Below are 140,543 nucleotides of genomic sequence, written 5' to 3' on the forward strand. Positions count from 1 at the left end.
GAGACTGATGAGATCAGCTGTATGGCTGAGACAGGTTCCCTGATGTTGTGTGAGGGGGAGGCTGGAAGAGATGTGTGAGAGTTCTGCCCAGCGGTTCAGCAAAGACTGACAACTAGGGGCCTTGGGGATATTCACCAGTTGGAATGGGAATCCCCAGAGGCCCACTGATTGCAGGTGATGGGAAACTCCGCCCTTCATCCCCTCCCACTGGCATTGCTTCCAGCCCTGAAAAGCCCCCTGGGGGCTGCTGGGAAGGAGTCTGGACAACTGGGGCAGGGGTGGTGCACTCAGCAGGCAGGTGAGAGGTGGCACCCCAGCAGTGCTTCACTGTCTTGGAGTGCTATCTGTTCCCCTGTTTGGGCCAAGACTCCAGGACCATCAACCAGCAGAACGATGGGCAGCCAGTGGCTTTTGCCGCTGCTGCTGCTATTTATTGGGAATGGAGCCCTCAATCTGCCTGGTGAGTAGCCACATACACCCTTTCCATCCATCCTTCTCTGGGGGCTCTCACAGCCTTCTTCTGGCTCACCAAGGAGGGGAAGAACGTGGTGGAAGGTCAAGTAGTGTCCCCAGGAAGATCTCATGTGAGCACAGCCATCCCCCAACCCACCCCTAAATTGTCTGAAAGGCTTGGGGCACCAATGAGCTTGGGGGCAGGAACATGATGGGATGACCTCCAAAGAGCTTCTGGCTTTGCCCATCCATCCTCATCCAGGATGCTATATTTGTCTGTCTATTCCCTCCATTCTGTCTGTCATCTCAGCTGTCTCCCCTTTTCTATCTGTCCTTTCCATCTGGGCTGGGCCAATAGCTTGGGGTTTCAGTAGGCTAGTTCCCTCTCAATCTGGCCCAGAACTGAGGGCCCAGGGGCTTGGACCCCTGCTGCCCTCCCCTGCCCTACTCCAGCAAAGATCAGCCACCACCCCCAATGCCTCACTGAGCCCGATGGAGAAGTGCAGCCCTGGATCCTGAGCTCCTAGGACAATCTAGGGGAAGATATTGGGAGGTGGCAGGGAATTGCATGTCTTAGCAATCCCATGAGTCATGACTTTTTCCAAGGCCAGGAGTATCCTTGGCAGAACACCCAGGAAGCAGATAACAGTTTTGGTAGGAGGCACAGAAGGGGATAATTATTATCAATAGCAGTTTCTACTTATTGAGCACCTACTGTATGCTAAGCACTGTGCTAAGTGCTTCACATGCATTATCTCATTTAATCCTCATGACCACCAGTGAGGTAAGTATTGTTATCACTGCTGTTTTACAGTTGAGGAAACCGAGACTCAGAGACATAAAGTGATTTGTCCCCTCATCAGAGCTGGGAGTCTGTCCCAGGTCTGACTTAGAGTTCAGGCCACATTCCATTGTTTCTCAAAGGAGCTGCTGTTGGCAGGAAACTTCAGTATCATATAAATGTCAGTTCTTACCAAATCTTTAATTGCGACACACTTCCAATCAAAATCCTAACAGGGTTTTTTGTAGAAGTTGATATGCGGATTCTAATACACATAAGGGAGAACAAAAGGCCAGCAATAGCCAAGATAACTTTGAAGAGCAAGATGGGAGACTCACTCTACCAGATACTAAGACTTACATTAAAATAAGATCATGTGGTGGTGTTGCAACAATAGACAAGCAAACCAATGAAATGAAAGAGCAGGGAACTCGGTCTGGAGGCGTAATAACAGGTAGCATGACAAATCGATCAGTGGGAAAAGGATGGACTTTTCCATAAGGGGGCAGGGACAACTGGTTAACCACATGGAAAAAACAAAATCAGATCCAGTGGAAACATCTCTTCCTGCAAGTAAAAACTCGAGACTCCCGTAGCAAGACATCTGTTCATTTCAGCCTGGAATTTTGTTGCAAACAGACCCACGGATCACTCTTGCGATATTAAACCCAAGTCCCTCACTGTGCTGAGGGGGATGTAGAAGCACTGAGAGTGGTGGGGGTCTTCCGCAAGACTACACAGCAAGTCAGTAATAGAGCCAGGTCAAAAGCCTAGATCCGGGCTTCCCTGGTGGCGCAGTGGTTGAGAGTCCGCCTGCCGATGCAGGGGACACGGGTTCGTGCCCCGGTCTGGGAGGATCCCACATGCTGCGGAGCGGCTGGGCCCGTGAGCCGTGGCCGCTGAGCCTGCGTGTCCGGAGCCTGTGCTCCTCAACAGGAGAGGCCACAACAGTGAGAGGCCCGCGTACCGCAAAAAAAAAAAAAAAAGCCTAGATCCCCCACTCTTTCTGTGCATCCTGGCCAGCACTCCTGCCCTATTGTGACCTCTTAGCTCTATTCAGGGCTAGAAGAAAGTGGGAGGTGGAAGGAGCAGATGCCAGATGGGGGTGGCGTCAGGGAGAAGGATCAGTGCTTTGGAGCTAGGTTGTGGGAAGGACAAGCCCATCACCTCCAGTTTTCTGAATTAGTCCTTTGACAAAGACCAAGGTTGCAATGACAGGGCATCAGGTGATGCGCCTATTTCTGCCCATTGCCCAGGGGAAAGGGGAAGGTTTCCAAGGGATCCAGCTCAGTGTAGCTGATTTGGGCCTTTTTCTCTAGAGAGAGTGGCTGGCTCGGAAATGAGAAGGAAACAATGTCTTTGTGAGGCAGTGCAGCGTGGTAGGGAAGACATTCGGCTCTGGGATTTGATGGATCTGATTTCAAATCCAGTGCCACCACTTCCTGGTTGTGTGACCTTGAACAGATGCCTTCACCTGTCTGAGCCTCAGTTTCTTCATCTGATAAATAGAAATAATTGTCCTTACTTCAGGGTGGATGTGAGGATTCAGTGCACCAACACTTGCACATTGGAACAGCACCTTACTCAGACAAGACGAAAAACCAAAGTTTGTCAAAATTATCTTTGATTGCTATTGCACTAAATGAAGCACTTGGCTTTTGATTAGGGGTCACGTTGTAAAAAAAAAATTGTGTATCTTTAAATATTAGAATCATATTCAATGCAGTAGGAAACTCACATCAAAAAAGGCATTGAGGGCTTCCCTGGTGGCACAGTGGTTGAGAGTCCGCCTGCCGATGTAGGGGACGCAGGTTCGTGCCCTGGTCTGGGAAGATCCCACATGCCGTGGAGCGACTGGGCCCGTGAGCCATAGCTGCTGAGCCTGCGCGTCCGGAGTCTGTGCTCCGCAACGGGAGAGGTCACAACAGTGAGAGGCCCACGTACCGCAAAAAAAGGCATCGAGAAATCAAAGATCAAGGGTGATAATAGATTTCCATCTTTTTCTGACTCTGTCTATGTAATAGTTCTTGAGTGGAATGAGACATAGTTGCCAAAATTAGTTAAATTCACTCTCCCTGGCATGCATCAGCTGAGATCTATTAGCACAGAGCTGGCACATAAATGAATGCGCGCCAGTAAAAATGTAGTTGGTGTTTTGTTTTTTGTTTTTGTTTTTGGCTGCGTTGGGTCTTTGTTGCTGTGCGCAGGCTGTCTCTAGTTGCGGCGAACGGGGGCTACTCTTCATTGCGGTGCACGGGCTTCTCATGGCAGTGGCTTCTCTTGTGGAGCACGGGCTCTAGGCGCGCAGGCTTCAGCAGTTGTGGCACGCGGGTTCAGTAGTTGTGGCTCGCAGTCTCTAGAGCGCAGGCTCAGTAGTTGTGGCTCACAGGCTTAGTTGCTTCACGTCATGTGGGATCTTCCCAGACCAGGGCTCAAACCTGTTTCCCCTGCATTGGCAGGTGGATTCTTAACCACTGTGCCACCAGGGAAGTCCCACGTAGTTGGTGTTGATATCTTTTTTCTTTTTTTGCGATACACGGGCCTCTCACTGTTGTGGCCTCTCCCATTGCGGAGCACAGGCTCCGGACGCACAGGCTCAGCGGCCATGGCTCACGGGCCCAGCTGCTCCACGGCATGTGGGATCTTTCCAGACCGGGGCACGAACCCGCGTCCCCTACATTGGCAGGCGGACTCTCAACCACTGCGCCACCAGGGAAGCCCTTGATATCATTTTTATTGAATCTTCCAATAAGGATATTTGATAAAGTGAGAACATCTGAGAAGAACTCTGGATTGGTGGAGGGAACGGGTATATAGGTTTCTTTTTGTTTGTTTGTTTGTTTGTTTGTTTTACAGGCATTATGACAACCTGGATGTCAGCTACAACATCTTCCACGAAAGACTCTGGAACTGTGGGAACTATAGAGTGTTCCTCCACAATTTCATCTCCATCCAACAATGGGAGAGACAATGGCCCTGCAGTTCCACCTAACGCCTCACCAACAACCGGCAGGACAGAACCGTCTGAGTCCCAGCAGCATATCACATCAACTGCTCCTCCAGTTTCACTACCAGCCAGCAGCTCTGCTGGGTCCACTGAGCAGACAACCCCAGCACATGAGACTCAAGAGGAGAGATTAAATACAGTTATCACCACAACCTCTGAGGGCACAACGCTGCCAAATTCCATGATGACTTCTACATTGAAGGACCAGAGAGGGACAACCAGAAGCACAGCCTCATCCAGCATGGCCACGTCAGCAAACCCCTCAAAACAGAACCAGTGTGCTCCAGCTGCAACCCCATTTGCATCAAGCTCCGGAGCCAATGGATTGGAGTCATCAGTGGTCGCTGACTCTCCAAAAGTCAGCCACGATCACAGCTCCAACGGCCTTAAACACACCAGGCAATGACGTCACATCATCGGGGTCCATGAGAACCACTGTCTCTGAGAAGTCAGCTACAATGCCATCCCCCGCAACATTGGACAAAATCACTGATGTGAAAGAATCTTTACCTGTGACAAGCCGTGCAGTTACACCGCTTCGCTAACCATGACCACCTGGAGACAGACATGCCTGGCACTCAGGAAGGAGTAACTACCGCTGCACCCCCAACCCCAATAACAGCCCCTACGATGAGCATGCTGTCCAGAAGACATCACAACACCATCACACAAGCACCTTCCCATCCAGTGGAATCAGCCCCCAGTGCTGGCACTGCAACGGCCCAGTCACCTGAGACAACAGCTGCTCATTCAACAACCCTTATCGCCAGCTCCTCGGGGATGACAAAATCTGCTGCCAGCACTGGAGCCAGTCAAGCCTCCCCTAAACACACCAAGAACAGTAGTCCTGGAGCAGGAGTCTGTACTTCGGATGACTACCCAGCGGACAGGAGAGTTTGTATGTGCAATAACAGCTACTATGCCCACTCGGGTAAGTCTGAGGAACTCATGTCAGTACGGCGAACAACTCTTCACAACTCTGTGAAGGCCCAGATGAACACATGTCCAAAGGGTGTGGGAGGGCCAGTGAGGTTTGGTCAGACATTGACATCTAAAGAGTCCATCTGGGCAGAGGTGATTCCTAGTGAGAGGAAAGGTAGCTGAGCATATGAATTCGTCTTAGTCAATTCAGGCTGCTATAACAAAATACCATGCACTGGGTGGCTTATGAACAACAGAAACATTTCTCACATTTCTGGAGGCTGGAAGTTCAAGATAAAGGCACCGGTAGGTTTGCTATTAGGTGAGGGCCCACGTCCTGGTTCATAGAGAGCTGTCCTCTTGCTGTGTCCTCACATGATGGAAGGGCCAAGGGAGCTCTCTGGGGTCTCTTTTATAAGGGCACTAATCCCATTCATAAGGGCTCCACCCTCATGACCTAATCACCTCCCAAAGGCCCCACCTCCTAATACTGTCACATTGAACATTAGGATTTAACGTATGGATTTGGGGTGGGGGTGTGTGCCATATTCAGTATATAGCAGAGGTAGAATGGACAATTCATCAAGCCCCAGCCCCCAGGATTCTAATCACTGACCAGAGATTAAGCCTTCCTGGGGGGAGTAGATGATGATCCACCAAAGAAAAAGGCTGTAGCCCCAACACAGGCCTGGAGGGCTAGACAGGGAAACTGAGGCAAAAATCTTGTTGAGAGAAGACCAGTGTGGCTGCGTTCACAGGGTCTCCCTGTGTTAGTAGCAGTACAACTAACACCCAGGCTCACCCTCTGGCAGGGCAGAAGCTGGGTCCTGGGAACCAAAAAAGATAATGGTGTCCCCCAAACATATGCCTCCTACAGCTGAAATAGATCTAACCCCCCAAAACTTCTCAAGTTAGCAAAATTCTGATTTTCCTAAAATGACTAGCCTGCTTTTTTTTTTTCTTTTTTTGGCTGTGTTGGGTCTTTGTTGCTGCATGGGCTTTCTCTAGTTGCAGTGAGCGGGGGCTACTCTTCGTTGCTGTGTGCAGGCTTCTCAATGCAGTAGCTTCTCTTGTTGCAGAGCACAGGCTTCACCATTTGTGGCTCGTGGGCTCTAGAGCACAGGCTCAGTAGTTGTGGCACATGGGCTTAGTTGCTCTGTGGCATGTGGGATCTTCCTGGACCAGGGATCGAATCTGTCTCCCCTGCATTGGCAGGCAGATTCTTAACCACTGCACCACTAGGGAGGTCCTACCCTGCTTTTTAAAATATCAAATTTCTTCAAAAAATATTTCTTTGGCATTCCTGCTTTGGTCTATTGGATAATCCAGCCTTAGGATGAAGCTCCTATTACATTTAAAACTAGGCAGTGCTTAACTTATGGGCCAGTATTTTCCAAAATGTATTTTGTGGGACACCAATGCTATGGGATTTTAATAGACATTACACTAAAACAAAAGGGTTGTATTGTCAAATATATTTTGGAAATACTGGATTAAACAAAACTGGTTTTTGACTGCAGGACTTTTCAGAGCCTTTACTATTTAGTATTCCACTGTTCACTGTGACTCCTTTCAAAGTCAGAATTTTAAAACAGATTATGGCATGCATTTTCCAAGAGGGTCCCCAGAAACCTCATTCTTAGAAACATTTAAGCAGTACCTTGGAATATACCCTGTTGCCGACGAGGGAATTCAGATGAGAGTTGAGCAGGCTGGGCAAGGTAGAAGTGACCAGGATGACAAGTCTGACCCAGGGGGACTTTAGTCAAACTCTGGCTCATTAGAGGTTTGTCCCCATCTCAACAAACTCTCCTGGGGAGACCAGGGTTATGTGCCCACTTGTACAACGCAACATGTGTCCTTCCACAGAATATAGGAAGTATATCATTGTGTTTTCACACATTGAGAATGAGACACCTTTTCTTTTCGTGTTAACTTTCTTCCCTGTGAGTAAGAACATGGACTCTGCAAGATAGACTGTCTGGGTTTGAATCATGACTCATTTTCTTCTGCTGGAGATAATATGATCACATTTACTTCAGGGCATCCGTTTTTGAGTGTTAGCTATTACTGATATTATTATTTGGCATTCCATATCACAATATACTATTGTTGCAATAGCAGAAAGTTATGTAACTGACTTACACTGCTCTCCTTCCACCAACTCAGGTTGGTACAAAACATCTGCTCTTTTTTTTTGGGTGGGGGAACTTCCCCCACCAGGGATTGAACCCGGGCCACAGCAGTGAAAGCCTGGAATCCTAACCACTAGGCCACCAGGGAACTCCCAAAGCACCTGCTCTAATATTGCAGCCCATCCCTCTGACCAAACATGCCTTCCAAGATAGAATCAGTGAGCTTTTAAAAGAAGGAAAGGAAAACAAAATCTTTAAATTCAAAGTAATAAAACAAGTCCAGAAATATTTAGTATTTCCATAACATTTTACATTTTCTTCCCTTTTTGCTTTTTTTTTTTTTTTTTGCGGTACGCGGGCCTCTCACTGCTGTGGCCTCTCCCGTTGTGGAGCACAGGCTCCGGACGCGCAGGCCCAGCGGACATGGCTCACAGGCACAGCCGCTCTGCGGCATGTGGGATCTTCCTGGACCGGGGCATGAACCCGTGTCCCCTGCATCGGCAGGCGGACCCTCAACCACTGCGCCACCAGGGAAGCCCACATTTTACTTTTTAATGACTAACTATAAGCAGTTCATCCCAAATTCAACAGCAAGTGTGGAGAGAGCAGACACAGAAAGAGGGAAGGGTTAAATATAGATATTAGCTTCCCCTTCATCACCTGAAACCACTGGTGCCTCACATGTATCAGGGCACCATGTGGTGCCAGGGGCAGAAAATCAACACTAACTGGCTTGAGCAAAATTAATTAATTAATTAATTTAAAAAAATTGAAAACATGAAACAAAATAAAACAAAATTTGTTGCCTCATGAAACTAAGAAATCCTAAAAAGGACTTGAAGACTCACCCCTCTCCCTCATGGCTCTCAAAGGCACTCCCTCCCTCTCCTCCCTCAGTAATGTCTCTTTGGGATTTTAGGCTTTTATAAAACAGAAAGAGCCATTGATTTCAGACAGTTTAGGTCCCTCAAAAAACCCCCAAGGCCCCAGGTTACCTGCTGGAATGAGAAGGAAATCAAAGAACAAAACAAATAATATCTCCTAAAAATAATCTTCCAGGCAAGTAACAGAAACCAATGGGGCTGGAGAAGGGGAAACAGGAGAATTTATTACAAGGGCATCTCATGGAGCCCAAGGATAGCCTCCAACCAGGGTCTCCAGGGACTTGGAACCATGCATGTGGTGGAACCCAGGGAGTTGCCTCTCTCTTCTCTCAGTCTTGCTTCTCCCCTTCTGCACCTGTACCTGCTTTGTTCCCTTCTCCACACACTGGCTTGTCCTGCCTCTCAGCCCATGTGGCAGAAGAGGGCTCCCTCACAACTCTCAAGCTTTATACCGCCTCCTTTCAGGCTCAGTTCCTGGGAAAGTGGTTCTGAGTGGATCAGCTAAGTCCAGGAATCAGGGTCCCCCTGTGCAATCATGGCAGAGGGGTCTCACCTCCCGCTGGGGAGAGTCTTCATTTAAGCGAGTTGTTATGGGTTGGGCTAATATCCCCACAGTGTTTCCTCCACCCAGATTAGAATGCATACCCTTACCCATGGCATCATCCCAGGAGCCTCAGGAGGCCTCTGCCCTGGCTCTTGTCTTCCTGCAGAACCATCTAGGGTGTTGGTGGCCCTGCGCGGCCAGCCACAGGAAATTGAGGTGGTCCTGAGCAGCTGCTTCCTGAAGACTCGCCACTGGATCTTGGAAGAAGGTGCCTTTTCAGGATGCTCCAGTGTCAGTAAGACAGAGGAAGGTCTTAGTGTCCAGGTCTTCACAGTGGAGAAGAAGGAGGGTACCTGTGGACTCCGCCTCTCTGTGAGCAATCTGGGAGGGGCCCTCTGATAGGAAGTTGGGCTGTATATGTGTTTTGGGGGAGGGACTGGGAAATGAATGATCGGGCACCAGTTGTGACTTTATTTCCATTTAACCGAAGAATAATTATCTGGAATGGAGTCCAGTCTTAGCAGTCAGACCAGTCTTTTTGGGGAAGAGACCACATTGTCCCCCATCAGATTGGGAATGCCTTTATAAATGGTGCCATGATTGATGGACTGGGAAATTGGTTTCCAAACTTGTCAGCCACAGAATCCTTTAAAATAATAACTACCACAACCACAACCAATATTTATAAATTTCTTACCGTGTACCATGTGCTGTGGGTCAAATTCTTTTTTACGTGCACTATCTCACTAAATCTTCACAATAATCCTGTGAGGTTCCCATTTTACAGATGAGCAATCTAAGCTCAGAGAAGCTGAGGGATTTTCCCAAGTCACACAGCTAGTTATTAACAGAGCTGGTTTGTGCTCCTAACTGCTCACTGTGCTGTCACCTCCTCTCCTTGGAAGGGATCTTACATAAAAGCCAAATATAAAAATAAATATATAAAAGCAGGGCCGGTCTGATTGAATGGAGTGGGAGGAAGAGTGCTCTCCTGGGTCAGCTTCCCCCTGGCACATGGGTGGGCTTTAACGCCCCTTCAAAGAGGCTCTGGAGCTCCCGGGGCTCACTTTGAAAACTAGACTTTGTTCTAACGGCAGGGTGGGGTGGGTGATTTAGTTCCTCCAGTGTCTTGTTCTGCCACCCACAGATGCATGGTTTCTCTTGCCTAAGTCACAGAACAGAATCGGCAGTTGCAACATGTAATAGCTAAGTCCTTGGGTCTGCCCCTAGAATTCTCTATCAGTGTTCTTTTTTACTAAACTGCTGGATTTATAGCAATAAAACAAATCATTTTGATTCCTTTTTTAAAATCCTATGGAAACAATGAAATATCAAAAAGATATCTGAACCTTGGGATAAGGACCAGGACTTGGCACTTTTAACAAGCCCCACAGTGATTCTTTTACTTTTTTCCAAGAGATTCTAAAATGCACATTGAAATTTGAGAACCACTGGCACAGAGGTTAAGAACAAGGGCTCTGGGATCAGAGAGATGTTGAATTCTGGCTTTGTTAGTTGCTTTGGGCAAATCTTTTTACTTTCTAAGCCTCAGTTTACTGTTCTGGGAATTCCGTGGCAGTCCAGTGGTTAGGGCTCTGCGCTTTCACTGCTGAGGGCCCGGGTTCAATCCCTGGTCGGGGAACTAAGATCCCGCAAGCCACATGGCACGGCCAAAAAAAAAAAAAAAACTTCAGTTTACTCTTCTGTAAAATGGGACTAATAACAGAACCCTCCTCAGAGAGTAGTGGTCAGGCCACAGTGCCTGGAATGCAACCCACGCTCAGTAAACTTTAGTCATTACTCTTATTTAAATCAACAACTTGAAGCAAATGATGATGGAAGAAAGTGATTCCCCTGGAGATCTGAGATTAATGGCTGCCTCCCTGTTTCTTCTAGACCAACAACAGCCATGCCCTTTATTCTCTGGAGGCACAGCTTCTGCAGGTTCACCCTGACTATACCAATACTGGCTCCACAATGCTCAACTTCAGCTGCACGTACCCTCTGGTGGTAAATGTCAGCCAGACTCACCCCTACCCGGTGGTCTTCTTCCCGTGAGTTCCTTTCTGTCAGCTGCCTCTTGGGCTGGGCCCTGCGGAGGCTCTCGAGTTCCCACTGCTACCTATAATCCAGGCAAAAGGAGTCAACACCCTCAGGATGTTGCCCCGCCACGCCCACCCATCATAGGTACCTCTTAGATTGAGACTCGGAGTATTATTGGAAGAAAAAGATGTTCTGTGAAGTAACGCATTATGGGTTGTTTATGTAAATTACCTTGAGGTAGGATGGCTCAGATGGCTTCAAGGGTCCTGGGGTCTGGGGATCTCTGATGTGGCCCCTCACTGTTTAGGAGGTCCAGGAGGAAGGTTAGCAGATTTGCTCCTCCCCTCCCCTCGTTCTCTATGACTACCAGTGCTCAGTGACCTAGGGTGCAAGGCAGAATGCGAGTGATGCCCCTACCTCTAGGGTTTGGTGGTGAGGGTCTCATTCCCGTCCCTCTCCAGATATATCACCATCCATATTACGGGCACTGGGGACACCATTGTCATCCTGGGCATCTTCACAGACCCTCAGCTCTCATCTCCACTTGAGAAGAGACCAGTTCCCCTTGGCAAGCCTCTCTACGTGGTCCTCAGAGCCACAAGCAGTGACCCAGACAGATTTGCCCTGGTGGCCAATGAGGTCTTTACTAGCACCAACATCTCCAGGACAGGTGCTGTTAAGGCCACCTACTACTTTGTGAAGGAGAGGTAAGTACCTGTTGGACTCTGGTAACCTCTTTTCAGTGCCACACTAGCTCTTGTACTGTAGCTTGTGCTGGATGGTTTTGCACCTATGAGCACAGATCCTGTCACTCTTCTCTGTATCGCTGGTACATAGTGGGAGAAAGTAAGTGCTGGGTGAATGTTTGTTGAAAAATATGCAAGTATTATTACCATTCCCATTTTTCAGATGAGTAAATTAAGGCGTTGGGAGATTAAGGTCTGTCCAAGATTACAGCCAATTAATGACACTCATTCCTTGTATTCTTTCCTCAAACAATTACTGAGGACCTACAGTGATAAAAGTAAAAAACAAAAACAAAACTAACATTTCAGGGTGCTATACACTATGTAATATATTTGACATTTACTCCATGCCTGACACTGTTCAAATCACTTCACATATATTAACCCACTTAAGCCTCACAACACACTCTATGAGATAGTTATATTTTTGTTCCCATTTTATAGATAGAGAAACTTAGACTCAGTTCACACAACTCGAAGTAGGAGATCTTGCTAAGTGCTGGGCCAAGTCCTTACCCTCAACAGCTCATGGTCTAGGGAGGGAGCTGTGTCTCCTGTCTTCTGGTTGTATTTCATTAATATTAACAAGTCTTCGCAGAACACAGTGAATCATTCATTACCTCATTTATACCTGAAAACAACACTGTGAATTATTATTTCCCCCACTTTAAAGATGAGGGGATTAGAGAGGGTACAGAGTTTAATGACTAGACCAAGGACATAATGCTGGTCTACTCATGCTCCAGAGTCCCGGTTCTGAAATACCTCAAAAACAGTCCTAGCGTGCAATTCTTCCTTTGTCAGGAGGAAAGAGAACCTAGTGATTAAGGGTATGGGAGGGCACTGCAGCCAGGTTGCTACCTGAAGAAACTTGGACAACCTACTTAACTTCTCTGAGCCTCAGCTTCTTCATCTTTAAAAAAGAAAAAGACCATCAAGGGGGGAAACTAGAATGGACTTACTGATGGTGAGTTTGATTCCTGGAATAAAGATCACAGGGTAAAAAAGACTAAATGGGCTTCAGGAAGCACAAGAGACAGAGTTCAGAGAGGTGACTCCCTAATGCCCACAGGAGGTAGTGTCTGTGTGGCTGGTAACTCAGTGGGAAGATAATTTCCTGTCCCTTAGTCTTTTGCATTGGCTGTTTTCTCTTCCTGGAACCCTGAACTCCCTGATACCCATATGGCAAATTCTCCTCTCCTTAGTCTTTGCTAAAATGGTACCATTTCAATGAAACCTATCTGGTTCATGCTATGTAAAATTGCAGCTACCTTCCACTCATCCAGTCTAGATCCCTATTTCTTTCTTCTATCTACTTAACACCTCCTATTATATACTACATTACATGAGATCATTTACTTTTTTTATTAAGTTGTTTATTGTCTGTCTCCCCTCACCCACAAGAGAATAGGAGGTTTGGTTTGTTTTGTTCACTCAGTTTTCTAATTCTGCCAAGCACCTAGAACAGGGCCTATGTATAATAAGACTTTCTTTCTGCCCATGGACTCTACACCACAGGTCTATCCAAATACTACCAGTTATAGTGAAGGGGTTACATCTAGGTTATTGTTATCTCAAAAAAGTCACCATGACAATAACGTGAACAGTTCAAGCCTATCTATCTCCGAATCTCTTAGCTCAGAATTTTCTATGTCTACCAGAGTTTGTCACCAGCAACTAAAGTTTCCTTTTTTAATGTGGAGAAGTTACTGCTAATAAGTGATCACTGATAAGCTATGCCCAGTCAAGAAGCAAACTTTATTGAAGGGGAGAGCCTTAGAAAAACAAACAAACAAGAAAATTAGAGGTCATCTTGCCATGATTTACTACCATCACACCGTCAAAATAATAATCGAAGAGGGGAAGGAGAAGAAAGGAAAAGACAGAGGGAGAGAAAATGTGTTAGAAAAAAAAAAAGGAAGGAAGGAAAGAGAAAGAAAGAAAAAAGGGAGGGAGGGACGGAGAGAGAGGGAAGGAAAGAGGGAAAGAGGGAAGGAAGGGAGAGAGGAAAGGAAGGAAGGAAGGAAGGAAGGGAGAGAGGGAGGGAGGAAGAAAGGAAGAAAGAGGACGGGGGCAAAACTGTCTTTCTGCTAGCACTGATGTGAGGATGAAATGAAATAATGCATGTAAATTTTCATTATGAGACCCAGCATCTACACCCACAGGACAAGCAAAAAAGGGGAAATCAGTGTTTGCCGGGGCTCCTAGTAGTGGGTGACAATAAATGCTTATAAAATAATCCACCAGACAACACTTAATGCATGTGGAAGTAGCTCTAATTACATGATTATGAAGATGCAGTTAATTTTCTCACTTTCCTTGGTTAAATTAGGGTGGGACATAACTGGCCAACTCTAGTCTTTTTTCAGTCATGTCAGGTGATAGTTCCATTCATATATCTTACTGAAATATGCAAGTGGGTTTTTTTTGAATTTTATTTTATTTTTTATACAGCAGGTTCTTATTAGTTATCCATTTTATACATATTAGTGTGTACATGTCAATCCCAATATCCCAATTCATCACCCCCCAGCCCTCCCGCCGCCACTTTCCCCCCTTGGTGTCCATATGTTTGTTCTCTACATCTGTGTCTCTATTTCTGCCCTGCAAACCGTTCATCTGTACCATTTTTCTAGGTTCCACATATATGTGTTAATATACGATATTTGTTTTTCTCTTTCTGACTTAACTTCACTCTGTATGAAAGTCTCTAGATCCATCCACGTCTCTACAAATGACCCAATTTCGTTCCTTTTTATGGCTGAGTAATATTCCATTGTATATACGTACTACATCTTCTTTATCCATTCATCTGTCGATGGGCATTTAGGTTGCTTTCATGACCTGGCTATTGTAAATAGTGTGCAGCAAGTGTTTTAAAATAATAAAGTAACCGAAGATTTACTATGTCATAACTAAAAATTGTGAATATTCTCTGAAATTAGTGCCAAAATTTTTCGTTAAAATATAAATGAGGAGTCATTCACATTTGAAAATTGGTATTATAATAATGGAGTTACCTTTAAAACATAGATACCCATTGGAGGAAACTGTACAAGTGTACCGTTTGCCAGTTGTAAATTTAAATCTCAGCACTTCCACTGTTCCCAGTCTGGTTTCTCTTCCATTCTCCGTATCAGCTTTTCAAATCTTCCCCATTCTTCTCAGCCCTCTACATGCCTCTGTTCCCTCCCTCCTTACAGTTGCTTTTCACCAAAGAAATAGAAGCCATCAAGTGGGTGTTCCCACCACCCACCAGCCCACAAATTTACTCATTTACACACCTATCCTTACCATTTATATTTTAATAAAGACTTCTGGTCTTAATTTCAGAGAATACTCCCTAAATTCATCTATCATATCATACCCAGATTCATTATCAATTAAATCTTATTTTCTGCCATCTATATTCTTACCTTAAAACACTATAAGAGAGGGCAAGTGATAGAACCCCAGAGCCCTTCCTTTAGAGTGAATTTGGTCTGGTAATTAACTCTTCATGTCTGGTTCTTCAAAGTTAAGAAATCACACAACTTTTATTTTTCTTTTGTTCAGTTATAATTGGCATACAGCACTGTATAAGCTTAAAGTGTACAGCATAATGACTTGACTTATACATTATGAAATGATTATCACAGTAAGTTTAGTGAACATTCATCATCTCATACAGATGCAAAAGTAAAGAAATAAAAAAGAATATTTTTTCCTTGTGATGAGAACTCAGGATTTACTCTTTCATATATAAAATACAGCACCGTTAATTACATTTATCATGTTGTATCACACAACTTTTTAATGCCTCTCCCTCCCAAGTCGAGTTTCCAGATACCTGGAATTTTAAACAACTTCAGTCTGATTTTTCAAGTATGTATTAATGCAAATAAACTTAGTTCCTTTTCCTAGGGACCGAGTTTGAGTAGGGAGGCAAGACTGACCCCTTACCCTTCAACCTGAGTCCTGATCACAGATTGACCACTGACTCTAATCCAGACCAAGCCCTGACCCTGGTAAGACAGTGACTCTGGCCACACCCTGACTCCTGGTCACAACGTCACCCTCTGCTTCAGGTGGGAGTACTGACAGATGGTGAGGAATGGGAGGAGGGTGGGCAGGTTAGGTGGGATCCCGGAATGAGCTGCGCTGGCTGCCAGCTTCTCGATCTTCACAAGCCAAGCAGACCACTTCAGGCCGGGGTGAACAGGGCTCCGCCCAGAGGCGAGACCCGCCAAGGGGTAGAGGCAACGGCAGAGAGCGGCGGCGGGCTCATGCGCAGAGAGATCCGTCGGTTCTTTGCGCCGAGGGCGGCGTGCAGGGGCGGGACACCCGCGCGGCCCGACTTCTAATTGGTCGTACGAGGGCGGAAAGGGGCGGGGCCGGGGCGGTGCGCGCTCTGAGGCGCGCGGCCTGGCGGGTGTGTAACGGCCGTTAGGCGAGCTGAGGCGCTGAACCGCCGTCCGCAGCCGACGAGGTCGCAGTGGTTGGTGTCCCTGAGTGAGGGATTTCGCTGCCCGCTTTCAAGCTCACGTAAGTCCTCCTCCCTTCGGGGGCCCCCGTCGGACTGACAGACCCTGTCCCCTGCCTAGAGAGCCTTGGCGGAACCTCAGACACTTTCGACCGTCCTCCGTGGTGGGGAGGGCCGCGGGAGAGCGAAGAGCATGCGCAGAGCGACTGAGCCGTTCGCCTTGGGTCTCTGACGCCCCGGCTTTCTGAAATAATGTCCCCCGCTCGCCTCCCTGGGTCTCAGTGGCCTCCCGCCCTCATCGCCTCGCTCTCTCCCCGTCACTCACTCCGCAGCTGTTGCGGGACCTTTGCGATGGACGGGCCCAGTGCCGGTCGCCAGGGCACGGCGGGAGGGAAGTTCTTGCCCTCCAGGAGCTCGCAGCCCCGGGAGAGGAGTAGACATCCCGCGGGTGGTTGCTCAGCCAGCACTCAGTAGTGCAGGGTGGAGAAGTACGGGAGCGCGGAACCCAAGGCGCCGACGGAGTCTGAAGGGGCGGGGAGCCCTCCCCGAGGAAGTGAAGTTTGAGCCGAGATTTGGAGAAAGATAGAGGAGGAAGGTCGGGGGACCGAGAGCCCTTGTGAAGGCGCTAGGCTGGAGTTTCTCAGCCGGCGCGATTTTGCCCCCCACGGGATATTTGACAGTGTCTGGAGACATTTTCGGTTCTCACAACTCGGGGATTGCTCCTGGCATCTGATGGGTAGAAGTCAGGGGTGCTGCTAAACAGCCTGCAGTGTGCAGGACAACCGCACATCAAAGACTTACCCGACCTCCAATGTCGTTAGTACCGAGCATGAGGCACCCTGCTACAGACAGGGAGGAGCTGGTTTTCTGGATGAACAGAAAGTGTGTTAGAGCTTATTTATGCAATAGAAGGTGTTCAGAACTTACTTCATCACATTAAACCGGGAGGATCGGAGCCCTGTTTGTCTTTTACACCAGTCTACTTCCACGATATGGCACAGAGCCAGGCAAACAGGCTGGCTGTTTTGGTTGATGAATTGAATACGGTGTGCTAGGAAGGGAGGAGTAGTGATACAAGGACGATTAAGAGAACCATGCTTCATTGCTTGCCCTTAGGCCTTGTCTGTTTTATTATGTGGTGGTGTTCAGGACTTGTTCTTTGTAAAGGCAGCATCTTGGCAAGGATTTGGCTTCTCTTTAGGTTTGGTTTAATGAATGATCAAGGCGATGAAAATAGTGTGATGGTGTGAGGTTCTTAGTGTGTCAGTGTCAGCTGCCTATGTTTCCCTTCAAATCCTCTCCTGTCTTGATGTGGTTCTGTCAACAGCTGCCAAGTGTGTTCCACACTAAGATTATAATTCTTCAAGGGGAGAACTACTTATAACAGCCAAAATCTAATTCTCGGGTAGCAACTTGGGAAATAGAGCCTGGGTGGTGACCAGTGGCAGAGTGAAGAAATTACATGAGCTGCCCCTGCTCCTAACTGCTTTAGGGCTTTTTTTTTGTGCGGTACGCGGGCCTCTCACTGCTGTGGCCTCCCCCGTTGCAGAGCACAGGCTCCGGACGCGCAGGCTCAGCGTCCATGGCTCACGGGCCCAGCCGTTCCGTGGCATGTGGGATCTTCCCAGACCGGGGCACGAACTCGTGTCCCCTGCATCGGCAGGCAGACTCTCAACCACTGCGCCACCAGGGAAGCCCTGATTGACTTTTCTTTTCACAGACAGTTTTTCTATAACATGCAATGCTGTTTGATACTATTTTCCCCACAATGGAACTTCTTTCAAGATTGGAGTCAGTCCTCTCAAACCCTACTGCTGCTTTGTCAACAGAGTTACATAATATTCTAAATCCTCTGTTGTCATTTCGACAGTCTTGACAGCATCTTCACCGGAAGTAGTTCCATCTCAAGAAACCACTTCCCTTGCTCATTCATAAGAAGCAACTCCTCATCTGTTAAAAGTTGTATCATGAGATTGCAGCATTCAGTCACATCTTCAGGCTCCACTTCTAATTTTAGTCCTCTTCCTATTTCCACCACATCTGCAGTTACAATAGTAACATCAAAGATCACAGATCACCATGACAGATGTAATAATGATGAAAAAGCTTGGAATACTGCGAGAATTACCAAAATGTGACACAGACACGAAGCGACCAAATGCCGTAGGAAAAAATGGCACCCATAGACTTGCTTAACACAGGGTTGCTGCAAATCTTCAGTTTGTAAAAAATGCAATCTGTGAAGCTCAGTAAAGTGAAGTTCAATAAAAAGATGTATGCTTGGACTTAATACATGAAAATGGAAACTATCAATGTTCTGTCTGCCTCCATTCATTCTTACCTTTCTTGGCTGTATAATTGGTTATTTGTGTTACTGCTGTTTATTTATTTTTAATTAATTTATTTATGTGGCTGCATCGGGTATTAGTTGCAGCATGCGGGATCTTCGTTGTGGCCTGTGGGGTATTTCGTTGTGACTTGGGATCTCTAGTTGTGGCATGTGGGCTTAGTTGCCCCGCGGCATGTGGGATCTTAGTTCCCCCACCAGGGATCAAACCTGCATCCCCTGCATTGGAAGGCAGATTGTTAACCACTGGATCTCCAGGGAAGTCCCTGTGTTACTTCTTAGACATTCATTTCTCTCACTTTTATCTCAAGAAGTCTGTCTCCTTCAAGTGGTCCTAAAAATTTCCACCAGTAGGCCATCTACTTCTGAACTTAAGTAGGAAGAAGTTTAAAATTATTTATTCTGTACTGTTTTACACCTTGGAGTTTTTTTTTTAATTAAGGTATAATTCACATACCATAAAATTCAATTTTATGTATGTCCAATTCAGAGGTTTTAGTATATTCACAAGCCATCATCACTATCTAATCTCAGAACATTTTAATCACCCTAGTAAGAAACTCCATACCATTAGCAATTGCTCCCCATTTCCCCCTCTCCCTGCCCTCTTAGTCCCTGACAACCATTAATCTGCTGTCACTATGAATATGCCAATTCTGGACATTTCATATAAATGGAATTATACATGTAGCCTTTGGTGTTTGTCCTCCTTCACTTACTGTAATGTTTTCAGTAGCAGGTATCAGTGCTTCATTCCTTTTTGTTGCCTAATAATATTCCATTGTGTGGATGTACCACATTTTATTTATCCATCAGCTAATGGACATTTGAGTTCTTTCTATTTTTTGGCTATTATAAATAATGCTGCTATGAAGATTCATGTATAAGATTTTGTATTGACATATGTTTTTATTTCTCTTGAATATATAACCAGGAGTGGAACTAGAGTCATAGGATAACTCCATCTTTAACTGAGAGTTCGTTTGTCATCCCATTTTCAACCCCTCTGAATTTGGAAAGGTGTCAGAATCCAGTGGGCCTACCATTTTGTTATATTTTAAAGAAAGGGGGACTTCCCTGGCAGTCCAGTGGTTAAGACTCCACGCTTCCAATGCAGGGGGCATGGGTTCGATCCCTGGTGGGGGAACTAAGATCCCACATGCTGCGCGGTGCAGCTAGACCAAAATAAAATAAAAGATCCTTAATTTAATCACATCTGGAGGAAAAAACCCTTTAGAAAAAAAAGAAAGGGATTAAAAAAAGCGTTTTGATATTGACGATTCGGTATGAATAGCAGGTAGGGTACCCTTCTGTGTCACGAATAAAACGCTGAATAATACTAGCGATAAATGGAATCTTTTTGCGGTACGCGGGCCTCTCACTGTTGTGGCCTCTCCCGTTGCGGAGCACAGGCTCCGGACGCGCAGGCTCAGCAGCCATGGCTCACGGGCCCAGCTGCTCCGCAGCGTGTGGGATCTTCCCGGACCGGGGTACAAACCCGTGTCCCCTGCATCGGCAGGCGGACTCTCAACCACTGCGCCACCAGGGAAGCCCCTGGAATCTTTTTTTAACTGAACAAAGTTTCTCTTACCCAGTATGTAGAGACCTGGGATTTCAGGGAATGGTACAATTTCTGTTGTAGATACAGTGAATTAGTGAGGGTTTGTGTTGTTGTTACTGAGAGGAGACTATAGAGGTCAGTAAAGCACATCAGAGAAATAGTACCATAAAGCTTTTTTTTTCGCTCCCCCACTCCAGAGTTGAATTTCACCTCTCAGAATTGTGTTCTGTTGACAGGGTTTGTCCCGAACTCTTTTGGGGCTCTTATAAATTCAGAGTTTCTAAATTTGTACTTTATCTTCTGAGGACTGTACTGTGTCACTTTTTATTAATATAAACTGTTAATATGCCAAGTATAACAAAAACATTAATTAAGCACTTAATATGTGTCAGGCACCATTGTAAGTTAATTATAAATAAGTTAGAATGAATTAGGTCCTGGCTTTATCCTCATTTTTATATGAAGGAACTGAGGCACAAAGATATTAAGAAATTTGCCCAAGGTTACACAGCTAATACATTGCTAGTGTCAGGCTTCAAACCCAAACTGTCTGATCAAGAGTCAGTACTCTGGGGACTTCCCTGGTGGCACAGTGGTTAAGAATCTACCTGCCAACGCAGGGGACACGGGCTCAAGCCCTGGTCCGGGAGGATCCCACATGCTGCGGAGGAACTAAGCCCGTGCGCCACAACTACTGAGCCTGCACTCTATAGCCCGCGAGCCACAACTACTGAGCCCGCATGCCACAACTACTGCAGCCTGCATGCCTACAGCCTGTGCTCCACAACAAAGAGAAGCCACCATAATGAGAAGACTGCACACTGCAACAAAGAGTAGCCCCCGGTCGCCGCAACTAGAGAAAGCCCGCGCACAGCAATGGAGACCCAAAGCAGCCAATCAATCAATCAATCAATCAATCAATAAAATCAATACTCTGAACCACTTCTCTAACTCTGTACTGCCTCTCAGTTACTGTGCATTTACAAGGTATTATTATTATTTGCTATTATTAGTTACAGTTAATTAAAGCTTTTGTTTACATAGATAGTAATCAGACTTATGCTGAATTCTCAGAACCTACCGTTAGAATAAATATAAATGTTTTAAGGAATGGGGTAATGGGAAGAAAACCTCATGTTCCCAGCTGAGTATTGAGGTTCTGCTTATGACCAGAAAATCTATCTTTGTACATGATATGACTAACTTTCAATACTGGAAGAAATCGGGGAATTCATTTTATTTTAATCATAACTGAAGTTATAATACTTCACTGTTGGTTTGGTTATTTAGGTTTTTTTCCACCTCACTCTTCCATCCTGTTCCCATGAGTAAGAAGATCCATGGCAATGTTTGTTAATTAAAAGTAACATTTTAAATTTTTGCAACGATTGGAGGGGCTCTAGCTAATAGGATCAGTATTGGGAATCTATTTGGTTCTAGGTTTTTCCTTCTTGCTTCAGGAGAAGTAGAGTGGAATATTGGGAGTTGCTTTGCCTTAAAAAAAACATCCTCAGGAGTAAAACATGTGGAAGAATACTTGAATACTCTGTGTGTTTTTGACAGTTTCAGCTGAGTGAGAACAAGTTACAGGAAGTTAAAAGATAGTGGAGAGATCTGACTGGTTCCTTCATTCTACAGCTGGCTCAAATAACTGTTGATGGCCATGCAGGAGAAATACCCAAGTGAGCGGTTCTCTCATGCCACATCACCAGGTGAGTAGTCAAAGTTTTCTGGGTTAAATTCTGACCTTTGCTCTATTATTTTATAACAGAAATTTCCTTAAAAGGAAATACTGAACAAACAAGCATTCACTGAAAGGCTGGCGCTTAAAGAACAAAAATGACATGGGGCTACATTGAATAGAAAAATAGGTCTCTCTGAGAGAACAACTGTTTATCTCTGGTCCTACGTAGCTTCCAACAAGACCACGTGATTGACTGGGAGAGGAGGACACATAAAGGATTGGAACAAAATGACTTTGGAAGATAGTTCCATTTGAAATCAGAAAAACACAGCATAAATTACTGTGTTCTATGTTGTCTTTGTAGTCCTGTGGGTGGGTCAGTCATCTGTTAGCCCACAAAGATTGGAATTCTTCTTGGATGCCAACAGTCTCACTTGTGTTGTCACTAGAGACTCAGGAATTTATCTCTAGAATGGATTTACAGGGTTTTGAAAGCTCAGTAGATACCCTAAGTTGATATGTTAAAAGTTTGTGTATGTATTTAATAAATATATTAAAACATGTAAATATATACAAATACTCAATAGACAATATTAAGTAGATATGGTATATTCAAATAGGAAGTAGCATTTTAGAAAAATAACTTTTGGGGGCCTCCCTGGTGGCGCAGTGGTTGAGAGTCCGCCTGCCGATGCAGGGGATACGGGTTCGTGCCCCGGTCTGGGAGGATCCCATATGCCGCGGAGCGGCTGGGCCCGTGAGCCATGGCCGCTGAGCCTGCGCGTCCAGAGCCTGTGCTCCGCAATGGGAGGGGCCACAACAGTGAGAGGCCCGCGTAAAAAAAAAAAAAAAAAACAAAAACTTTTGAATTTGGGGGGATTTATAAAGAAAGGAGTACAGGGCTTCCCTGGTGGCGCAGTGGTTGAGAGTCCACCTGCCGATGCAGGGGACATGGGTTCGTGCCCCGGTCTAGGAGGATCCCACATGCCGCGGAGCGGCTGGGCCCGTGAGCCATGGCTGCTGAGCCTGCGCGTCCGGAGCCTGTGCTCTGCAACGGGAGAGGCCACAGCAGTGAGAGGCCCGTGTACCGCAAAAAATAAACAAATAAATAAATAAAAGAAAGGAGTACATTTGATGGAACTAATGATATGTTTTCTTTAACTTGAAAAATCCCACAGTGCCTTATAGCAGACATTTGGTAGATATGTTCTCCTAGGCATACTGCCTTGCATATAATAAGCACTTCTAAAAGCATTTGTTGAATCAATTCAAGGTTCATTCAGCAAATATTGATTGAACATCGCTATGTGTCACGCGCTGTCTTAGGATTGAATTATACAATTTCTTATGACACTTATGTGTATAGTACACATTCTTGGAATGTAGCAATTCCTAACAAAGCTCACTGCTTTTCTGATGGCTTTGTTTTCAGTAGTCTCTCATTTCCTACTTTTTTTTTTTTTTTTTTTTTCCGGTACGCAGGCCTCTCACTGTTGCGGCCCCTCCCATTGCGGAGCACAGGCTCCGGACGCGCAGGCTCAGCAGCCATGGCTCACGAGCCCAGCTGCTCCGCGGCATGTGGGATCTTCCCGGACCGGGGCACGAACCCGTGTCCCCTGCATGGGCAGGCGGACTCTCAACCACTGCTCCACCAGGGAAGCCCAGTAGTCTCTCATTTGATTGATAATGGTCTTAATATTTGATAAGGATGCTGCTGATATGACATGATACCAGCTTTCAGACTTGAATTTTGAAATAATCATAGTCTCTATAACTACATCAAAGCATATTTTTATTTTACCAAATATCACTTTTATTTATTTTTTTTTTTTTTAAATTTATTTATTTATTTATTTATGGCTGCGTTGGGTCTTTGTTGCTGTACGTGGCTTCCTCTAGTTGCGGTGAGCGGGGGCTACTCTTCGTTGTGGTGTGCGGGCTTCTCATTGCGTGGCTTCTCGTTGTGGAGCACGGGCTCTAGGCGCACGGTTTTCAGTAGCTGTGGCTCGCGGGCTCTAGAGCTCAGGCTCAGTAGTTGTGGCGCACACGGGCTTAGTTGCTCCGTGGCATGTGGGATCTTCCCGGACCGGACCAGGGCTTGAACCCGTGTCTCCTGCATTGGCAGGCGGATTCTTAACCACTGCGCCACCAGGGAAGCCCCGCAAATAATCACTTTTAGAATTGATGTATGGAGTGGGTGAACAGAAAAGTGGTAGTGGTGAAGATGATTAGTAGTAGTAACAGGGAGTGATTTCCAGTAGGAGGCCAGGAACATGGTAATAGAGACCCTCAATTGATTTTCACTATTCAAAAGACCTGACAAATTGTACACTGACTAGAGAGATAATGCCATATAGACTCACCAGGAGGTCAAATTTCTTTGCTTCTGGCTAGAATTATGTTAATTTAGTATAGTAACACTGGCTAATCTTATGCTGATCAGATGCCCTGATTTTTGGCTGTGTTTTCTGTTAAAGATTGTTACAGGGACTTCCATGGCAGTCCACCGGTTAAGACTCTGGGCTTCCAATGCAGGGGATGCGGGTTCGATCCCTGGTGGGGAAACTGTGATCCCGCATGTCACGCGGCACAGCCAAAAAATTTTATAAAAAAAGAAATGGTTACAGATTACTGTGTGTATATAGATTCTTTCAAATCAGGCAGTCCACTGAGACCCAAAGAATAAAAGGAGTTCTTGGGGAAAGTGAGGTTGTCTTCAGTAGAAAGCAGAAGTAAGGGTAGCAAAAAAAAAGGAGCAAATGTAGAAGAAAGTAGGTTCAAAAAATGGGAGAAGCACTACATGCAAATATCATTTGCTTCCCACTAAATCATAGAGTCTGTAGAACCACATTTTCTGATTTCAGGTCAAACTCTGATACTTTAAATGGGTAAGTAGCTACCATTACCTGTTTGTTTGTTTACATGGATCATCAGATAAAGCTTAGAAAAATTACAGTGGTTTTTAAAAAATAATTTGAATTTAATTCTTTGCTAGTATATTAGTAAATCAAGTATTTATTGAACACTTCGTATCTACCAGTCCTCAAACAGCAAGCTGATAAAGTCAAATAAATCTCATCAATCTTGTTTCATCTTACCTGCTCAGAAACTTTAGTAGTTTCTTTGCATTGCCCCCACCCCACAAACTCTTCAGATTAACTTATAAGACTCGTCTTGATTTACCCTAACCACAAGGGTACCCTGATGCAGTCAAGCAGTGGTTTTCAGCAGAGGACTGGATTGCCTGTTACCCTGCAGAGCATTTGGAAACATATGGGATGTTTTCAGGTTTTATAGTGATGGTGGGATGGAGTGAGAGCTGCTGCTGGCCTTTAGTGGACGGGGAGGGACTAGGAATGCTTAACCATCCTGTAATATGTAGACCATACATTGAGGAATTGTCAGGCCCAGAATGCCAAAAGCACCTGTTGAGAAACCCTGTAGGAAAGAATGTGGGTATTGGAATCAGAACAACCTGGGTTCAAATCTCAGCTCTATCCTCTGCAAAATAGGGGTTATAATACTTTTCAGTGAATAGGTAGATGAGATCATGTTTGTAAAGTGCTGTGGCTTCTAGATTGCAAAGAATGGAGCTGCTATTAACTATTACTGTCCCAGTACTCCTGGATTCTTGGTAGTTTTTATTTCTGTGTTTGAACATTCTCACCTCTTATGCTATTTCCATTTAAAATTAACTGGGCTTCCCTGGTGGCGCAGTAGTTAAGAATCTGCCTGCCAGTGCAGGGGACACGGGTTCGAGCCTTGGTCCGGGAAGATCCCACATGCCGCAGAGCAGTTAAGGCCATGCGCCACAACTACTGAGCCTGTGCTCTAGAGGCCGCAAGCCACAACTACTGAGCCTGCCTGCCACAACTATGGAAGCCCGTACACCTAGAGCCCACGCTCTGCAACAAGAGAAGCCACTACAGTGAGAAGCCCACGCACTGCAGTGAAGAGTAGCCTCCGCTCGCCGCAACTAGAGAAAAGCCTGTGCGCAGCAACGAAGACCCAATGCAGCCATAAATAAAATAAATAAATTTATTTTTAAAAAAACTCCCTAAAATTAACTAATTCAGAGTAGCTGAAATAGGCACAGGAGAAAGAAAGGTGTGGGGTGCCACTATTCTCTGATAGGTTTAAGTGGTTTTTTAAAAAGTCTTGTGGGGTTACATGAGCAGGTTCACACTAAAGGTGGGAAATGCCACTTGTTTCAGGTTCCAATGTGATTCAGAGGGGCGGTTCCCTGGGGACTGAATGGCAGACCCCAGTTATCTCAGAGGGCTTTCGGAGCCGCTTCAGCCGCTGTTCAAGTATAGCCGACAGTGGGGACACAGCCATTGGCACATCATGCTCAGACATTGCAGAGGGTAAGTTTGGATTAATGATTTGATTACCAAAATGTGTTGTCAATTTCAAATTGTATTCCACGTATATTGTCATTTCCAGAGTATTCATAAGTCAGTCCATTCAGTCAAGGAGTCTTCTTGATTCTTCTTATCCTATGCTCCTCACAGCCGGTCCCTTCCTCTCAACTTCTACTGTTTGTCCTGTCTGAAACAACTTTCTAATAGGTTTCTTGGCATCAGGTCTTTCCCTCTCCTACCAGATTAATCTTTCTAAAAGCCTGATTTCATAGTTTCCCTTTCCTGCAAATCCTCAGTTGTTTCTATCACTTGGAGGATAAAGGTCAGAGTCCCCAATTCTGTGATATGGCCCTATCCCATTCAAACATATTTCTTACTCTCACCAGGTATGTTGTCTTAACTATGCTACGAGCAGAACCTTTTGTTTTGTTTTGTCACTTGAGCTCTTTCCTTCTTTAATCTGGGCCCCTTTGTGCTGTTCCCATCTCCTCTTGCCCCTCCCAGCTATGCTTATCTTATGATTTAATGACGCATCTGAAAAAACTTTTCCAATTTCTTCCTCCCATTACTGATCTTCCTTTTTGCAATTTTATATCTTTATTTTTTTCTGCCACTTGTTTTTGCACTTAAGTATTAACCGTCAGGCTGTACTTTACAAGAGTATTTTGTTTTTTCATTTAGATGGTGGGTTCCTAGGAGGGCAGAAAACCTAATGATAATAATTAATTACTGTTTATCAAATACTTTATGATGCATACTGTGCTAAATTTTTTCTACATTTTTTCATTAATACATTTAAGAACTCTATGAAATATTTTATTTCCAATCTACAAATGAGAGAGCTGAATTTCAAAATGATTAAATGAGTTGATTAAAGTCACAGAACTAATTACCTTGGTACTTGGTGCATCTGATAAGATGTCACACCCACTAGGATGGCTATAATCAAAAAGATAATAACAATCGTTGGTGAGAATGTAGAGAAACTGGAACCTTTGTACATTGCTGGTGAGAATGTAAAATGTTGTAGCTGCTTTGGAAAGCAGTTTGGCAGTTCCTTAAAAGGTTAAACATGGAGTTGCCTTATGACTCAGCAAATCTAGGTATATATACGCGAGAGAATTGATGAAAGCATACATCCACACAAAAACTTGTACACAGACGTTCATAGCAGCGTTATTCTTCATATAGCCAAAAATTGGAGACAACCCCATGTCTATCAATAGACAAACAGATGAGTAAAATGTGGTATATCCATATGATAGAATATTATTCAGCCATAAAAAGAAATGAAGTACCAATACCCCCCACAAACTGGATTAACTTTAAAAACATCTATGCTAAGTAAAAAAGCCAGGCGCGAAAGACCACATATTGTGTGAAATACCATAATAGGCCAATCTGTAGGGAGATAGAAAGTAGATTTAGTGGTTGCCTAAGGCTAGGGAAGTTAGAGTAAATGTAGCATGACTGCTAAAGGGTAAAAAGATTTCTTTGGGGGGGTGATGAAAATGTTCTAAAATTGATAGTAGTGATGGGTACATAATTCTGTGAATGTACTAAAAACCATTGAATTGTATGTTTCAAGTGGGTGAAAGTTGTACAGTATGTGAACTATATCTCAGTAAAGCATTTAAAAAAAAAAGAAATGTTTGGAAAAAATAAAAGAAGAATGAAAAGGAGAAAAACACATCCACTACATCTACTACTAGTACTGACTCCTGGACACCTGGCATTTAATTTTTTTTTTTTTTTTTTTTTTTGCCACACCACGTGGCATGCGGGATCTTAGTTCCCCGACCAGGAATGGAACTCACACCCCCTGCCGTGGAAGTGGGGAGTCTTAACCACTGGACCACCAAAGTCCCTGGGATTTAATTTTAATAGTTTGACAGCTGTGTGTATATGGGCCCAGTGTCAATAAATATTGAGTTAATGGAATCATAGATTTTAAGGTAGACAGAACTTTAAAAATCACTTAATCCAGTTTTTTTGCAGGTGAGTAGCAAAAATTCCCTGAGGGGTTAAGTAACTTGCCTGGTCACACAACTAGTTATCAGATTCAGATCTCCCACCTGTAGTGTTCTTTCCATCACTTGTGTAATCAGAAGTGTTACTGTCAATGTAGTTGTGACTTGTTAAGGTTTTGTCTACATGTGCAGTCATGGGACCTTTTTCATTCTGACTAAATAATAGGACTTATAAAAATCAAACAATGGTCTAGATTTTTCCCCCCCGTTGAATTGACTGGCTATATCTCATTCAGTCAAATTGTTACACAGATTGTGTGTGACTGTGTGCTTTTTATTCCTTTGGGGAAATATATATATTAATTGCATAGTACTTTTTTTTTTTTTTTTTTTTGGCGGTACGCGGGCCTCTCACTGCCGTAGCCTCTCCCGCTGCGGAGCACAGGCTCCGGACGCGCAGGCTCAGCGGCCATGGCTCACGGGCCCAGCTGCTCCGCGGCATGTGGGATCCTCCCGGGCCCAGGCACGAACCCGTGTCCCCTGCATCGGCAGGCGGACTCTCAACCACTGCGCCACCAGGGAAGCCCATTAATTATCTATTTTATATATAGTAGTGTGTATATGTTAATACCAAACTCCTAATTTATCCCTCCCCCGTCACACCTTTCCCCTTTGGTAACCATAAGTTTGTTTTCTAAGTCTGTGAGTCTGTTTTCTGTTTCGTAAATAAGTTCACTTGTGACATTTTTTTAGATTCCACATATAAGTGATATCACGTGATATTTGTCTTTCTCTGTCTGACTTACTTCGCTTAGTATTATAATCTCTAGGTCCATCCATGTTGCTGCAAATGGCATTATTGCATTCTTTTTATGGGTGAGTAATATTCCATTGTGTATATGTACCACATCTTCTTTATCAATTCATTTGTCAATGGACATTTAGGCCCTTTTTTTTTCTGGCTGCACTGTGCAGCTTGTGGGATCTTAGTTCCCTGACCAGGGATTGAACCCAGTCCACAGTAGTGAAAGTGCAAAGTCCTAGCCACTGGACCACCAGGGAATTCCCCATTTAGGCTTTTGCTTCTACCCTTCTCTAAGGTGTTTTACTTTGAAGATTCTCAAGGGACAGGATAGAGGTGAGTACTGGAGAGCTCAGAAGGCTTTCAGTTTTTTGATAAAGACTGAAATTGTCACTGGCATAATTCAGACTACCATACCTCATAAACCAGTAAGTGATGTAGGCAGAAGTGATCAAAATTTAGCAATAGCTAAGTCTACCCCTTACCAAGAAAGGGAGGTTGCTAGAAAGAACAAATTGCTTTTGCGGGGGATGGGGGTTGAGGGGCAGGGAGCGTGTTTGAGGAAAGGAGAAATTTAGAAATATATCCTTGAAGTGGCAAAAACCCAGTGATTTGGGGAATTGTAAACTTCTCATAAAAATCACATATCCCATACACTAAATTTGGAAAGCCTTTGAAAATTGTAGAAGATAGTGGCCCTTCTGAAAATGTGTTGCTATTTCGTTTCAGAAGCTCTAAAACACAAACCAGACTTAAAGTGTGATGTAACTTGACATTTTATAGCACTTTCTGAGGATTACACAGTTTCCTTAATATAAATAGATAAACCCAGTAGATAAGTGACAAATGCTGACAAAGACCTCACTTCATCATCCGTAGGTGGACCACACTCACCAGAAAATTAGAAAAACCATATTCTCTTGGGCAGCTGGTACCTTTCTTCTTGGCTTTGGTTTTGCCATTACTGCTAGGCATTATGGGCTCAAAACTGAATTTGGTGAGTCTTTAGAGAGAGTGGTGCTGTGGATGGAGAATGGAAGGAGGTGTTGCTGAGTTCAGCAGAGTAGCAGCCCTCATAACCACAGTCTTACTGTCCTCTGTTCCATAATTATATTTTGGGAGTGGGGACCCTTGGTGAGAGTGGATATTATGGTGCCATTATGGAAGATTTCAAGTAGAGAGCTTACTAGTCTTAGAAGTCTTCATCACCACCAGTCTACCTTAACTCTGTTGACTAGTTCTGTATTTAAGTTTTGGGACATCAAAAACTGTGTCCTTTGACTCTGAAATGTCCTTTCTTGGTCCTGAGAAGCTGATGCATGTCATCAAAAATTACTGCTTGTTTTGCTGCTTGTTTGTTTTTAGTATGGCATTTTATATATCCCACGATCATCTGAGTAGAGGAAATTAGATACTGTGCATATATTATAAGGGATAATTTGGCTTGCCTGTGTTTTTAAAGAGCTGCTTACAAACCCATATGAGAAGATGATAGCTGATCTATACTCATATAATTCTGGAAAAGGTTAGTATCTGTCCTCATTACCTGAGTGTGTTCTGTGTTGGTTGATGGAAAATGAAAAGAAACAAATCTGAGGTCTACTCTTCTCCGTGGTAGACATGCTTAGTTTGGAAAAGAATACTAGACGTAGTTGAAAAAGGAAGACGTTAATGTTCCTTGTCCCCCTCACTCAGTTTTCTGCCTGCTGAAGGTAACAGGTGTGTTTCCTCATATTCCTGTATTGTTCTTCACTTGCAGCCTACTGTCCCGTGTTAATTCTGTGACCTTGTAGTCCTCTTCAGAGTAGCACTTGAAAGTTGGAAATATGTAGAAATATGAACCTTCTATAGCAGGGCCAATCAGCGAGTTGTCTCCCAAGACTAGGCAGGAGCTAAAGGAAACATAAATCCAGTCTGAAGGAAAGTGAAAAATCACAGTTGTATACAAACAAGTGGGTAAATAAAAGGCAAAATATAAAATAGAGGATTTCACTGTTTACCACTTGAGAGTGCTCACTGTGCTAGAATGAAACCTGAGAGTTACTAAGAATAACTTCACATATCCCGGCAGTCAGGTCTGGTGTGTGGGAGAGAGAACAGAATCCTGATTCAGATGCTGTGCTCCCTGCCCTAGATACAAAGCAGCACTATCCAGTTCGCCTTATTTTTCGGATAGTTTAGATTCATTGCTCACCTTCACAGGGGAGCTTTTGGAGATCACAGAGGATTCTGGCAGCCCTTGGAAAAGACATTTTTATTAGATTGGATTATAGCTTAGAGTTACCCAGCTCTTAGAAGAGTAGGATCTAATCCATTTCCCTTAAGTAAGTGATTTTTTTTTTTAAGTTCCGTTTTCAGCTTTGTTGACTGGCAGGATTTTTTATTCAAATACAAGGGACAGAGTATAAGTTAAAAGTGAAGCCAGTGTTGCCTTTTGTTGGTTTGCCTTGTGAATGGCATTTGAGATCCTAGAACACACATCTCCTGTTTAGGCTGCTGTGTTTTTTGCCTGATACTTGTGATGACAGTGCCTTTTCTGCGTGGTCTTAGGACAGGCAGAGAATGTCTGGCATAGCAGCCAAAGTCAAGAAAGCTTGCTGCCTCAATTTTGACTTACGGAAGACTGTTCTCTCCACAGATTTTTGCAGCTCAAGTAGCAGTCCTTCTTTCCAGCCCATCAAAAGCCACGTAACCATTCCAACAGCCCATGTGATGCCTTCTACTTTGGGGACCTCTCCTGCCAAGCCAAATTCTCCTGCCGGACCCTCTTCTTCCAAACTTCCTTTGTCAGGGTTGACTGAAAGTGTGGGGATGACAAGAAATGGAGACCTCGGTGCAATGAAACGTTCTCCAGGCCTATGTAGAGATTTCACGTATGTTTGTGGTGGTGCTGGAGAGAATGGAGTTGAGCAGTCCTGGTTTCCAGCAGTGGGCCATGAAAGAGAAGAAGAGGCGAGGAAGTTTGATATTCCCAATATGGAGTCTACCCTCAATCAGTCGGCAATGATGGAGACGCTTTATTCAGATCCCCACTACCGAGTCTCCTTCCACAACCCAAGAACCGACCCAAACAAGGAGTTATACAAAGTGTTGCCTGAGACCAAGAAGGCACCAGGCAGTGGGGCAGTATGTGAGCGGAATGGACCACACCCTAGTGGCAGCGGGGTTCTTCCCTTGGGACTCCAGCCTGCTCCTGGGCTCTCCAAGCCTCTACCTTCTCAGGTGTGGAAACTGAATCCTGACCCTTGGCATCCCCGCGAGCGATCTTCTGAGCTCAGCAGTTGTCAGCAGCATCTGGATTTGATCCGTTTACAGATGGGACAAATGCAGGTAGAGACCCTTCTTTCCTTGGATTTTGCAGTTTCTGTGCTGATCTTAGAACTGTATAGGTTTTGTCCTATAAGTTTTGACTCCAAAGAAAGCATTTATAAAAAGGAGGAAAGATGTTTGTAGATAGGAAATGAAGTCTTGTGAATGTCATCAAATCTGTTGGTGGTCTAATTAAACACCATATAGTTTCTCCAAAGCAGAGGGTTATAAAGGGAAACCCAGAGTTAGGACACCAACACTGACTGTGTGTGTATGTATTTATGTACCAGTCATTAGGCTAGGTACTTTAACATTACAGAATCTTATTTAATCCTCATAGCACTCTGATGAGGTAAAGGTAGAAATTTACCAGGTTCTTAGAATAAGTAATCTGTCCAGGGTCACAGAGCTGGTGAGTGGCAGAGTTCTAGGGTTCAAAAACTATCTTTGAATCCCAGGTTCTTTCCACTATAACACTTTTGGGTTAAAAAAAAAAAAAAAAAGTCCTTGTGCTGCTTTCTGGGAAGAAAGGAAGCAGGACACATTCTCCTTTCCTGGTTGGTGAGGACATCTTAGCTCCTGGTTAGCTTCGGTTGCCTGATAATGAAAGACAACTGACCTTTTCTTAGAAACTGGAGCCTTTCTGAGCAGGGAGTGTCCAGTTGGCAGAAGTCTCCCTAGCAGGTTCTTTCCAGTCATACATCAGAGCTAAAATTATTTCATAAACAGTGGGCCTTCTCAGACTGAGCCAAAGTAAGCCTTGACTGCAGACCCAGCTGTAGTCAGGTGTTTTCAGGTGCCTGTAGGTCAAGATTAAGCCGCTCTGGGCCTGCTTGTCTTTCAGCTTCAGAATGGAGCCAACTGCCACCATCCTGCTGCTTTTTCTCCTTCATTGCCCACATTAGACCCAGCACAGTGGATCAGCATCTTGAACAGTAATGAAAACCTTCTGAAGGAAAAGGAGCTCCTTATTGACAAGTAAGGGGGCAAGGGGTGTCATAGGGCTAGGCTCTGCTGTCCCAGCCCCAACTAAGGATGTCTTCCCAAGGGCAGCACATCCTCCTCTGTTTAGGACCCTGCCTTGCCTCATGATAGAGCTAGGTCAGTAAGCAGCCTAGTCCAGTATGTGAGTAATGTGATAGGCCAGTTGCATATCTCTGCAGGGGCTGTGGGGAGTGCCTAAAGGAGGCAGCTGGCTCTTCACAGCTGATCTTTCTTCAATTCCCCTGTCAGTTTTCTCATTTGCTCTTCCTCCTCCAGGAAAGAGCACTGACCAGAATCCAAGGTCTTTGCTTAAAAAAATGTGGTTTGTACCTAAGGAAAGTGGGGGCTCATATTGCAAGTGGATTTGTGTCAGGACCCTGGACCTCATTCTATTCTGGCTTTTGCAGGCAGAGGAAACATATCTCTCAGCTGGAGCAGAAAGTGCGAGAGAGCGAACTACAAGTCCACAATGCTCTTTTGGGCCTCCCTGCCCCCTTTGGGGATGTCTGCTTGCTGAGGCTGCAGGTAAGCCTTGACAGCCAGGATGGCATTCTTGTCATAACCAGTATCTTCCCTGTGCTTGGCACTGTTAGGCATCCAGGAGATAGAAAATGGACCAAGTGATATAAGGTGTCCCTGCCCTCAAAGAGTAAACATTTTAATTATAAAGTATCTCCTGTTCTGCCCTTGTGGGGGCAGAAAAGGCTTGAGGGTAGATCAAGTGGAAGTCCAGGTGCCTTGGTATCAGGACATACTTGGGAGAAAAGGAAGGCAGAGCAAGGTACATAGTAAGACCCTAGAACTGAGTGATGCTTTGAGAAGTCTTAATATAGCAGCCCTGGCCAAATGGAGGGGGAAGCAGAGGTAATGCAGGATTTAGAGCCATTCCCACTTTTATTCTTCCATGTCTAGGAGCAACTGAAGGAAACCATGCTCTCACTTAGGTCAGTAGCTCTAAAAGAAGTTGGCCAAGCTTCTTCTGTAATTTGGGCTTTTGAGTGATGTCTGTTAGACAGATTATAGTACTGTACTGGCTTTGCCACCTAGTGGGCCTGTTAAGATAGTGTTCCATCTTGTAGAATCAGAATGTTAGTGTGAGAAGGGCCATTAGATAAAATCTAGTTCGGTCCTCTAATTTACTGATGAGAAAATTGAGGCCCAAGAAGGAGGAAGAATTTGCCTGAAGACATATAGAGAATGAGTGGAGGAGAACCAGGCCTTGAGCCCAGGTCTTCTGATACAGTGTCCTGTATTCCTTTGTAAGACTACAACTCATCAAGTATTGCTTTAAGCCAGTGGTTCTGAAATTTGAGTATGCATCTGAATCACCTGGAGGGCTTGTTAAAACACAGATTATTGAGACCCATCCCCAGAGTTTTTGATTCACTGGGCCTGGGAGTTGGGCTTAAGAATTTGCATTTCTAACAAATTCCCAGGTGATGCTGAAGCTGTTAGTCCTAGGACCACACTTTGAGACGCACCGCTTAAAGAAATTCTTAGAGAAAGGTGATATTTGACCACAAAGTATACTAGGTATAAGTAACGTGTATGGGACTGTCAGGGTAAGGAACAGTTATATATTGAGAATCTTTCTGCAGGAATTGCAGCGAGAGAACACTTTCTTACGTGCACAGTTTGCACAGAAGACAGAAGCCTTGAGCAAAGAAAAGATGGAGCTTGAAAAGAAACTCTCTACTTCGGAAGTTGAAGTCCAGCTCATCAGAGAGTCACTCAAAGTGTCATTGCAGAAGCATTCAGAGGAGGGGAAGAAACAGGAAGAAAGGGTGAGCTAAGGAGCTGATAGCTTTCTAATTCACAAAGGAGTTGACAGTCAGTCCTCTCCTGACAGACCCTAAGCTGTTTCTGGCCCCTATTCTTAGAACCTGGAGGAGCCAATTGGGTGAAACCCCCTACATTGACTTCTTATGCAGGATTGGTCTGTTAGAAATGGAACCCCTCCTTTCTGCTTCATCTGCACAAAACTACCACAGACAGGGAAAGCCGTATAATCCCTCACTGTCCCAAGTTGTGATGGGCTACCAGCTGGCCTGGGTGGAAAATCAGCCTGGGCAGTCATACGAGATTGTACTGTGGCAAGATGTACCTGTGGTACATCATTCAGCCTGGTTTCTCCTCACTCTACCTAAAAAGTAGGTGAAGAATCCCATATATGCAGATATTTTGGGAGTTTTAACGTTTTTGCCAGTGCTCTTAGAATTGCCTTAGGGTGAGATTGGTTATCATAGAAGGAGCTAAATCTTTTGGTTCTGTTCACAGGTTGCACTAATGCAGACATTCTTGGGGAACCAGTTTAATAATGTTTAGTTCTGGACCACTTGCATCAAAGTCAGCTAAAGCAGTGTTTCTTAAACTTTAATGTGCTTAAGAATCCTTTGGAGATCATGATAAAAATACACATATAGATTCAGTGGTTGTGGGAGGGAAGGGGGCCCTGAGATCCTGCATTTCTAATAAGCTCCCAGGTGATGTTGGTGCCATTAGTATAGCATAGACTTAGAGGCTTGTTAAAAAAGAAACTTTTAATCAAAATAATACATGTATCTAAGTTAAATAACCAACATGTTATCAAATATCAACATATTTATAGTAAAAATCAGTGGTTCTGTACCCAGCCCCACTCCACAGAATTATCTGTCCTCAGCTCTTTCTTTCTCCTGATATATACCTCTATATTTCTGAATAGTATTCTTTTATTGCATTTTTTGCTGTTTTTGTTTCATGAATGCAATATCTTTTCTCTGATGATATTGATTATACCTTTTGGGATATCTGCATCTGCTCATAGTGTTGTTTCTTGTTTCCTTCAGGTCTTTTTATTTTGTTTTGGTGTCTTTCATGTTAGAGGCTTGGTGATCCTTGAATGAAAGAGTGCTCATACTTAAGAATGTAGTATTTTAGGGACTTCCCTGGTGGTCCAGTGCTTAAGACTCCACACTTCCACTACAGGGGGCACAGGTTCGATCCCTGGTTGGGGAACTAAGATCTCACATGCCGTGCGCTGCAGCCAGAAAAACAAAAAAACCCAACGTATCAGTAGTATTTTAAAGCTGCGTGGAAGCTCTGGGTTCATGGTAGTAGCGTGGTGGGCTTCCCTGTGGGATGATCAGGCTTAATCTGCCCTTTTCACTTGGGAACCTTCAAATATCAGTATCTGAATATCTCATCTCACTCTCTCTAGGAAAGAATCTTCAGCCTGCTGCCTGGTGGGGAGACTGGGGACAGGAATGATTTTGGCCTTTGGGTTCTCAACACTGAGGAGATTAGGTTTAAAGTCCCACAGTTCTATACATAGATGTTTACTTATACTTATTTTCAACACAGTGCTTCACACACTCTCTCTCTCTCTGCCGTGACTGATGTCCCTGAGCTTGACTCTCTCAGTTGCCTTCTCCGGAGAATAAATCTCCAATCTCCTTTTGGGGAAACCTAGGGTGAGAATGGTATCCAGCTAACCTGAATGTAGACTTCTAGTGAATCCCCCTATTTTTCAGGTCTATGGCTGATACATACCTCCCTCAGGTATCTGGTGCTTCAAGTACAGGGGTTCTTGGGGATTGTGAAGGGCACCTTGTTTCCCAAGTTGTCTGTAACTCCTACTGCAGGTTATAACTCCTGTGCTCCAAGTCATTTATCCCCCCATTCACTTGTATCTTCTGAAAACATGTTGAAGTATCTTGTATACCTTTGTCTCCTCTGTTGACTTTTAAAAATCAGTACTTTATTTTCCTCCTGTTGTTTAGAGATGTTTTGGAAGAGAGAAAAGATAAACATCTCTGGCCAGTCTACCATTTTTTAAATTCACAGTTGGTTATCAGCATTTTTAATAAGCTTCCCAGATGATTCTGATGCATATTAAAATGTGAGAATCTGGAGAATCACATGGAGCTTAAAGATTGTACCTGGGGTAAAGGTTTTGACTGATCTTCAGGGATCCCTCTTAGTACTGTGTTATCTTTGGATTAAATTAGGCCTGTGCCTCTTTGGCATCAGTAGATCTGCCTTACCTTTTCTCTGCTTTCTCTTACTTCCTCCCCCTTCCTTTTTCATAAGCCAAAGAAAAAGCCATAATAGTGAAGAAAAAGTTTCCATTCAACAAATCTTTTTTTAAAAAATTTATTTGTTTTATTTATTAATTTTTGGCTGTGTTGGGTCTTCGTTGCTGCATGCGGGCTTTCTCTAGTTGCGGTGAGGGGGGGGCTGCTCTGCATTGCGGTACACGGGCTTCTCATTGCAGTGGCTTCTTTTGTTGCAGAGCGTGGGCTCTAGGCACGTGGGCTTCAGTAGTTGTGGCACGCGGGTCAGTAGTTGTGGCGCATGGGCTTAGTTGCTCTACGGCATGTGAGATCTTCCCAGACCAGGGCTCGAACCCGTGTCCCCTGCATTGGCAGGCGGATTCTTAACCACTGCGCTACCAGGGAAGCCCCATTCAACAAATCTTAATTGATTGCCTGCTCAGTGCCAAGCATTGTGCTGTGTGTTGGGGATATGATAATAAGCAAAATGGACACAGCCCCTCCTCTCAAGGAGTTTAGAGTCTCATTAGCCCTTCCAGATGATTGCTTAGCTTTATATCATATGTGGTGCTTAGGGAAGAATGCATTACCTATCTCACCAGAACAGACCAGACCAGCTGTATGTCTACTGTATATACAGTTATATTTACTTTTGCAATTCAGTCCTGATGCAGACCACTTAGAATTAGCATTAGATTCCACAGGTTTAAGGGCATGGTCCCCCAAAAGACTATGCTTATTTGTTACTTCCGATGCCAGCTGCAAGTTTTGGGTTCCCTAGACTGCCTTCTGACCAACTGGCTATAAATCCAGGGGTTCCCATGACCCCTTCAGGTTCAGTAATTCACCAGAACAACTCAGAACTCAGGATTACTTAAGATTACAGTTTTATTATAAAAATACAAATCAGGACAAGCCAAATAAAGAGACAAATAGGATGAGGTCTGGGAAAGTCCTCAAAGCAAGGCTTCTATACCTTTTCCCCCTTGGAATCAGAGCCTGTCATCTTCCTAGCACATCCATGTGTTCACCAACCAGGAAGCTCCGCTGAGCTTCGGTGTCCAGGATTTTTAATTGGGGTTTTATTATGTAGGCATGATTGAACTCAATCTCCTGTCTTTGTCCCCTCTTCACAGGGAGTTGGGCTCAACTCCATCGGTCTTTATAGTGACCAGTCTGCTTTCTGGCTCATCTCATTAGCATAAATGCATTTATGGTGGGCTCTGGTCCACTAAGAAAAACAAAGATACTCCTGTTCTATTATTTGGGGTATTCTAAGAGTTTAGAAGTTACCTCCCAGGAAGCTGGACAAAGACCAGACAAATTTTTTTTTGGCTGCACTGTGCAGCATGTGGAATTTTCCCAACCAGGGATCCAGGGATTGAACCCAAGCCCCCTGCAGTGGAAGTGCAGAGTCTTAACCACTGGCCTGCCAGCGAAGTCCCAAATTCCTTATTATATGGTAGAGCTACCAATTTTTGAAAACTCCCAAAGGAGCCCCCCTTCCCTGCCCTTGATTAGAAGGTTCTTGTGTGTTAACTCTGCATTTTATGCCCTATTCTCAAATGGCAAAATTTTATCAGCTTCTTGCATTCATTGTAGTGGAAAACATTTATAGCCCTAAGGGCAAAGACATCACTTCAAAAAAGTTGATGTTCAGGGTTGTAGAGGAGGAGTCAATGAAGACAGATTCTCGACATTTCTTCCCAATAGGTCAAGGGTCGTGATAAACATATCAATAATTTGAAAAAGAAATGTCAGAAGGAATCAGAGCAGAACCGGGAGAAGCAGCAGCGTATTGAGACCTTGGAACGCTACCTGGCTGACCTGCCCACCTTGGAAGACCATCAGAAGCAGAGCCAGCAGGTAGCAGCAATGTCTGGGCATACCTGGGGCAAGAAGGGAGTGGCCAAGCAGGGTGGCTTTCTCAGCCTCTGCTGCATGCAGTTACCTTGTGGCTTCCTGAAAGGAAAATCCCAAAGGAGTCATGTCCACACTCATATCACAACTGAACTGCAAATTTTTTGAGATACCCAGACAGAGTCTTCCTTGGCCTGTTGATCTAAGCATGGAATCCTGTCTTTCAGCTTAAGGATTCTGAGTTGAAGAGCACAGAGCTGCAGGAGAGAGTGACTGAGCTGGAGAGTTTGCTGGAGGAGACCCAGGCAGCCTGCAGAGAGAAGGAGGTTCAACTGGAAAACCTGAGACAGAGGGAAGCAGAATTCTCCTTCACTAGACATAGGTAAATACCCCTGTGGGGTTGAGGAAAGGAGTAGAGAGCTATGTTCTGGTCCTGGCTACCCCACTCATTACCTGTGTGACTTTGGGCAAATCACTTCACTTCTCTGAGCTTCATTTTCTTTGGATTGTAAGTAATAGGAAAGCTGTTTATGGACAAGGACTATGCTTTGAGATGGAATGTGGGGGGTATAGTGGTGCAGTGGGGTGGGATTTGTCACTGTATCCTTTGGAGGGCTCCAACCCAGTACCTGGCATAATAATACTAGATAATAATCCTTGAATATGTATGTGTTGAATGAACGGGAGCACTTTATAAACTGGAAAATGAGTATCTATATTTGCAAAAGTAGCTCCTGGTGCTGAGGACTGGGGGTTATCCACATTTTGAATTTTGCAAGGTAAAACCTACCAGGAGCATCTGTTTCTTCTCCTTAGCCCTAGGGATTGCTCTCGATTGCCACAGCAGGTTCTGAGAACAAAACAAGATGCCATAATGTACTCTCAGGGTGTCTTGGGAGCCTCCTCCATGTTAATAGCAGTTTCTGAAAATGTCGTGGCTGTGTTTCAGCAGCCTCTTGGACCAAATCCAGCTGCTAATGGGATGGATTGGATTTCTCATCCCATGTTCAACCACAGTGACCCTGTTGTTTATTTCAGCAGATGGGCCATGATGAAAGTGATTGTGGGGATCCATGGGAGGAGACCATTGGTTGGAGTCAGAAGCGAGGTTAGGGGACATGGCTGGGTCTGCCCCAGACTGTATGTGCAAAAAGAAAAAGATTTTTTTGGTATTTTCTAAAATTTCTGCATTGTATACGTGTGACTTTTATAATTTAAATACATGTGATGAATGTTTACTTTTAAATATCAAAACAAAGAATAAAAAAACCTTGGGCAGGTAGAGAATTGGTAGCACATTGTATAGATGCTGGCCTCTAGGGAATGGAACTAGCACAGACTGAGCAAGCAGCTTCTGTGTGGCACTCCCTACGTTATACAGACCTAAGACATTATCCCCACCTATGGCTTGGAAGGGCGTAAATGTCTTGCCCCCAAATGTACAGTAAATAGCGGAATCAAGAATCAAAGCCACATCCCTCTAACTTCAGAGTTCTTTAAGAGGCCACTGTTTTTCAGCCTGCAAGATAAGCAGTGTGTGGAGGCGGCCAGTGGAGAAGATACAGCTCAACAGGGAGAAGGTCCCCAAGTGGAAATGGAGTCCTGGCAGAAGGAATGTGATTCCCTTCAAAAGGTGACTGAGGGTGTCCAGGCTGTAACGGGGTAGGCTTAGAGGAAAGAAAAGATTGGGTATTGGTAAGGAACCATGAATTTCTGACCCTGAGCCCCCTAGGATCTGCTGCCCAGAGTTTTTCTCTCGTTTCTGAGAAGTCATCCCTGCATAATAAATTTGCATTTTAGATATTCATCCTTATGACTGGCAAGCAAAGTTAGGGAAGGACATGCCTCTGAACATCCAAATTTATATGCTCCAAAATGGTACGCTGAAGCTTGGCGCACTTCATTCATGGCTCAGGCCCTATTCAGAACCTCTTGCATTGGGCAAAGTTCTACCCAGTTTGGGGCTCTAATTCAGCAGAGAAGAAGGAGCTCAGGGCCTAGCAGTGAGACTGGTTGAAGGTCAGCAAAAAAGAAGACCCAGAAATGGTTCAGAGAGTACCTGAGGTCTCAAAGGACAGGAAACTAGGCCTTTGTAGGTTTTCTCCTCGAACAGTCAGTGTGACCAAAGCTATAAGTAATGATAACTATCACAGCCCTGGATAGGGCAAGCTTCATTAAACTGAATTTTCAGTCATGTCCTTTACCAAAGAACCAGAATATACACTGGCTGTATATGAAGTTGATTCTACTGGCCTGCAATCATCAGGGTGAGGGTGTCTCTCTCCACCTGACTTCCCCATGGTGGTCATAGGTCCACACTACATTCCTCTTTGTTTAAATCTCTTTGTGACTAGAGCACAGGAGTGTGAAGCTAGTTAGCCAGGATAGGGAGTCTGGGTTATATTTCTGTAGGTAGAGCTAACTTGTCTTCACTCTGTTCTCACTATTGACTGGCTGTAGCCAGTTGGGCTAAGAGCCAGACCACAGATCCTAGTACAGCCTCTTGCCCTCTGACCTCACTAGCAGCATGTGCTTACAGCCTTCCTTGATAACTTTGCCTTTCAGATTGTGGAGAAGCAACAGCAGAAGATTGATCAATTGCATTCAGAAGTACAGGTGAGCTGGAGTCCTTGGGACATGGTGGGCAGGACTTAATGATGGAATTTCTAGAATTCAACCAACACTATTCTCTGCCATGCAATTTACTCGGTGTTAGGAGCACAAGAATGAGACCCAGTCAGTGCTTTTAGCCTACATTCTTGTTGGGAAGGGGTTTTAGCACATTACTGTTAGAGCACCCATATTACCCTGGGGGAGCATAAAAGAGTCAGTGGAAGTAGGGAGGTCAAGGAAGGGTTTCTGGAGCTCATGAGCCTTCTTTTTTTTTTTTTTTTTTATTAAATTAATTAATTATTTTTGGTTGCATTGGGTCTTCATTGCTGCACACGGGCTTTCTCTACTTGTGGCGAGCGGGGGCTACTCTTCGTTGCAGTGTGCAGGCTTCTCATTGCGGTGACTTCTCTTGTTGTGAAGCACAGGCTCTAGGTGCGCGGGCTTCAGTAGTTGCAGCACACGGGCTCAGTAGTTGCGGCTCACGGGCTTTGAAGTGCAGGCTCAGTAGTTGTGGCACATAGACTTAGTTGCTCAGCGGCATGTGGGATCTTCCCGGCCCAGGGCTTGAACCCATGTCCCCTACATTGGCAGGCAGATTCTTAACCACTGCGCCACCAGGGAAGCCCTCATGAGCCTTCTTGAAGGAGGAGGAAGAGTTAGCCAGTCAATGAGGAGGTGCAGGATAGGATGGTATTTCCTGATAGAAGGAACAGCATGGGTAGGAACATGAAGGCATGAAACAGCAGGGTTTGCACATGGAGCTGCAAGCAGTTTGATATTGTTGAAGTAAGGTGGTAAATGGAGAACTGGGCTATGGGAGGGCTGGGACTGTTCAACCAAGTTAGCTTTTATTCTTTAGGCAGGTGATGGGAATCTACTATAGTATTTAATTGGGGCGTGATGTGGTCAGGTTTGCAACTCAGGCTTGAGTGTGGAAGAATATTGGCACTTGGAGAGTTACAGGGCTGGAGGCCAGTGGACTGTAGCAGAAATCCTAGTGAGAGATGATGAAGGATGATGCATAAGGCAGCATTGCAAGAAGGAGTTGTGAGGGGACAGATGTAAATGAATTTTAGGGGTAAAATTGAGAGGAACCAGTGACTGATAGAACGTAGGAGGTTGAAGAGTAAGGAGAAATCAAAGACAACTCCTGGTTTCTATTTTGGGCCAGAGTAGGAGTGTCCTTAATTGGGTTCTCCAAGAAATCCTAGGTACAGATTCTCTTTGGACTCTAAAAGAGGTTTTCACACCAAACAGGAGAGATGCACGTCCACTGAGGAAGAACTGAAAGCTGCAGTCCTACCCTTGCCATTATGGGGGTCTATTTAGTTCACATATTTCAAGTCTTGTAAGGAGATAGTCAAGCCTAGTGAGTGTTTACATCCATTTATTATTATTATTATTATTATTATTATTATTATTATTATTAGCTGTGACGCTCGGCTTGCGGGATCTTAGTTCCCCGATCAGGGATTGAACCCAGGCCCTTGGCAGTGAAAGTGAAGAGTCCTAACCACTGGACTGCCAGGGAATTCCCTACATCCATTTAAAATCCCAGGATTTTAGTAGTTTTTAGTGGATCTCAAAGTATGTTTCCTGGAACTCTGAGGTTCCACAGCATTTAAAGTAGTATATTTACCCATGTTGAGACTTTGGTGGAATTAGGTGGATTCACAATGGTCACTTTGGGTGTTTCATAGTGGTGAGACGTTCTCCTTGGCTGCTAAATTTTTTATTAATACAAAATGGAAAAGTTCAGAAATACTATTTATACTTTATTTGTTCAAGTCAGTTTCAAAACTCGGGGGAAATTGGAATGAACCAGAATGAGAGGCAGAAGATAACAAATATAAATACCCCCCTCTCCTGACCCTGACTACCCCTACACACACACGCATGCACGCACGCATTCTAACTAGATGAGGTGCCCGAGAGAGTGCGCTCTCTACCCCTTCTCATCTCTGTCAAAAACATTTAATACACAGTATTGTCAAGGGCATTTGGCTTTGAGCTCCTCAAAAACAGGGATTGTTTGGTATTCTTTTTAGTATCCCCAGTGCCTGTCAACAGTAATTGCTCGATAAATAATTGAACTCAACTTAATGGACGTTCCTTGCCCTCAAGAAAGTTATGGTCTAGTGGAGGGAGGAATCATGTGCACAGCCAACAAATGTATTCATGAGCCATGATGGAGGTATGAGTAGCAGGGCAGTATTAGGATTAATTGGATCTAATTTGCAGATTAAGGAAGGTTCTGGCAGAGCAGAGGGGCATTCTGGGCAAAGGGGAAGAGGAGTGAACAACAGTTTGGGAACTGGAACCTTTGGTGATGAAGGACAGTTAGTCGTTCAGTGTGACTGGAGTAGAGGCTGTGTGGAGGGTAGAAAGAGATGAGGATAGAAAAGTAAGTAAGGGCCAGTCTGGTCAGGGGCTAGAGAAGGGTTTTGATGCAAAGTCGCAGGTCAGGGCTGTTGTAAAATAATCTCTTAGCAGCAGTGTGTGGGCGGGGTGGAGCTTTACTATGTATATAGTCCAGACCAGAGGCGATATGGTCTGAAGTAGACTTGTTACCCCTGATGTGTTCTCCCACCCTCCTTGCCATGGGATGCAGAGCCTAGAGCAGGAAGTGGCTCAAGAAGAAGGAACAAGCCAGGCCCTGAAAGAGGAGGCCCAGAGGAGGGAGACAGCCCTGCAGCAGCTGCGCACAGCTGTGAAAGAGGTGAGTAGCAACAGCTAGGCCTCTTGGTACTGTCTTTACAAACCTGATTTCTCTGTGTGTCCTCCCGATCCCTTCTCCCACAGGAGCCCCCACGTTGGGGAGGTCGCTGCTAAGCTTTTTTGGCAGAGGAGTAAGAAGGGACATTGCATCATCCTTTATATTAAAGGTCCTAAGCCTTTGAGTGGCCATAATTACCCAGGAATGCTTTTTGGATATGGAAGATCACTCTCTTATTTTGTATTCCCTCAGCCACAGGTTTGTGGGGTTAGGGATAAAGGGTTCAAGAAGATTGAAGGTTTGGTGATCCTCATGGAGTAAACAGAGTTGTCGGCAGGGGGCGGCCAAGGTCACTGCCCAAGTGCTGAGGAAGGAGTCTCCCAGAACTAGGATTGTCACATGGCCCAGTGTGGGTGAAGGGCGGGGACTGGAGGAGAAACTCTATTCAGTGTCTTTAAAACAGAATAGAGGTAGGAAGGGAAGGAGTGTGCATTAAGCTGTTCTGGGAAAGGGAGGGAAAGAGACACAGATAGACGTGAATAGCTGGTCTCTGTAGTGAAGCCTGACTCCACTGAGGTGAAGGATTGAAAAGGCAGGACACGTTTCAGCACTATGTCCTCCAGGTCCCCAGCTTCTTCAGCACCACCCCCCCCCGCCCCATCCCTACCCACCCAGTGGCCACTAGCTGTCTTCTTGTCTTTCTTGCCTGCTTTATTCCTCTGACACACTCTGATCCGGCTGGCTGGTGGCCACTTTTGTCAGGGTGGCAGGGAGAGATTGAAACCAGTGTCTCCTCAGATTTCACAGTTCACGTTAAACCTTCTCTGATAGCCTGGCTAACAGAGTTGGCTGAGGGACTGGCTTCAGATAGAGTTCCGAGGGGCGGGAGTATCTTCTCTGGTTCCTGAACAGAAAAACCTGGAGGCTGCTGACTCAGTCTGCTGAGGTGCAGTTTCCCCTCCAATGCTGCAGCCCTGTGGGCCCAACCTACCTGCAGGAGAAACTAGGCCTGATATGTAGGGGAGAAGAGGGGAGTGCAAGGAGGGGGGACATCGCCTTTGACTCATAGCTTCCCCTCCACACACATATATACATATATCCACACTCATGCGCAGATACTCTGCTTTTCCCTGGGCCTGGGTTAATGTGCTCACCTCTCTATCTGCTCAGCTTTCAGTACAGAACCAGGACCTCATTGAGAAGAATCTGACGCTCCAAGAACACCTGCGCCAGGCCCAATCAGGGTCCCCATCTTCATCAGACACGGCCCAGCTGGCATTTGAGCTGCATCAGGAGTTGGCCAGTTGCCTTCAAGATCTGCAGGCTGTCTGTAGCATTGTGACCCAGAGGGCCCAGGGTCATGACCCCAATCTCTCCCTGCTTCTGGGAATTCACTGTGAGTCCTCAGGCCAGTCTGGGACCCAGGAGAGAGTGGTTTTCATTCTCCTCTCACCCCTATCCACCTTTCCCATCATTACTGGTAATGTGTGAACTGGGCTCCGTAGACCTGGTCACCACTCTCTGGGAGTTTATGTGTTTTTCAAAGTAGATGTTCAGTAAATCTGTTTTGGAAACAGGCATCCTTATGGGGTACCTGGGTGAAGGACAAACACAAACGTGGCCCTTAGGCAGCAAGATTTCAGCCCATTATCCCTAGGTGCTTTTTAAAAAGTGCCATGTTCCAAGACCACAGGCCTTATGGTACTGCATATCCGTACTGCGCTTTCCACAGGAAAGTGTCTCCTGAGTGATTTACTAATAATCTCTCGAAATGCTCTCCTCCCCAGCTACACAGCACGCAGAGACTCAGCTAGATTTTCAGAAGCCGGATGTGATCAGGAGGAAACTAGAAGAGGTTCAACAGCTACGCCGTGACATCGAGGACTTAAGGACCACCATGTCAGACAGATACGCCCAGGACATGGGAGAAAACTGTGTCACACAGTGAGGAATGCTGGGGGTGGGACAGGCTGTATTCCCCAAGGGAGAATCTGGTCTGCTGAGAGCCCGGTCCAGCAGGTCCTGCCCTGACAATCTCCTGCCTCCTGTCTGCTGCTGTTCCCAGAGAGAAGGGGTGGAGGGGAGGTATGAGCCTGCATCTGGGGCCAAGGGCTGATTAGAGAATTTTGTTTGCCCTGACCCACTCTGGCTTTGTCTTGTTGGATTGCATTTGTCCTGTCATCCTGATTCACCTTTTGAGGGTGAGTTAATTAACTTTTGCAGGTAGACTGGTAAGTCCTCACAGATTGTTCCCAGTTGCAGGCTGATGTCAAAGGCAAGCAGGCTGCTTTACCTCCTTTCTCCATCCTTTGGGATGGCTCCACATTCATTCCCACTCCATACCTTTGTCGTGCTGATGCCCAGAGTTCCTTAGAGGGGCCAGGAAAGGCTGAGTACCGGTAACAATGGCCATTTGAGAATTCTCAGGCCCCATGTGCCAGCCTTCCTGGGACCTGAGCTGGCTCTGGGTTTTCCTAGGCCCAGTCCCACTGCTTCTTCCTCAGGGCTCTTGTTCTCATAGATGCCTCAGGGTGATCTATTCCTTAGCAAAGTACTAACTAGAATTGGGAGCCCAGGGATTAATAACCAGGGCTTCTTCATCTGTGCTACCATGCCCGTTTACAGGAGACCCCACTCTAGTTGTCCTGTGCCCTTGGGGCCCTCCCTGGTCGTGTGGTTAGCACAGCCCTTTCTCCTTTGTTCTCAGGCTGGCCAGGTAGCCCCCTTGAGTGCAAGCTCACTCCTCTATGGTTCTGGGTTTGGGCAGGATTTTCCCCCAGGATACCGCAGGGCAACTATCAAGCTGCTCACCCCCTTCCCCCCGGGGCTGGGGCCAGTGCCCGGCCTTCTGATTTGTGCCTCTTGTGTTTGGGATTGGGGGTCCTTTCCCTTTCCTGCTTTGGGCTCCTTGAGAGTTCAGAGTACCCAGTACAGGTCAGCTTTAAGGTACAGCTTTCAGTGTTTTTCGTTGTTTCTCCGGGATCTTTGGACCCTCTGCTTTCTGGTTTCTCTTGCCTCCTCGTTGAGGGAGCATCTCGTAGTTGATTGTATCTGGTTGTTGGGCCAGCCCCAGGCCTCCTCTAGGTCTGGAGCCAGGCCAAGCCAGGCCGTGTGTGGGGAAGGGTGGGGTGGGGGGGCACTGAGTAGTTCAGGAGTCCAGAGCCAGCCATTGGGAGATTCTTGCTAAGCTTTGGGCTGGCAGGGCAGCATCCTGGACCTCACTCCTGGCCTGAATGAGACTCCTTCTTAAGTGTTTTTACAAGTTTGTGTTTTATTTATGGAGTGACTTATCCCTTCCATTCAGAGCAGCCCCACCCAGCCATCCCCTCAGCCTCTGGGCTCCTGCCTCCTAAAGGCAGAGCTGCCTGATTGGTCTCTACCCTGTATTGGCAGCCCAGCCACCATGCTCACGGGTATTTTTCCTCATAAAGTTTATAAGCAGTTATTTATATGAATCCTTGTTATGTCAACTGGTTTGTATTGCCTATTTTGATTACAAAATAAAAATTTAACAGACTCCTCGGTTTCCCATTGCTTTCCATCACCATCAGCTCATACTCCACCCCTCATTTTGGCTTGTTGGAGCCAAAGCCTGGGTGTTTAGCCAAGTTCTCCAAACAGCAGCAAGGAGGGAACTTTGGCAGGTCCAGCCTCAAGTCTATTTCTACCACTTCTGCTCCTCTGTCTTTCTGTGGGGACAGATAAGATCTCTTCCCACAGCACTTTCTGTTGGGTGAAGCTGCCCTGAGTCACAGAGTAAGTTTGTCATTGAGTTTCAGTAATCCTCTGAGGAGGAAGTCTGCTGCCTGTGGGTTGCTGTAAGGAAGTGGCTTCCCCAGAGCAAGGCAGGACTCTGTGTTTGCCTCCAGGAGCTAGGGTTGTCTTCCTGGGCTGTTCTCGGAGCCCTGGACCTGGGAGGACTGATGAGGGGTGTCATGTCCAACCCCAGACAGATGGCTGAGTATCCAAGGTTGGGCTGGCTGCTTCCTTTGCACCCTGTGCCATCTGCTGCGAGGAGTTGGGGTGGGGCTGGGGCCACCCCAAGACCAGCGGTGGATCTTTAACAAGGGCCCAGACTCTCAGAGGAGTCCTGACACCAACCTCTACCTCCACCCAGTCCAGAACTAGAAGCCTCTTTCATACCTTGGCCTCCATCTGGCTCTGTGAGGGTGTGCCCCGTCTCCTGCCACCACCCTCACTTGTCTAAACCTGCCGATCTGAGCGGAGAGGAACTCTGGGGGATTCTCTAACCAGAGGCCCTCCGTGCTGCGGTGTGCCGCGGGGTTAGCTACGTGTGGGTGGCCCCTGGGGCAGTGTGTGCGTGTTGGGGTTGGGCAGCCCGTGAAGCGAGGCTCCCTAGCTGGGGAACTTTAGGTTTGAAAACAGCCCAAGACTTAAAAGCCCGGAGCGGAGTAGCGCTGTCGTGGCACCGGGGGTGGGTAGTTAGTTGGGTGCAGCAAACCCGCGCGAGGCTGAAGGGGAGGCCTCTTGCCAAACCCTCACCCACGCCCTCCCCTACCCTTCCTGCCGTCAGCTCGCTCCCCAGCCTCACACTGTCAGCCCCAGCTCGGAGGGCTGAAAAGGGCGGCCGTGCGTGGGACGGGGGTCCTCGGCGCGCCCGGTCCGCAAGGGGGGCGGGAGGGGGCCCGGCGCTGCGCGGGGCGGGGTCGCGCAGGCCCCGCCCCGGCCGCGCGCCTGTCCGCGCCGCCCATTGGTCCCGAGAGCGATGACTCGCGGGCTGAGCAGGAAGGAAACCGCTCCCGAGCGCGGCGGCCTCGTCTCCAGGCCGTACAGCTGCTGCCACCGCCACTCCGTCTGCCTGTCGGCCCGTCGGCCCATCCGCAGCATGAGCGGCCTGCGCGTTTACAGCACGTCGGTCACCGGCTCCCGCGAAGTGAGTGCGCGTCCTGGGGTAGAGCGCTGGTGGTGGTCCTGTTGCTCTGGACCCGGCGCCTGGGACCCGCCCCCAGGGCGGGGGCGGCGAGGTGCTGGGCACGGCCTCCTGAGTTGGGTGGGGCAGGGCCCCCGGCCCCATCCTGAACACTGAACACCTTCGGGCATCCTGGGCCCTCTGCACCCCCACTACCAGGCTGATCCGTGACCATGTCCTTATCTTGCCCTTCCTCTCCTCCACTGTGTGTGTGTGTGTGTGTGTGTGTGTGTACCTGGGGCGGAGGTGGCGCCTTACCCGTCTCCACCCAGGCCTGCCCTGCTTTCTCTTTGCCGAGCTCCTGGCTCTCCCCACCCTTAATTTATCTCACTTGTGTTCACTCTGACTCCCCTCCTCATGGTTGGTGGTCCCTCTCTCCTTCCACACCACCACAATCCTGACTCCTCCTCCCAACTCCTGGTGGCCAGAACCCTCCCCTACGGCGTGGAGCGGGACATGGGGACAAAAGCTCCTGGCCACAGTCCCTTTTCTTCTGCCCAGGGTTCCCCCCATAAACCCTCCAGTCTGCTCACTAACGCCTGCCCGCCCTTTGCCCCCAGATCAAGTCCCAGCAGAGCGAGGTTACCCGCATCCTGGATGGGAAGCGCATCCAGTACCAGCTAGTGGACATCTCCCAAGACAACGCCCTGCGGGATGAGATGCGAGCCCTGGCGGGCAACCCCAAGGCCACCCCACCCCAGATTGTCAACGGGGACCAGTACTGTGGGGTATGGGCCTGGGGGTTGGGGGTGGAGGGAGTGTTGTAGGAGGGTACCAGCCAGAGTCAGACCTGAGACAAAGCACCAGCACTCAGGTGACCACCTCTTGTCCCCTCCCCCAGGACTATGAGCTCTTCGTGGAGGCTGTGGAACAAAACACACTGCAGGAGTTCCTGAAACTGGCCTGAGCCGAGTCAGCCCCCTAGACTCCGTCACATTCCCCCCAGCCGTCACCCATGAAGGACCTTGTGACAACTCCGTTGTTCCTAACCTTCCAACCTTGGAGCCCCCCCCCCCCTCAACCCAAGACTATCGCCTCCCCTCTCTAACTGTAGCTCCCTCTCCTCTATTCAAAGACAACATTCCTTACCCACTAGTCTCAGAAATTGTCTTAAGCAACAGCCCAAGTGCTGGTTGTCCTCAGCCTGGCCCTGAGGCTGCCACCCTGCCTGGCACTGGCTGATGGGCACCTTTGTTGGTTCCATTAGCCAGGGCTCTGCCAAAGGCCCCGCAATCCCCATCCGGGAGCACCGCAGAAACAATTAAATGTTCCATTCCATTGGCATCGTGTCTGTTTGTTTGGTGTGGCCTGGACATCCTGGGTCCCTGCTCTGAGCAAGTCTGGTAGATGTTATTGTGCTGAGGCTGTGCTCCTGTGTGGCACCTCTGTGTGCGACTGACAGTGTGTGTGTTTGGATATATGTCCAGCACACACATACCTGTGTGGACCAACGGTTTCTAGAGCATGTGGGTGGGTCACCCTCCAGTGCACATGCACGTGATAGTGTCCTTTGCCTTGGTGTATACTGCACGTTTGCATGCCAGTCAGTAACGCGGCTGTGCCTCGTGGCCTGTGTCCCAACAGCTCGGCTAGGTGTGGGTGTGTCATGGAAGTGGGTGCCCAGATTCAGTTCTGCCAGCGTTGGGGCAGTGGCTTTGGTGCATAGTGTTAAAGTCCCCATGTGCTTGTGGCTCTGCACGTGTCTGTGCACGGGGATCTGCACACTGGCACATGAGGCGCTGGGCTGGGGCGTGCCCTCTCTCCCCTGGAGCAGCTTAGCCCTTCTGGGCAGAAAGAGGAACCTAGAGGACAAAGACCCAGCGGCCAGGCCCGCCAGCTGGGGCTCGAGTTACAGAGGGGCAGCTCAGCGCCGCCCCCTCCTCGGCGGAGCTAGTGCTGCTGGGCTGCCCTGCCAAGAGAGCCTCGCAGAGCAGCCGGTGTCGTCGGGATGGGCGCTTTATTCGGGGCCGGGGGCGGGCGGCGGAGCCCGGCGTACCCGAAGCATCAGCGTGGCGTTGGGCACTAGGCCCGCGGCCTGCAGCGTGAGAGCGTCATTGTGGTAGACTGTGGGCGGGAACGTACTGAAGATCTCGAAGGTAGTGGCCTCCATGGCCCTGGGGACAGGGAAGAACGAATCAGGCCGGGTCGTGGGGCCAGAGCCCTGCTGCGGCCGCCAGCTGAGCCCCGCGCCCACCTGGCCTGTGCAAGCAGGGTGCGCACATCACCGACTGTGTCCTCCGGCCGCATCATCAGCAGGAAGGCCTGCTCGCCATTCTCAGACTTGATGCGCAGCGTGGAGAGCGCGGGCGCGGGTGACCCCGGAGACTCCTGGCTCCTGCGGACCCAAAGGCCGTCAATACCCGCTGGTAGCCCAGTCCCAGGGTCCTCACCTCTCCACTCTGCCCTCACCTCTCACGCTCAGCAGCCAAGGCAGGCGTCTCCACCACAATCTCCTGGATCTGGACACGCAATGGGCAGCAGTTCTGGAAGGCATCGATGGAGTGGACAGAGCCCTGGGCCCTGCCAGTCACACTCTCCCCCCAACCCCTACAGGGGACTTCTCCTGACCAGGGAGGGATGATACCAGTGAGCCAAAGGGGGAGGGAGTATTCTGTGTAAATGGGGGCCCAAGGAGAGGAAACAGAAGGGAAGCTTTGGAAGGTAGCCCCATCATTCCCTTCCCTCATTCTAGTGGGGAAGACAGAACCCCACACAGTGACCAGGCTGGGTGCCTAACCTAGCATGGGTCAGGGAAGGCTTCCCTGGGGAAATGACACCTGAGCTGTGACTGAAGGATGAAGAGGAGTCCTTAGAAATGGAATGGGGGGCAAGGATATCCCAGAGAGCATAGGTCAGGGAAGACTTCTGAGAAGAGGTGATACATTTGAGAAAGTGTCAGCATTCATGTGGCTGACGCTGGGAATCAGGTTGGACTGGAAGAAAGAAAAGGTTAGAGGTGGGAAGAGGACCAGAAAGGAATGACAGGCCTTACCTAAGAACCACTGGAGGGTTTCAACGGGGAAGAGCCAAGATCCAATTTGCATTTTTAAAAGAGCACAGAGGCTGCTGGGGGAGGATGGCTGGCAAGGCGGGAGTGGAGGTGGGAGGCCAGTGAGGGGCCACTGCAGTTGTCTGGGAGACACTCTGGAGCCTAGGCTAGGATGGCGGGCGGCGGGAATGGAGAGAAGAGATGGATTCGGGAGCGGTTCTGGGGATAGACAGATCTGACAGGACTTGGCCATGTGTGGTGAAGGCAGAGTCCTGGGAAAGGGGTTTGGTATCTTTCACAGGTGGAGATGAGGGAGGGGTAGCAGGATACTGAGTGAGGAGAGAGGATGATGAGTCCTGTGAAGGCCAGGAAGGTGTATTTTGGTCTGGACCTCAAGAGGGTGGCCTGAACTTGGGCTCACCCCCAACCTAGACTCCCCTGACTTTCCCACTCTTACAGCCACACTCCTGCGTTGGCCAGCTGCTCTCCGGTCCCAGCTCAGAGAGACCAGGAGACAGTCTTGAGAGCTCACCAGCTCCATCGTTTCCAGGAGACAAGGGAACAGCTCTGAGGAACTCATCTCTCCATCCAGGCCATCCTCAGGGGCCCTCAAGCCTGAGCCTCTGCTCCGGTAGGCTGGGCCAGAGTTGATGGTAAAGCCCACCCCACCCCACCGCCCCACCGCCAATAAGGCTGGGGGAGCCAGGGCTGGCCTCTCACCTTCAGGGTGTCCCGGATGGGGCCTCGAATGTCAATCACCTCGCCTTGTCGGATCACAAATTTGGGTAGCCTGTTCAGAAACTTCTCGGCGGTCATCCTGGAGCCTGCAGAGAGGGCATTGGGAGCCTTGGCCAGGGCACAGACTGTGTGTGATGGTGGAGGAGGCTACCTGGAGCTTGTCCTGCACAGTGCCCCCACCCCCTGGCTCAGCCTCAGGGCCGAGCTCACCTGGGTGCTCCATCCTGTCCAAGGGCTTTCGAATCCTCTGCCAGCCTACCACTCGGCCCTCGCCTGGGAACAGGTCCAGCCCATTCTCTGGGTAGACCTGATTGCGCCGGTCACTCACCTGGCAAGAAGGAAGGGAAACAGCGGCTGACACAGCTCTTCAGCCCTGGGCTCCATGCCCACCCCTACCTGCCCAAACAGAGGCCCCAGGAATAGGCCCAAGGGATGGTCTGATGCAATCCCCATTTTACAGATGAGGAAACTAAGGCCCTGGGAAAGAGCAGGAGAGCTGCAGTTCATGCTGCTCCCACCCACCTGAGCCCTGTTCTTCCTGCAAGCTCCCCTCATCACTCCAGCTGGAGCCACAGTACTGACATCCTCCTCACAGAGTCCCTCTCGGGAGCAGACCAGGAGGGGCGGGATGAGGATGTTAGGAGAGGGCAAAGCCCTGCTTGGCATGAACTACCTCAAACACCCCTGGTCGTGACTTACGCTATTTTCCAAGCCATGGCGGCACACACTCCCTCACACGCCCTCACTGTGGAACTAATGCACCACCCTCTGGGACACGGCCTCATGTGCTCCCATCACAGCACCCTCATCTCACTGCTGACTGCCCCCACAGCAGGGGGCTGGCTCCATCTCAAGTCCTTTAGTCCCAGCGTTTGCCCCCCAACGGCACTACCTTCCACCCCAACCAGGAGGCTCCAGGAGCCTCTGCGGGGAGCCAGGACACTTTTGCGTGGACTCCTCACGTTCCCCAGGCTGTCCAGGTGTCCTGAATGCTGGGGAGGAGGGGCAGTGATCCCACGCAGCGGAGGGCTTTGCTTTCAGGATGCCAGAAGGGGGCGCTGCCTGCTGTTCAGCTACATCCTTCCCCGCTGCTGATGCAGCAAGAATGGCCACGGCAGCCTCCCCGCTCCCTTCCCAGCCCTGTTTCAGGCTCACCCTCCTTCTGGAGGTCATCAGACTGGGGTCTCTGAGGTGGGGCAGTATCCCTAGGTGATGCCTGAGGAAGCATTCCCACCCCCTCCAAAATCCCCACACTGGGAGTGAGTGGTTTGAGGAGAGCCCATCACCTTAAAGGGGACCCCGTCAGGGTACAGCCGCTGGAGCTCTGACGGGAAGAAGCCATCCAATATGTCTCGGAGGCAACGCTGCAGGGGGAGAGGTAGGGTGAGGCCTGGCTGGACCTGTGCGGTGCCCTACACCCTGCTTCCTGTCTAGATGGCAGGCTCTGGGCTCCGGAATCATGGGGCCAATTACTCTCTGGATCAGACTCTGGAAACAGAGTCCCAGGACATGGTTGGGGGGGGGGGCGGTTCTGGAGGCTCTGCATGAGCCTGGGTGCTGGGGGTGAGCTGGGCCCATCATCTCCAACTAATGGTGAGCAGGGGGTGGGCCACCACAGTGGCTTGAGGGTGCACAGGCCTGTCTCCCCTCCCCGTCACTCCTACCTGTGTGGAGGGATCGTGGAAGGGCCGGAAGGGGCCATCGAACATCACGATGCCATTCCGGTAGAGCTTCAGTGGGATGGGCTCAAGGACACAGTGTGGCGCTCTGCTGGGCACTGGTGTCAGCTGGGTGTCACTGTCTACCGCCAGCTCACTGAGATCCTTCAGGCTAGCCAGCAGCCTGTCAAAGTCCACCTCGGGGGGTACCAGTGAGTCTCCTGGCAAAGAGGATTGACACCCATGAGCCTCTCTTCATGGCTGCTGTGTGCTCCAGATCCCTGGCTTCCACAGCCCCCTCCCATGCTGGGCAGGGGCCTTAGCATCTCTTTAAGTGACCACCTGGGGAGGAGGAAGGACAGCTAACACTAGATAATAATAATAGCTGTCTTTTAGTAAGCATTTACTTTGTGCTAGGGGTTTAACATCTATTATCCCATTCTTTCTTCATACCAACCCTATGCTGTAGGGACTATAAACACCCCCATTTTCCATATTAGGAAACTAAGGGTTAGAGGTTAATGGCTGGCCTAGGGACACACACAGTAAGTGGCTGGAGCGGGATCAGATCCCAGATCAGATGTGCCAGGCGCTGGGTGAGCAGCTGAAAGGCACAGTGCAGAGTTCCCAGCTGTCTGGGCTCAAATTCCAGCTCCTCCACTTCTACCTGTGTGACCTTGGTCAAGTCATTTAACACTCTGCACCACAGCATTCTCTTCTAGAAGGGGATCATGATAGGACCAGGATGGCTGTGAGGGTCCAAGATGACCACGTAAGAATTCCAACAATATCTATCTGTGTTAGTTATTGTTTACCAGCTCTACCGTGCACAAATGGACCTCAGGCCAACCCAGAGGCCACGCAGCAGGGGTTATTTATCTCCATTTTACACCTGAGGAAACAGGCCCACAGAGATGAAAAATGATTTGCCTCAGGCCACTTTTGGCAAGTTAGAAGAGGGGATCGACTCTGGAGTCTGTTTTTCCCACCCATCTGCACCATCAGGAGAGAGAGGTGAGGGTCAGGACACCTGCTGGACAGAACAGACATGGGAGACCTTGGGCTGCACATGTATTTGGCCTCCTCTTCTGAAAAATGTGTTGTCCATAGAGCTATTTATAAGGTTCACGGGGTGCAGGTGGAGTGATGAGGAAGCCGAGACAGACGCCAGAGCAGAACGGATACAGGGCAGGTGGGATGCTGCTGGGGGACAGGCCAGGAGCTTGTTCTCAGTCCTGATGGGATCTGGCCCCGAACTAAGTCATCTACTAGGGTGTAACCCTATAACACACTGGTGACTTTCTGGGCTTCTTGGAAGCTGTTTTTCACCAGGACAGCCAGGCTGAGGCAGGATGTGGGTCAGGACTCTGGGGACCCAATTCCCTTCCCCACAGTCGTGCAGTGGCTGTACCGGGGAAGTACAGATGTGGGCGGCCCTGTTTCCTGTTGCCTTTGTGGCTGCTGAAACGGTAGGCCCCAGCTGGCCTTCCCTTCTCCCCTACATCTCCTACTGCTGCAGGGGCTGCACCTGCGCCCCGCTCTTCCTGGGGTCCCCTGGAGTCCCTGAGAGTCCCAAGACAAACTCACAGAACTTCCTGGATATCCCTGGTATGAGCCAGAACAATATCCAGATACTATTTTCCTTTAACAACTAACTAAGTACTTTCAGAACACCTAGGTAAACCTAAAAATAATAACAGAAAAGCTCATCACTTTCAACACCTGCCCCCATCCCTATATTCTTACAGATGGGAAAGTGAGGCCTAGAAAGTCACATGACTTGGCCAAGGCAGGCCACACAGCACAGCCAATAGGACGACTCAGATGTGCGCGCGGACTGCTAATCCAGCTGCCTCCTGGGGCCTGGGCTTTTTCAGGGAGCTGAGGCGTCGACAGGGAAAGGGGCAGGTGGAAACCCAGGGAGGATGCCAAGAAGCAATGAAAGAGAAAAGAAAAGTTGGCCGAGAAAATCAGCCCCGAAGGCCCTCAGCCAGGGCTCGGGGGTGGAGAAGTGAAAGCAGGGTGGGGCTGGCAGGTATCAGATGCGACAGAATGGAGGTGAGACAAGGGGCCCGGGAGAAGGAACCACCGCTCTGGACAAACCAGGGCTAGAGAATAAGGCAGGAAGAGGCTGGCATTGCCACCTCGCAGCCGGGAGTGCTCAACAGAAGCCTGGCCCCGTGCAGCTACATCACATGGGATGAGGCAGGTCAGAGGTCAAGTGAGGCATTTCCTCTCTGAGCCGCAGCTTTCTTTTCCAGGGACTGGGTAGATAATAGAAGTCTTCATCCTGCCCGCAAGATCCAGGGGTGAACTGACTGTGATGAGGACTCAGCATTTACTATGTGCCAAGCACCAAGAGGCAGGTCTTCCTTCTCCCATTTTACAGATGAGGAAATTGGGCCTTGTAAGGTGACATGCCCTGGGTCACGCAGCTTGCAGGGCCCAGGTGACTCTAAGCCTCTGTCCTCAGTGACCACGCAGGCTGCCTCCCAGTGTTGGTTCTTCAGATACTGCTCACTGGGGTTCCTTTCCAAGGAGGGGTACAGTGCAGGGAGATCACCTCTGAGGCCTCATGCAACTTTTGAGAGCCCATGATTTTATTTAAAAGGGGAGTGAAGAGGTATGGAGATCAAGTCCAAGCTCCTTGGCCCAACTCCCAAAACCCTCAGAGCCCTGGCTCCCCCAGCCTGCCCTCAACAAGCTCCCCCACTCACTCTGAAGCCATACAGCCCGGGCTACCACTTCCAAGCTGTGTGACCCCGGGCACATGGGCCAACATCTCTGGGCCTCAGCTTCCTCTTCTATAAAACGAAGACAATAGCAGCCCCACTTTACAGGGTTGCTGTGAGGCTCACAGGAAGTGCCTGGCAGACAGAGCTGTTGTCGTCACTAACACCCCACCCTCTTGATCATCACAGGGCTCAGGTGCTCTCTCACCACCTCCTTGGAGAAGCCTTGCCCGGAGCCCCTGCCCCTGAGCCTGGGCCTCTGTTCCTCCTGGGTTTCTGGAGCCCTTGGGCCCACTCCTGACCCTCATCACAGGCTGGTGTCATTTTGTTTGCTTATTGGTCTTTCCAGCTACACCGGTCACTCCTTGAACACAGACAAGAGCATCCAGCCCTGGGCCTGGCCCAGAGTGGGTGCTCAAGAAGCACTGGATCCGTCCCTCCACCCCACTGCCCCGCCATCCAGCAAGTATGTCCGCAGCGCCCGTGCCCTGCCAGGCCCTGAGCAGCAGGGCCACGCCCATGCCCAGAGTCCTGCCCTCCTCAGGCTCATACTTGAATGAAGGAGACAGGGTGACAAAGAGTGACAGTGGCATGTGTTAAGTGCCACCGTGGGGCTGCAGGGCCCAGAGGAGGGCCAGACCCTGCCCCTAGCGCAGGTGAGTGGTGAGCCTGCCCTGGGCTGGCCCCTCGCACCCTCACTGGGAGGACAACCTGCTGCCGTGAAATCCCGGCAGTGCCCGACGCGCCCCAGCAGGCCCGTCTCAGCACCGCAGGCGAAGGCTGTGAAAGGAAACAGACCCACTGTTTCCACACACCTGCACGCCAGGCCCTGCTCTGGGGGCTTCACCTACATTCACTCTGCTCTTCAGAGGAGCCGGCGGGCAACGGGCTCTGAGAGTCTGGGCACCGCCAGGGCCACAGCCAGCCTGTGACTCGGCAGGAGCCGACTTCTCTGGCTCTTGCTTTGATCATCACGCTGCTTGTCCCCACCTCATCCTGTACAGAGGATCGTCCCAGCGGGCTCTGACCGTCCAGGCCAAGGACACCCAGGCAATGCCTGCCAATCACCTGCACGTGCACGTGCCCTGGCCTTCGGGCCTAGCCCTGTGCGGGCCCTCTGGAGCACAGCAGGGGCGGGGCAGTAGATGGTCATGGGCATCATTCACCGACCGCGTGTCAGCCTGAGAGAGGCTCCACGTGCTCCACGCTGGGGTATTCAGTGCTCTCAGTTCAGGGCCTAGGGGTCAATCGTACCATCTCCTCACTTCACAGAGGAGGATGTGGACTCAGAGGTGAGGCAGGTTCCCCACACAGGGTACGATCTGACCCAGGCCCCCCTCTTCAGCCAGAGCCTTTAAGGCTTTCACTGCAACGCAGAGCCCCTAACCACGCTCCCGGGGCAGCTGCAGGGCGGCACAGTGCCTGGCGCCGAGCAGGCACTCCACGCACATGTGCTAGAGCAGGTGGGGTTTGAGCTGAGCTTCCCAGGAGGGGAGAAAAGGGGGCAGGGCACTCGGGGGACACAGCACAGGCCCGAGATAGTGGGAGGGCGGGTGGGAGGAGTCCAGCCTGCCTGGGGTCTAGGTCAGGCCAGTTCCAGGGGCCCAAGGGCAGCCCAGGGACAGCCCATGGAGGAGTCGGGCTGGCTTCCTGAGCAGGGGAGGGAAGAGGCTCCCACACAGATGCCGGAGCCTGGGCTTGAGGAAAAGGGTTGGGGAGGTGGGTGCTGGGAGGGGGAGGGGGAGATGTAGAGAGAGGGCAGGGACTTGATGAGGGGTGGGGGGTGGATAAGGAGCTCAGAGGCGAAGGGGGGAGGAGGGCGGGAGCTCAGAGTTGGCTGGAGCTCTCAGCCCTGAGGCTCAACACCTGACCCGAAGGTGGTAGGACCAGAGCCGGAACTGTCCCTTTCATGTCTCCGCATACCCTGAAGCACCTGGCACAGGCATCCTGTTTGCTACTCAACATACTGGTGGGAAGGGGTGAATGATCGGGCCTGAGGCCAAGCCCTTGCGAGGCTTCCTCTCCCCAGAGCCCCTTCATGGGCCCAACTGACCCTCCTCCCTAAGAGTCCCAGGCTCTAGAATGTTTGAAGCAGCCCCAGTCTGCCTAATACAGATGCCCCGGCTCACCAGTCCACTGGCCTGCTGTCCCAGGGCCTGTGGGGAGGGGTGGCAACAGAGGGAGATCCAGAGAAACAAGCCAGAGCATCAGGGTCAGCCAGAGGCTGGCTTCATGGACCCAAGGGCCCTAGGGGCAGGAGCAGGTTGGCACGTGAGGACAAGGCCATAGGGAGAGGAGGGGAAAAAGCCAGGAAAGTGGGGGGGACAGTCCCAGGAGGGAAAGCTGCTAGAAGTGAAAAACATATTGTTCATCTGTCAGAAGAGCTAAACTGAGGCCCCTCCATGTTGAAGAATCAAAAGGCAAAAGAAGAAAAAGACACAAATCAGGAGCTCGCGGCCAGGCTTTATAACAAGTGGCTTTAGAACAGCCGTACTCTGAGCAAAAACAAACAACACAGAGCAGTTGGGAGCTGCTCTCTTTTTGGGAGGAGAGAGTAGAATCCACAGAACCAGGTCCAGAAACCAGCTGTCTGGTCTCACCCCTTCCCCAAAGGAGCAGGGAGGCCCCCACTGGCCAGAAGGAAGTCTGCCCTCCAACTAGTCAGCAAGGCCACATGAGGCCTGAGCCCAGCTCACCACACAGGGGTGGGGTGTGTGTGTGTGTGTGTGCGTGCGTGCGTGTGTCCATAGTGCTGGCAGGCCTCTGGCCCTAGACCCCAGGAAGGGGCGTTCTTACAGCTTCTGGCAGTTGCCTACCAGGGTCTCGCCTCTCACCCAGGGAGAACTTCCCATAGCACTCAGCCCAGGGTTCAGCTCCTGGCATGGCCCGGGTGCCATACAGCTCCCCAGCTTTGCCGTGTCCCAAAGGGGACATCTTCCCCGACAGCCGTGACCCCCAGGGTCATCCCAGGTCCCTCCCACCCCCTTCCTAATGTTCGAGCCATCGCCAAGGCCACGGATTCCCCTCCTAAGTCTCTCTGCTCTGCCCCTCTCACCAGCCCCACCAGTATCACCCTTATGCTGGGCATCATCTCATCTTCGGCCTGGATGACTGTAACCGTCTCCCAGTGGGCTCCCAGCCTTAAGTCTTGCCCCCTTCACTCAACAGTCTTCAGACTGCTTAAGCGCCTCAGTTTCCCCATCTGTAAAATGGAATAACCCCTGGCCCATGCCAAGTCTATTTGTGAAAATGCTTTAAAAGTGGCAAATATGGTGCAAATGGGAAGTGATGTTTTTGAAACAAGGGTGAGGGGGTTTTCCCCTGAGATTTAGGGGTATCTAGCCAATGTGCAGCAGGTGGGACTCTCATGTTTTCAGTCTGGGTTTTTACCCAGCAGGAAACTTATGAAGTTAAGAAAGTACAGTTGTCTTCCAAACAGTCCCCCGGGAGCCAAGCTCATGTTCCCATGAGACTGCCACTGCCTTCTGACCGTGGAAGACAATGAGAGCTCCCACTTGTGGGGCTGATGACATGCGAGGTCAGTGCTAGGTGCTGCGTCCAACCCACTGACTCCTAGTAACTCCATGGGAAAGAATACACACCCATCTACTGATGAGGAACTGGAGGCTCAGAGAACGGAACTCGAGTACCCAAGTCACACCTGGGCTAGGCGGTGGCGGTGAGGACCCAGGTGTGACCAACAGAGCCTGGAGAACTACCTTCCAGGCAACGACCTCCATTCTTTGAAGAGAATGGACCCAGCTTTCAGAAGTGGCCAGTTCTGGGACTTCCCTGGTGGCGCAGTGGTTAAGAATCTGCCTGCCAATGCAGAGGACACAGGTTCAATCCCTGGTCTGGGAAGATCTCACGTGCCGCGGAGCAACTAAGCCCATGTGCCACAACTACTGAGCCTGCGCTCTAGAATCTGTGAGCCACAACTACTGAGCCCGCGAGCCGCAACTACTGAAGCCCACCCGCCACAGAGCCCGTGCTCCGCAACAAGAGAAGCCACCACAATCAGAAGCCCACGCACCGCATCGAAGAGTAGCCCCCGCTCACCGCAATGCAACTAGAGAAAGCCCGCACACAGCAACGAAGACCCGATGCAGCCAAAAAAAAAAAGAAAAAAAAAAGATATATATATATATATATATATATATATATATATATATACATAAAGGAAATAGCCAGTTCTATGGCCCCAAATCTCTGGAGTGCATCCCTCGGGATATTAGCAGTTGAGTTAAAAATAAAACATGGTGGAGGCCCAGAGATGCAGGTAGATTTCAATAGTTTGCTACAAATGAACCTGGAAAGGGAGTCCACAGAGGGGGCCAAGCCCTTGGCCTGAGGGCCAGCTTCCAAAGCAGGGGGATTGCTTCTAAAGGCCACAGCTTTTGAATATGTGACATTTTGTAAACTATGGTGCCTGAGACAAATGAGGTCTTGTTACGTTTTGTATCCCTGGGTCCCTGGAGCCTTAGAAAGATGAGCCAGCAGAGCCTAGGGTTAGGTGGTCAGGGATGGAGGCTGAGGCCTTTCCCTCCTGCCCCTGTGTCAGTGGCAAGCTGTGGGAGGCCTTGGGGCACCTTGTGCTGGGAGGAGGGGCATGAATGAGCTGGCCTCTGGACAGCTGTGGGCCATCGGGAGCTGTAGGGGAATTCCCTTTGCAGGAGGGGCCGGGGTGGACCCCGCCTCTACCTGGCTTCCAGAACTTCTTGGCTGTCATCCAGTCCCTCTCACCATCCTCCGAGTGCTCCTCATGCATGGGCTCGCCCACCCACTGCAGGCCGTAGTCACCGAGGAACCGCTGTGGGGAGAGAAGAGGGAGATGTAGGAGGCACTGTCAGCTCAGCCCCTTCCAGGGGAAAAGGCGGCATCAGCCCAGCCCCCAGCCTCAGGCCTCAGCTCCCAGCTGACTGGATGGGGCGATAGGCCCGGGGGTCTTGGCCACTTCCTGGCTGTGGCCTTGGGAAGCCACCTCACCTCCCAGAGCCTTAGGCTTCTCCTTGTAAAATGAACCTTGTGAGGACTCACTAAGGTAATTCACGTCATGTCCTTAGCACAGGGCCTGGCACAAGTAGGAACTCGCTTAAGTCAGCCATTATGGCAGCGGGGAGCCATGTGGGTCTGGCCCAAGTGGGAGGAGAGGAAGGGACACCTGCTCTGCAGGTCTGAGAGGACATGTCCACCCACATGTCCCACATGTGGCCTCTCTAGGGCTGGCCGCCCGGCGCCTTTGCCACAGGAAAACTGAGTTGTCTATGCTTCCTGTTGCTGCTTCCTCACCTCCACTCCTTCCCTCAACCCACTCCAGCCCGGCCTCCATCTCCACAACTGACTGCAACTGCTAACAAGCAGCCATCAGCAACCTGCCCGCTGCCTAACCCAGCGAGCACACTTCTGCCTTCATCTCTTTTTTTTTTTTTTTTTCTTTTTGTGGCACGTGGGCCTCTCACTGCTGTGGCCTCTCCTGTTGCGGAGCACAGGCTCCGGACGCGCAGGCTCAGCGGCCATGGCTCACGGGCCCAGCCGCTCCGCGGCATGCGGGATCCTACCGGACCAGGGCACGAACCCGCGTTCCCTGCATCGGCAGGCGGACTCTCAACCACTGCGCCACCAGGGAAGCCCTGCCTTCATCTCTTGCAGCGTATGTTCTTCTTTTTCAGTTTCAAATTTCTAGCCATCTACACTTAGATGTCCAATAGTCATCTCAAAATGAACTTGGCCCAAACAGTCATGACTCCCTGCCCCCACTCCCAAACCTCTTTCCCTTCAGCCTCGCGGGCTTAGTCAATGGCACCCCCTCCACCTGGGCCTCATCCGTGACCCGATCCTCTCCCTGCCCTCCAGGGCCCACAAGGCCTGTGGCACCGGCTCCAAGGCAGACTTGAGTCCATCCACTCTGCTCCCTCTCCCCTAGTTCAAGCCGTGGTCATCTCCCGCCTGGACAACTCAAACTGCGCGTCTACCTGCATTCCCCCACCCGCTCCTCTACCTGAAACCTTCCTATGGTTTCCCATTCTTGAGGATTCTGTTCCGGCCCCCGCCCCGCCCCCCTGGGATGTGGTCCCTATGGTCTCTTCTCCTTCTCCCTTTCGCTTCCCACAACTCCCAGCCACAAGCCAAGTCTACACGGCGGGAGGTGGAGGCTTTCATCTCTTCAGCCTGGATTCTCCTTTCCTGGTCCCCTCCTCATCCTCTAGATCTCCTGCCCAGTGTCACCCCGCAGCAACCTGTCCACTGACTAACCCAGCGGGCACACTTCAGACTTCAAATCTTGTAACATATGTTCTTCCTTTTCCATTTCAAATTTCTAGCCATCTACACTTAGATGTCCAACAGGCATCTCACAATGAACTTGGCCCAAACAGTCATGCCTCCCTGCTCCCACCTCCCAAGGCAGGGAGTGGCCCACATCCCAGCTAGTCTCTAATATGTTACCCTTTTAAATATTTCACCATACTTCGTACTTGTGTCTCTTCCTGTGTACTTGTTTATGTGTGTCCCCTCTAGACTGTCAGCGCCATGAAGGCAGGGACCTGTCTGCATCCCAGTGCCTGGCAGGGTGCCGGGCGCACAGGAGATACTTTGTCTGAGTTTGCTAAATTAATGAAGCAACAAATGTGTGAACAACGTGAACGTGGGAGCCCCAATACCCTCTGCCCTGAGGGGGCAGCCCTCACTCCTGTGGCAGCTGCTCAGAGAAGCCCCATGGGCTGCCGGCAGTCCTAGCAGGCCGCTCAGGGAGCAGCTGTTTACCCACAGCCCCGGGTATGAACAGGCCTGGGTGGGAAGGGCCCTCAGCTGCAGCTGCTGCTTGGGGGTTTGCATCTGTAGTCTTAAATTAGGTTGGGGCTTTGGAAACCAACTCGGTGTGGAGAGGGAGAGGCTAGACCCCAGGAGGAGCTTCTGGTGGGGCCGGTGAGGCAGAGGGGGGCCCTGAGGATGTATGCATGCCTAGGACCCTCCCTTGAGCCTGGGGTCCCTCCAGCTCAAGCCTTGCTGTGTGAACGAGGGCAAGAAAGGTGACACTGGGTGAGTGAGATGCCACATCCAGAGGCAGGGAATGGCCATGACCAACGCAGTAAACACGCATGGCCAGGCCCCTGCCAGGTCCTGGGCGTGCAGCAACGAACAGGAGGAAAGTGGTCCCTCCCTCCTTCCCTCGTGGAGTCCACGGTCCCCAGAAGAAGAGAGATGTGGAGCACCTGCCCTGGTCACAGGTGAAGGGGGTCCCCTGGGAAAGGGCTCCCGCCTTGACTTGAGACCGAGGATCAGTGAAAACTCGCCAGGAGAAGGTAGAAAAAGAAATTTCAGGTGGAAGGAACAACACGGACCAAGGTCCTGAGGTGGGAAAGAGCTTGATGTGGTCAAAGAAGCAGAGGCAGGTCCCCGTGGCTGGAGGGGAGAGTAGTTCAAGACGACACTGAGGAAGGGGGAGGGGCTAGCCCAAGCCTGAAATGGGGTGGGGGGTGCCCCGGGCCCCTGTGTGGGATGTGCGGTGAGGGGACCCCAGAGAGGTGGGCTCTGACTCAGTCCCTGGGGGCAGACAGCCCTGGGCCGGCACCTCCCTCACCTCCATCTCCCCGACCTGCCGCTGCAGCTGCGCGCACCTGGTCTCCAGCTCCTCCTGCCGCTGCGAGGTCACCGTGCCTTCAGGGAAAGACGGGGAGGGGTGTCAGAGCCCCCCGCACGGAGGCTGCCAGGCCACTTCTGGCCATGACAAGAGCTTTGGCCTGAGGGTCATCTGGAAAAGCTGCTTCACGGGAACTCGAGGGATCCCCGGAGAAGCACCTCTTGGCCTCTCGCCCTGACCTTGAGAGGGGACGCCCTGACTCTCGGGAGGCCGCCAGCCCACCGAGCGAGGCTCCTGACGGGGCTGCCTTTCCTCCAGGCTTTGGCTGGCAGGCCCTGTGCCCAGGGCTGGGCTAGGGCTGCGCTCGGGGGACTCAGTCCCACACAGAAGGGCACCGCCCTGTCACAGCTCCTCTCTGGGCTCCATTGCCCAGAGTCCACCACAGGACTCAGCTTGATGCTCTTGGAGCCCTGATACCCAGAGGTCGCCGGCCCAGGGGGTACAAAGGGGGGCTGACCAGCCCACAGAGACGGCCTCTTACCCTGGTGCTCCTGGAGGGTCTCCACCAGCTCCTCCAAGGCCCGTATCTTCCGATCCTGCAGCAACGAGACAGGAGGGGAGCAGACCTGGTGGTTCCCAGAGCCCAAGGGAGCCCCTTCCAGATGGGAAGACCCGGCTTAAAGGCCCTGCCCCGCTCTGGCACTGCTCCGGTGCTCAGATGGCCCTTGTGGTCCCACTGAGGGGGGGGCGGGGGGGGGCACCCCCAAGTGCCCAGCACTCAGCAGCCACTGCTGCCACCCAATCTGAGGTCTACGGGCCTTGCTCAGACGTGGAGAAGACCCCTAGCCTCTCTGCTCAGGTCACAGGGACCCAGGTCAGTCCCAGGCCAGACCTGGCCCTCCAGTTGGGCGGTTTGGTCAGGGAGATTGTTCTAGAACCCATCCACCATGGCCTATTGCAATAGTAGCTTCACTGGCCTCCCCAGCCCAGGCCCTTCCACCCCTCAGACCAGACCCTGGCCCTCTCCCCACTGAGGCCCCACCTTGGAGAGCATCTCATCCTCCTGGGCCTTCACCTGCCGCTCCAGATCCTGCACTTTCCTCGCCATGGTGGCCATCAACTCCGAGTCGTGGTACACAGGGACTGCCAACCAGACAAAGTCCTAGAGCCCGGGCCTTGAGCCGAGGCTGAGGTATGGGGGTCCAGGGGAGGGGAGAGGGAGCGGGCTCCCCAGCAGCGGAAATAAGGGTGGTAACAACAGGTGCCACCGAGATAATGGGGACAGTTCTACACACTTTTCATATGTCAGCTTTTCTGAGGAAATGAACTGTTTTGGGAAACTGAGGCACAGAGATTCTGTAATGCACCGAAGATGTATATACGAGGGAGTGGTACAACATACGGGTTACATCACCTTGAAACACTGTCAAAAAGTTCACCCTTAAAGCAACTATACTCCAATAAATATTAAAAAAAAAAAAAAGCTCACTCTCAGTTGAATCACACCTCTAATCTCACCCCTAATTCACAGGAAATACGGTGGATAGAGGAGCAAGTTAAACAGCACCGGACAAATCACTACGGGGGACATCCTGCGGGACAAGTAGCCTGGACTCTTCAAAAAGTGTCATTTTTTAAAAGAGGCAGGGATTCTGCTCTAAAGAAGTATAACAATCAAATGCAGTGCATGACCCTCAATTAGAACCTAAATCGGTTGGGGGGGGGAAGCTATGAGAGATATTTTGGAACACTGGGATGTTAGAGAGTTACTGGATTGTTCATATTCTTAGGTGTGATCACAGCATCGTGGTTATGTACTTCCTTTTACTCCTAGAAGATGCAAAGGGAAGTAATTAGAGCTGAAATGTCATGATATCTGCAACTGATTTCTAAATGGCTCATCCAAAAAATACACTTGTGTTCATAACATATGTGTATATGGATAGAAAGCAAGTATGGCAAGATGTCACTAACTGTTGAACCTAGGCTGAGGACGTATGGGTGTTTGCTGTACTATTATTTCAACTTTTCTGTTTGCTGACAAATTTTCAAATTAAAACATTTGTGAAAGAAAACAAGAGAGACACATGGCAAGAAACAGGCCCCCTTCTTCCCCTGGATGTTGTCTCTCTCTGTGTGAAGCCGGAAATGCAGCTGTAACCACGTGACCATGTGGAGCTGACAGGCCCAAGGATGGTTCAGTGGAAAGGTGGAGAAACCTGAACTTCTGACAATGTCTTTGAGCTGTCTCCCTAGGACTTCTTGGTCTGTGGGATAATAAAGTCCCCTGATGTTCCTTGGTTGAATCAGGGTTTTCGTTGACTTTAGTCAAAAGCTTCTTAACTGATATATAGACATTTGGAAACTGTCAGCACACGGATGACAGCACATGTTTGAGGCAGAGTGGAGAGAGAGGCGATCCCAGGCAGGAGGAACATCACACGGAAAAGCTGGAGCTGGCAGAGATCCGAGAGGGAAGAGTCTAGGAGGCAGGAGGACGGCAGGGAGGCCAAGAGCCCGGGGTGTTCTGAGAAGAGGGAGCGGGGAGCTGTGTGGAATGTTTCCCTGCAGAGAAGTGAGACAGGACAGGCAAGTCCTTGACTGTGAGCTTGGCAGGGGCAGCCCCTGGCTGAGAGTGGGCTGAGGGGTGGTGGCGGGGGAGACCAGAGGGACCTGGGGAACAGCCAGTTGCCGTGGTTGCTGTTGAAAGTGTCCCCCCTGAGGTGATGGAGATCCTGGCTTTGGGACCCAACGGCTGTGGGGCCGGGCTCTTCCGGTCTCCTTTTCCACCTCAACCCCTCCCTACCTGTAGAGCGGAGGGGGCATTCGGTGGAGGATCAGAGACCGAGAGACAGAAACGTAGACAGAGAGACAGGAAGCTGCTTACCCAAGATATCACAGCTAGTGGAAAACTCTCACCTCATCCCCAGCTCCCCCAGACCCCCAGCTCAGACCCTGCCCCTGCCCAGTGCACCCCACAGCTCACCCTGCCGGCCCATGCGTCCCCGTGCCCAGGACTGCTCAGTCCGCCTCACTCCGGGAAGCCGCCCCAGTGAGCCCCATCTTACTTTGGGCACCTCCACAACTGCAGTGTTGCCAAAGCCCTTTGCGGATGGTGTGGGTCAGGCTAGGGGGACCATCTAGGGGACTTGGGCCTTGTCCAGAGCCCTGTGGAAGCACGAAGCAGATGCCCGGAGGCTGAGCTTCACCCTCAGGCCCTTCATTCCTCTTGGACCCTGAATCCTAGAGCCACTGACATCACTCCTGATGGGGATTCCAGCCAGGTGTACTCCAGAGGTGCCAGCCACAGCCCGCCCTGGGGCTTTTTTTTTTTTTTTTGCGGTACGCGGGCCCCTCACTGCTGTGACCTCTCCCGTTGCAGAGCACAGGCTCCGGACGCGCAGGCTCAGCGGCCATGGCTCACGGGCCCAGCCGCTCCGCGGCATGTGGGATCTTCCCGGACCAGGGCACGAACCCGCGTCCCCTGCATCGGCAGGCCGACTCCCAACCACTGCGCCACCAGGGAAGCCCCGCCCTGGGGCTTTGCCAGACCTCCTGAGCTAACGGCCAGACCTTTGTGTGGCTTTACGCCAAGCCAGGCTCTGAACAGGTCTGGGGTGCAGGCCCAGGGCCACAGTCAGCCAGGAGTAGAAGCTGCGGCCTCAGGCCCAGCAGGTGGGAGAAGGTGCCATGCCTCTCAGGGCCTCCCTTTCCCCAGGGCCTCTCCTGCTGCCAGGGACACAGACCCCTTTGGGCCTCTGCACTCACCTTGCCTACTCACAGGGGCACTTATGCCACCATAGCAGGAAGGAACAGAGATCCTTTCTTCTGAGCCGTGCGCGTCATTCAGCACGTCCACCTCATCTTCTGCAGACAGGGATGCCCAGGTCACTGCTCTGGGGCTGAAGCCCATGCGAAACGGGGGCCCTGGGCCCTGGTCAAGATGAAGCAGCCTGTTCTCTGTCCCCCCAGCATATGAGGATGGAAAACTTGGGATGCTGGAGAGCAAGGATCCAACCAGAACAGGCCTCTTCTTGGAGTTCTCCCAACCTGGCTCCCTGGGGGGACCTGGGTGGCCAATGCCAGCACCACGGTGGGGGCTAAAGGAGGGCTGGGATGCAAAGGTCTGAGCCTGCCGGAGGCAGGGCAGCAACATGAGGACTGGCTTCAGGGAGAAAAGGCTGTAACGGGCTGCAGGTGGCTGTCGGAGAAGGAGGGCTGGGGTCTGCCCCCTCGTGGCCCACCCCACGGTGAGTGGAGGGGTTCAAATGTTAGTGAGGACATCTCCACTAAGGGTGTGGGGTGTCCAAATCCGAGAGCTGCAGACAGCACTGCAGCTGGCCAGCCACTCTGGCTGACGGGAGTTCATCACGCTCTTTCTCTCCATCCGCCCACCGCAAGGACATGAGGAGGACACGAGGGCAGAGCCCACACTCACCATTTCCGTAAATTTTTATCCCTCGCCTCCTGGGAATGGGGCAGGAAGGAGAAGGAAGACAGACACGTCAGGACCCCCTGGATTGCCTTCGGGGGAGGCTCTGGCACCAGGCCCCCCATCAATCCTAAAGAAGGTGTCTCCTGAGGACATCCACCCCCAAATCCCATCCCGGCCCAGGGATGAGCCAAGGGGCAGGCTTCAGGGTGTCCGACTCCTCCCAACAAAGAAGGATGGTGAAGAGCTGAAGGCCAGAGCCTTGGAGAGAAGATTACAAGAGTCCCCAAGCCCAGGAGCCCAGCCCCAGCTCTGCTCTGAAATGGCTGCAGGACCCCAGGCCTGTCACTTAACCTCTCTGGACTTCCTTGGCCATGATGCAAATGACTCAAAGTGGGCTTCAGAAGAGCAAGGAGAGAGGTAAAAAATGCTTTGAAAAGATGAAACTGATAGATGGACAAACAGGATTCTCTTCACTGAGAGCCCAGCATGTGGCCGGGCCTGGAACAGGTGGGCCATCAGTGTTTGAAGAACTAATTCATGACCAGTGAATAAACAGAGGGATGCCGAGCCACCTCACTAAATGGCACAGCCCAGTGTGTGCTTAGACACGTGGAGAGCCTCCCAGAAGAAGGTTCGAGAAAGATAAGGTGATCAGAGAGAGATACATAACTTCTTATCGTTTTCCTCAGGACACTAGGAGTCAATCTCCTAGTCCACGGGAGGGGGTGGGAGGAGGCAGGGGCATGGACACAAAGATCCCATGAGGCTGGCTCCTTACCCCGGATTCACAGGCTCCAAATGCAGAGGCACTCGCCGGGTCTTGCCAAGGGAGGCCAAAGGTGAGCTCATAATTCTACTTCTAGTCTCTAGCTGTCAGGAACTCCCTGAGAAGAAAGAAATCAGCCCTTGGGGACAGTCACTCAGGACCAGGGAGCGGCCTGAAACTTCCTCTGCCCTGGCTACTTTTCCCAGGAGGGAGCACTGTCCAGGGAGCGGCACCCCTCACTTCTTCCCACTGCCTCTGCAGAAGCTTCTAGAGGCAGCCTGGCCTCAGGGTCCCAATGCTTGATGTCCACCTGCTCCGCTGGATATCCAGCTCTCTGCTCTGCTCTGCTCTTGGAGGTCTCTGGCCTAGCAGTGCTTGGGAAAGGGTGATGCGGGTAGGATGGGGTGCAGAGGTGGGCCGGAAGACTGGGACTTCCCCAGACTTCAAGCCCTGGCACAAGACTACCAAGCAGACCTGGGGCTTTTGTCATCACACCCAGGTGTCTCCTCCCCTCCTACCAGAACCAGGTGCCACCTCCAACTTCTCAGAGCCAGAGAGGGGCAACCCCAAGGCAGGATTCTACCAAGACACCACCTGCGTGGCAGGGAGGTCAAGAGCCCAGACCCTGGATAGGTTCTGCCATTCCAGTATAGCCTGTGCCTCAGTTTCCTTTAGCATAAAGTGGGGATGGTAATAGTACCAGCCAGGTAGGGGTAACACACGTAAAGCACCTAGCCCAGTGAAACGCTCAAAGGAATTACTTAAAAATGTGAATTGTGGCTGCTGCTGTTATTGGCACATAGAAGGCCCTCATAAATGTTGATTTCCCTTCCTTTCCTCTTCCTTCTGGAAGGATGAATGAACATCAGGGATGCAATTAACAGTCACTGCTCTATTCAGTGAATTAAATATCACGTGGCTAATATCTAGAAATCGAAGAATCAAATGACCTCCATCAGGGCCTGAATCAGCTCTTTCGTTCCACTTTGGAAATGTGTGGCACTGGCCTCCACCAGCCCCTGAATCTGCTCAGCAAGGGGACCTGCATCACCAGGAGGCAGCTCCCTTGGTCTTAATTCTGGAGCTTGGGACTCATGCCCCGCCCCTTTCTCAGAGGTGCCCTCCAAGGACAAGGCCAGAGTTTCCTGATCCCCATCATCCAGCATCCAGCCTCCCAAACCTGCCCCCAGCCTGCCTGGTTCCTGCCGTCTTGTCCGGGCATCCTCAGGGTATGTGTGGCCAAGTGTGACAGCCCCTGTGGCTCCCTTCACCAGTCTCCATACACTGCCAGAGGAATCTTCTTAAACCCAAAGCTAACATGTCACTTCCCTGCTCAATACTCCCAGTGGCTCCTTCTTACCCACAGAAAAAAAATTAAAAATTCCTTAACATGGATGATCTAGTTGCTGCCTGTGTCTCCGGACCTCACCCATCATCACCCACGGTCCCCCCGCATCCCACCCTCCACTTGAGCCACTCTGAACTGTCGGCCCTGAAATGCACCAGGGCTTTCTTTGCACACATGGCTCCTCAGGCCTGGAACCCGATCTCCCGAAATGGTCTCCCCACTCCTACCCACACCCTTCCCTTGGCTGGCTAACTCCTTTTCTTTTTTTTCTTTGCTTTTATTTGTTCTTTAGTTATATTTTAACTTTTTACTTTAAAATTATTATAGATTCACAGGAAATTAGGACCATAGTAGAGTGGTCTGGTGTATCCTTCACAGTTTTCCCCAATAGTCACATTTTACATGACTATTGTACACAGTATCAAAATCAGGAAATTGACATTGTATAATCTGTGTTATCATTCTATGCCATTTCATCCCCTGTATAGATTCTGTGTAACCACCACTGCCATCAATATATGTACAGAGGACTTCCCTGGTGGTGCAGTGGTTAAGAATCTGCCTGCTAATGCAGGGGACACAGGTTCAAGCCCATGTCTGGGAAGATCCCACATGCTGTGGAGCAACTTAAGCCCATGTGCCACAACTACTGAGCCCACATGCCACAACTACTGAAGCCTGTGTGCCTAGAGCCCATGCTCCACAACAAGAGGAGCCACTGCAATGAGAAGATCACGCGCCGCAACGAAGAGTAGCCCCCACTCGCCGCAACTAGAGAAAGCCTGCACACAGCAACGAAGACCCAACGCAGCCAAAAATAAATAAATTTATATTAAAAAACGATATGTACAGAACTATTCCATCACCACAAAGATCTCCCTTGTGCTACTCCTTTAGCATCACACTCATCCTCCTCCTCATCACTATCCCTAACCCCTGGCAACCACTACTCTGTTTCCCACCTCTATAATTTTCTTACTTCAAGAATGTTATGGGGCTTCCCTGGTGGTGCAGTGGTTGAGAATCTGCCTGCTAATGCAGGGCACACAGGTTCGAGCCCTGGTCTGGGAGGATCCCACATGCCACGGAGCAGCTAGGCCCGTGAGCCACAACTACTGAGCCTGTGTGTCTGGAGCCTGTGCTCCGCAACAAGAGATGCCGCAATGGTGAGAGTCCCGCGCACCGTGATGAAGAGTGGCCCCCACTTGCCACAACTAGAGAAAGCCCTCGCACAGAAACGAAGACCCAACACAGAAAAAAATATATAAATTAATTAATAAACTCCTATCCCCAACATCTTCTTTAAAAAAAAAAAAAAAAGAATGTTATATAAATGGAATCAAATAGCATGTGACCTTTTTTAAAAAAAACAGCTTTATTGAAGTATAATTCACACACTTAACTCTTTTGAAGTATACAATTCACTGGTTCTTAGTATATTCATAAATTCAGAGTTATGAAACCACCATCACAATCAGTTTTGGAACATTTTCATCACACTAAAAAGCCCCAGGCACTGTGCCTTTAGTAGCAAAAACTACCCTGCATTAACTCCCACCAGACCTGATTATCCCTCCTTTCTCCAAATTCTCATCACCATAATGACCCCTCAAAAGAAACTGGTCAAAAAGACAGAAATTAATAAGCATTGGCAAGGATGAGGGGAAATTGGAACCTTTGTTGGAATGTAAAATGGTGCAGCTGCTGTAGAAAACAGTCTAGCAGTTCCTCTAAAGGATAAACAGAGTCATCTTATGGCCTCCATGCCTAGTTATATACCCAAGAGGAATGAAAACTTACATCCACACAAAAATTTGTATATTTGTTCATAAGCAGCATTACTCATAATAGCCAAAAAATGGAAACAACCCAAGTGTTCATCAACCAGTGAATGGATAAACAAATGTGGTATACCCTTACAATGGAATATTATTTGGCAACAAAAAAGGAATGAAATACATACTACAATGTGAATGGACCTTGAAAACATTATGCCAAGGGAAAGAAGTCAGTCACAAAAGACCACCAGTTGTTATGATTCCATTTATATGAAATGTTCAGAATGGGCAAATCCATAGAGACAAAGTAGGTTAGTGGTTGCCTAGGGTAGGAGGTGCTAAAGTGAGATGGGAAGGGTGTGGGTGGACTGCTAAAGGGTACAGGGGTTTCCTTTTGGGCTGATGAAAATGTTCTAAAACTGATTGTGGTGAGGGCTGCACAACTCTATGAATATACTAAAAACAACTGAAATTTACATTTTAAAGGGGTGAAGTATATAGTATGTGAATTATATCTCAATAAAGCTATCATAGGAAAGAAAAGGACCTGGTCTCCAAACCAAAACCAACATCTTCCCTCAAAATAAGCTCCTCCCACTTCCCCCTTCTTAATGGGACCCCATCATCCAAGCACAAAAATTTTCCCTCCTTCTTTCCCTCTTAATCCCATCAGTTACCAAATCCTGCAGGTTAAACTCTGCAAGTCTCTCACACATAGCTCCTCCTCTCCATGACCACTGTTGGCCATCCTAGTGGGACTCTCACTGCCCTTCTTTGGGGCTGTCACAATGGCCCCAAACTGACTTCCCCATTCCAGTCTCACTCCAGGCCAATCCAACACACTGTCTCCAGATCCATTTTCCCATGGATTATAGGAGACCCGTGAGGACGACGATTGTATCTTCCTATCAGCCTGGGGACTCCTGAGCGCAGGGCTGTGTCTCCTCCCTCAGACCGGGGACCCTGAGGACAAAGCCACGTCTACTCCCTTCACTTTGGGGTCTTCCTGGGAGGACTGTGTCTTCCCCCTCAAGCCAGAGGCGGCTAAAGGTTAGGCTGTCTGCCCCTTCAGACTCAAGCTTTGAGAGGAAAGCTCTGTGTTATGCCTCTACATCTTTGGGAGTCAAATTTATCCCCCCAAAGGTCCCAGTGCTCTCCAGCGCCGACAAGGTCCAGCAGGCTGTACGCCTTCAACCCCTAAATCCCCAGCTGGAAGCGCTCACCACGTGACTTCTACCATCAGTCCCGCCCTAGGAGCTGCGTCACCGCCCCCCTGCCTCCACACGTAGCCATGGTAGGCGGGGGCCCGAATCTGCTCCCAGGGCGCGGGGGGGGGGGCCTGCTGGGGGAGCCGGGCCGCGGGTCTCGCGTGTCCTCGAGGCTCTCGGGGTGAGGGCCCTAGCCTGTGTGGGGAGCTCTATGGGCAGAAAGGTCTAGGGCTGTGACTCACCACGCAGGGCTGCAGAGCCGTCCGCGGCGCCGCCATCTTGTTGTTACACGGTTTCCCAGGCGACCAGGACCCGTGCGCTTCTCATTGGCTAATTCGAGGGGTGTCCCTGAGCAACCATCAGGCAGCGGAGGCGGGTACAGCGGTCTGTGCTCGAATTCTATTGGCCCACGGAGTCTAAATTCATCGCTGGATACTGTAAATCCCAGAATCCACCGCTCTGAGCGGACTCGGGTTCCGGAGAAATGGAGGGCCTGTTCATGTCACCCCAAGGCACAGAAAGCAAAGAACCTGGGATTAGATACACGAAGCTGCTGGAAGCCTCTGGACCTGAATGTGTAATCCCGACAATGCCACTGTTTTGCTAGATTGATTTTGGGAGAAATTACATTTATCCCTCTGTTTTTTCATCTGATCAGTACAGTACTAAGGGGGCAGTTCTTTTAAGCATGAATGGAAATGATGCAAGTACTTAATAAATGTTTCTTAAATCTGAATTTCTCTGCTAACTTCTTGACCAAACGGCGCCCTGAAGGGACGCTCATATTCTATTTCCTTTGTGTAAAAATTTGGGTGAGACTCCCCCTGCCTTTGGATAAGACACTTTGTGTGATTTGGGGTGAAACAGTTCCCCTCCTGAGCCTCACATGAAAAAATAAGGTTTTGGATTAAAGCAACTAGAGATAGTTTAGTTAAGAGCATGGACTTAGGCCTCTGGAGTCGTGGATCCTGACTTGTGTGTCCTTGGGCAAGTTACCTTAATTTCTTCTGTAAAGTGGGGATAATACCCACTCCCACAGAGTTGCCATGAGAATTAAATGAGATAATGTATACAGAGTACCTGTCACAATACCCATACAGAATAAGTTTTCAAAACATTTCCTGCTTTTAACTAGCATTATCATTATCTCAGTCTTCCAGCTGTGATCTGGGTGTCTATGATTTCTGGCACCCACTTCCTTATGCCTTGGCTTAACCACAAAAGCCCTTTCTCTGCGTGTCTCAAACTGCACTTACTAATATTTTCCATTTGACTTTCTCATCTACTGCATTTAGGGCAGGGCAGGCTCCTTGAGGCATTCTTTACACACCAATTGAAGACTGAAGGAAGCTACCGATTAATGAGTGTCTTGCAAGTGCCAGATGCCAAAATTATGAGCTTTACAGATGAAAACTGAAGCTCAGAGAAGTAAAGTGACTTACTCAAGACTATGCAGGTAGAAGGCAGAAAAGTGGATTCAAACCCAGAACTGTCTGCCTCCAGAATCTGTGCTCTTTCCAGAAGCTCCCACTTTAGTAATGCAGGCAGGCAAAGGTAAGCCAAGGTGCAGGTGGTACAGGTCCATGGCCAAGGGAAGGGTTCAGGTGGAAAGTGTGACTGGAAGTTGGAGGTGGGAGAGCTCTCTTGCCACTAAGCTGCTCCCAGAAAGTTCTCAGGGGCTTGAGATAGATGAGAAAGTTCGAGGTCATGCTGGGGCCAAGTGTTTTGGGGGGTTGGAGCCATAGTCAGGGGACTAGCAACCTTTTACTGTCACCTTGCTCATGTTCCTTCTGCTCTTAAAGGTAAGCAAGGACCAACAGCAATGGGAGGCAGGGGGCCCTGGCCTCATGGGTCCTGGTGTGCCCGCTGCCTCCCACCTCAGCAAGACTGGGGAGTGAACTGGCATTTACCCAAGCATCAGAGTTTACAACATACCTCCCTCTTACCCAGGGCTGGAAGCATGGCCTGAGATTCTGCTGTAGGCAGACATTCAGCAAATATCTCGTTCCTGTGAGGGAGGTGGGAGCCCTCTAACCTGGCGGGCAGTTTATTATTATTATTTTATATATATATATATATTGGGCTGCGTTGGGTCTTCATTGCTGAGCACGGGCTTTCTCTAGTTGCGGCGAACGGGGGCTCCTCTTCGTTGCGGTGCGTGGGCTTCTCATTGTAGCGGCTTCTCTTGCTGTGGAGCACGAGATCTAGGCGCCCGGCCTTCGGCAGTTGCAGCATGCAGGCTCAGTAGTTGCGGCACATGGATCCCAGAGCACGCGGGCTTCGTTAGTTGCGGCGCGTGGGCTCAATAGTTGTGGCACATAGGCTTAGTTGCTCCACGGCATGTGGGATCTTCCCGGACAAGGGATCGAACCTGTGTCCCCTGCATTGGCAGGCAGATTCTTAACCACTGCACTACCAGGGAAGTCCCCAGTTTATTATTTTTAAAAAAACAGTTATTGGGGGAAGTCAGGGCCTTATTATAAAAGTATACATTTTCTTCATAGAAACTTGGAAAATAGTGATGGCCATCATTTATTGAGGAAATATTATGGGCCACCAATACTTAACAAGTCTACGGGGCTGGGATCTGTCACTTACTAGCTGGCTGTTTCTGCTCCAGCTACTCCACTGAGCCTCAGTTTCCATATCTGAAAAATAGAGGTTCTAATAGAACCCACCTTGTAGGGTTATCATGCAAATTAAATTTCTCATAACACTGTCATATTGTTTTTAAAAAAATGTTTTCCAAAAACAAAGTTATGAAAATGAAACAAGAGTCTAAGCTCGCCTAATAGTTATTTTTCTGACTTATATTTTTCCATCTCCCATCTTAGATGATTCTGGAAATCTTTCCAAGGTCTCCAGGCTTACTTAAGATTTGAGTGTTAGGGACTTCCCTGGTCATCCACTGGTTAAGACTTCGCGCTTCTACTACAGGGGGCACGGGTTTGATCCCTGGTCAGGGAACTAAGATCCCGCGTGCTGCCCAGTGCAGCCAAAAAAAAAAAAAAAAAAAAAAAAAAAAAAAAAGATTTAAGTGTTAGAAGGACATTGGAGGAAAATTTGTCCAGCTTCCAAGCTCACCCAGGACTCCCTCTGGACTTCTGGGATGGGGCCACTTGGCCTCTTCTTGATTCCATCCTGGAGTGGATGCTCATTGCCTGACAATGGTGCAAAGGCCCTGGAATGGGAGGAGGGAGGCTCTTTCTGGGTCTGCTCCCCACCTGTGGGATGAGGAAGTAGAGGGTTACAGGGTTAGAGGGTTACAGGGTTCTGGAGCCTTTGTTCTTGAGGATAGAGTCCACTTTGCTTCTAGGTCATTTCCTGAAAAACCCTTATCAATTATGACCCCTTTGGGGCTAAAGAGTTTATCAACTCCGGGCTTCCCTGGTGGCGCAGTGGTTGAGAGTTCACCTGCCGATGCAGGGGACATGGGTTTGTGCCCCGGTCCGGGAAGATCCCACTTGCTGTGGAGCGACTGGGCCCGTGAGCCATGGCCGCTGGGCCTGTGCGTCCGGAGCCTGTGCTCTGCAATGGGAGACCACAACAGTGAGAGGCCCACGTAACGCAAACAAAACAAAACAAAACGAAACAAGAGTTTATCAGCTCCTAGCAGCTCAGGAGAGAGAGGTAAATAATAGTGGAGAAAGTGGTCCTCTCAGTCCAAGCATTCCTTCAGAATAAAAACCTGGCTCTCTCTCCCACCTTCCCCCTCTTCTCCACCCACATCACGGGTGCCTTGGGTCAAGCCCTCCCTATATCCTGTTGACATTTAGGACCTTCATATTACGTGTCCTGCCCTTCACCCTTCTCAGTGTTCCAGAAACTATCATGCTCTCTCCTATGTTGAGGCCTCTCCTTCCAATGGGAACATCCTCCTTTGCCTTTTCCCCCTGGGAAAATCCCCCTCCATCCTTCAAGAACTAGTTCAAATGTCCCCTCCTCCATGAATACCCCCACTCCCCCCAGGTAGAATTACACTCTACATTCTAGTAGGCCTGCTGCCATTAGAGCATTCCTTATTCCTTTTTGTGATTTTTTTCTGTATGTGTCTCCTTCTTGGACTATGAACTCCTCAAGGGAAGGGATCTTTACTCATTCATCTTACCTGATACACAGTAAGTGTCAATAAATTGTCTGAAATGAATGGATGGACGGATGGATGGATGAACAAACGGATGAAGATTTCCCTTGGAATGTTCTGTGGCGCTGTTGGATCACAGCCCTCTCTCAGTGGGGATGAAAGCTGCAGGGCAGATCATACTGTAATACGTGCTGCAACCCCCTTCCTTTCTCTCCATCCTTGCTGTGTTCCATTCTGTCACTGAGCTCAAGTACATATTGAGCACTTGCCCAGTGTGAGACTGTGCAAGGCCCTGGGAACAGTCATTAAAGAACACTGTGAAACTGGGACGGGGAATGGTCTGAGGTGTTTTGCTCACCCAGGTCCCTCTCGTTCTGCACAAACATTCCCTTTGAGTGGTCTTCCCTGAACACTAACCTACAATATGTCCTCCTCCCATTTCCCTTTTCTCACACCACCCTTTTGACTTCCTCACAGCATTTACTGAAATCTTAAATTACCATAATTTTTAATGTTTTCCCCCATTCAAATGTCAGTTCCATAATAACAGGGACTATGTCCTTTTTTTTCACTTCTGTAGCCCCAGTGTGTGCAGTACCTGGCACACAGCAGATACTTAACAACTATATTATGCTGTAAGATTTTAGTAACATTTTCTGCTTCACTAATTCTCTCTTCATTTGTGTCTAGTCTGATGTTAAAACTATCCACTGAGTTCTTAATTTCTATTATTGTATATATTTTTAATTAATATATTTATTTATTTACTTTTGGCTGTGTTGGGTCTTCGTTTCTGTGCAAGGGCTTTCTCTAGTTGTGGCAAGCGAGGGCCACTCTTCATCGCGGTGTGTGGGCCTCTCACTATCGTGGCCTCTCTTGTTGTGGAGCACAGGCTCCAGATGCGCGAGCTCGGTAGTTGTGGCTCACAGGCCCAGCCGCTCCGCGGCATGTGGGATCCTCCCAGACCAGGGCTCAAACCCGTGTCCCCTGCATTAGCAGGCAGATTCTCAACCACTGCGCCACCAGGGAAGCCCTCTATTATTGTATTTTTAAGTCCTAGAATTTCCAGTTGGTTCTTTTTTTTAATAAATTTATTTTATTTATTTTTGGCTGTGTTGGGTCTTCGTTGCTGCGTGTGGGCTTTCTCTAGTTGCAGTGAGTGGGGGCTACTCTTCATTGCAGTGCACAGGCTTCTCATTGTGGTGGCTTCTCATTGTGAAGCACGGGGTCTAGGTGTGTAGGCTTCAGTAGTTGTGGCACACGGGCTCAGTAGTTGTGGCTCGCAGGCTCTAGAGCACAGGCTCAATAGTTGTGGCACACGGGCTTAGTTGCTCCGTGGCATGTGGGATCTTCCCAGACCAGGGATTGAACCCATGTCCCCTGCATTGGCAGGCGGATTCTCAACCACTGCGCCACGAGGGAAGCCCCTCCATTTGGTTCTTTTCTATAATTTCTAATTTGTGGTCTTCTCTTATATGTCTTTGAATACACTAAGCATTGTTATTTAAACGTTTGGTTGATAATTCCATTATCTGGATCTTCTGTGTAATTGTTTCTATTATTTGTTGTTCCTCTTTGTTTTTTTCAGGGTTTTTTTGTTGTTGTTTTTTGTTTTTTGATCACGTTGTCTTCAGTTTCTATGATGGGCTGGGCTGTTATTTCCTGTTTACTCTTACTCCTCAGGTGTAACCTTTCATGGTCCCAACCCAAAGCCTAGTGGAGGTTGAGGGAGTTTACCAGCGCCCCCATTTCCTAGTAGGTCTTGAACTACAGTTTTTCTCCCCCAGCCCCATAAATCTGTAGAAAGCTCTGCTCAGTTTCTCAGCTGTCTCTTCTGGAAGTGGCAAATACTTTTAGGGGAAAAGCAGCCCCAAACAAAGGGCTCACCTCTTTGCTCCCCTTAATTCTTTTCTTCATTGATGACTCCCCAGTACTTAGTCTGCTATTGCCCCATAATAAGCATTTATTGACTGCATGAATACAGGTATGCAAGGCTTGGAGGTGGGAGTGATCACCTTATATTCACCCATTCATTCAGCTAGCCTAACTGCCATATTCTGTTTTTTTGTTTTGTTTTGTTTTATTCATTTGTTTATCTATTTTTGGCTGCGTTGGACTTCCTTTAGTTGCAGTGAGTGGGGGCTACTCTTCGTTGAGGCATGCGGGCTTCTCACTGTGGTGGCTTCTCTTTCTTGCCGAGCATGGGCTCTAGGCGCACGGGCTTCCGTAGCTGTGCCATGCGGGTTCAGTAGTTGTGGCTCGTGGGCTCTAGAGTGCAGGCTCAGTAGTTGTGGCACACGGGCTTAGTTGCTCGGCGGCATGTGGGATCTTCCCAGACTGGAGCTCGAACCCGTGTTCCCTGCATTGGCAGGCGGATCCTTAACCACCGCGCCACCAGGGAAGTCCCATATTCGGTTTTCTGCTGAGTTAAAGAGGTGACGAGACCTAGAGGGACCTGGAGTTGGGTCAAGCTACTAGACCATATTCTTAGCAGACACAACCTTTAGTGCAGTGACCAACAGAAGGAGCTCTTGGAACACTGAGGAACTCCCTCTCTTTGAAGGAGTTGTAGTGGGTGTGGATTGAGATTTCCCATGAAGTCAGGTTGGGAGAAGGTGTACAGTAGGACAGGGAAGTCAAGAAATAGACTAGGTTCTATCTCCAGCTCTGCCATTAACCTGCCCTTCTTGGGCCCTCAACTTTCCCATCTGTAAAATGGGGGTCTCTCTAAGCTCTTTAAGCTTTGCGACCAGGGTTCTGTCTATCCAGATGGTGTCAAGACAGAATGAAACTGCTCAGAGGGCAAGAGAGGAAAAGGTTTGAAGCCCCACTTCTCTCAGGTACTGACAGACTCCAGATATCCCTTCATGCCCCAAGTCCTGATGACCCTAAAAACCCTTCCAGCACCCAGATCCCCCCACCACTAGCAGCTCAAGCTCAAATGACAGCAGAGACCCAGGATGTGGAAAAGAAATTTCTCAGGTTTCTAAGAATATTTTTGCAAATATGAGCTTGGCATTTAAGTATCCTCACAAGAATCCACAGCATGAAGAAAAGGCATCCTGGCCGGCCCCAGGGCTTAGCCCATCTTAGCTGCCTCTTTGTAAGAAGGGAGAAGACTGCCCAGTATGATGGTGCCAATTTTCAGCAGAGCAATCTTGGACTTCAACGTGGACCTCTTGTCTCCTGGGCTAGTGCCCTTCTAGTATCTCTGCCTCACAGACTCTCATGAACCCCCAGAATCACCCACCCCAACAGGTGCACCAAAGGCAGCTGAGACTTGAACAGAGGGTCAGGAGAAGCCTCTGGTGAAGGAGCTGATGGGGGTGGGCAGTGATGGGTAGTTGAGGGCTCCACCCACTTCCTTCCTTACCCACCTCCCCGGGGTGGGGCGAGATTCCTACCCCTCTCTCGCCACTTCCTGGCTTTCTCTCTCCACCCTTGACTTTCAGTTCTTTTCTGTTTCTTCTTAGCCAGGGCTGGAGGCCCTAAAGGCCCACTCAGGTTTTTCTGAGGCTTCATACATGAGACACAAAAGCATAGAAGGGGAGTGAGAGGGTTTATTTTTTTCACTATCTGGCATGCAAATGAGACACAGAATAGACTAAGGAAGGGAGAGTAAGTGAGGCTGGAGCTGGGCTGTAGAGCCAATCCCTGGGTCCTCCAGGAGGGAGTGGGTCAGGGAACCAAGATTTAATTGGTGACTTCTAGGAAAGCCCCAGAGGTTACATACATGGCTGCAGCTTCAGACATACCTGGATTCAATTTCACATGAAACTGGCTCCACCTTTTATTACCCTGGACAAGTCACTTAATATCCAAGCCTCAGTTTCTTCATCAGGAAAATGGGGATAATTACGAAACCTACTGCAGAACCCCACTGAGAAAATAAAATGAGAGGATGTATAAAGAATGGAGCACTGTCCAGGCACCTTTGTGATTCACCTCATCCCCCACCCCTGGCTAGAACTTCACAGCCACCCCACCCCAAACCCCTTCCCCAGCAGTTTATTAACTTCTGGTCCCTCCACTAGCCCTCCTCCTATCCATCTGAGATTGATATACACAATCTGTTATTTTCTTCATCCAAATCACAAGATACTAGGTCTTAATAAACTTCAGAAATAATCCACTTCAGTCTTCTCACTTGAAATGAGAAACCTGAGACCCAGGGGGAATGGGCTCACCTAGAAGCTAGGTTTCTGGATTCCTAACACAGTGCTCCTTCGTTTTCACAGAAATCTCCTCCCCCACCACCCCAAATTTTCATGCTCCCCAAGCCTTCATTCTGAACCTGTGGAACAGTCTACAACCTTATCCTGAAACCTAAATTTATCCCAGCCTTTCCTCCTTCAGTGCCTATCCCCTGCCCCAATCTCCTTTTAATTATACTGTATTTAATTCTCTGGCAGCTCTTTTGTTAAAGGCTCAGAGAGGTACAGTTTCTGGCCCAGGGTCTTGGAGTTGATAGGTGATTAAACCAAGATTCAATCCCCGCTATGCATGACTCCAAGCCCAGGGTTCTATTTACTGCTCCACAGGTGCCTCGTGGATGCTTACCTCCCATCCCCTGGGATGTGCCTCAGTCCCTCTCCAGAGCCCATCATCTGCCAGGGCTGTAGAACCTAGGGCCTAGCACGCTCCACCCCAAGGTCTTTAGAAAAGCAGTAGCACCCCACCCCACCCTGTAGGCCCTCCTTCCTTTCCCTCCACCCCGCCTCCCGGCCTCCTTCTCGTTCAAAAGCAGCCAAGCCAAAAGAGGCCTGCAGACAGCCCTGCGTTCATCTCCAAAAGCTGCTACAAAGAGGGCCATTGAGAGACTCCCAAGATGAAAGGCTTCCTCTTCCTCCTATTCACCATCAGCCTCCTGATTATGATTCAGGTAAGAGCAGCACCCCAGAGCCCCCGGAACCATCACCCAGGACTCCCCAGATCTGCCCGGCATGGGGGAGAGGGCATGCAGGCTCCTGGGCACCCAGCCTTCTTCCACGGGAGCCGAGGCTCCAGCACGGGAACCAAGGGCTCAGGGGGCCTGGCTCCCAGCCTTCCAGTCCTTCTGGTTGGGATCAGACTGTTTGAGGGCTGCCCCTGAGCAGGACTGTCTCCTGTACCCGGGGCTGGGGAGCACTTACAGGGTGCCAGGCACACTGAGGCACCCAAGGGGTGCTGCAGAATAACAGGGGACTGAGAGGCTTGGGAAGACAGCCCTGAGTGAGGATGGCATCAACCCACAGGGAACCTGGGGAAATGGTCCTATGGGAGGGGGCCGGAAAATGTCCAAATGGAGCCTGATCCGGTTCTGGAGGTGGCAGGAAGCTCCTCGGGAGAGGAGCCTGCGTGTTCGGCAATGCTAAGATAGAAATCTCCCACTCCGGAAACAGAAAGAGTCTCGCGAGATCAACTGCTATTCCAAGAGGCAGCTTTGGCAGCATCTCACATGTTAGTCAGCATAGGAGACGGGAACCATCAAGTTTTCGACCAAGAACAGCTCGATCAAGCATCAAGAACAGCTTAATCTCCATGAGGGGCAGTTTTAGTTGCATCCTGATCAAGCATTGAGAACAGTTTGATCACCATCTGGCCACCTCCTCAGGGGAGAAGTCACACCCTCCCCACCCACCTACACTTTGCCAGGTGCCTTCTCACCAGCCCTGTCTCATGTGAGCCCCATGACTGTGACGGGCTCTTCTCCCCATTCACAAGATGAAGAAACTGAGGTTCAGGGAGGCTCAGGCCCTGGATGGTCAAGGGCTGGGGCCACAGGCTCCCCTATCTCCTACATGCTGGAGGAGCTGGTGGTCTGGTGGACGTGAAAGGCAGGTTCTGTGGGACGAGGACCAGTAACCGCCTCTGACCCTGCCTGTGTTGAGGCAGGAAGCAGCCAACCATCCCCACAGGACCTTGTGGCAGAAGTTGTAGTCACTGGGGCAGGGAACTGAGAACTACAGTCTCGGGGTGGGGGAGCTGTCTCTAAACATCAAACATGAGATTCAACCCCCCGTGAGCTTGCCGCACTTCTCTTGCAGATACAAACTGGAGTCTTGGGAAACCAGACCACCACCCAGAAACCCAGGAATGGGGCCCCAGCCCTCGGCAGCCTGGGCGGCGGCAGCATCCTTCTCTTCTTGACTAACATCCTTATCCAGCTCTTCCACCTCAGATGAGGTGACATGCCCCAGCCCAGCCCTAGCCCCGTGCCCCCAGGACAGCTGCCACCATCACTAGCAAGAGAAGCCCCTCCCCGCCCCATCCTTGGGAGGGGCTGATGCTAGAGATGAGCAGCTTGTGGGAATTGACAGGCAGAGCCTGGGGGGCCATGGCCGACACAGCGAGATACTGACATGGAGGGGCAAGCACCACCCAGCCGGGGCTCAATAAAGTTGTCATGTACTTGGAGTGGGGTCCTGTGTGTGGTCACTGGACGTCACCAGGCCCAAAGAGCCGGGTCTGCAGCAGCACCAAGGGGCCACCTATGGCCCCATCAGCAGGCGAGGTGGCACCAGCGAGCTCGCACCTCACCTGCCCTGCGCCAAAGTCCAGATGCAGAGGCCCTTCCCCTTCGAATCCCCTTGCAGGGACACGACCCAGAAACTGCCATCTTCACCCTCCCTTTAGTTGCATTTGCTTACCTGTCCCTGGGAGCTTGGGAATGATGGTCCCAGAGGACCCCACCCCCACCCCCTCCCAGACCCTGGACATTCCCAGTTGCGGAGGCTCAGAGAGCCCCCCACTCCACTGCCTCGGTGTCCTCAGAATGACAGATTCAGAGAGAAGCGCCCCCCACCCAGCCTATAGGGGTTCCCAGCCTCACAGCCATCCTCCTGTCTTCACGTCTCCAACCACTGGGGGCTGAAAAAGATGAAGAGGCCACTGTCCATTTCTTCCCTGCCTACCCATGGGCTGGGAAGGCAGGAAGGACAAACAGCTGTTCCAACCACTCCTACCCCTTCTGGGTTTGGGCTGGTGGAATTGGGAGCTGAAGAGTAGGAAGGGAACTCTGGAAAAGCCCCCAAGGGCCTCGGCCATCTCTGCCTCTTCCTGGAGGATGTTGGCCAAGGGGACAAGTGTCTACCAGATTGAAAGACTATGTCCTGCCCTCTCTGAGCTGGGTTAGGGACCAAGACCCCCTGTTCTGGCTTCTTGGGGGCCAAACCTTTAGGACTTAAGACCAGAGTTGGGGGAAATTGAGAGGAGCCCGGGTGGGCAAGGCCCTTTGAGGTGTAGCTCCCACTTGCCTTTCCCACCCCGCCCACTGAGTCCCCCCGGCACTGCACTTCCAAGTTTCTGCCCCTGGACTTGTCTGCATCCCTCTGCCACCCTCTAGCCTGGCTGACTCCTCCTCATCCTCCACATCTTAGCTGAGGGTTCCCTCCTCCGAGCAGGGTTCCCTGCCCTGTGCCCCTAAAAGGTTTAGGTTCCTCCCCTGTGCATCCCTTCACTTCCATCCCTACCCAGTCACTGAGTGTATCACCGTTCCCATCGGCATCCTCCACTGGACTGTGAGCGGCTTGAGGGTGGGGACCCAGGGGCTTGGTTCATATTTGTGTCCCCACAGCCCAGTGCCGAATCTGGCTCAGAGCAGGACCTGAGAACACATTTGGGGTGACTGCGTACAAGACCACACTCAGCGGTTAGCCTGCCTCCCACTGTTCCCTCTGGTGGCAGACGGAGGCCTTACCTGGGCCCCAAAACTGGAGCTGGGAGGGAAGAAGCCCACCTGAGTGCAGGCAAGTAAGAAAGCAGGTGAACAAATCCTCACTCCCACCCCCAAATATCAAGGTGCAGAGAGATGAGGATACCTGGGAGCATATTATAAAACAGTTTATGTTACAACTAAAAACCCTATAAAAACACTTCATCCCAGAGAGAGCCTCCAGGGCTGGGGGGTGGGGGGTAGGTTCAAAGCACACGGACAGTCCAGATCTGGGACGCCCTGTCCTTGGCCAGCTCCCACAGCACTGCGTGGTCCCGGTCGTAGCCCTGGCCACCTGGGGGAGGGGGTAAGAGATAGGGAGATGGTCAGAGAGAGCTGGGGACTCTGCTGCCTGCAGGGGCCTTCTCCCACACACATGCCCAACTTACCCTTCACATCTAGGATCCGGCCTTCAAACATCTGGCTGCAGATATGGCCTGATTCGCTGATGCTCCACGTCTGGCGGGGCAGGCGGCTCTCAGCCCACAGCACTACCTTGGAGCCTGTGCTGGGGCTGCCAATCACCTGCAGGCTCATGGTGGGGGCCACCTGAGGCCCCAGGAGGTCGTCACGCACTGGCCCTCCCCACAGAGACTCCACCAAACCCAAGACACCATTGACACACCCAGCTTTGAACCCTCGCTTGTATGGACTGTGACCCTGGGCAAATCTCCTAATCCTTCCGAGCTCTGGTTTCCTTGGGGACGGCTGTTGTGAGGGTTCAATGTGAGAAACCATAAAAGGGGTGGAAAAATATGAGCTCCTCCAGGAAGCCTTCCATGACTGACTCCTGAAGCACAAGCTTTAGCAGCAGACAAGCTTCCACATACTTACTGGCTATGTGACTTTCAGCCAGTTACTTAACTTCTCTGTGCTCTCGTTTCCTCACCTATAAAATGGGAAGTAGAATAGAACTTGCCCCCTAGTGCCCTCTAGGGATTACATGAGGCATTCACATGCAGAAACCTGCAAGGTGCCTCCCTCCAATGCCACCTTCTCGGGAAGGGCTCCCCTTGTCAGAGCTATTGATAGTTCCTAATTTCCTTTCTTATTGTATTTTCCCTCTATTGCACTTTTTAACACCTAAGGTACTAAGATATTTTACTCATTTGTTTCTTTCTCTCCACACTAGGATGCAAGCTTCAGGAGGGCAGGAGTTGTTTCTGTCTTCTCACTGTTATACTCCCAGCACCTAGAACAGGGCCTGGCACATAGCAGGTGTTCAGGAAATGTTTGTGGAGTGGATCTATCATTATTAATAGGATCCAAATCTGTCACAGGATATCAGAGCTGAGTGGTCCCTTAGAAGCATCTGGTTCAACGTTCTTGTTCTGCAGACGGGAGACAGGCCCAGAGAAGAGCCCGAAGTGCCCAGGGGTACACAGCCTGCATGTTTGTGTATCTCTCTGTCTCTCTGGCCCAAGGCTGGGTCCTGTTCCTGACTGGGAACAGGCTGGGACTCCCAAAGGTAGGCTTGTGAGGGTCTGGGGCCCTGGTGACCCTGTCCCAGTCCCTAAACTGGTACCTGGTTCTTCAGCAGCCCATCCTCGTAGTACCAGATACAGCTGCCTCCAGCCTGGGGCTCAGAGACCAGCACGCGGCCCGCCTTCATGTCCTCCATGTGGTCCGGCGCTGCCAGGAATCCCCCCAGTGCCGCATTCCAGAGGTGGAAATAAGCCCGGCGCTGGTGAGTGGGGGGAGCTGAGAGTTAGGGGTCTCTGGGCAGGGATGCTCCCACTTGGGCCCCCAATGCCCTCAACTCTGGACCCTCCAGTATCCCAAGCTCCCAAGCGCTCCCTCCTGCCCCAAACCATCCTCGACCCTGCTTCTAAGTCACTCCTTCTTTCTCACGCATGTGCTGGGGGCACATACATAGTGCACACGCACACAGTTCCACGTCTGTAGAGATACACACAGAAACACTGGCAGATACACCCAAGATCCACATGGTTGTACAGGAGTGCCACAGACACAAACACATGGATACACGTCGACATGTACACTCACACTATTTGCTCCCCCAGCCAACTCCACGCCAGGTACTTATATTTGCCAAAAGTTTGGATGTGTATGGGAATACAGAGAGAAATGCATGCACTACCCATGCTGAAGAGGTACCACAGCAGGGGGGACACTGGGCTGTCAGACATCAGACCTGGCTCGGCCACAAATCACCTGGGGGTCTCGGATGGTGGTGACAGTAATAATAGTAATAATAATAATCACGGCTAACGTTTGTTGAGTGCCTAACCATTCAAGCACTGTTCTAAGGGCTTTACATCATTATTATCTTCAATCCTCTAAACAACTCTATCATACATAGCACCCCCATTTTAAAGATGAGGAAACTGAGGCCCATGGAGGTAAAATACTTGTGAAGATTGCAGAGCAAATTCCTGTCCACTTCTCTGGGCCTTTATTTCCCCATCTGTAAAATGTGAAGGTTGGAGATAATCTCCAAGATTCCTTCTAGCAACGTTATAAGAGTCTGAAATAGGGACCACACAAGTTTCCTCACACAAAGACACACACTTTCAACGGCGTCACAAGTACAGGCACGTGCAGTCATAAATATACTCTCATAGATGTACAGGGTGAGGGGATGACAAACATCCCCCCACAGATCACCTCCAGAGGACACATGGATACAAGTGACATCACGGACACAGAAACACCCTCAGATGGGCATGCGCGTGCGTGCACACACACACACACACTCTCTGTGGCCATGCCTCCACATAAATGCACATGCACATAAATGAGACACATGTCCAGACATGCACTCACAGGTATACGGAAACACAAGTACAGACACAGTGTTTCAAAGTGAGGTGTGCTTACCACTGGTGGGTGGTACAGGAGATAATTTTCAGGCTTATGTGGATAAGCCTTACTGTTAAAAATTTAATGGTAATGAATTTATCACAGTGTCTATTAAGGAAAAATCATCCATACACATCAAACCCATGATCTTATGGACATTACTCCTTAGGATAGGATAAAGTAAAAAAAAAAAAAAAGTTAGTTGGTTTAGAGGAAAATATTAAGGGAGACAATAGTTCAAAAGCAATGATGCTGTGACAAAAATTGTGACAAAAGTACACAAAGGCTGCGTTTGGGAAACATGGGAAACGCACAGACAAACAGCCAGACAGACTGGCCCAGACGTGCTCAAGCCGACATGCTACCTACCTGCTTGATGGGGTAGAGGGAGCCCACCCTCTGGGTCCCGCTGTACGTCAGCCAGTTGGTGATCTCGCAGCTGCCCACCAGCCACTGGCGGCCCCGGAAGTCGCTGTGCTGGCACAGCACCCAGCTGGGCCCAGCAAGTGCCACAGACACAGCGAGGAAGATAGACAGACAGACAGACAGGCAGGTAGAAGAGGAGGAGCAGCCGTCAGAACATCCTCCACCTCCTCCTCTCTCATGCCCGGACTCCTCTGCCTGGGGTTCAGGTTCCGGGAGCGGGTAGAGAGGGAGGCTGGGAGGGAGCTCTGGGGTTTGCAGGGCAGAGGAGGGTCCTGGAGAGCACCTTGGGCTGGGGTCCAAGCCCTGAGGGCCAGTGACCCTTCTCAGCCTGCACTTCCCCCCTCTCCCTCCTGGCGTGGAGGGGAGTGCAGGAGAAGTGGGGGGAAGACCTGGAGGCCCCCGACCTCCCTCCCTCCCTCGCAGCCCCCGCATCCCCGCGGCACACTCACAAGCCCCCCTTGATCCGCACAGACAGCACGTGGTTGTTGAAGCCCTCGGCTTGCAGGCTCCGCAGCTCCCCACCGAGCTCGATCTCCTTCCCCTCGAAGCACTCCAGGCCATACAGGAAAATGGATGGCTCTGAAAAGTGCTGTGGCCGGGGGCACGGAGAAGGAGTGAGACCATGAGAGACCCCGACTCAGCTCCTCTAGTTCCAGACACCCCGATTCCCAGAATGGTCTTTCAGGCTCTCTTCCCTCCCGAGCTCCACCCCACAGGGCCCCTGACTCCTGGACACCGCCAGCTGGGTGTCCCCCAGATTCTCAGATGTAGCATGTGCCAGATGGAACCCCCATTGCCTCTCAAACCTCCTCCCCAGTAAATGGCACTTCTAAGATGAGTGACAAGAATAATACTGGTCATTAAAGCAGTTCTCATGTATTCAGGGCTTACTACATGCCAGGTTCTGTGCCAGGTGCTTTACCTGATCTCATTATAACTTCTCAACAGCCCTATAAGCAGGTGCTATTATTATCCCCACTTAGAGGGAAACTGAGGCTAGAGAAGGTAAATCACTTGCTCAAGGCCCTAAGGCCAGGCTTCAGAACCAGGTCAGTTTGTCTTCAGAGCCCAGCATGTAGTTGTACAGAACCTGGCTCTGTCTATTACCAGCTGCGTGACCTGAAGCAAGTCACGTGACCTTTCTATGCCTCAGTTTTCACGTCAGAAAAAGGGAGAAGATAATAGTTATATGGCTCATAGGGCTGTGGTGAGGATTAAATGCCTTAGTGCATGGGAAGCCTTTTAAACACTGCCCAGAGCATGGTACAGTAAACACCAGCTGTTCTGCTCGTGCTACTCCCACTGGCCACCCAGTCCATAACCAAGTCCTACAGACTCCAGGTCCTTCATCAGCCCATGTCACTTCTCTCCACATCTTCCTAGTCCAAGGACGTCATCATTTGTCCTGGATCACTGTAGCAGCAGCCCCACTGCCTTCCTCCCGCCCACCGTTCCCCCCATGCAGCAAAGCCATCTTGCCATTCCACTCCTCCCTGCCCAGAATCACCACCTCATTGGTCGCCCCTGCCCCCAGCCCACCCGTGAGCTCTAGCCCCTCCTGGCCCTGTCCCACCTCAGTTTCAGGACACAGCACTCTGAGCTGTAATCTTTCTGGGTTCCTTGAAGGCAGGGCTATGTCTGATATATTGCAGGGTTCTAGGACCTATCTCAGCAGGGGCTCAATAAATCCCTAGGAAGCTGACCTGGCTTTGAAGCCCTGGGGTCGAGGGGTCCTGGGGTGGTTCTGAACACTGGGTTTAAGCCCCAAAGCCCACTCAACAGTGAGAAGAGGCTCTGTGTGGGGGCTGCCCCAGCAGCAACCCCTGCCTCAGGGGTGCCTGGAACTGAAGCGGGGCACTTACCAGGGGCACCTTCTGGAGAGAGCCCAGGACCGTGGCGGCCCGGCAGCCCATGGCTGTGAGAGTAGGGAACTCGCCCTCAGAGAGAATGTGCTGCTCACCCTCAAAGTTCTTCTCATCAAACAGGATCCAGCTGGGGAAGGAAGGGGAAGGGTGGGGGGATGTGAGTAGATATTTGAGCCCACCCTCTCCTTGGCCTGCCCAGGCCCCCCTGAGATACAGCAGAGTGGATGCAGACTTGATGGGGATCCCTCGGTCCAGGGGAGGACAAGGATAAACAGGCAATGCAGCAGCAGGGACTAAGGTCAGACTTCAGAAAGGACTGAATGAAATCATACCGCCCTTCGGGGGAAATTTGGCAACATCAAGCAAAACTCCATGCACAGTTACTCAGCAACCCCATTTCTCAGAATCTATCCCAAGGACACCCTTCAAAAACATGAAATGACACATACATAAGGCTATTGATTACACACTGTTTGCAGTGGCAGAGTGGGAGCAGCCGAATGTCCATCAATTGGGGATTGGTTGAATAAACTAAGAATCTGGAGTGTAACATAGCAGTCAAAAAGAATGAGGAAGAGCTCTTAAAGGGATATAAAGTGATATCCAAACTGTTAAGTAAAAAAATCAAGGTGCATAACAGTGTTTACAGTATGCTTCCTTTAAAAAAAAATTGAGATATAATTCACAAACCATAAAATTCACTCTTTTAAAGTGTACAATTCAGTGGTCTTTAGTATATTTACCAGGTTGTAGTATCCTTTTTTGTGTAAGAAAATGGAGGAGGAGGAAAACCAAACATATTTGGTTTCTATAATTATATGTAAATTTATATGAGTGCATATTTGCTTATATCTTCAAATAGAAACAATGGATGAATAAACTAAACACACACACACACACACACACACACACACACACATGCACAAAAGATTACCTATAGGGGGAGGGAGTAGAAAAGGTAGGAGGGACAGAGATGAAAGCTATTGTTTTTTTAAGTCTTGACTTTGGAAATATTATGGACTGAATGTTTGTATCTCCCCAGAATTCCAGTGTTGAAGTTCTAACCTCCAATGTGATGGTCTTTGGAAGGTAATTAGATTTACATGAGGTCAAAAGGTTAGAGCCCCCATGATGGGATTAGTGTCCTTATAGGAAGAGGAAGAGATAGGAGCTCTCTTTCTCAGCCATGTGAGGACACAGCAAGAAGGCAGCCATCTGCCAGCCAGAGAGAGAGCCCTCACCAGGGAACCAAATCAACCAACACCTTGATCTTGGACTTCCAGCCTCCAGATCTGTGAGAAAATAAATTCCTGTTGTTTAAACCACCCAATGTATGGTATTTTGTTATAGTAGCTCAAGCTGACTAAGACAGGAACACTACACATATTTTATGTAATTAGAAAACAGAATTAAGTAAAAATGAGAAGTATTCATACAAATTAAAGTAAACAAAATAGATGAACCGGGGCCTCCCTGGTGGCGCAGTGGTTGAGAGTCCGCCTGCTGATGCAGGGGACACGGGTTCGTGCCCCGATCCTGGAGGATCCCACATGCCGCGGAGCGGCTGGGCCCGCGAGCCATGGCCGCGGGGCCTGTGTGTCCGGAGCCTGTGCTCCGCAACGGGAGAGGCCACAGCAGTGAGAGGCCCGCGTACAGCAAAAAAAAAAAAAAAAAAAAAAAAAAAAAAAAATAGATGAACCTAACTGTATATCAGGTTGGTGGCATAACTGCACAGAAAAAAGTATTATTTCAAATGTCTTAAAAACACAATAGTTTGAACTGTACATACCTAGTGGGATGTAGGTGAATGTTCTGAGGACAAAAAGAACAACAGAGAGACTTCAAACAGCATTCACTGGTTTTTACTGTTAGTAGTAATATCAGTGTTATAATTTTGAAACACCTAGCATGCAGATTTTGGTCTCTAAAGAGCATTATGCATTAAAAGCAACCAGGATTCTTTGGGAAATGATTCCTGGTTTGAGGCAAAAAATGTACAAAATGATCCTGGAACATCTTACTGTACCAGAAAAACAAGGAAGTTATAAAAAAAACTATTGGGGTCATATAAAAAATACCCAGGAAGCAATTTGGAGGTGCTCCCATTTGCCAAAGATGAAACAATTTGAGTACACAAAAGAACAAGTGACTCCAAGGGCCTGGAGCATTTCATATACATAAAAAACCCGTGAGTTCATAACAATACTTTAAAAAATCTTCATTGGTCGGCTCTGGAGGTTGCTAGGGCACCAATTCAGAAATTATTCTGAAAATTGATAGAAAGGGGCAAACACTGACTCTTCGGAAAAGATCAAACTGCCTTTTTTGTATAAACTATTTCAGGTAAGCAAATAGTTGAAAAGGGAAAGTTCTTCTTTGTAGAAGTATTCCAGCCAATATATGTATAGGGAATAACAAAACTTAGAAAATCATTTTGTAACCTCTAAAGAAATAATGGGTCTAGGCAATTATCATCAATGGATGCTAAAAATCTTTAGGTGAAAGGTCAGGGAGGAATCTTATAATGTAGGGATCTTAATATCATTAAAAATGGGACAGCTAGACATGTGCCTCCTGATGTGATGCAGTGGCAAGTATACATACCACCTCTAATAGTCTTCTTGCCAGCAAAACAAAACAAAACACCCTGGATCTCATCAAGCCTCTAGATCTAACTACCAGTTTACAGGAAGTATGGGGCACAGAGGAACAAAATTAAAACACCACCAGGAAGCAATCAGCTAAATACAGAAGATGGGAAACTCACAGGGCAAATTATTGGGTTCTTTAAACGAATAAATGGTATAAAATAAAAAGAAGGGAAAGGTACTGTTATACATTATAGACCAAATGGACCACATGCAATGTGTGGACCTTGTCTGGATCCTGAGAAAAACAAACCAATTTCACAAAGGCAATTTTTGAGATAACGGGAGGAATTCGAACATGGACTGGGTATTAGGTAATAATAAATTATTGTTAATTTACACTATACTGTCTACAGTTTGTACATTTTCTACTAAAACTTTATTTTGCTTTGTTTGCTTTAAGATTGAATGATTCGGGATAGAATAGCTAATCTCAAGGAAGCCAAAGGAAGGAAATCATTTGCAACAAAGACCTCTAATTACAGCCTCGATTTCCAAGCTGAGCTAAGTGCTTCTGGTCAGGTGCCCCCCGCCCCCCTCCCCCCTCCCACTCCCGTCTCCCCTTCCCCATTTCCTCACGTGCCGCCGTGGACCCGGCAAGACTGGGGCTGGAAGGAGCGGGGAAGAGAGGTCTGGTCATCCTCAAAGGAGATGTGGTCGCCCAGGAAGTCTGGACCGGAGAAAAGCTGAATCTGGCGGCAGACACGGGAAGAGATGAGAGTGAAGGAGGGTGATGGAGTGGGACAGAGAGAATGGGGAAGTGGGGGAGAGATTTGAAATGAGGGAAGAGGAGACATAGGCCCCCACCAGCTCCTTACCTTTGAGACAAAGTGCAGATTGTGCTCCCCGACCTGAAGGAAGGGACCGAAGTTTCGACATTTAAGGAGTGTGCTGGCCCCCAGCCTCAATTCCTCTGGTTTCAGTATTCCCGACCCTTTTCGCAGGTCCCTCACCTCCAGGTCCGTATTAGCCCCGCCCCTTCCAGGAGGCCCCGCCCCCAGGAGCTCCAAGCCCGGTTGTTCCACTCCCGCCCCACCCTGCGGGGGGACGCTAAGCCCCTCCCCTCTAAGAGGCCCTGCCCCTGCGGCGGGCACACACCTGCAGGACCGGCTGCAGAGAGGCGAGGGCGCTGTTGCTCGCGCCCCAGTCGTCGCAGTTGCGGTACACGCCCTTCTCCAGCACGTACTGCTCCCCGGAGAAGCCCACCTCCTCATAGGCCACCCACCTGCAGGAAGGGCGGGGCGCGGGTCAGCATGGAGGAGCCACTGCCTCTGCTGGAACCGCCCCCGGCCGGCCCAGCTCCCGGAGCTTCGGTCACTCACACGCCGCTGAGCACGTGGATGGCCTGCGTTCGGGGGCCGTGTCCCGCCAGCGTCACATCCGGCAATGCCTCGCTCACCTCCACGCCATGCCCCTCAAAGTCCACGGCCTCAAACAGCACCACCGCCGGGTCTCCGAAGTCCTGGGCCCCAGGGACAGTCAGGTTTCTCCCGCCCACCGACGGAAACCCCTGGGAGTGCCCAGACCCCAAGGACGCAGTCCACCAAGGGACTTTGCGGTGAGGTGGTCAGTGTGGGCTGGGGAAAGGCAGCAGGAGGGAGAGAGGCTAGACCTCAGGGAATACTTCCAGGTGCTCTAGAGAACAGGGAGAGGAGGCGCAAATTCTTCCCTCAACAAGTTGTGTTGGGGTAAGTATGGCTGCGGCCACAGGCAGAGGGATGTCCCAGTTGCTCTTGCTTACCGTCCGGATGACTCGCAGGGAGGTCAGCGCCTTGTTATAGCCTCCCCAATGTGACCAATCAGCGTATTCTCCCTCCTCCAGCAGATACTGGTGACCCCGGAAACCCTCCTTCTCGTAGCCCACCCAGCTGGGGGAAGGGGGAGGCAGACAAACAGACTCAGTCACAGGAAGCCCATGGATGTGTAAGAGAGCTGCCCCCACCCCTAGGCAGACCAGGTCACTTCCCATCCTGGAGGGTAGAGGCTAGTGGGGAGGATGAGGTAGAAGGAAGGGTCCTGAGTCCTCACCAGCCCCCAAGAATTTGCAGGGACCCCACAGAGGCCAAGCTGGGGCTCTGGCCGTCCTCTGGCTGCTGCAGGTTGTAGATGTCTCGGCTCACTTCCCAGCTCTGGCCCTGAAAGCCCGGGGCCTCATACACTACAGCCTGCGGGGGAGAGGGGCTGTGTGAGGTTGGTGGGGAGTGATCTGGACCCAGACCCACCCAGCCACCCCAGGATGACTCTACCCAGCATCAACCCAGAGCTAAGCCCTCCCACTCCCTCACTGAGCCCCAAGCCCTTACCTAACTTCTGTCTCTTCTCTGACCTCTGACCTGGTCCTTACACATCAAAAGCCAGTTCCCAGTTAGCCCATCGGGTTTCCACCCCGCCCCTCCCCAGCCCAGCCTCTAGCCCCCAGCTCCCACCTCTCCCACCTTCTAGTCCAGGCCTTGATAGCCACACACATACAAACACCCCACCCAAAGGTCCTCTTTGACCCTGAGGCCCAGATGCTTACCTTGGGCTCCCCTGGCTTCTCCACACTTGGGCAGCCCTGCAGAGGAGACACAGCTGAGACACCAGCCCAGAGGTGCGGGAAGACAGGTGGGGCTGGTGACCTAGGGTTTACTTGTTCCTGGGGCCCCTAAAAATGGCCAACCCCATGTCCTCCCTCTCCCCCAACCCTTGGACTAATCCTCCCTCTCCTCCAATCCCATTCCCAGTAGGAGCTCCCAGGCCCTGCCTCTTCACCCAGACTACAGGACAAGGCTGCTTGGGACCACCTGCTCCTTACCCATCTCATGGGCTTCAGGGAGCCCACATTGGGGTCTGATGCACCCCAGGCCTCTGGGGTGGGGTACTCTCCAGGCTCCAGGATGCAGGGAGTGTCTTCAAAGAAGGGCTTGGGGTATAGAAGCCACCTGAGGGGAGGCAGAGCGGCAGCTGCACCCCAGACTCCCGGGAACACAGATTAGTGGGTGGGGTGGAGGGGGTAGAGGTGGGAAAGAAGTTTTGGGGGAGAGGCCCCCATCAAGGGGACTCTGGAGGACATTTCAGGCCCCCATAATTTCCTGCAGCAGCCACTCCATTGATCTCCCCTCCTCTGACCTGGCCCTCTCTAATTGCACACAGCGGCTGAGAGTTCTTTCCAGCAGCCGGACCCGCTTAAAAACCCCTGGTAATTCCCCATTAGCCTCACAATACTGCCCAGCTGCACAAAGAGGCCTTTTGTCCTGTCCCCCTGCCTTCCTCCTGGACCTCACATCTCCCCACTTGCTGCTTTCTTTGGCCAGAGTGAACTTTCAAAGTCAGTCTCTTACTTCTGGGCCTTTGAAGGTGCTAGTATACTCTTTTCCCCATTCATTCAATTAACAAATATTTAGGGGCATCTACCCCACGCCAGGCCCTGCTTCAGGCATCAGAGATACAGGAGTGAACAAAACATACAAAGTCCCTGCCCTCATGGAGCTTAGATTCTTCTGGGGCTGACTCATCGCAGCTGAGGAGTCTCCTCCTCCAGGAAGGCTTCTCTGACCTCAGGCTGGTTTGGTGCTGTTCTGTACTCCCACAGCCCCGTGTCTCTCCACCCTGGAACTCTGGATTGCCACTGTCTGCTTGCTTGCCTGGCCCCACCCCTAGACTGAGCACTTCTTGAGGGCAGGAACCATGTCCTGTCACCTCTGTGTCCCCAGCACCCAGCACAGTGAATGTTAAATGTAGGGTTTCCAGAACAGCGCAGACTCACAGTCCTGCAGAGACAGTGGCAGATGCCACCTGCAGAGGCCTCTCCAGGCCCTGGGAGTCCTCCAAGGCCTTGGTTAGCTTCACTTGCTCCCCCTTGAGGCCTTCCTCAGAGTACAGGCTGATCTCTGGGGTAATGTAGTCCTACAGAAGGAAAGGGGTGGAAAAATGAAGTATAAAACAACAGCCCTCAGAGACTACCCCCACCCACACCTTCTTCCCCAAGTCTGTCCAGCTGGGACTCCCGGGGACTTCTCCCCAGAAGCCAGAAATGACTAGGGTGTTCTCTTGCAAGGTCAGCCAGACAAGCCTGAGACCAAAGCCCTCGCTGGTCCCGCACTGGCCCTTTGGGACCTGAGGCCAAAATTCCCAGTAGGAGCCTGCCAAGTGCCATGCCCTTTGCTTTGCCTCTGGGAGCCTCATTTCCAGCCTGGTGGAGGGATGGGCGGGATAGACAGCCACTTCCTGAGGTCTCACTTTGACTCTTCTTTTGTATACAATTCCAGACTGTATACAAATCTCCATGCCTGTCCAGACTGGCCTCCTTATCCCAGGAAGCTGCACCTCATCCCAGGAAGCTGCAGGTCCTCTCTGCATTCTGGGTGTCTCTTCCTCACTAGGGCCATTTTCATTCACTCACTCCTTCATCAGATGTTTATGAAGCACCTACTGGGTGCAAGGCATATATATAAGGGCCTGTCCTACCCCTTCTCATTTGGTCTTCCCAACGAGAGTTATTACGCATTTCACAGACTAGGAAAGGGAGGCTCAGTGAAGTTAAGTGGGCCGCCCCAGGGCATACAGCCTGTAAGTAGCAAGACCAAGAACAGAGCACTGCGGTTTTTGTTCACCGTTGCAACCCGGCACGTCCCAGGTGCCTGATACACACTAGACACCCAATCAGTGCTGAATGAATCAAAGGAACCCAGGTCCACTGGACTTCAAAGCCCTTGTTTTTCTCTTGTACCTCATTACCTCCCACGTGAAGATGAATTTATTGTGAGAAGCTCACAGTAAATTGTCCACAAATATTTGTGTGTTTCTGGAGAGGCTTTGAAAATTCTTGTCCCCTCCTTTGCGTGGCTGGGCCACTGCCCTAGTTAAGATTCTCATCCTCTCTTACCGGGAGGATTTCAACAGCTCTGGACTCAGGGTTATTTGTCCTTCCATTAAAAACAACAACAAGAGGGCTTCCCTGGTGGCGCAGTGGTTGAGAGTCCGCCTGCTAATGCAGGGGACACGGGTTCGTGCCCCGGTCTGGGAAGATCCCACAGGCCGCGGAGCGGCTGGGCCCGTGAGCCACGGCTGCTGAGCCTGCACATCCGGAGCCTGTGCTCCGCAATGGGAGAGGCCACAACAGTGAGAGGCCCGTGTACCGCAAAACAACAACAAGAACAACAACAAAAAAATTAAAAAAAAAACCCAAAACATCGGCTAGGCCCTGCTTTTAGATCTTTGCTTTCTCATCTGAGTCTCCCTAGTGGCCAAGACGGCTTTGTCAAGCTTAATTTTAGCAGTTTGTAAATTTGTGTTATGAGAACAATATTATTTTTCCCCACTTTACAGATGTGAAACTATAATAAGACTATGCCTTTTCAAACCACATACCCCTCCCTCAAAATTCAGAGCTTCCCCTCGGCTGGAAATCACAGCCCTTCCTGGTCTTCATGTCTCCAGAATCCCTGTCTTTTCTCCTCCTGGCAACCAGAGGAATGTTTCTAAACCTCTAATCTGTTTATACGGCTTTTCTGCTTCAAACCCAGCCCTCATACCCTAGCTTGACCATGAGTCCTACAGGGCAGAGAGCAAATCTCCCAACCTACTCATTGCCTGGCGTGGTGCTGGGCACACAGCTGACATGAAAGAGCATCTGTGAGCACGTGAATCAACACACATCCATGGTACCTTGGCTCTGGCCGTGGGCCTGAAAGCTTGGGCCTGGGGTGGGGAGGTGAGTGCTCACAGCCACCCCTACCCATTTCTGTTGCTCTAACTGAATCCTTCTCCAGCACTAGCTGGAGCTACTGGAGCTTGGCCTCTGCCTGGCCCCTGCCTCCCCAAGCCAGGCTGAGCACACCCAGAATCCTTTTCTTCCCCACTGGCTCCGAGGTCGGGACTTTACAGGTGAGAACATGATAAACCCTCTCCAGGCTCCGATCCCATATGATCTCTCCCAGAAATTCCAACTCTAGGTACCTGAGGCTGTCTCCCTCCTCAGCGCCTGGGTCTTAGGGTAGATGGGCAAAATCTGGTCCCCCACACCCAGCCACTCACCCGGACAACCCTCCTCAGGGAGCCAATGCCTTGGGTACTCCATGCTGGCCCCAGAGCTCCAAGTTCCACATCTCCTTCAGGCAGGACCAGCTTCTGGCCCCGGAACGCCGGCTCTTCGTACAGCACCCAGCTGCGGGCACAGAGACCTAGGGTCACTGAGTGGGGAAACGATGTACCCACAAGACAGGGTCTCTGGGTAGCTGAGGGGGTTTGTGCCAGGCACTTCTCACTGGGCACTTCCCACTGCCCTCACATCCCCCAGGTTCACGCGCAGGACCCCGCCAGGAACTCCGCACTCACCAGCCTCGTACCACCCGTATGGAAGCCACGCGGGCCCAGCCGGAAGCATCAGCAGTGTCTTCCCAAACCTCCCTTCTGCTGCCTTGGCAGCCAGGCTCCGAGAAGAGGATCATCTGGAGAAGGCACAGAGGGGGTCCTCAGGCCGTGTCCGCAGGCCCCCCACCTCCTGCTGCCCCACCCATTTGCGCCCCACACACCCTACCTTTCCAGGCCTGGTGTTCAGTTTGCCCTGCATCTTCAATGCTGAGCTCTGGAATGGAGAGCGGTGATAGATCTTATGGGGTTGCCTCCTTACTGTCTCCCCCAACCTGCCATGCCAGGAACCCCACATCCTCCCTATGGCCCTCCACCCCCAAAGAGCTGGCCCACAAAGGACGCTACACTTGCTCCCAACCCCCAGGTGCCTTCATCACTCTGTCCCTGGAAGCTGTCCCCTTCCCCAGCTTCCAAGATATCAAGCCCTTTGTAATCCACAGTGCAAATCTGCTGTTTGGATAGGGAGACGGAGGCCCAGAGAAATGTGGTCACACTGAACTAGACCTCAGACCCACACCCCTGGCCCCTGGACACTCTGCCCCCCAGTATCATGGTCCTCACACCATCCAAACCCTGGCCCAGATGAGGCCAGGCCCCACCCACCCCCGTTGCCCACCCAAGGCCTCACTTACCCACCCCTCCAGGGACTGGGCACATGTGGGCTTCTCTGGAGGTGGTCTTTCCCTGTAGAGCAGGGGCAGCTGTCCTGGCATCTTCTTGAGCCCTGGTGCCCCATTGGGTGGTAGAGCGGATGGTTTTGTGCCCAGTGGTTCCAAAGTGGGGGCCTCCTTGAGGGCAGGCACCAGATCCCCAAAGAGAAGGCTGCCTCCAAGACGGGAAGTGGGCCGGCTGCCTGCCTGGCACTCTGGCCCGACTTCTGGGTGGGCGCCCTTGGCACCTGTTGTGTGCTTCTTCATCATCTCCAGAAGAGAGCAAGAGATCTGGGGGGGTCGGGCAGGTTGGGAGTCCCAGGAGGGGCTGGGCCTGGCTTTCTCCTGCCTGCGCTGGAGGTTTTCACTGTCGCTCAGGTAGGGGTTCTGTGGTTCTTCCTCCTCCTCCTCTCCCTTTTCCTCTTCATTTTCTTCCAGTGTGGGCACCCACTGGGGGCTGGGTCCCAGCTCCCATGGCCCAGGCTGGTCCTCCTCGATGGCAGGCAGCGTGGCGTATATGGCCAGGGAGGAGGAGCGGGGGGCTCGTGGCAGCCGGTGAGTGCGGAGGATCTCGGGGGGCTCCATACTCCGCAGGGTGTCCAGGAAAATCTCCAGGTCAGCGGTCAGGGCCACCTCCTCCTCCTCCCTTGACGGCTCCGGGAACGTCTTGCCCTCGGTGGAGTCAGGGACAAGCTGGGACTCCAGGTTGACCTCTGCTCCCATCAGCCTTGGGGCAGGGGGGCCTCCTGGGCTGAGGGATACCTTGCCCCCTGAGGAGGAGGGGGCAATGAGAGCAGTAGGGCCCTGGACAACTACTTTCTGGGTGGAATATGGGACAGTAGAAGCACCAGGGCCCTGGACAACCTCTTTCTGGGTAGGAGATGAGATGGGGCTCTCCTCAGATTCTGGAACCTCCCCTTCCTGTTTGGGGGGAGGGACAGGAGGAGCTGTCAGGCCTTGACCAGCCTCCTCCTTGGTGAGAGGAGGGGCAAGGCTGCCTTCAGTACTCTGGACAACCGCTTTTTGGGCGCTAGGGCTGCCTTCTGGGGCCTGGGCAACCTTGGTTGCTTCAGGGGATGAGTCAGCAGGAACCCCAGGGCTCTGCACTTCCTCATTCTGGGTAAGGGAGAAGATAGGGACATTTTCAGGGTCCTGAACAACCTTATTCCTTGGGGAGGATGGAGCAGAAAGACCTCCTGGGCTGGTGACAGCCTTCCTTCTTGTAGAGGATGGAGCAAGAGATTGTCCAGGGACTATAACAACCTCAGTCTTCACCGTGGGCAGGCTGGTGGCAGCAGGGGGATCTGGATGCCCTTCCCTTTTGACGGAGGACCAGGCCTGGGGTCCCCTGGGCTCGAGAGTCAGCTGGGCCCTAGCATGAGTAGGTACTTCAGGCTGCTCTGGGGGGTGACCTAGGCCCAGGGAGGGGGTTTGGGTCTGGAGTCTGGGAGAGGAGGGTACGGGTGTGTGGCCCTGAGAGGTCTGGAGAGGGAGCTGGGTGGGGCTGGACGCTCTCTGCACTCTTGGGACCTCATGGACCCTGGCATCTGGGACTTTGTCCTGGTCTTGGTCCGGGTGGGTTGCAGGGACATCCTGGTTCTGAGGCAGGTGGGCATAGTCCGGGAAGCCGGTGGGAGCCAGGACAGATCTGTCCTCTGGCTCTGCTGTCCCCATCTCAGGCAGCTGCCCCGGGGCTGCACCCTCTGTGCTGCCCAGACCTGGACTCCTTGTCACAGCAGCCAGGGGCCTGGGAAGCCCGCTGGCGGGTGGGCTCCGCCCAGCAGGCACAAGGCTACTTAGCAGCTCCAGGGCCTGGCTGCGGCTGGATGAGTCCTCGGCTCGGGGACTCACCACCACTGCCCGCACCACGCGGGCAGCATTGCGGCCCCTGGGCAGGGCCTTGCTCGGAAGCGTTAGCCTCACAGAGTTCGTCACAGAGCTGTTCACCTGTCGGTGCACGTGCCCTCCCACCACCACGGTAGTCTGCACAGTGCGTGCCACCCGCCGTTCCTCGAGGCTCCGGGAGCTCCAGCCGGTGAGACTCACACCTGGGTTGGGCCTGGGCTCATGGGGCCCATGCACCGGCGCCAAAAACTCAGTCTTGGCCGTGGCTCCTGGGCTCGGTGGCTCAGTCCTGGGGTCCTGGGGACTGCCATCACCCTGGTCCACAGCCTCCTTTGGCCTTCCCACTGGCCTTTTCTCCTTGGGGGGCAGTGTGTACTTTTTGGAAAAGATGGGCCCATGGCTCTGGACACTTTTGGAGCCAGCCTCGTCCATGGGACCCTGGTGATTCATAGTCTCTTCTTCCCGTGCAGCAAAGCCATTGACTTCCTCCCGACGGTGGCCATACTCAGACATCTCCTCCTGGGGGACTTGCAGCCAGGCCCCTGATACCAGGGACACCTTGTGAAAACGGAGTTTGCTCTCTTCCTGGGTAGGGGGCCGCTGCCTCCATGTCAGTGTGGTGCTCATCACTCGGGCCTTGGCCCGAGCTGGGGGCCCACTGGCCTCCTCCTTGTTGGGCCCCAGCGACGGATCCTGAGGTGCCCTTGGCTCACTGTGGTCCAGCTCACTGCAGAGGGTGCTGGGAAGAGGAGAGACAGGGTCAGGCGTGGTCAGGGTGGCTGTCTGCAGTGCAGAATCACTCCCCCTGCCAAGGTCAGGCTGAGTAACCTCAGGCAAATCATGTGAGCTTTGGGGCCTTTGTTTCTTTATCTGTAAACCAGCACGATACTCTCAGATCTCCCACCCCTCTCCCTACTTTCAGGTGTTCTCCTATGCCAGGGTCCTTCAATGGGTGAAGATAAGGCCTAAGCCTAGAAGGAGAGAGAAGAGAGAGAGAGCAGAAAGGCATATGGGTCTGACCCACTGGTCTGTGGATGGGGCTGGGACTCTGCCCAAGGAGCCCTGGGGCTAGTCCTCCAGGAGCTGAAAACTAGAAAACCGAAACCTGAGAATTAGGCAAGTGATGTTCTGACCGTGTTTCTGATCACTATAAAGGGAGGTAAGGAAAGACAGCTTTGGCCTCCAGCAAAGCTGGGTTCCCCCTGGCCCTGTCACTCACTAGCAGGATGACCTTGGGCAGCCACTTCTCCCCGGCAAGCTTCAGGGCCCCCAGCCACAAAACTGGAATAACAAGAGTATGTGCTTCACAGGGTTATTGTCAGCATCCAGTAAGAGAGAAAGAATAAAAACTCACTTTATGAGAAAAACAAATATCGTATATTAACGCATATATGTGGAATCTAGAAAAATGGTACAGATGAACCTATTTGCAGGGCAAGAATAGAGACACAGACGTAGAGAACGGACGTGTGGACACGGTGGAGGGGGGGAAGGGGAAGTGGGATGAATTGGGAGATTGGGATTGACATATATACACTGCCGAGTGTAAAATAGATAGCTAGTGGGAACCTGCTATATAGCACAGGGAGCTCAGATCAGTGCTCTGTGGTGACCTAGATGGGTGGGATGGCGGGGAGGGAGGTCTAAGAAGGAGGGGATATATGTGTACGTATAGCTGATTCACTTTGTTGTACAGCAGAAACTATCACAACATTGTAAAGCAACTATACCCCAATTAAAATTTTAAAAAAAGAAATAGATGTTAAAAGAAAAAAACTCACTTTATAAACTAAAACACTGGCTCATAAGCTTCCTCGTAAAGAACAAATTATTCACTATGGAAAACAGTATGGAGGTTTCTTAAAAAACTAAAAATAGAGCTACCATATGATCCAGCAATCCCACTCCCGGGTATATATTCAGAAAAGGTGAAAACTCTAATTCAAAAAGATACATGCACCCCAATGTTCATAGCAGTGCTCTTAACAATAGCCAAGACATGGAAGCAACCCAATTGCCCATCAACAGACGACTGGCTTAAGAAGATGTGGTATGTAAATACAATGGAATATTACTCAACCGTTAAAAAGAATGAAATATTGCCATTTGCAGCAACATGGAGTATTATACTTAGTGAAGTAAATCAGACAGAGAAAGACAAACTTTATATGATATCACTTGAATATAGAATCTAAAAAATAATACAGGGGCTTCCCTGGTGGCACAGGGGTTAAGAATCCGCCTGCCAATGCAGGGGACACGGGTTCAAGCCCTGGCCCGGGAAGATCCCACATGCCGCTGAGCAACTAAGCCCGTGTGCCACAACTACTGAGCCCACGTGCCACAACTACTGAAGCCCACACGCCTAGAGCCTGTGCTCCGCGACAAGAAAAGCCACTGCAATGAGAAGCCCGCGCACCGCAATGGAGAGTAGCCCCCACTCGTCACAACTAGAGAAAGCCCGCGCACAGCAACGAAGGCCCAATGCAGCCATAAATAAATAAATAAACAAACAAATAAATAAACAATAATAATACAAATGAATCTATATGCAAAACAGAAACAGACTCACGTACATCGAAAACAAAGGGGAACGGGAGGGGATAAATGAGGAGTATGGGATTAACAGATACAAACTACTATATATAAAATAGATAAGCAAAAAAAAATAGATAAGCAACAAAGATTTACTGTATAGCAAAGGGAACTATATTCAATATCTTGTAATAACCTATAGTGGAAAATAATCTGAAGATACATATAACTGAATCACTTTGCTGTACACCTGAAACTAACAATTATAAATTATTATTAACTACACTTCAATTTTTAAAAAAAGAATAAATTATTTATTAATTATAAACAAGGGACTTCCCTGGTGGTCTGGTGGTTAAGACTCTGTGCTCCCAATTCCAGGGGCCTGGATTCGATCCCTGGTCAGGGAATAAGATCCCACGTGCATGCCGCAACTAAGAGTCCGCATGCTGCAACCAAAAGACCCCACATGCCACAACTAAGACCCAGCACAGCCAAATAAATAAATAATTTAAAAAATTATAAACAAACATTCCCACTTTGCACATGAGGGGGGGAAAGGCTCAGAGAGGTTAGGAAACTTGCCCAGAGTCACACAGTAGCAGAGGCAAGAGTTGAACCCAACCCTAAGTGCTTAACCACTAAATCAAATTCCCTGATGTATCTGGTAAACTAAGACTCTGTGGTTTGGGGGTTTACTTTTAAAGGAGGCCACACAGTCCTGGAGGGGCCAGTCAGCTACTCCGACTTCCAGGCTGCACTGAGCAGGGCAATCCTATTCTCAGGCCTCAAGGACCCAAAAGGTCAGCTTGTTCCGCATCAGCCTCAGTAGCAGCCTGTCTTCAGCTCCTCCTCTCTGTGAGGCAGCCCCCAGACCATTATAAAGGCAGTTAAGGCTGGAAATGGACCCATGCCCCCAACTTCCCTCCTCCCTCTCTATTTTCCTCCCTCCTGAGAGGCTGGTAGAACCCAGAACTTTGGCCCTGTCCTGTGGCCCCAGCAGTGACTCAGGTTTTATGAGGGGCAGAGATGAATGGGGGTGAGGCCCAGGGAAGCCTGACCTGACTCGGGGACCACTGGTGGCTGTGACAGCATGTGGCCTGGCCCAGGACGGGGTCTGAGTGGCCCCAGAAAAGCCTTGTGTATGGGAGAGGTGAGGGGCTGAGATGGATGCCCAGTCCTTTCCCCAGGCCAGAATTCCTGAGAGCGACACACTCAGACACCTGAGGCCCTGGATTGCAGCCCTTCCCTGAGGCCTGACCCTCTCCCCTGTCCTCCTTGCTGAGACTCCCCTGCACATGGAGCTTCACCCCTTGATGAGCCCCTGTAGCAAGTCTCATCTCCATTTCTGAATAACAATAACAACTACCATTCACTGAGATTCCCTGTCCGTGATGGCAGATAGTAAGGGTCAAAGCCTGGGTTCTAAGTCATTTATTCATTCATTCATTCAGCGCTAATCGTGTCATGTGATGCGCTAGGCCCTGGTTAGGCTCATCCAAAGCCAATTTTCTCTTGGAGGTGGTATCCTAGGAGTCCAGAAGTCAAAGAATTAGACATAAAAACAGGAACCACATTTGGAAAGCCTCCATAGGCTTTGGCAAAGCAACAGGAGAGCAGCTTCAGAGGAAGCCATTGGTAATCAGATCAGATATATCAGTGACCTATGATTCTATGCTTCTTTCAACCTAACCCCTGGACAACACCCCTGATAGTCATTCATTCTACAAGCATGTGATCATTTGTTTCTGCTTGCATACCTCTAGCGACAGGGAGGTGGCAATTTGACAGCTGACCTGTCCCATCCCTGAATAGTTGTGATGGCTAGAATGTTCTTCAAACTATGCAGGAATCTGCCTGCCTATAGCCCTCCCCCATATTGTCCTTCCTCTGAAGACACACCCCAATGACCCAGGATGTCTCTCCCAGGCCAGCAGAAATGCCCATTTCCAGAGCCCTCTCTTCTTCAGGGCCCCGGACCATAGGTGGATTTGTCACAGGTTAACCTGTGGCTTCCAAATCAGGTGTGTGGGGTTGGGAAAGGGAGAGGCTGAGGAGGGGGCGGGGGGAGTGTGGGAAAGAGCCTCTTCTAAACCGACACGTCCTGGATTCTCCCCACTTACCTGTGAGTCACAAACTAGGTCAAACCAGCCCACAGGCGTACAGCTCATGCTGCGTCACACACAGACACACACGGCACAGACGCACAGAGTCACACAGGCACTAAAACACACATAGATGCTTACCCCAATGTACGCAGTCAGACACACAAACACAGAGGCAGTCACAGACACCCGGGGATATACACACAGGGACACAGCAGACACACAAGTCACACACACACACAGAAACACACAAACACAGTGACACATGCACACACATTCACAGTACACACACACACACACAGAGTCAATTCACAGCCCCCAGCCCTCCTCCCCTTGAAATTCACCCTTATTTGAACAGATGCACACACTTGGATGCATACACATCTTACATTTCCAGACCCAATTGCGTTGCGCCTCCCCACCCCCCATATTTGCCAATCCTGGCCCAGAGAACCCTCCCCCAGAAAGGGAACCTCCCCCAGAAAGGGAACGGAGAAGGATGACACCCCTGGAGGTCCGCTTCCTTCCTTTCTAAGTGAGCGCTTGCCTCCTGCGAGTCTGTCATTATCCACCTGTGCCCAAAATAGTCAGGGAGTGGAAGATGGAGCCCAAGTCCCCCAGGTGAACCGCCTGCTCCTTCCTTTCCCCTCTCCAAGGACCGCCCCTCCCACTCACCCTCCCTCTCTCTGCAGCCCTTCTCCCTCAGCTGGGGCACAACCTCCCCCCGCAGCAGGTCTCTGAGCCAGCCTGGGTCCCACACGTCCCTCTTCCTTGTCACAGAGTCGTTACCCTGACTCCGGCCCAGAGGCCTGGTCAGCCCTGGTGCCGCCTCTGCTGACACAGTACCGCCAAATCTGCCTCCACGAGGTTACAGAAAGCTCTGCAGTCCACACAGCAACCACACTCAACACTCCACTGCTTGCACAGGGCCAACGAGGCCTCCGTTAGAGGCAGGAGAGAGAAGTAGTTAGAACACAGGTACCCGGGTTCAAATTCTGGCCCCTTTACTTTCCGCTTGACTTTGAGCAGGTGATGAAACCTCTCTGAGCCTTAGTTTCCCTATTGTAATTGGGGTGGAAAGGTGGAGAGCAGGATTAGTCAACTTCATGGGGCTGTTGTGAGGATTAAATAGAATTACGCTTAGAAAACAAACCATAAGTGACAGCCACCACCATCATCATTAGGAAATTTTCAGAGCCCTGTTTGAGGCCCAGTGCCCTTCCCGGTGGTTCTAGAGAGATCCCATGTTCATCCCCTCTTCAGTGAGTTTTAGGGGACACGTCCTTCCACTTCTGAGCCCACCAGGCAGATTCAGGAGAGTAATTTCCACACAAATTAAAAACGGAGGCTCGGGAACCTCAGTGCCTGTTTCCGTGGCCGCCAACACAGAACCCTGTGGGGTAATTATTGCTGCGATTGAAGCTTTATTAATAAGCATCCCTGGGCTTACCTGGTGGCTCAGTGGTTAAGAATCTGCCTGACAATGCAAGGGACACGGGTTCGAGCCCTGGCCCGGGAAGATCCCACATGTCGCGGAGCAACTAAGCCCGTGTGCCACAACTACTGAGCCTGAGCTCTAGAGCCTGCAAGCCACAACTACTGAGCCCACATGCCACAATTACTGAAGCCTACGCTCCTAGAGCCCACGCTCCACAACAAGAGAAGCCACAACAATGAGAAGCCCGCGCACCGCAACGAAGAGTAGCCCCCACTTGCCGCAACTACAGAAAGTCCGCGTGCAGCAACAAAGACCCAAAGCAACCAAAAATAAATAAATTTATTTTAAAAATCATCTGTGCTATTTCAGCAGCCCAACTCTCTAGAGTTCAAAGTATTTTCCTGTAACCACCTCCTCCTTCCTCATCTCCAGCTACCAAATCTACCTGACAACTCAAGGCCCAGGGAAGTTAAGCAACTTGCCCCAGGACATACAGCATTTTGGCTGAGAGCCTCTTCTCAGGCTGGGAATGTGGTCTCCGGAACAGAACGAGGGAATGAGGGGATGTTGCTGAGGATAAGGTGATCCCTCCCCCATCCTCTCCCTGACAGGATATCCCCCTCCTCAGGTGGACAGAGGAATAGGGAAGCACTGGGCCCCAGGAGGTAGCCTTTGGATGAGGGGAGGGAAAGGAGGGCAGAGTTGGGAAGGGGAGGGGATGGCAGAGTCAGCTCACCGCCGGGGAACTGAATGAATGGGCCTTGAGTTGGAGAAGCCCAGAGACAAGATAGAGACCCAAGAGGGGGCACCCAGGCCGGTTTCCCCTCCCCCACGTTGTCCCACATGGGGCGAAGTCGACTCACCATCTATGCGGGGACCCAGGCATCTGGCCAGCCTGGAGCTCCTGCTGCTGGGCCGTGCTCCCCTGAGGTGGTGGGGCTCTCAGCCGGCGCTCCTGAGGCAGGTCCACCAGGCACCCTGTGATGGGGCGGGGGCCCTGGGGAGGCTCCTGCCGGCCCCTGGATTCCTCAGGGCCGCAGTCGTGCGGAGCTGGTTGGGCCAGTTTAGGCTCCTGAGTCTCCTCCCCAGGTGCTTGCCCACGCCCCTGCAGGGTGCCGGTGATGTGATAGCGGGTTCTCCTGGCAGAGGGACACTCACGTAGAGTCTGGGCTGGCTCGGGTAGGGCTGGCCCTGCGCTGGTAGGCTCACCCTTTGCCCCCTCTGCCCTGGGGGAGGATGCTGGGCGGGGCCGCACGTCTTCCGGGTTGCTGGGTGGCTTAGGCCTCAGAGGAATCTCCGGGGCTGTGTACGGGGGTTGCAGGCAGGTGCAGCCTGGAGATCCTTGGTCCAAACATCCAGGAGCTGGTGGTGGGCATGAGGGACACCTGGTCCCAGCAGGCTCTGCTGAGGTCACCGCCAGTGCCAGGCTCTCTGGTCCCACAGAGGCAGAGTTGGCCAGGTCAGAGGCGCTGCCCACTGCTGGTCTCTGTAGGCGCCCCAGTGGCTCAGCAGACCTCCCTGAGCTGTGTCGTCGCTTCCAAAACCAGGAGCCACGGCTCCCTGCCCAAAGGGCCAACTCTGAGAGGCTCTGGGCTTGGGCCTGAGGGAAAGCAGAGGCAGAGACCGGGTGACAGCATCGCTCCCCTGCCTTCTGGGTACCCCTGACACCCCGGCTGCCCTCCTTGTCACAGAAGAAGCTGAGCAGAGCTCTGACACCAAGCAGAGCTGCCTTAAGGAGAGACTGCCTCTTAGGCCACAAGATCTGGAGAAAGAGGCAGCGCTCTGGAAAGGCCCTTCAGCATTTAACTCACCCCTTCCCATTCTACACATGAGGAAAAGTGAGGCCCAGAGTGGACACTGACATGACTTAAGTCACACAGTGAGGGCTCCTGATTCTCAGGCCAACTGCTGATTTCCCAGGAATCCTCTGGCCTCCAGCCCTTTGGCACCAGCTGCCCTGGGCATTAGGGGCTTTGTGGGCATGTCTGCCACAAATGCCTGTGGCCTCTGCCCGCTCCTGGCTTCTAGAGAGCCTGCAGCCAACTCCCCAGTACCCTCCCAGCCCGAGATCCCCAAACACACCTGGGAGGAGGTACTTGGGCACAGAGATGTTCTTGGGACAAGATGGAGCCTGGAAAGAGGTTTCGCCTAAGTGGGACAACACTGACTTCTGTCCACTGTCTTCCCCTGGGGCCCAGCCTAGTTGTGGGTGTGAGGGGAGAGGGTTCAGGACCACAGACCCAAATGGACACTGCCACCCAAAACACCAGTTTTCAGGGATGGGTTTGTGTCCCTGGCAACAGAGAAGCCAAGTCTGGGGTCAAATTCCTCCTGGGGGGACCCTTGATCCCAAATGCCTTAATTTACTCATCTATGAAATAGACGCAGCCTCTCGCTCCCCAGAGGCTGAACATCTCAAGAAACAGGAGGGTTGGATGATTCAGCTGGGGGCCCGGAGCAAGGCAAGCTAGGCTTGATTCTCAGCTCTGTTACTTTCTAGATGCAATACCTCTTGCATCTTAGTTTCCCCATGTGTAAAATGGGCGTGACAATAAAAATATTGCTTCCTGGGAGTGCTGTGAAGATTGTATGAGATAATCCATGCAGAGTGCCAGCAGTGCTCAATTAAATGCTAGTAATTATTGATAGCATTCAGGATCACAGAGAGATACATGGCTGCTTGAGCCACCTCCAGAGGAGGCCGTCTGCTCCTCCAGGGGGTGGAGAGTGGGGGACCTTGTCTCTGTCCAATCCATGGCTCAGGTCCCCGGTGATGATGGGGAAACTGCAGGCAGAAGGTTAAGCCACTGGCCCAGCATCACCCCTGGGGGCTATGCCAGGAAGTGGGGAAAAGAGGTCAAAGATGGGGAAGGTCAAGCTAAAGGAGGGAGTGTGGAAAGGGGGTCCTGAGAACAGGTACTGCCCCTACATGCCTCCCCCAGGGCCCCCGACATTAGGAAGCTGTCTTCTGAGCATCTAGGCCCCACACTGGAGGTTCTACGTTATTTCTCACAACAGCCCTAAGAGGCATTACTGTTCCCATTTTGCAGATGGGGAAGCTGCAGTTCAGAAGTGCGAAATGATCTGCTCAGGGTCACACAGTGAATCCGTGGCAGAGGAGGGATGAGAGAACTCCAGCTGCCTAACCTGTAAGTCAGGGTTCTCAGGGCCGGCCCAGCCCCTCCCAGAGCCTCTGCTCCCCCATACTCCCCCACCCTTGTATTCTCTCCTACCTTGAGGCTGACTCTGCTGGTGCTGCCCTGGCCCTGGGCCAGGTCAGGGCAGCTCTGGCCACCCCAGGGCCTGGGAAGGAAGCACAGGGAAAGGAATGAAGGAGCCTCGTCCTCTCCCACCCCCAGACTGGACCTGGTGGCTCTCCCCGCTCTTCTCTCAGGGCCCACACAGGCAGGATGAGCACCTGAAATCTTGGGGGGTGGGGGTGCGGGGCAGGGGAGGTCTATGCAGCAGCCTCCTCTCTGCTCCCTCCCCCAGCTGTCCACTCCACCTCCAGAGACAGAGAGACAGGGATGGGATGGGCCTGGGACCAGAATGGGGACTAGGCCTGTATCAGGGCCAGAATACAGAAAAAGGACAGTACCCTAATAATTCAAAAGTTTGCCATTTGCTGAGGCCCACCCTATGCCAGCTTTAGCACTAGGTGTCAGGCCTACATAATCTCCTTTAAGCCTCACAAATAATCCTAAAAGGTAGATATTATTGTCCTCATTTTTCAGGTAAGGAACTGAGGTCCAGAGTGGTAAAGTGACTTGCCTGGAGTCACCCAGCTAGTGAGCCCTGGAGTTAAGACACTAGGGTGGTATCACTCCAAAGGTTGGTTGGGCATCACCACGCTAAAGGGGGCAAGATGAGGAAGTGCCTTGGCTGCCCCTCCGTACACTCTGCCCCCCACTCCAGACAATCAGCAGGGAGCCGAGGCCTGTGCCTCAGGGCCAGAGTCCCATTCCCACAGCCAGTGAGAACCAAGTCCAAGTGCATACATAGGAAGTATCATCACCCTGGGCCAGGAGCATGTGAAGTCCCCACCCTGCCCTCCCTGTCCCTGACTCACCCGCAGCCCTGCCTCCTCTCAAGTGGGGAAAGAAAGGGAGGAGCAGTGCCATCTGGGCCTATAGGGCAGTTGCCTGCCAGACAGGGTAAAGGGAGGGGGTGTGACTTCCAGGGAGGGCACTGGCAGGGTGTGGGCACCCCCTGCGGCCACCCAGGCTTCCAGGTATAGGGTGGCTAGGCCCTCCCCTCCCTTCTCTCTTTGGTGTGAGAGAGCAACACAAACTCCTCCCCTCACTCTGGCCCCACCCCGACCCGCCTCCACTCCTCCCAGGGTAGGCTGGAGACAGCCCTGTCATGATAAGATCAGAACAAGTTGCCCAGTCACTGCACAGAGACACAAACACCCCGTGCCTGAGAGCACACGCCATGTTCTTTGCAGATACAGGGCCTGTGAGCTACTGGGGTCCTCTTTGCTATGCCCCTCCCAGCCATTCAGCCTGGCCACCCACAGAGCCTTTTCCCTTTCTCTCAGACATCAGGTAACAGTGAACCAGCTAGGAGAGATGTCGCAATTTGTTCAGGGTCACGTGGCCAGTGGCATCTAGGGTTAGGACGGAGCTCCAGCCCCCTGGCTTGCAGTCCCGAAATCTCTCCAAGCAACAGAGCAGCCCAGTGCTTCGGGATGTGGGCCCTGGAGTCAGACTGCTTAAGCCTGTGTCCCAGCCCCACCACTTCCCAGCTGTGTGACTGGGGCGTTGACTTCACCTCTCTGGACCTCCATTTCCCTATCTGACTCACACAAAATACCCGCCTTGTCTGGCTGCTGTGAGGATTAAATGAGATAATCCAGGTACAGCACCAAGCAAGTGACAAATAGAAGTTTAATGTTATTACAATCTGAGATGACCTCTCCATGGCATTTAAGGGTGAATGCAGTGCAGTCTAAGCCAACTCAGGAACCTGTCATACTCATGACAAAGGGACGTGAAGACCAGAGCTAAACTGGCCTGTGATGAGAGAATCAAAGTCCACAGGGGCAGGAGGAGCCACCATATTTGCCTTTCAACTATCTCTGGAGAGAAAATCAGGAGTTCTCTGGCATGCCACCTGCCAGATTTAGGAAATTGCAAATTTGTTGTAAAGTTTCATAAAAGCACAGGAACTTTATAATATAAAGTCCACATAACCAAAATCGTTGTACACCGACAGGTATATTTTTATGCTCCCAGACACTCATACAGGCTTATTTGAACATCAGGTACACTCCAAGATGCACACCCACACCCTTGGGCCCAGGGGCGCCCCAAGCGGCCCTCCTCCAAACCCCTCACCTATCCCGGGATCTGGCCTCCTCCGGGATCGGCTTCCCCTTGCACTCCCTCCGGACCCCTAGCCCGGGCAGGCGGCGAGCCAGGCGGGCCCCCAGGCCCCCGCGCCGCTCGGCCATGGCAAGGGCAATGTCCCAGGCTCAGGGCGTCAGGACACCTGACCGGTCCCGGGCCGCGGGGGCCTCCCGGATCCCGCTCATTTGCAGAGAAACGCCTCCTCCGGCCCGCCTCCCTGAGCAAACAGCGCCCGGCCCGCAGTGCGGGCGCGGGGTGAGGACCGATCCAGATGCTGCCCAAGCCCCAGGGCAGGGGGTGCGCTCTGCAGGGGTCGTCCCCACCCGGGCCGCCCCCCTTGCTTCCCCCACCCCACCCCCGCCCCGCTCCAGCTCTCGGCCCTGTCTGCGCTACTTCTTTAGGCCCCCGGAAGCGCCAGGGGCCCACCGGGTCCCGGTGCTGGAAGCCTTCAAGCTGGGCCTGCACAAAGTAGGACGGAAAGGAGGGTCCTGGGCCTAGAAGGGGCCGGGAGGCTGGACTGAGCCAAGGCTCTTTCCCGCCCCCCCGGAGAAGGAGGGGCTAGAACGCAGGGGCGGAGCCAAGGGCGGGAATGGGCGTGATGGGGGGCTAGCCTGATTGGTTGGCATTTTGGGCGGAGCCAAAAGGGTGACAGGGTGGGCTTGGAACCTAGACCTCGATACTGGTGGGGACCGACGCCGACCCTGCCCTTACCCTGCCATGGTGGGCCCTTATGAGAGTTCTCTCTCTCGATCCTGGAGACCCTATGACACAGCGGGAATCTCGCCTGTGGGGGAATCTTCCCCTGGTGGGGAAGCCTATCCGAAACCCACAGGGATGGGAACGGCGACCCCTGCTGGAAGTTGGCCAGCTATTATGATTGTTGTGATTAGACTGTTGTGATTATAACCTGGGCCTCCTGTACCCCCAAAGGGCAGTACCCTTTCCCACCTGATGCTACCTCTCTTAACTCTCGGGGGGGGGACCTTGCACTTTGGGGGATCCTCTGGGACTGCAGGAAGAAAGGCCATCAGGAGGGTCCCAGTTCCCCAGGCTCTCTGCCAGTTCTTCCCTGCCGGCAGTCCTTGTAGGACCTCTACCCCTTTCCCCGAGCTTGGTGCCTCCTTAGCCGTTTGGCCTCTGTGATGACTGGTCCTGACACACGGGGGGACATCTTGCTTGTGGATCATGAGTGGACACTGATATCCTTGTGTTCCTGCCTCTCCCACAGGGAGCTCAGATCCTGGCATGTACAGAGGGAGGAGTATGCCACACCTGACCACGGCAGGGAGTACCAGCTGAGGGGGCACGTAGGAACTGTGAGACAAGAACGTTGCGGGTAGCAGCAGACAGGCATCTGGGCAGGTGCTGGAACATCTGTTCAGAAAAGAGGGCAGTGTGTCCTGTGTTTGGCAGCACGGTCTGCACCTTGCAGAGACCTGGAAGGCTGGACTGTCCATCGGCGAGCTGAGATGGTGGGGCTGGTCCCAGAAAGGTCCCAAACAGAGTGGAACTCAAACCCAGCCAGAGTAGATGGCTGCAGGCACCCACCCCACGCGGTGGGTAGCATAGTCTCTTCCTGGCTGTGTTCCCTGAACTGCCAGGTGGAGTAGGGTGTGAAGTCTGGCAAATACATGGTGACCTCCCCCTCCACTACTGAAGCTCAGGAGGCCTCAACTCATCATAGAGAAAATCCTTTAATTTGTCTGCCTCTGCCCCGGCCCCCTCCCCAGAGCAGTCCTGGCACCACTGCTCAGGCTGGCTGCCCTTGCTTTCCCCAGGATGCTGAGGACACCTTGACCTTGTCCACGTCCCAGTCTATCTGCCTCTCTGATGGGGCCACCACAAGATCTAGTGCCCCCTGGTGCCATCGGGCAAGGCAGGCAAGAGACGCCAGGGGCAGGTGGCTGTGAGCAAGGCTGCAGGGCCGTGGTGCATGCAGCCGATGGTGCAGCTTCAGGTGAACGTGCTGGGTGAAGCGACTTAGGCAGACACTGCACTGGAAGGGCCGGGCCCCTGAGTGCAGGCGCAGGTGAGTCTTGAGGTTGCTGGAGCTGCTGAAGCCTTTGTGGCACATCTGATGGGAATGGGCACTGGCGTCAGCTCTACCCACCTGGTTGACCCAGGATCTCTGCTCCCCCTCCCCATCTTGAAAATACCCCCCTACCACCTCCCTGTAATGCAGGCCTGGAAGCTTTCCCCCCGTGATTCCTCCCTGGGACCCACAGTGTCTGGCAGATTGTAGCCAGTCAGACTGGGTTAGTATCTGGGTTCTTTTACTCCCTGCATGACCCTGTATAGGTGACTTCCCCTCTCTGATCTTTGCTCTCCTTATTGGTAACATGAGAGTATTAATACCTAACCTCATAGGTATGGTGGACTGAATGAGATAATCACATAGAACCCTTATGCGTGGGGCTGCAGCTTCAGTGGACGTAATTAACATTTCCTGGGAGCTGCTACATGCCAGGAACTGGTCTCGTGTACTAGTCTTCTCCAGGACTCTGGAGAAGCAGGACTAAGCACTACTCCTATATTACAATGAAAACGCAGAGGCTCAGAGAAGTGAAGCCACTAGCCAAAGCTCACACAGCAAGTTGGAGGCAGAGCTAGGATTTGAACCCAGGTAGCCCGGACTATAACCACTATGCTGCTTTCATTTCTGCCTCTTTAAAACAGGGAAAGAGTCCGGGCCCTTCTGACCTCCCAAGGGACATGGTGAGGCTCAAAGAGGGAGGGAACTAACATTGAGCTGATGTTATAAGTAGTGTTTATATACTTTGCACACACTATAGCATTAACTCCTCCAACTATGCTGGGAAGTAGGCAATGGGTATCCCCAGGACCCCTAACTTCGTTCTTCTCTCCCCACAGACATACATCTCTTTTCTCCTCTCCAGGCCCAGGGGGTGACCTCCAATATCACGTCCTGGCCCTTCCCTTCCACCTCCCTCTTCCCCCGAGTCATTGCCTCCTGTCCTGTCTCCACTTGCTCAGGATGGTTGGGGAATGGAGGCCATGGGTGCCACCCCCCAGGGGCCTAGAATTCTTCCGCAGCCTGCAGGAGTACAGGGGAGGGGGAGGATGGTCTCACCGGGCACTTGTGGGGCCGCTCCCCAGTATGCACCAGGTGGTGCTTCTGCAGGTGGGCCAGCTGGGTGAAACTCTTCTGGCACAGGGCACACTGGAACGGGCGCTCCCCGCTGTGCACACGCAGATGGACCTGAGCCAGGTGTGGGAGAAATGCTGCCAACTGCCCAGAGCCCTCCAGCAGGGCCGGGGATCCTCTTCAAATCTCTACCCTCATCCCCATAGGGCCCCCTTTTGGCATCAAGGCCTCTCAATCCCCCTGCAGCTGTATCACCTCCCTGAAGGCCAATCTACCATTCCCCAGGATCCCCTCTCTCTCTCTGCTGCCCTGCAAGAGGGGAGATGGCTGTGGTCAGCAGGCCAGGTGAGGGGTACCCCGTGTGTGTGTGTGTGTGTGTGTGTATCTTGTGCAGTGCTTCTCGAAGTATGGTCCACAGACCCGCAGCATCAGCATCACCTGGGAGGGTGTTAGAAATGCAGATTCTCAGGCCCCACCCCAGACCAGCTGAATTAAAATCTCTGGGGCTGAGCCTAGGAATATGCATGTTTACTAGCTCTCCAGGTGGTTTGAGGCTCGTTAAAGTTTAAGAATTCATGCCCTAGAGGGTGCAGAAGGGCTGTTCCCCAATAACCGTAACTTTTCCTCAACTTCAGCAGGTACCAGCTCCCCCCAGCTTCCAGCCTTTGCTGATACACAGAGATGTGCCCATGGTTGCCCCCTGCTGGACGATGCCTATAATGATGCTTAACAGCACAGTGCTGATGTGCAGGATCCTACATGAAAAAGGCTGGTTGTCAGGTCTGTGGTCTAGACTCACTAAAATCTACCTGTTCCCCCACCTGAACTTCAAATGAGTAGACAAGAGGAGGCTTAACTGGGAATCAGAGAGGATGGTTGTTCAAGAAAGGACTTTGCCCTAGATGTTGAGAGACTGAGATCAAGACCTGACTGCACCATTAAATCAAGGTAACCTTGGGCAAATCTTTTCTCAGTTTCCCTATTTTTAACTTAAATGAGAGGATCTCATAGACAGTCTTTTAGTGTGGAGAGGACTCGTCTCTACGGTTGTGAAACTGAGGGGCCAAATGAACCAGCCAAGGTCATAGGCCCTAGAGGTTGCCCAGGCGTTCCTTCTGGCTGTAAGGTCCTTGATTCCAGAAGCAGGATGGGAGTAGGGGGGTCATCGAAGGATGCCGAGGGGAGCCATGGAGCCCAGAGGCAGATACCTTGAGGTTGGAGAGCTGCCCAAAGCTCTTGCTGCACAGGTTGCACTCGTACAGGATCTTGCCATTCTCTTTCTTCAGCGGATAAGGCAACGCCGAAGAGCCCACCTGGGAACCCGGCAGGGCCGACTTTGCTGGAACCGCCCAGCCAGCATGCTCCAGCCCTGTGGAGTCGGTCCTGGCAGCTGCAGACCCTGGATTCCAGGTCTGGGAGGGTTGGATTTGGCCAGAGGCTTGAGAGGCCCCTGGGTAGAGGTACAGGGTCTCCCACTGGGTGCTGGAGTGCCCGGCCTCATAGACATTCATCAGCAAGCTGGGCACAGCCATGGTGGTGTAGGAGGTGTTCTGGGGCAGCATGAAGAGGGGGGGACACTGCACAGAAGGTAGGCCCCCACAGGTGACCAGGTAAGGTGAGGGCAGGAGAAGTGGGTATGCAGGATAGAACGGGTGGAGGTGGGATGGGAGTTCTTTGGAAATGGGGGTGGGTGGGGGCCAGGAGCAGAAAGCCAAGGGGCTGGGGCTCTTTTTTTCTTGCCAAGGGTTTGGGAAAGAGCTGTTGTGAGGAGAGAAGGGTGGGCCGGGGGACCCCTCGCCAGCTATTTCCAGCTGGCTTCCCATCTTGTCCCTGCTCAGAGGGTACTTGGCTGTGAGTTTCTCGCCATTGGAGGAGCCGGCAGGCCGCCTTGGTGGCTGGTGCCCTGAGCAGGAAAGGGAAGACGGTCAGGGCCACACAGACTCGGGTAAAGTTCTGCTCTGCATCAACCTGCCTGGCTCAGAGCTGAGAGAGGGCTCTAGCCTGCACGGCATCTCCCCTCTCTGGGCTTTCCTGGTCTGCAATTGCCCTTGCCAATAAAAGAGGCTAGAATTTGTGCAGCGCATAATTAATTTCAGAGAGTGAAAGCGATCGATTCAAGAAACCTATTAGATGTACAGGTGGAGAAGTCAAGTGGGCAGTTGGGTGAAATGGTTTGGAGATTAACAGAGCAGCCTGAGCTGGAGACATAAATCTGGGTGCCATGGGCCCAAATGAGATCCCATAAAAGGTGGTCCTAGATCTGCTGTGTCCAAAATGGTAGCCACCAGACACATTTAAATTGATTAAAATAAGTACAGTAAAAACTTCAGTTCCTCACTTGCATTAGCCACACTTAAAAGGCTCAGTAGGTATGGTATCAGACAGCACAAGTACAGAGCATTTCCATTATTGCAGGAAGTTCTATCAAACTGCTACTCCAGATAAAGAGAGCAGGAGAGGAGGGGGGGAAAGAAGAGAGAGGAGAGGAGAGGGGGAAAGAAGAGAGAGGAGAGGAGAAGAGAGGAGATGGGAACAGGGGAGGAGAGGGGAGGGGAGGGATGAGGCGGCAGCTCTGGACTGAGTTCCTGAGCAGGGGAAGACTTAGGAGGTAAGTAATGGAGAGCAAGCAAGGGAGACGGAGGTGCAACAGCCAGTGAGGTAAGAGTTAAACTGGGAGTGATATAAAGTAAAATACTAAATAAGTATAAAGATTAAAAAGTAGATTGTCTGCTTGGATCCTCATTTATTCACTCAACCAGCTTTACTGAGCTGCTTTACTCTGTGCTGGGGAAATAAAGGACACAGCAGCATGGTCCCTGCCCCCCAGATCGAGTTGCATAAGGAAATGGGGGTATCGTAAGCAATAAACGTAGAACATAGGTTAGTGAGATTGTACTTTTGTGGAAGAAGAAACTGGCCTCCGTGATGTCATAGAGCCAGAAAGGGCAGAACCAGGACTCCACCCCCGACTCCCTGACTCCCAGTCAGGGCTCCTGTCTTATAAAATAGGCCCCTCTAGCTCAAACATTCTAGGCAGACAACGCCACTCTCAACCCGCCGGGAATAGCTACGCCTACACCAGATCCCATACCCGTGCCTGAGAAAACCACTGCCCACCTCCTCTGCTCACCACCTGAGAGCCCCTCGCACCCCCAGGCAGAGCTCCAGCTCAAAATGTGGCAGTAACGCGTGCTTGAGGCTCTGTCCTCACGAGTGACACTGGATCCGCAATGTCTCTCATCCCCAGGCCTAACAGTGCTTCCCACCTCCAGCCTCCACCAAGGTGCAGCCCCGTGCCCCGGGCTTACTTGTGCTCAAGGCATCCTCTCTGAGACCCTGCGGGGCTGTGCCCGGGGGTGCCGACTGCAGGGTGCACAGGTATACGTCCAGGCCCTGAGGGCAGGCTGGCAGGGAAGACCTGGCCAGTGCCAGTGGCAAGGGGCACAGCCAGCTGGCACAGGACGGGCCACGGGCATCCACTGTGTCTGGAAGTGGCCTGAAGGCTGGGAAGACCTGGAGGGCAGGGGGAAGGGGCTTGGGGGCTAGGGACTGGGAGTCCCCTGGGATAGTCCCTTGAGATGGTTCCACCCCTAGTTTGGTTTCCAAAGGGGGAGGAGAAGCTAAGACCACCCCGCAACATACACCCGCCTCCACCATGTCTGTCACTCAAATGGCTTCCCCTGCCCTCATCCGCGTTCCCAAGGGACTTACACATCCACCCCCCCAGGATTACCCTCCCCCTGCCCCAGAACCCCTCACTCAGCCCTGTTCTTCCTCCTACCCTTCCTTCCTGACCACCCTCAGACTATGTACTTGAATGGAGCCAAGGTGAACTTAGAGAAAATCCTCATCAAAGACTGTGTACCCCACAGGAGGGCCCTGAGCCTCCTCCCTCTAAGGCCCAGGTCACGGTCACACAGCCAAGCTTCCTGCATGGCCCTGTCCCTTCTCATGCCTCACAGGAGAGTCGGGCCCCTGGGGCACGGGAGAGGGTCTCTGGCACTTCCAAGGGCCCATTCCCATGATGTGCCGGGGTAGGGGTGCTCAGGACCAGGGGAATCTAGGTCCCTTCAGATTTTCCCCCTACTTCTTCCTAACATTCCCTCCTTCCAGAAGCAACCTGGCCTCAAAATTGGGGAAGGGACCGCATCTTACCTGATCGCCTTGGCAGAGCTGGAAGTCCGAGTAGGGGGACAGGGAGCCTCCTGTGCTCCCCAGGGGCTTAGTCTTGTGGCAACAACCCGACTCTGGAGCGGGTTCCCCCTTCATGCCCCCACTACCTGCTGGGAAGACAGGTCAGTCACAGGTGAGCAGTGAAGGTCCTCCAAATAACAGCCTGTCTTCAAGGGCTGGCTCTCCCAGGACACCACTGTGCGACCTTGAGTCAGTCACTGCCCCTCCTGGCCTCAGCTTCCCTATCTGCAAACTGGGAGGGTTGGACTGGCTGATGTGAAAGGACTCTCTCAGCGATGACATCAAAGCCAATGATGCTTTCCTGGTCTGGGCAAGAAGAGGATTGAATGGAGACTGGCCAATCAGAGGCAAAGAGCAGAGCTGGCCTGATCCCCATCCCTGGGGAAGGGAGGAGAGAGGAAGGTCCTCATGGAGGTACTTCCAGGTGAGCTCAGAGATCTGAGGAAACATTCCAGACCTCCTCAGGGCCACAGGGAATTGAGAAGCTAGTCCAAGACTCTACCAACCACAGGCTCCTCACTGAGGGGCGCCCCTGCCCCCCAGCTCATCCACACAGCTTTTCTGGGCCACTGAGGAAGCCCCAGTGTCCTGCCACCCAGACTTCCCGGGCTCAGCTTCCTCAGCAGGGGCGGTCTGAGTGAGCGGACCCAGAGTCCCCCGGTCCTGACTGGCCTGACAGGAGGCTGCCCTGTGCCAGCTGTCTGCTCGGCTAGCGCCTCACTTCTCTGCTGCTTTCACTGAGGGCCGCACAGCCCAGGGACCACGCAGCTTGGCAAGTGTCCCGAGGCCCTTCCCCTTCCCCCCCCATAACCCTCCTTAACCCCCGGTGCCCCTCAGAGCCTGGCACCCTCGCGCGGGTGTCTCATTCCTCCAAAACCCGGTCTCCTCTCCCTCTTCCCTGACTCCTCCTGACCTGCCCCAGGTCTCAGAACACCCCAGAAGGAGAGGTGGCCTGGGTGAGGCCCTTCATCTGGCTCAGCAGAAGTCCCCTCTGGCTGGGGAAGGAAGCAGGTGGGCAGCCAGCCTCTGTCTGTGTTTGAGGCCCCCGTGGGTGTGAGAGGTGACAGGAAGGCGCTACATTTGAAGTTGCCACAAATAGGAAGGGGGGGCAGGGAGGCAGGCGGGGGCCCTCTGGGACCTGACAAGGGCGAGCAGCCCACCTGCCTTTACCTACCTGAGACAACACTGCCAGAGCTTGGGGCCACAGTAAACTGGAGCTACTGGGATTTCAGTGTGCAGGCTGGGATGGAGTGGGGTGTGGTTAACTCTGGTTCTCAGAGAACTCAGATGGCTGAGCAGGAGGGGGACAGAGTAGGGCTCAGAGGCTGGAGCTGGGGTCCTTCCAGGGATGCGGGCCCAACGGGGACAGAGACGGGCAATGATGTTGACAGGGAAGACAGTGACAGTGGTACAGGGACAGAAACAGGCAGAGACAAGAGCAGGCAACATAGGGTGAGGCAGGGGAGAAAGCAGGAATTCGATCTCACACAGCAGGGGCCCAGGAGGAAGCGAATACATCTTCCTCCTCTTCATCCCATCTCTGATTTCTCAGTTCTGGGGAATCCTTTCTCTAACTTAGATAGAATGCTGAGGCGCCCCACTCTGGGCAAGAGATAATTCAAAGGCACAGCAAAATGCTAGTAAGGCATGACTAGATATCAAAAGGGAGACACTTTAGGCCAGAAACAGCTTTAGGCTAAGCAATTTCATCGTTCCTGTGAGCAGGAGAAGGTGCACCACCCCCCAGCAACTCACTCAGAGTCACACAGCAAATAGCCAAGAGCTCTCTAGTGCCAACCCTCAGGTTCCACTGTCTCTTGGCAATGTCAGCCCACCCCCAATGCCACCCCCACTGCTTCATTTCTGCCCCCCATGCTCTCTTCCGAAGTGCCATTCCCAAGACCCAGACCACCCTCCCCATCCTCTCCCCCCACCAACCCTGCACATACCAGTTGCCCTCTCAGCATCCTTCAGGTTAGTGAGGACCCCTTCCCATGGCACTCCTTGCCACCTTGGTCAACCAGAACTCCACTTCCCAAAGCTGGAGCCCTCCCAGCCTCCCAGGACACAGCCTGCCTCCCCTCCAGCCTTGCCTGGAATCTAGGGGTGCAAGAGCCTCACTGGGTACCCGCAGAAGGCCCCACCCACATCTCGAAGGAGGGTTCACACACACCTCTGGCTTCCATCTGCCAACTCTGCCCCCTCCTGGCATCACACTCTGCTCCCAGCTCACAGAAAATTGTACAACCTCTTGGTTAGGAACAAAAAGGAAAATGGCCTTGGAGATTTCCAGATCTCCAATCCCTGAAAGGCCTGGTTAGGAGTGTCCCAGGAGGAGGGCTGGGGACACATTCCCTCAAGTTCCCACTGGAAACAGCCTCTACCTGCCAATCCCTTCCTTGCTCCCATCTCTTGGGCCTTGCCAGGTCCTCTGTCTTGTCAGCCTCCAGGTCCACTCAGATGTCACCATGTCACCATGTCCCACATCCCCCTGAGGGGTAGCACAAGGGGTAAGACCATGGCCTCCTGGGAAACCTGGACCAATGCCTGGACCCAGATGAGAGACCCAGGCCAAGGCAAGTCCTTGCAGACCAGAGGGGGCTTGAGAAATGATCGTGGAGGGGAAGCAGGGTTGAGGAGCCTTCAGTGCTGAGCAGAAAACACCAGGGAGGCCTCAGAAAAGAATCAGTGTCCAGAGCAGAAGAGCTGGAGGGGTGGACAGGGGTCTTCAGGCTCCTGGCTCACTGTGCGCTTGCTTTCTTCATCTTTCTGTTAATTAAAAAATAATACAGATGAGTGGTCAACGATTCAAGCAACATAGAATATAAAGACCAAAAATGGAAGCTCCCCTCCTTCACAGTTTCCCAGTGGTGAGTGTGAATTGTTTGGTGTTTATCCTTCCAGACATTTATCCATGAACCTACAAACAAGTAAATGGACTTAAAATTTTTGTTTTTATACACAAATGAATTATATGATAGCACTGTTGTGCAGCTCTTTCTATCAACAGCCTACTGTGGCCATCATTTCATGCCAGAATGTACACGTCCTCTGCCTCATGCTTTTTTCCTGACTATATAGTGTTCCATTGCAGAGGGAGGACCACCTATATGTCCTCTGATGGACATAATATGTAGCATTTCTCTGTTGGTGGACTCCAATTTTTCCCTGTTCCACACAAGGCTGGAAAGGATCTCCATGTAGAGGTAATATTCAGAGTGTTTAAGAATATTAGGTCTCAGACACAGAAAGACAAATATTATATGATACCACTTACATGTGGAATCTAAAAATAATACAAATGAACTTATTTACAAAACAGAAACAGACTCACAGACATAGAAAACAAACTTATGGTTAGGAAACGTGAAAGAGGAGGGGGAGGGATAAATCTGAAATATAGGATTAAAAGATACACACCACTATATATCAAATAGATAAACAAGGATTTACCATGTAGCACAGGGAACTGTATTCAATATCTTGTAATAACCTATAATGGAAAAGAATTGGAATAAATAAATAAATATATATATAGACACATACATATATATATATTTTTTTAAAGAATGTTAACTCTGCTGGATTTAATCCCAGTTCTGTGACGTTAGGGCAAGTCACTTAACCTCTGTCCCTCTTTCCTCATCTGTCAAATGGGGATAATAATAGCACTTGCCTCACAGCGTTCTTTCAGTGATTCCTCAAGATAATTTATGTAAAGCCCTGAGGACTGTGCCAGGCCCAGTGCAAGCACTTGACAAATGTGGGTTACTGTTAATATTGTATATCAATCTTTGCCTAGTTAGGCAAGTATCTGCAAGTCAGCTTCCTAAAAGCTGATGATGAATGTTCCTGGCTCACTTTGGAAGACCAGAATTTGGGCAGCACACTTGGAGACATGAACTACATTCAGTTTTATTGCTTTATTCATTAAGCCCTGGTTGGAGACCATTGCTCTCCTCCAATGCAGTCTTGCCCTCACACCAGTCCACATACCACAGCAATAGTAGCTCCTGGCATTCGAGCCCTCCCCATGTGCCAGGAACCCTGCAAAGCACTTTGACCAGCTTTGTCTAACTCCATCAACACAATGGCAAGATGGATGCTATTATTTCTGTTTCTTTAAATTTTTTTAATTTTTTATTATTATTTCTGTTTTACAGACAAGAAAACTGAAACTCAGAGAAGGAAAGTGAGTGGCCCAAGATCACATGACCCAAGTTGGGTCTGCGATGTCCCGGAAGAGAAGGAGACCTCAGGGAAGAATTCCTGGGGCAATTCAGGGGCACCTATGAACAGACAAAAAGGGCCACAAATGTGGTACAGTAGAGTCTGGATTCCCTTCAGAGGCCAAAGGACCCTCGGAAAAGTAAAGATGGATAGAGACCCAAGTAAAGGACTGGGGAAACGTGCTGCAGAATTAGCATCTGGCACCGTGCAAGCTCCCCAAGAACCTGTCATTCATTCATTCACTCACATATTCATTCACATATTTATTGATTGCCAACTATGTATCAGGCATTGGACTAGTTGCTGGGAATAAAGCCCATAGGAACATGACACAAACCTGGCAATTTACAGCCCACTTATCAGAAGCCTTGCAGGATGTTGCTGAAATAAAAAGTTGTGTGCAACTATCAAAGCTTATTATCATCAAACAGTTTGGGAAGCAAAGTAGAGCCAGGAGTGTTGGGCTAGCTTGTGCAGTACAAAGAGAAACAAAGTGGAACCACAAGCAAAAGCCCCACTTCCTCTTCAAAAACCTCAAAAACTTCTCCAATCCATAACCACTGCCACCTCCAACCTTGAGGACAGTCAGCTGAGCTCCTGGCTGGCTCAGTGCTGGGGTCCTGGAACTCTGTTGCATGCATAATTTTGAGGGGGCACCAGATCAGCCAGGTCAGGAGGGGGGTCGGGGACCATCATTGCTTCAGAGGGTTAAGCACAGCTCTGTGACTCTGACAGGGTTGAGGGTGGAGAGCTCAGCCCAGTCCACAGTGTGCTCACCTGCCCCCGCTCTGTTGTTGACACCTCCCTCCCTCTGCCTGACACCCACTTATCTCATCTCCCCGGACAGCCCAGCTGTCAGTCAGATGCAAGGAGCTGGCCTTTGGCTTCACACCCCAGGGCGGGGAGATCCTGAGATAGGGCTCGCCAGCTCTCACATTTGCAGAAAGGGCCTTGAGATTCTTGCATCTTCCCCTGCACCCACCCGTAAACTTCCAGTCCTTCTGTGGACAAAACTGTAGATATACCTTCAAATGACATCTGAGATCATCCCACCCATCCCCTTATCTCAACCATTTCAAGAGGATAGGAGACAAAAAGAGGTCACACAGCTGGGATTCAAATCCAGTAGCGCTAATGTACTCTTACCCACCATATAGCACTGCCTACCATATACATGGATGTCCTATCCAGCCTTGTGTGAAACAGAGAAAAATTGAAGTCTACCTATATGCCCACCATTAGAAGAATTGTACCTATTATGTACATACATGCAATGGAATACTACGCAGCCAGCAAAAAGCAAAGGGTAAATCTACTGAGTGCCTCCTGTGTGCTAAACCTCTTTCTTTCTTTCTTTCTTTCTTTCTTTATTTATTTATTTTGCGGTACGCGGGCCTCTCACCGTTGTGGTCTCTCCCGTTGCAGAGCACAGGCTCCGGACGCGCAGGCTCAGCGGCCATGGCTCACGGGCCCAGCCACTCCGTGGCATGTGGGATCTTCCCGGACCGGGGCACGAACCTGTGTCCCCTGCATTGGCAGGCAGACTCTCAACCACTGCACCACCAGGGAAGCCCTAAACCTCTTTATAGTCGTCTCATTTAATCTTCCTTGAAATCTCCCAAGGTAAGAACTATTAATGTCTCCATTTTATAGATAAGCAAACAAAGATTCAACAAGGGTAAACCAGGTAGCATCCACTCAAATACCTACAGTGGCCATGCAGTTAACAAAGAGTGGTCCAGGAATAAGTATGATCCAAATGGTACCTGACACTCAGCCTTGGTGTCAGGATTAACAAGGAAAGGTGGGGACTGAGGTAAACCAGAGAGTTTAGGCCATTCATAATGACTCAGCATATTAGAGGCCAGTGCTGCCAAAGGCTCTGACTTTTCTAGAGAATCTGAAAATCAGGATTCTTATGTGAAATCTCTAGATTTTTTTTTTAAGTTGGTTCAAGTGTTTTAAAATAATGTGCCCACCAATCAGAACAGATCTGTGTGTCAGATTCAGCTGCCTCTGTCGAAGGTCCCAGAGCCCTAGCTCTTTCCTGTCTCCAAAGGATATGACCCACATTCCATTAAACATTCAAAGAATATCAATTCTTGACACAATCTCCTAAAAAATAGAAAAGGAGGGAACACTTCCCAACTCATTGTATGAGGCTAGTATTACCCTGATACCAAAACGAAAGACATCACAACTACAGAGAAATATCTCTTATGGATGTATATGCAAAAATCCACAACAAAATATGAGCAAACAGAATCCAGCACCACAAGAGAATGATTATACACCATGACCAAGTAAGATTTGTACCAGAAGTGGTTTGACATCCAAAAATTGACTAATGTAACACACCATATCGATAGAATAAAGGAAAAAAACCACACAATCATCTCAGTAGACGCAAAGAAAGCACTTGACAAAATCCAACACACTTTCATGATAAAAACACTCACTCAACTAGGAATAGGGAACTTCCCCATCCCAACAAAGAACGTCTACAAAAAGCAAGTGGCCGACATTACACTTAATGGTGAAAGCCTTGTTGCTTTCCCTCTCAGATCAGGAACAAGACAAGGATGACTACTCTCACAACTTCTATCCAACATTGTCTTGGAGGCCATAGCCAGGGCAATTTTAGGCAAGAAAAAGAAGTAAAAGTTATCCAGATTAGAAAGAAAAAGTAAAACTATTTCTATACACACATGACATGATCTTATATATAGAAAATCCTAAGGAGTCCACAAAAACATATTGGAATTAGTAAACGAGTTCATCAAGGTTGCAGGATACAAGATCAACCAATGGTGCTGAGAAAATTGGGTATCTGTGTACACACAAAATTCTCACACCGTGTACAAAACTGACTCAGAATGAGTCATAGACCTAGAGATAAGAGCTAAACCATAAAATTCTTAGAAGAAAATATAGGAACAAATCTTCGCGACCTTGGTTAGTCAAAGCCTTCTTAGATACAACATCAAAAACGCAGGGAACAAAAGGGGAAAGAAAGGTAAATTAGACTTTAAAACTTGTGTGCTTCAAAGGATTCCATCAGGAAATGAAAAGGCTAGGATGACTGTAATTAAAAAAAAAAAAAAAGTGTTGGGGCTTCCCTGGTGGTGCAGTGGTTGGGAGTCTGCCTGCCGATGCAGGGGACACGGGTTCGTGTCCCGGTCCGGGAAGATCCCACATGCCGCGGAGCGGCTGGGCCCGTGAGCCATGGCCGCTGAGCCTGCGCGTCCGGAGCCTGTGCTCTGCAACGGGAGGGGCTGCAACAGTGAGAGGCCCACGTACCACAAAAAAAAAAAAAAAAGAAAAAAAAGAAAAGAAAGTGTTGGCAAAGATGTAGAGAAATTGGAACACATCCATTGCTGATAGGGATACAAAATGGTTCAGCTGCTGTGGAAAACAGTTTGGTGATTCCTCAAAAAGTTAAAGAATTACCATATGACCCGGGAATCCCACTCCTAGACATATACCAAAAGAATTGAAAACAGGTATTCAAGCAAGTACATGTACACGCAAGTTCATAGTAGCACTGTTCACGATAGCCAAAAGGTAGAAATAGTCCAAATGTCCATCAACAGATGAATAAATAAATTATAGTGTACATATGCAATGGAATATTATACAATGTGGATGAACCTCCAAACCACTATGCTAAGTGAAAGAAATCAGACACAAAAGGTCACATATTATATGATTCCATTTATATGAATGTCTAGAATAGATAAATTCATAGAGATAGCAGATTGGTCATTGCCTGGGGCTGAGGGGAAGAGGGAATGAAGAGAAATTGCTTAAAGGGTAAGGGATTTTACTTGGGAGTTATGGAAGTCTTTTGGAACTAGATACAGGTGGTGGTTGTACAGCGGTCTGATGACAGTGAATTGTTCACTTTAAAATGGTTAATTTTATGTTATGTGAATTTTACCTTAATAAATTATTTTTTAAAGAAGAAAGTGAAAAAGCAACTCACAGAATGGGAGAAAATATTTTCAAAGCATTTATGTGATAAGGAACTTGTAGCCAGAATATATAAACAACTCTTACAACTCAATAATAAAGAACAAATAACCAAATCAAAAAATTGGCAAAGGATATGAACAGACGTTTCTCCAAAGAAGACATATAAATGGACAATAAACATATAAAAATTCTCAACAGGGCTTCCCTTGTGGCGCAGTGGTTGAGAGTCCGCCTGCCGATGCAGGGGACACGGGTTTGTGCCCCGGTCTGGGAAGATCCCACATGCTGTGGAGCAGCTGGGCCCATGAGCCATGGCCATTGAGCCTGCTCATCCGGAGCCTGTGCTCCGCAACGGGAGAGTCCACAACAGTGAGAGGCCCACATACCGCAAAAAAAAAAAAAAAAAAAAAAAATCTCAACAACAGCAAAAAAAGCTCAACATTAAAAGTCATTAGAGACATGCAAATCAAAACCACAATGAATTACTATTTCACACCCACTAGGATGGTTATAATTTTTTTAAAAATATGATAAAAAACAAGTGTTGGTAACAATATGGAGAAATTGGAACCCTTATACATTGCGGGCAGGAAAGCAAAATGCTGCAGCCACTGTGGAAAATAATTTGGTGGTTCTTCAAAAATTTAAACAGTTACCCTATGACTCAGCAATTCTATTCTTAGATAATATATACTCCAGAGAATTGAAAACATATGTTCATATAAAAACTTTTATATGAATGTTCATAACAGCGTTAGTTGTGATAGCTAAAAAGTGGAAACAACACATAAATCTAATATATTTCAATTTAAAAAAAAAAGAAACAACCCAAATGTCCATCAGTTGATGAATGGATAAACAAAATGTGGTATATTCATACAATGGGATATTCTTCATCTATAAAAATAAAGTACTAATACACGCTACAAAGTAAACATTAAAAACATTATGTTAAATGAAAGAAGCCAGTCACAAAGATGACATATTGTATGATTCCATTTATATGAAATGTCCAGAATAGGCAAATATATGGAGAAAGAAATTTGATTAGTGGTTGCCTAGAGCTGGGGGTTGGGAGGGGGAAATTGGGAGTGTCTGCTTTTAGTGTGACGAAGATGTTCTAAAATAGGTCATGGCTGGGCTTCCCTGGTGGCACAGTGGTTAAGAATCCACCTGCCAATGCAGGGGACATGGGTTCGATCCCTGGTCCTGGAAGATCCCACATGCCGTGGAGCAACTAAGCCCATGCACCACGACTATTGAGCCTGCGCTCTAGAGCCCGTGAGCCACAACTACTGAGCCTGCATGCTGCAACTACTGAAGCCCACCTGCCTAAGCCGGTGCTCTGAAATAAGAGGAGCCACCACAATGAGGGGCCTGTGCACCACAACGAAGAGTAGCCCCGCTTGCCGCAACTGGAGAAGGCCCACGCGCAGCAATGAAGATCCAACACAGCCAAAAATAAATAAATAAAATAAATAAATTTAGAAAAATTAAAAAATAAAATAGGTCATGGTTAAAAAAAATATATGATCATGGTGGTTGCACAACTCTGGATATACTAAAAACCACTGAATTGCCCACTTTAAATGGATGAATAGTACAGTATACACTGTATTATATATTAAAAAGAGAGAGATAAGTATATTCTTGCCTTCTTTTTTTTTTTTGCAGTACGCGGGCCTCTCAGTGTTGTGGCCTGTCCCGTTGCAGAGCACAGGCTCTGGACGCGCAGGCTCAGCAGCCATGGCTCACGGGCCTAGCCGCTCCGCGGCATGTGGGATCTTCCCGGACCGGGGCACGAACCCGTGTCCCTTGCATCGGCAGGCGGACTCTCAACCACCATGCCACCAGGGAAGCCCCTATTCTTGCCTTCTTAACACTAGAATGCCTTCCTGGAGTTTCCATAAATGCCTCCTGCTAGAATGGGAGCTCCATGAAATGAGGGCTCTAGTGAAGTATCCATCAAAACCTACATGTCATTTCTCCAAAGAAGACATACAGATGGCCAACAAACACATGAAAAGATGCTCAACATCACTAATTATTAGAGAAATGCAAATCAAAACTACAATGAGGTATCACCTCACACTGGTCAGAATGGCCATCATCAAAAAATCTATAAACAGTAAATGCTGGAGCGGGTGTGGAGAAAAGGGAATCCTCCTACACTGTTGGTGAGAATGTAAATTGATACAGCCACTATGGAGAATAGTATGGAGGTTCCTTAAAAAACTAAAAATAGAACCACCATATGACCCAACAATCACACTACTGGGCATATACCCAGAGAAAACCATAATTCAAAAAAACACATGCACCCCAATGTCATAGCAGCACTAGTTACAATAGCCAGGACATGGAAGCAACCATGGAAGCAATGTCCGTCAACAGATGAATGGATAAAGAAGATGTGGTACATATATACAATGGAATATTAATCAGCCATAAAAAGGAATGAAATTGGGTCATTTGTAGAGACCTGGATGGACCTAGAGAGTGTCATACAGAGTGAAGTAAGTCAGAAAAAGAAAAGCAAATATCGTATAATAACGTATATATATGGAGTCTAGGGACTTGCCTGGTGGTGCAGTGGTTAAGAATCTGCCTGCCAATGCAGGGGACATGGGTTCGATCCCTGGTCCGGGAATATCCCACATGCCACAGAGGAAATAAGCTCGTGTGCCACAACTACTGAGCTTGCGCTCTAGAGCCCGCGAGCCACAACTACTGAAGCCCGCACACCTAGAGCCCGTACTCCACAAGAGAAGCCACCTTAAGTGAGAAGCCCGCTCATCGCAATGAAGAAAGAGTAGCCCCCGCTCGCCGCAACTAGAGAAAGCCCATGCACAGCAACGAAGACCCAACACAGCCAAAAATAAATAAAAATAAATAAATACATATATTTTAAAAATAACATATATGAGGAATCTAGAAAAATAGTATAGCTGATATTATATGCAAAGCAGAAATAGAGACACAGACGTAGAGAACAAATATATGGACACCAAGGGGGAAAGGGGTGGGGTGGGAGGAATTGGGAGATTGGGATTGATATTTTTGATACTATATATAAAATAGACAACTGATGGAACGTACTGTATAGCACAAGAAACTCTACCGAATGCACTACGGTAACCTAAATGGGAGGAAAGTCCAAAAGGGAAGGGATATCTGTATGTGTATGGCTGATTCATTTTGTTGTGCAGTGGAGGCTAACACAACATTGTAAAGCAACCATACTTCAATAAAAATTCAAAAAAAACCCCAGCAAAACCTGTATGTCAGGCTCCCCACACCTTCAACTTAATGGTATGTGAGCAGGAGCAGGCCCAGAGCAGAGTATTTCCACGCACAAGCTCTGCTTTGGAGAAATGGTGATGGAAATGGTGGCTTGGCGCTCAACATCCCTTGCTCCCTCCTAGCATGCCTTCCTGTACTGCACAGGAGGAACGTGAAAAAACTACATTTCCCAAACTCCCTTGCAGCTAGGACACTGATTATGAATATGGTTGTGCTAATCCAGATACATTTGGATGAGATTTGGAAGGTGAAAGTGAAGAGGTCAAAGGCTCTAAGTCAGCCTTTTTTACAAGAGTATCAGCAGCAGGACCAGAGTCAAAGTTTGGAGCATCTTTTGTTTTCTTTTTCCTTGTGGATCTGGCATAGGTCTGGAGCCAGCCCTTACAGATTCTCCACCTTTCTGAGTGAAGCAAAAGGAGCAGCTCCCCAGCCTGGTCAGTTCTGTAGAGTTGTTCTGGAATTACTCCTGGAGGCCTAGTCTAGAACCAGCTCCCAGTCCCTTCTTGTTATTTTGGAAGATTTAATGCACTGTATGACATCCCTTTCCAATTGGCAATAGCAGTTTATTTATTTATTTATTTATTGAAACTATCATATGCTTTTTTAAAAAAATAAATTTATTTATTTTTGGCTGCTTTTCTTCTTCGTTGCTGTGCGCGGGCTTTCTCTAGTTGTGGTGAGCGGGGGCTGCTCTTTGTTGCGGTGCACGGACTTCTCATTGCAGTGGCTTCTCTTGTTGCAGAGCACAGGCTCTAGGTGCACAGACTTCAGTAGTTGTGGCATGCAGGCTCAGTAGTTGTGGCTTGTGGGCTCTAGAGGGCAGGCTCAGTAGTTGAGGCGCATGGGCTTAGTTGCTCCACGGCATGTGGTATCTTCCCGGACCAGGGATCAAACCTGTGTCCCCTGCATTGGCAGGCAGATTCTTAACCACTGCACCGCCAGGAAAGTCCCAATAGCAGTTTATTTATTTGCAGCTTAGCCTTAAGGAATACCCCCGCTTCGCCCATGCTGTCTTACATGAAGACATGTAATCATTCTGAGCCTCTGTATCCTCATCTTTAGAATGGAAGTAAGAATACCTCACTGAGGATTAAATATGAAGTATTTTAAGCTAGCATACTACTTGACAACAGTTTCATGAACTGAAGCTATCTGGTTCAGTTCAGGGGCCCTCGTAGCTTGGACTCCTGTGAGGTAACAAACAGACTCAGGCTACACCCTCCTTCCTCCCAGAAGTTCACCCCGACATTTCCTATCTCTGCATCCTTAAAACCCAGAGCCAAGTGGTGTCAGGTATGAGAGAGTAGGGCAGGGGAGAGACCACCAGATTGGGGCTTGGACCATCTAGATGCCAGTAGCCCTCCTTTACAGGTGAGAAGACTGACATTTAGGGAAGATAAAGGACTTGCTTAAGATCAACAAGCCACAAAGGCAGAGAATGGATCTGAAGGCACTTTTGTGTGACTGCAGAGTGAGGTCTTTGTTCAGCACACTGTACACAGACCTATTACTTTTGGCACGTGATCCACTCCCCACTCTGTTTGAGGAAAGGAGGTGGCAGCCTCATTTCAATGAGAAATTACCTTGAGAGACAGCCCCCTGGATTGCTCCGTGGGCAAGGACACCACTCCAGAAAACTGGGGCAATTTGGGTACCACAAAGAGCATTCAGAGGGCAGCAGGTCCTCTGCTAGGGACTAGTTGAGATGACAACTCTGACTGCTCACCCAAGGAGTCAGGAGAGAAAGATCTAGTCACTCGGCTGACGTCGACCTAAAACATGCTATGCATGAGGTGCTACAGTGGTTGTGGGAACCTGTGCTGTAGCAGGGAGCCCAGGCAGGGACTGTTAGCCCACCCTTGCCTGCCCATCAGCAGGCCTCAGACCTTTCCAAGGACACCATTCCCAGGGCCCCAGGACTTTCACACCTTCAGAGAGGGTCCCCATCCCGCCAACTGCCCACCTTTAAGGTTCAGTGGGCAACTTCCTCCTCTAAGACCGGACCTCAGGTCAGCAACCTATCCCACCTCTGAGGGTCTGCAGCCCTCATTTCAGGCAGACCGCTCCTCAGGGACACAACAAATCCTGCCTTGTGTCATGATTACAGTGGGAAGAATAGGAGGCCTCGGCTGACCTCAAACCTACTTCAGCCCCACTGTACCTGTGTGGCCTTGGCCTGTTACTGAGACTCTATGAACTTCTTTCTTCACCTGTAAAACAAGGTTACTAATACCTACTTTGCTGGAGAGGTAAAGAGAGGTAAGCACGTACTGGGGCTCCTGTTCAGTAGATGGTCATTCCTTCCTCCTGGCCCCTCTCCTGCTATTTCCTTTCAGATTATACCATCCTTCAGGGCAGAGGCAGGACCTTATTATCTCTTTATCCACAGCCACACCCGCACCCAGATGCTGCCTGACAAAATCTGTTGAATGAATCAACAACTAGAAGCCTATGGTCTACATCACTCCATTTGTTCCATTCATTCGTTTGTTGAACAAAAGTGTCTTGAGTCTTAACCAGGTGCCAAGCCCTGTGCTTGGTGCCAAGGATATAAAACCCAAGGGGCCCACAGGCTGTGATAAAACAGACATGTGTGATATTATAGTCCATTGTGATCACTGAGCTAGGGGCATCCAGAGGGGAATGTCTAACCTGGGGAGGTGGGGACAGAGTTGTCAGGGGAAGTTTCCTGGAGGAGGTGGGGCCTTGTCTGACTTCATTTATTATCTGTGTCTCTCCAGCCATTATAATGGAAGTACCATGAAGGCAGAGATTTTTGTTTTGTTCACTGCTGTGTCTCCAGCACCTGAAAGACTACCTGGTACATAGCAGGTGCTTGATCAGTATATGTGAATGAATGCATGAAACAGGCAAAGAAGAAGAGTTTTGCTCAGAGGCTTGGAGGCAGGAGACTGCTTGGCTCCTCTGGGCTCCTGCATCACTTGCTCTTCTTTCAAGGGACACCATAACCCCATACAGGGCTCAAAGGCTCTCATACCCCTGTGTCAATCTCACAATAGCCCAGTGAGGTGAGCAGGGCAGATACAACTCTCCCTACTCACCGATGGGGAAACTGATCTTTGGAGAGAAAAAGTGATTGGCCCACGGTCCCATGGCAAATAGGTGGACTTGCTGAGAGGAGAACTCAGGTCTTCCGGCTCTGAAACCTGGCTCTAACCTGCTACCCTGAGGGCAGGACTCAGCGCAAGCTGCAGTGCTCAGCTGAGCTGGGTGTCTCAACCCAGAGAGGGGAGCTCAGCAGGCAGTAGAGGAAGATCATGGTCCTGAGAATGGAGACGGTATAATAATAGTAATGATGAAGAGGAGGAGGAGGAGAATTAGAACTTTTCTATTGTTATGAGACATTTTTTTTTAGTAAGTTCAGTGCTAGACATCTATTCTTTCATTTATTCCTCACCACAACCCTGTGAGGTGGATATTCTTCCCCCTATTTAACAGATAAAAAACTGAGCTCAGAAAGGTTAATTAACTTGTTTGAGGCCATAGAGCCAATAAGTGGTAGAGCTGAATCATAAGCCAAGTCTGTTGAGCCTTTTACCATCTTTGCTCATCTACAGAGGGCAAGGGATATAGGACAGGTGTGATGCTATGATGCTGTATTCATGCTGGGGGCCAGGAGGACCTCAGAGCCCTGGCCATGAGGCACTGCCAAGGTCAGACAGCTTTCTCCTGGCAGCAGAGTCTAGGGCTTTCGGTACCGGGAAGGCCCACGGTTCTGACACAGAGCTTCTCCTGCTGCCACAGCCGTCACACAACGGACACTTACAGATGCCTAAGTGCCTAGCACGGCTGGGATGTAAATGTAACCCAAACACCCAGGCTTCCCCATTCATGGGAATAAATGAGGGCATGTTAATAAAAATGACTTAAATTTCACTCCAACCCAACCTTGAAACTGCCCTCAATTATTTCTCCTGTGGCAGTTGAGTATTTTGGTTAACAGACCAAGACCCTAAAGTCAAGCAGACTAAGTTCAAATCCCATCTCTGCCCCTCTAGCTTGCACCTTGAGCAAGTTCTGTGACATGCCTCAGTTTGTTTCCTTACCTACTTACAAAATAGGAATTGTAACAGACCGAGGTCTTGGGATGTTAGGAAGATTGTAGCAGACAGTGCATGGAAAGTGCTTAACCCAGCACCTCGCCCAGAGTAAGGGCAGGGTGAATGGAGCTGCCGAGAGGATCTTTCTGAGGGGTTCTGGGGACAGCTTGGTGGGCTCTCAGTCATGCCACCTGAGGGATACTAGCAACTGCCTCCATGGGAAGCCAAGGATGCTGCCTCTGGAGCTCCTCCAGCACTGGGCCAGCAAGTCACTCTTAGGACATGTTCTGCTCTCAGTGATGAGAAGGGTGTCCCACTCATGCCCCAGGTCCCGCTTTGTCAGCAGAAGGTGAGGGAGCTGAAAAGGCACCTCTTGCTCTCCCATACATCAGAGCCCATCATGGTAGCAGCTCCTGGGACTCTGACAAGTGGGCTTGTTGATCAGCCAGACTCCGTGGCTCTGGCTCAGCATCATGGCCATTTCATTCCCCAGGGAACTCCTCAGCCCTCGCACCCGTGGGCCTCAGGGGTCCATGCCAGCCCCTAATGTCTGAACTTCAGCAGACTCCACACCTGCTTCTGGTCACCCAAAATCTCCCAGGTTGGGTAGGGAAAAGACTCCAGTAAGTGATAATGATGAAAGCCTTTAAGAGACAAAGAGAGAAACTGTTGCAGGAGCACAGAGCAGGGAGTCTTTTTTTCTTCCTGCCTGGACCAGGGAAGGCAATCTCACCGTGTCACTAATGACTCAAAATGCTTCCATGGCTCCTCAGACCCCCAGTTTAGCCTATGAGGCCTTATATGATACAGCCCCTGCCCAGGCCACCACAAAGTATATGTGACCTCACTTCATCCTGCAGCTTTATTTCACAGAAAAAGAAATAAGGCTCAGAGATTTTAAATGATTTGCTCAAGGTCACAAAACAAGCTAGAATTTGAACCCAGACCCAACCCCAGAGCCTGTGCTCTAAGAATCACAGAGTCATTTTAAAAACTAAATGAGCAACTTGTAAAAACACTTTGGAAAGCATACAAGAGAAATTAAAGACACCATTCGTAGTAAATGTCTTTTGAGTTAACTTGAAAATATTTTTCTCATCTTGATCAAAACTCTCAAGGAATCCAATGATAATATCACCTCTAGATTTGGTCACTCTTAAGACATCAAAGGTGACCAAAGGGGTCAACAAGAGGTGGTTTACAAAACTGAGTGTCCTCCTTTCTGGACAGGGTGGGCAGGCACAGATTCTGGAAGACTGTTCCCTATGAATTAGGGCAATACCAGACTCTACTCTGCCCTCAGCCAGAAGGAGCTGTGTGAAGCCCATTGCCCGGAGCAGCATCAGGAGCTGAGAAGTTGTGCTCATTCAAGACGGGTTCTGGCCAGCTCTTCCCAAAGTTTCCCATGGAACACTTATAAAGTAAGGATATTTTAGCAGAACACTACCAGGAGGTCATGACCTCCAGATTAAGGGAGACAGCCCAGCCTCTAACAAAACAACAGAGGTGTCAAATTAACCGCTACAAGAAATGATCAAAAATTGATTCCTATTTTGAATAGACAGTAAGCATTGAGTATCACAATCACAGGCTGAAATTATGAGACAAGTTGCAAGACATAGTAAAATGATCAAATGTCTTGACTGCAACTTAATATGTGGTTGGTGAATACGTTCACATGGAAGTGAAAATATTTGTTGAAATGAAACAATGCATTTATGCATTGGAGATGAGTTCGTGAAACTCATAGGAATTCTTAATGTGTTCGTTCAGGTCCTCCAATAAGCAAATGTCAAGAGGGGATTAGATGTGGGAGAGATTTATTAGGGAAAGTACCTAAGAGGGAAAACGTGCAAGGAGTCAGAGGAAGCTGGGAGAGCCAGCTGACCACAGTGCAAGTGAAATCCCCATGGAGGACAGAGGAAGGAGGGAGGGCTGGGCAGGAAACATCTTAGACTGGAGTGCAATTCTAAGAAAGTTTCAGCAGAGCCAATGGGGAGTCCTCAATGCAAAATTACCCATCACAGGACTCCCTTGCCTCCCAGGATGGCCCTGCCTTCCTGTCCTTGTTGACTCAGTCACTGCCTGGGAGCCACCCATTGGAAGTGTGGCCCCAGAGATTCTGTGGTGAAGGATTCCGGCCATTATGGTTGGGGCACACATGATACTTGGTTATGACACATACCATTTATTAAAGGCGAGAAGTATGTCACAGCAAGACCAATCATAGAAACGTGTTTAGTTTTTATTACGCAAGTATTTTTCCAGTACTTTTTTTTTTCCTTTATTTTTTTTCTTTTTGCGGTACGTGGGCCTCTCACCGCTGTGGCCTCTCCCGCTGTGGAGCACAGGCTCTCGACGTGCAGGCTCAGAAGCCATGGCTCACGGGCCCAGCCGCTCCGTGGCACGCGGGACCCTCCCGGACCAGGGCACGAACCTGCGTCCCCTGCATCGGCAGGCGGACTCCCAACCACTGCGCCACCAGGGAAGCCCATCCAGTACATTTTAAGAGAAATAAATATCACACGCCTTAATTGTGTTTTCAGAATACTCCATGAAGTCTCAGGAAACATTTTGGAAAATTCTGGATTCCGTGAATTCCTGGCCAAGGGATAACTGGGATTGCGGAAAGAGGACACAGGACAGAGCTGGGAGATCTGGGTTCTAGCCTGATCCTGTCACTCACTTGCTGTTGGAGCTTCTTCAAGTCACTTCATTAGTTTCCACACCTTAAAATGGATGCGAGGAAGAGGAGCTCCTATGTGTCCCTGGGAACCTGCTGTTTAGAGCCCCTTAAAGACAGACTCCTGGACAGAGGAGCTATAGCAAAGTGGCTGCTTTTGTGGCATTAAAACCTTCTGGTCATGCACCTGCACCTTGTGCCCCCATGGGCGTGCCAAGCAGGGACCTCGTTCCCACCATCCTCTGCCCCTGGCTTCTCCTGAGCAGACTGGCTCAACTTCTGGTCTTGTGGTTTCCCTCTGTCAGCTGTCATAGCAACTGTGGGTGCTGGGAAGGGGGAGGCTCTGGGAGGAGCTGTGGTAGGCTGGGGGAAGGTGTCACCTTCCAAAATAACCCCCGAAGAGAGACTGGTGGCCACTTTGAAGCAGATTCTCATCACCACGCTGTTTCCAGGAAACCCCCAGAAACTGAACAAAGGAGAGGCTTTTAAGAAATGAAGCCTGGTGCAAGATCCTTAGCCTTTCTGGACAGATGGGAGACAAGCCAAGCATCTAGAAGTCCAACCAGATTTGGAGGGGGATCAGGGAGCAGAATTAGGAGGAGGGGGCAAGGTTAGTGGTGAGAAGGTCAGGGTATGAGATCCCCAAGAGGAGGGCCTGTCTCCCTCATCTGCCTAGGGGTTCCTTGAAGGCTGTGTCCTGGTCTCCCCTTGAGATGAGGAGGCCCCACAGTGTGGGCTCTGTATCTTGCATGAGATAGGGAGTCTCAGCCAGAGCCTCTGAAATGCAGCCTCGTCC

The 140,543-nt window shown here is 50.2% G+C and overlaps 5 protein-coding genes across 7 annotated transcripts; 2 read left to right on the top strand and 3 right to left on the bottom strand.

Annotated features, from left to right (window-relative positions):
- The first annotated feature begins 15,921 nt into the window (after positions 1-15,921).
- Positions 15,922-47,730, top strand: CEP85 (centrosomal protein 85). Of its 2 annotated transcripts, XM_060089202.1 has the most exons (14): positions 15,922-16,038; positions 21,523-21,596; positions 25,783-25,935; positions 31,343-32,034; positions 32,858-32,991; positions 33,405-33,522; positions 34,596-34,781; positions 38,745-38,897; positions 39,119-39,273; positions 40,410-40,524; positions 41,457-41,507; positions 44,116-44,223; positions 45,391-45,616; positions 46,008-47,730. In XM_060089202.1, exons 2-14 carry the CDS (start codon positions 21,542-21,544, stop codon positions 46,166-46,168), a joined length of 2,307 nt encoding a protein of 768 aa, XP_059945185.1. In that variant the 5' UTR covers positions 15,922-16,038; positions 21,523-21,541; the 3' UTR covers positions 46,169-47,730. The 2 variants fall into 2 exon arrangements, with proteins under 2 accessions (XP_059945185.1, XP_059945186.1); XM_060089203.1 differs by lacking the exons at positions 15,922-16,038; positions 21,523-21,596; positions 25,783-25,935 and adding an exon at positions 28,738-28,778.
- A 1,205-nt stretch (positions 47,731-48,935) lies between these two features.
- On the top strand, positions 48,936-50,434 carry SH3BGRL3 (SH3 domain binding glutamate rich protein like 3). The gene is made up of 3 exons (XM_060089204.1): positions 48,936-49,114; positions 49,711-49,878; positions 49,992-50,434. The coding sequence occupies exons 1-3, from the start codon at positions 48,947-48,949 to the stop codon at positions 50,055-50,057; spliced, it is 402 nt and encodes a 133-aa protein (XP_059945187.1). The 5' UTR covers positions 48,936-48,946; the 3' UTR covers positions 50,058-50,434.
- A 665-nt stretch (positions 50,435-51,099) lies between these two features.
- Positions 51,100-74,673, bottom strand: UBXN11 (UBX domain protein 11). Of its 2 annotated transcripts, none has more exons than XM_060081155.1 (15): positions 74,624-74,673; positions 70,060-70,165; positions 69,285-69,313; positions 68,615-68,713; positions 65,889-65,989; positions 65,388-65,442; positions 64,847-64,923; positions 61,969-62,077; positions 54,542-54,756; positions 54,164-54,241; positions 53,088-53,205; positions 52,860-52,963; positions 51,560-51,633; positions 51,345-51,485; positions 51,100-51,264 (listed from the first exon to the last, which is right to left on the bottom strand). In XM_060081155.1, the coding sequence occupies exons 2-15, from the start codon at positions 70,128-70,130 to the stop codon at positions 51,108-51,110; spliced, it is 1,428 nt and encodes a 475-aa protein (XP_059937138.1). In that variant the 5' UTR covers positions 70,131-70,165; positions 74,624-74,673; the 3' UTR covers positions 51,100-51,107. The 2 variants fall into 2 exon arrangements, with proteins under 2 accessions (XP_059937138.1, XP_059937147.1); XM_060081164.1 differs by having other exon boundaries at positions 51,106-51,264; positions 51,371-51,485.
- An 11,645-nt stretch (positions 74,674-86,318) lies between these two features.
- Positions 86,319-109,782, bottom strand: CRYBG2 (crystallin beta-gamma domain containing 2). Its single transcript, XM_060081177.1, has 20 exons — positions 109,708-109,782; positions 100,904-103,505; positions 100,438-100,485; positions 100,236-100,348; positions 99,936-100,065; positions 97,666-97,805; positions 96,715-96,841; positions 96,439-96,474; positions 95,949-96,085; positions 95,662-95,788; positions 95,243-95,382; positions 95,019-95,145; positions 94,739-94,771; positions 94,500-94,612; positions 91,270-91,399; positions 89,857-89,996; positions 89,351-89,474; positions 87,684-87,842; positions 86,548-86,707; positions 86,319-86,453 (listed from the first exon to the last, which is right to left on the bottom strand). Exons 1-20 carry the CDS (start codon positions 109,728-109,730, stop codon positions 86,365-86,367), a joined length of 4,698 nt encoding a protein of 1,565 aa, XP_059937160.1. The 5' UTR covers positions 109,731-109,782; the 3' UTR covers positions 86,319-86,364.
- Positions 109,783-115,889: 6,107 nt separating this feature from the next.
- On the bottom strand, positions 115,890-121,570 carry ZNF683 (zinc finger protein 683). Its single transcript, XM_060118626.1, is given in 6 exon segments — positions 115,890-115,972; positions 115,975-116,269; positions 117,287-117,415; positions 118,510-119,204; positions 120,610-120,814; positions 121,457-121,570. Coding segments are annotated over 6 exon segments (1,521 nt in total).
- Between the last annotated feature and the right edge of the window lie 18,973 nt (positions 121,571-140,543).

Source organism: Mesoplodon densirostris, chromosome 2, assembly GCF_025265405.1.
Source record: "Mesoplodon densirostris isolate mMesDen1 chromosome 2, mMesDen1 primary haplotype, whole genome shotgun sequence".
In the NCBI taxonomy this organism is placed as follows: Eukaryota; Metazoa; Chordata; class Mammalia; order Artiodactyla; family Ziphiidae; genus Mesoplodon; species Mesoplodon densirostris.

What these genes read in the sequence shown, in the direction of transcription:
- CEP85 (XM_060089202.1), top strand. Translation starts at nt 21,542, where the DNA reads ATGGCCATGCAGGAGAAATACCCAAGTGAGCGGTTCTCTCATGCCACA. An exon ending in ATGCTCAGACATTGCAGAGG is followed by an intron (nt 25,936 to 31,342) that starts GTAAGTTTGGAT and finishes TTCTCTCCACAG; the next exon opens with ATTTTTGCAGCTCAAGTAGC. An exon ending in TTCTCCTTCACTAGACATAG is followed by an intron (nt 39,274 to 40,409) that starts GTAAATACCCCT and finishes ACTGTTTTTCAG; the next exon opens with CCTGCAAGATAAGCAGTGTG.
- SH3BGRL3 (XM_060089204.1), top strand. Translation starts at nt 48,947, where the DNA reads ATGACTCGCGGGCTGAGCAGGAAGGAAACCGCTCCCGAGCGCGGCGGC. An exon ending in CGGTCACCGGCTCCCGCGAA is followed by an intron (nt 49,115 to 49,710) that starts GTGAGTGCGCGT and finishes CTTTGCCCCCAG; the next exon opens with ATCAAGTCCCAGCAGAGCGA. An exon ending in ACGGGGACCAGTACTGTGGG is followed by an intron (nt 49,879 to 49,991) that starts GTATGGGCCTGG and finishes CCCCTCCCCCAG; the next exon opens with GACTATGAGCTCTTCGTGGA.
- UBXN11 (XM_060081155.1), bottom strand. Translation starts at nt 70,130, where the DNA reads ATGAGCTCACCTTTGGCCTCCCTTGGCAAGACCCGGCGAGTGCCTCTG. An exon ending in GATAAAAATTTACGGAAATG is followed by an intron (nt 68,714 to 69,284) that starts GTGAGTGTGGGC and finishes CCCTGTCTGCAG; the next exon opens with AAGATGAGGTGGACGTGCTG. An exon ending in CCATCCGGGACACCCTGAAG is followed by an intron (nt 51,634 to 52,859) that starts GTGAGAGGCCAG and finishes GATGCCTTCCAG; the next exon opens with AACTGCTGCCCATTGCGTGT.
- CRYBG2 (XM_060081177.1), bottom strand. Translation starts at nt 109,730, where the DNA reads ATGCCTGGGTCCCCGCATAGATG. An exon ending in CCTGGGTCCCCGCATAGATG is followed by an intron (nt 103,506 to 109,707) that starts GTGAGTCGACTT and finishes TCCTCTTCCCAG; the next exon opens with CACCCTCTGCAGTGAGCTGG. An exon ending in CCCTCTACCCCATCAAGCAG is followed by an intron (nt 87,843 to 89,350) that starts GTAGGTAGCATG and finishes CCCACTCACCAG; the next exon opens with CGCCGGGCTTATTTCCACCT.